This window comes from Miscanthus floridulus, chromosome 18 (assembly GCF_019320115.1).
Source record: "Miscanthus floridulus cultivar M001 chromosome 18, ASM1932011v1, whole genome shotgun sequence".
Taxonomy (NCBI): domain Eukaryota; kingdom Viridiplantae; phylum Streptophyta; class Magnoliopsida; order Poales; family Poaceae; genus Miscanthus; species Miscanthus floridulus.
In genome coordinates this window covers 95522210-95666388 of record NC_089597.1, presented here as the reverse complement: position 1 = coordinate 95666388, position 144179 = coordinate 95522210, and the positions used below count along the sequence as shown (strand labels likewise).

Below are 144179 nucleotides of genomic sequence, written 5' to 3'. Positions count from 1 at the left end.
AGGGATTTTGTTTTGTCGGTCAAGACGCAATAGAGTATGTGATTGGGTTTAGGATAGATGGCCGTACTATTATGAGGGGAGATCTAATTAGCAATCTTGGTCATCTAGTGCCAATAGGTGTTTGTTCTATGCATTTGCATTTAGGCCTAAGTGACATGTCGGAGACCAAGCCAAAAATGTTTGTGAAAATACTTTGAAAAAAATGCTAACTCGGGTCTAACATGTTTGGCAAAACATTTGAGAGTTGGCACACTTATGAAAGAGTTGAGAGTGCTACCGGTGCTGTTGTTTAGCAGGCACCAAACGTGTCCGGTGGACCACCGGACGTGGCACTGGATGCGTCGGCTGGCGCCCAGACTTAACCAGTTTTTCAGCGAAGCACAAAGGAGTCTGGTGTGCATCGGATGTGTACGCACTAGACATGAACAGTGGTTTCTAACCGAGCGCACGTAGTTTAAAAGTCCTCACCGAACATATCCGATGAAGGCACCGAAGGTCGCACTAGACTGGGTTCCAGTAGCGATGTTTTGGGACACCTCGAGCACTTACATACATAGGACGTATCAGGTATGCAATAGAGGTGCGCACCGGACGTCTGACAAGCCAAACAACTAGTTTTATAGCCGTTGGAAACTAGCCGTTGGGGGCATCCGGTGCGGACCCTAGTTTGGTTTTGGTAATTGAGTGACAATTTAGGTGGACTAACATGTGTTCATGTTGTGAGATACACAAGGATTAGTACACAAGTACACTAGTGTGAGCAACACTTAAAGCCATAGTAGAGAAGTGGCTTGTTCATGTTGGTAGTGCTCAACTAGTTATGATAAACGTGCTCATTGCATATGAGACATGGCATGGTGCAATGTGGAGAAGATCAAGAGACATGGCTTGGCTACGATGAACTAGGTTGCAAGTGTGAAGGGCAAGTCGAAGGCTTTGGAGCAACTGACAACACGTGGCGGAGAAGCTTGAGCAAGAACTTGGTGCCGATGGACCAAGGCAATGGTGAAGAGCAAGCGAAGTTGCGATCGATGAACTAATAAGGCCACATAGTGACATAAAATGGATCATATCATTCAAGGAAGATCAAGCCAAGTGTGATTTGTGTCGATAGTCAAGTGGCTTAATGAAGGATGATGGAGGAACTTCATGCTATATGGGCATTCTCTCATTTCATTCGCGAGGAGCTAGATGAGAAGAACACTTAATCTGCCCAAGCCAATCCTATACAGTAACATAACATTTTGCGTTAGATCATTGGAAGTGTGGCTGTGGTGTTGGGAATTTATCATGTGGTGAGCTGTTACCGAGAGATTGAATAAACTGATATATCTGATTTTTGTTGATGCATGCTTGTGATCAATCAAATCGAATTGTGCTGTTACTGCAATCAGTATCAACAATATTGCGGCACTTGTGGATTACAGTATCACTTTGCCGCAAATGGGTTGATGTTTCTGTTTTAGTCTAATATGTTGTAGCAAAATACTTATTGCTGCAAGTGACTTTAGTATAATCTGTGTTAGCAAATGCTGAAATGCTAAAAATAAACACCAATGGTACCGGGGATTGGAATAGTTCGTTGTTCGAAGCAGCAACTAGGACAATTAATAATGGGCTAGAGGTTTTAAAGTTGACAGACGGGATCCCCAGCCGAGAGAGCCCAACGACTGGAAAAAAAACCCAGTCTCGATTCGTTTATCGACTTGGCCCTTACGGCAACTGGCCCATCCATGTATCCAACTTCGGGTCGGACTCGAAACTGTGGCTGGGCCAGATCTGGAATCCAGTCCATCTGCGTAAATCCCACGCCCTCCCCCTTCCCTTCTTTTCCCCTGGCGCGCAACGCAATTCCTCTGCTCTCGCCGTCGCCTTCCGAAATCCACCCAGCTTCTCTGCTTCTCGTTGATCCAATCGACCACATCTCTCCTCCGCCATGGTGATGTACCTTCCTCCGCGCTCCTCTTCCGCCGGAATGCGGAGCATCCGCCGCGAGCTCCAGCGCAGGAGGTCCAAGCCGTTGGCGCCAACGAGATCGGTCGCCAAGAAGCCGTCCGTGTCACCGCCGCCGCGTCACGGTGCGAGCGACGTCGTCAGGGGTCCATGCCCTCGTCCACCGCATCGGGACATCCCATCGTCGACCAACGCCCATTCCCGAGGCTCAACCGTCGCCGACGCGTCCCCGCAGCGCAGGCCTCGCGCTTCGTCGCGCTACACCCCCGCCTCTCCACCGCCGCTGCCTCGGTCCACCCCATCTTCGGCCAATTCCGAGCGCGGAGCTAGTACTGGCGTCCCCGCGCATCTGAAGCCCGGGACGGTGGTTCGTGTCCGCACGAGGACTGCGACGCTGAAGACGGGGCAGGTTCTCGTGCTCTGCCTCAAAGCCACGATCGTGTCCTCGTCCACCGATGGAGGCTACGAGGTTGTCTACGACGCCAACTGGCCACGCGGCGACCCCAAGAGCACCGTCCACGTCGCGCCGCACCAAGTCAGGATGATCAATCCGTCTCCGTCCCTGCCTCCGCCCACCGCCACTGTCGCTGCGACTACGAAGGAGATGCCGAGGCCAACCACGGCCGGGAAGAGCCTGCGCCTCATCCGCAGCCTCTTTCCGGAGATGGAGCTCCCCGCCCAGGCTTGACGATTTACCATGAATCGGGTATTAGAGCAGCTGCGTGATTCTGTACTGGACGTGATGCATTGCTTTGCTTGTTCGTTTCATGAGTAATCGCTGTTTTTGTTTGATTAGTTCATGGATCGTGCAAGTCTCAAGTGTAAATCCTTCCCCTTTCGGTGATTCATATGTATGCTTGTATGATTAATTGATTATGTTTGTAAACGTACGTTCTTGATGACATCATCAACGAGAAATTAATTTTTTTCTGAGTGATTGTTATGTTCTTCTTGCTTCCCAATTACTACATGTCTGAGGTGGTTCATCAATCCTTATGTGGTATTTTGCATTAATAAGCAATTGATGGTGCTGGTAGGCATCTGGGGGTTTATCATGAGGTGAGTTTCCCTGCTTTGTCTTGATCGAGCATTCATCACTGCATTCAGATCAGATCACTAGCTGCTGCTAGATGTGATGCATTGCATTGCTTGTTCGTTCATGAGTCGTGTGTTTTTAGTTTGTTTGATTAGTTCATGAATCGTGCAAGTCCCCAGTGATCGTTTGTTATTGGCAAAACTAAATTGCCAGTTGGTGTAAATCTTACCCCTTTTGGTGATTTACTATATATACGTATATGCGTGTATGATTATATATTCGTAAAAGTACGTTCTTGAGTCTTAATGGCATCATCAACCGGTTAATTTGCTTCCAGCTCATGTTATTGTTCTTCTTACTTCCCAATAATCTCAAGACATGTTTATTGTTCAAGATGGTTGCTATGTGATGTTTTGCATTAAGGAGTCTCAAGACATGTTATTGTTCAAGATGGTTGCTATGTGATGTTTTGCATTAAGGAGTTGGAGGTTGGTAGGGTGATTTTTACATGAACATGAGGCGTGGTGCTGGCGTGCTGCTGCTCTCGAAACTCGTGCTGTTGCTGCAGTCAGGATTCAAGAACCTGCCATTTTCTCATTTTGTTGGAAGTATATATAAAAAAGCGGTCATTTTTTAGGACTGACTGATAGAAAGAAATCTCATTTAGAGAAACAGATTACTGAAGGTTGAAAGAAAAGAAATAAAAGATTCATACAGGTTGGAAAGAATGCCCATATGTAAAAAAAAATGATCTCAAACGAAGGTAGGTTAATTAACGGTCTATTAGTTGCCTAGTCTAGCAGCCGATTTCAAATGGATCCTTCAACACAGGCACACAGCGGCTGGAAAGTGGAAAGCAGCCTCTGACCCACCCTTTTGATCGGACTCTCCCAAAACCGTGTCGCTCGGTACTTCCTGATCCTACTAAAGCGCAATCCCCACACCACGTCACCACCCCTGCTCTCTTGCCTTCCACCGCTGCTCCTCACTCTTCAATCCTCCCCAGCTCGTGCTACTGTGTATCGAATAACGTATTGGCAGAAAACAATGCCAACATTTGTTTAAACCTACAGTATGCATCGACCAATGTAATCTTCGTTTGGTGTTTCATCTTTTCCAGTAATTCTTTTGTAAAAGCTATGTAGCTGAGATCATAGTTCATAATAATCGCTTTGCTCTAGACACTCACATGCTCTGTCTTGCTTTGTAATCATTCATCTATATGAAAAAGGGATAAGATGTTGCATCACATGTGAGATAACAAACGATTTGCCATATGTGTTTGATGACCTAAGATAGTTTTGCATTAACAGAGGAACATATACATTGGCTGATGGATCCTCCAGCATACACCTGCAGAACAACAAAACAAGTCACGCGAACGAACACCTTGGAATCGAAGAACTCTTATTTAACATTTAAGGGCCAGAGCTCATACCAATGAGAACCACCTCTTATGTTAGCCGGCCCGCAGCATAGCTCTCCTTGAGATTCTGCAGCGCTTCACGGATGTAGTCATAGCCTTGGTTTGAGTACTTCAGGCAGATAAGCCGCTGCACAACCTGGTACATCATCTGAAGCGACCGGTACTCCTTGCAGTTGGCATCCATCCTTGTCATTTCCTGCAAGAGGAAACACGAAAATTTTACATGCAAAATTGAGACAGAGAACAACACCCCCCCCCCCCCCCCCCCCCAAATCATGTGAAAAGTAAACAGGCAGCATTGGTAAATTCCTTAGTGGTTAGTTAATTAAGGATAGTAATGCTATTGTCCATCCGTCTAGCCACTATTGTCCAATTATAGCACTGTCAGTTAGGACTGGCCTGCCCTGTCTGCTTCCTCGACAGTAGAGAAGGAAGTAGAGAGGAGCCAGATTTCTATCAGCTAGTGCAAGCTCAGTTGTTTGTTTTGGGCACAAAGCCCTGCTCTCCCCAGTCAAGGTATAATAGGGCGGCTAGTGCTACAAGCAGGCAATCATCATTTTGTTCACTTAGTGAATACAGAACTGTGATTGGGAGCCATAGAAAGATGACGATATCTGGTTGCAAATGATCAGCAGTTGGGTACATCCCTACATATCATATAGGTGCCAGGTTACCTGCTCCGTGATCTGTGAAGTGATACTTGTTGAGGTGTCGATCACCGAAGTAGGGATACCAGCTACTCTGGCCAGCAGAAGCCCATAGTGCGGTACACGTCGGACGCCATCCTTTAGGCGGAACTGAAGCAGGAGTTGGTATAATGTTAAGGTAACAGACATGAAGGAGCAAATTACTGAAATTGCTAGTATGACAGGTAACTGACCTTGAAATCCAAGCGGTCATTTCTTAAGTCAACTTCAAAATGGAGGATCTTCACATTTGGATACATTGTTGCAAGTTCTGACAAGCGTTCCATGTGCGTGGCAAAAACAGTGTATCTACATGGGTCAAAGACACAATGTTACTGAGGAGCAATAATATATCACTTTCGACCCAAAAAACAGTACAATCACCTTTCTATATTTTTAATGAAATCTCTGTTTACAATGAATTGAGTATTGCTGAAAATGAATTGTGATAAGAGGCAGGCATCAGACATGGCTAGTGCCTATGGCTTGATGTATAGCTACTTCTGATATCTAACCATGACAATACTAGTATAACTAGTTTAATTGACAACTATAATTTGAACCTCAACAGTGCAGAGCTGGTCAGGAAGACAAATACACACTCTTGAATCTTGATATGCTAGACTTATCAATAATCAATAACTGTAAGCAGCCTAGAGGTTAGAAAGTACATTACATTATACATACTTGATCAAGAAACCAGTTTACTATAGAAGGGTGCAGGAAATGCACCAAAAGTCAAGGATGAAGAACAAGGAAAACCATGCATTTACAGCAACAATGAAGAACACATTTCCTGTGAATCCTGAGACCTAATAAGAGGTTACTAGTTCTTACGCTTTCACAGAAAGAAGGTATTCACAGCAGCTCCATGCGATTGCCAACCCATCTTGGCAGGGGGTCCGGCTTCGCGACCCGGCGTTCGTGCTAGAGGGTTCTTGGGCGAAAGCCTTGGCGACGGCGACGCCATTGGGCGCCGCTTCCCTGTTGGGGGCGTCGTGTTTCCCCTCTGGCATGTCATCCAAGGGTGAAAACCCAGTCCACTTTGGACGTGCGACGGTGGCGCCATCGGCGTCGCTCCCTTCCTGAAGGCGTCGCATCTGGATTATCGCCGCGGCCTCGATGCGAGGCATGGGTTCGCGACTGGAAGTCGGAGCTGCTCTTCGATGGTTGAGCTTGGCAACGATGACCGGTGGCGGTCGTTCCTTTGGACCCGTCGGGAGGTGACCAGTGGGTGGCCTGCCATGGGAAGTCCAAGCTGTTGGCAGCTTTGCTTCCATGCTCGGCAACGATGATCCATGGCAGTGTGTTGTGTTTGTGCTCAATCGCATCGCGTGGGGTGGTTAGCCCCTCGGGTGCCATTTTGGCTACTCGGTTGGCTAACCTTATTGTACATTATTACTTTCTTTCGTCTTAATTGAGCGGCAGAGCTCCTGCCTTTTGTTTCAAAAAATTGCCAACCCATCTGAGGAAGATGTTGCTCTTCCAAGCTCATCCACAACAACCAAGCTCCTACAAGTTCATGAATATCAGAAGAAAACAAGAGTAATACAAGACATCGAATTTCAGTCTTCAGCAACGAGGTAGAAATACCTTGAAGAAACATTTTGCATGATGAAAGCAGTTTCTTTCATTTCTGTCATAAACTGTAAAGACACATTAAGGTACTTAGATACATCAAGAATAATATCATGCGTGACAAACAATAGCTGAACTCAATAGAAAATGGAAGCTGCTATGTACTTCCTCCATTCAAATTATAGTTCACTTTGGTTTTGTCCTAAGTCAACTTTTCTAACTTTGATCAAATTTTTAGAAAAATATATTAGGATCTACAAGTTTAAATAAATGTATTATCAATTCAAAACATAGTTCATGAAGAATTTAATGAAGCTAATTTGATGTTTTTTTAGGGGAAAAGCTAATTTGATATTGTAGTTGTCAGTGCATTTTTTTTCCTACAAACATGGTCTAAGTTAGAGAAGTTTGAATGAGGACAAAGCTAAAGTGAACTAGAGTACGTAGGAAATCTGTGTACTCACTAGTTATGAAAAGATATAAATAAATGACATGCTTTGCTAAATCATATCAGTTTGACAAGAATCAACTGTTGCAGACTACTGTACTGATAAGTGTGGCAAACAAACTACTGCCTAGTGCCTATTGATGAATAGTCTGGCCTCTGGAAGAAACAGTACATGTAAATTGCTTCTTCAAATAGTCCTATATAATAATCAGGTGCCATAAGGAAGCAGACTGTTTCTTTCAAAATAAGGAAGCAGACTGCAATTGGTAAATAAGAACAAACTTAAACCATATCTCAGTCTAAATTTCGTAAAAAATACAAATACAAAACCTAGTCTCACCAACATACTATCCAACCAATTATTTTCCTCCATATTCCAGATGTGTAATGAATGTATGACCAATGAGCTTTTATACCGTTTCAAGAGTTTCATGCTCCAACCCAGTCTCACCAATGTACTATCCAGCTTTTTTTTTTCTACTTCATATTCCAGATGTGTATTGAGAGTTGAGAGGTGGTAGCCAAGGAAAGAAATGTGAAGAATTTTAAGTAATTGTCAATGTCAATTATCATGTTCATTTAAAAAAAATGTCAATTATCATGGAAATATCATAGAAGTCAAACTTTTTTGTGCATAGTTGTGGTATGTTAGATATAAGGACAGTACTATTCATGTATTTCCAGAATACTTTGTAACTCCATGAACAGTTTGCATAACAAGGCACAATAAACAAGGTTGATAACTTGATATCACGTAGAAGAGATCCGGCTTATCCTCATCTGACAATTACATGTTTTGCAATTAACACAACCTTTTCAAACACATACCGTACTCGAGTTGTTTTCAACATTGTCCCCGTTACCAATCCGTGTGAATATACGATCAACAACTCTTAAGGATGCAAACTGAGCTGGAACATAACAGCCAATTTGTGCAAGAATGACAATTAAACATATCTGTTGGAGATATGTGCTTTTCCCGCTCCTGCTACAGCAAACAATCCAGAGATTAGATGAACTTCCACAGATAAATGAATAGCCTGCAGCTTCAACTAAGGTCCAATATTATACCACTCACATATTTGGCCCCATGACAAGAACCATATTAGATGCTTCAGAGAGAAAGATATCGTTAGGCTGTATAGCAGAAACAATACTTAGGCCAAGGATATAATCCACATAATTAACAACGAAAGTGATTATGAAGTATCGGAGAAAATCAACAACAAAAAAGCAACTTACAACAAAATCAGTATGCAAGGTCTCAAGAATAGGATGTCGTCCGGCATTGATTGCCATTGGACCGTCATCTGCTTAATTACAAAGAATCAAAATTCATGAACTAGAGATGGATACATATAGCACTAAAATGAAATAATTCACACTTGCAGTAGATCTTACCACTAAGTTTGTCCATAATCTTGGGAGTATTCATTTCAAATATTGTCCAGAGTTTAACTGAGGATGTTTTGTTGAGATTCTCCCTTTTATGCCTATCATAAAGTCCGGGGAACAGAAACTTTTTTTCAGCAAACGTTTAATTCAAAATTACAGCACGCATGCATGTATAGAGCATTTAATTCGCCCATGCACAACGGTTGGCTTCAACAAATATATATTAGCGAAATGGATGGTCTAAGAAAAATACATGACAGGAGCTAAATTGCACACCTGTGAACTCTGGTCTTGTGTAGCGATCAACAGGCTTTGTAGATATTGTATGCGCAAAAGAATTTACAATCATGTCCAAAAGACATAATACTTCGGCGAGCAATGTCAGGATACCAATGTCTCTCCTCTGATTTCGTCAATAAGCCCTGAAATGATAAACAAGCAACTCAGGCAGCTTAAAGATACTTGCATCGCAGTCCAAATGTAGCATTGCATGAAACTCAAGGGCTCCAGTGCCCACAAGCTTCTTTTTTTTAAAAAAAAATGTTACAACACTGTAAATTGATTTGCATGGAATTTTTCATAAGATAATTACAAACAGCAACAGTGCATTCAATTTTGTACATTTTTTTTCTCGAAAACGCAGGAGAACTGTGCTTCATTGTATTAAGAAGATAATAAGAAGGGGGGTAAGAACCCATACAACACAACACACACAAAACACATTGCAGCAGCTGCTGCTGCTACTAGGAAGCTAACACGCCTTAGACATAGAGGACGCTAACCACCTGGAGCGAGGGCATCAGAGACCTTGTTGCCCGTTAGGTATACCTTTGTTTTCCCCCTTTAGATTATTACTATTTTTGCATTACCTATAGTCCACAAAAAGCCAAAAAAAATATACATCATCACATATTCCCTGTCCTATAGCCTCATTGTGCCGTGCAAGTTCGTCTCTGATTTGCGTTGTTGAGTTTGTGCCCTAGGTCAAGTTCTTGTTGGTTTTAGATCGTTTTTAAGTCCAGTTTGTGTTTTCCCCTTTGTTTTTCATCATAATCCATGAACACCTTCAAGTATTGTGTGATTCCTTTGTATTCATCAAACCTAGTCCGCCATCTTATTTGTTACACTTGTCTTCACTGTTTTATCAAATCCTTGCTGTCATAACCAATTTTGCGCACATTGTTCCCGTTTTATCCTCTAATTCGGAGTCCGTTCTTAAAACTGGTCTAGTTTTCGCATATGAACTCCGTTTTCGACGTTCCATATATGCAAATCATCAGAAAAAATTTTTGGATCCATCTATCCCCAGCGCTGTCGGGGTTCGAAAATTTTAGATTGGTCAAAAAGTGTCACAAGATCCTCTTTTGTGGTCACAAGGTCTTTGTCGATTTCGAGCACGTCTTCTAGAAATTCCACAGGCCACGTCTTTCACTTGTTTAAGCTCAAATTTTTGTGGTTACTTCTTTTGTGCTCCTAAGTAAAGAAAAATATAAAAAAAATAAAAAAAAAGTCAAAGAATCTCAAAAAACAACGACATCCCAAAAATAGAGAAAAAGAGAGGCAAAAGTGGAACAATATCTAGAGGAGCACATAGAGAGCGCATTTGAGCTGTATTTGCGTGTGCTGATTTCTACCTTGTTCCTAATCATATTCTTGTGTCCACATCACTTGATACATCTAGTACTTGGAACGTGAGTAGGCCAGCAACTAAGACAAGTACTTGGGATACTTATTCAGCTTTGCTAATTAGTTGCGAATTTTTTTATTCCTTGCTACTATATTGTGCCTGTCCAAGCTCTCACTTTCTTCTAACCAAGTACAGGTTCACCTTGCAACTATTACACTCAAGCTACAATGATATCATAGTCACCGACCGATTGCACCGCCTGTTGCTTTGGTAAGAACACTTGTAAGACCGTGGTAAGACGCTTGAGAGTTGAGTGTCTTATTTTTCCTTGTCCACAACCTAAGTAGTTGGTAGGGATAATACTATTTGTGTTGTCTTTTCTTTCTACTAACCATGTTAGGAAAAGCCGGAGGCAGCGGCCAAGGAAACGAGGATGCACCTATGGATTTCAATGACTGTGTTTCTAAGAATGAGCTCCGTGCCGTTCTTGATGACAAGTTCAATGAGATCCTTCAACAAATCACCAATTTTGGCCAAGAGGATTGAAGATGTTGAACAATGACAGCCGGAACCATGTCCTGAAGATGATGATGATGATCTCTCTGAGGAGGACGATGGCGACGCGGAGGCTGAAGCCAAAGCTCAACGACGTGCTGAGGATGCACGTAACCGTAATCGGTTGAACTTTAACCGATGCGGTATGGGAGGTAACAACCAAGGTAATAATGATCTTTTCTCTAAAACCAAGTTTAAAATACCTCCTTTTTCTGGTTCTGCTGATCCTGAAGCATATTTAGATTGGGAGATGGTTGTAGATAAAAATTTAGCTCCCATCAAGTACCTGAAGAATATAGAGTTAGACTTGCTACTAGTGAGTTTACTAGTTTTGCTCTTTTCTGGTGGAATAATATTTGCAATAATGCTAATGCTAATGCTCAAATACCTCAAACATAGACTGTACTTAAACAATGAATGAAATCAAGATTTGTTCCTCCATACTATCAGCGTGATCTACGATTAAAACTGCAACGTTTAAATCAAGGTAGTAAAACTGTTGACGAATATTATCAGGAGCTTTTAATTGGTCTAGCACGTAGTAACATACAAGAGGATGATATGGATAAGTGTTCTAGATTTTTTGAGGTTTATGTCGTGAAATACAGGATGTTCTTGACTATAAAGAATGAACTAGATTTTCCCAATTATATCATTATGCTATTAAAGCTGAAAGAGAAGTACAGGGATGACAACCTAGGCGATCCATGACTCCATCCGCGACTCCATCCATTCCTTCATGTCCAACCGAGGTGAGTAAATTTTCTAATGTGCAGACACCACCAGTGCCTGTAAAGAAGAATTCTCCTATCACACCTTCTTCCAGTGGATCTACTACACCTTCCTCTAGCAGTTCTTCTAAAGTTGTGTGCCACCACTGCAAGGGCATGGGACATATTGCTAAAGAATGCCCCAGCAAACGCGCATATATTGCTACTGATGATGGTGGGTATGCTAGTGCTAGTGCTGAAGATCCTGATGAGGTAATTGATAGTGTGGCATGCACTACAGACTACAAATCAATCCTTGTTTAGCGTGTTTTGAGTACACAAGTTGAGCCAGTAGACAAGCTACAACGCCATAATTTGTTTCAAATGTTCCTCATTGTCAATAATTTCCATGTTCATGCTATAATTGATGGAGGGAGCAGCAATAATTTAGTAAGTTTTGAGCTTGTCAAGACTCTTGGTTTATCTACACGTGCTCTTCCACATTCATACCATGTTTAGTGGTTCAATAATAGTGGTAAGGCAAAGGTAACACAATCTGCTCGTGTGCAATTTTCTATCGGGTCATACCATGATTATGCTAATTTTGATGTCGTGCCTATGCAAGCTTGTTCACTTTTGTTAGGCCGCCCTTGGCAATATGATAATAATGTTGTACATCATGGTAGGCAAAATAGATATACTTTTATGTTTAAAGGAAAGACCATTGCTTTACTTCCTTTATCACCTACTGAAATTGTGCAATATGAAAAGGAACTTGCTGAAAGAAAAAGAAAGGCCATGATAAAGACTTTAGCAAACCAACAAATGAACCATCAAGTAACATGAAAGAAGTTTTATTTGCTCTTAAATCTGTTCTTGTTGATCATGATGAACCATGTTATGCTCTAACTTGTACATCACCGATATGTCCACTTGGTCCTACTCCTAGTGCTATGCCTCTTGTTGGTACTAACCTTTTATAGGAGAAGGAGGATGAATTCTCAACAGGGAAGCCACCATAGCAGCCGCCTTGCGAAGGTTCTTCCGGAACCATCGCTGCTGTCATCCAATGGAGGAGACGATCTACTTCAGTCGAGAACAACTTCGATTCAAGAAAGGGAGGATGATGAGGACATCACTACTTCATTGCATACAAGCCAAGTAGAGGAGGAGGTCCAGCATGGGCATCCAATTCATCTTTTTGTGGTGGAAGCCGAGTCCAACTCAAGTTCGAGTCCGGTTTGGGCTCCAGGATCAGTCTACCTTAAACTGGTCACCTAAGACGCATCCGGACTCCGTTTTCGACGATCCACATATGGATGGAAAGCTCATTGGATAAGGAAACCAACCCTATTAGTTTCACATCAAAAGGCCTTCAGAATCAACGGAAATCGTCGAAACAAGTCAGCGTCCAGAATCTGTCAGGGTGCTACGACACCGTCTTTTGGTCCATTAGACCGTGTATCGTGTTTGGGCCCATTAGAGGCCGCGTCTAGGGGGGTGATGCCCAAGACTCTATAAATACCAGCCGTTGCTCTCCTTAGGGTTTGGGTTTTATTTAGTTCTTGATTTCCTTATGAAACAGACATCGTTTTGCTGCAACTATCGTCGCTAAGGCCGCTTGCTAGGAACCAGGGCCCCAGTTCTTGATCTTGTTCGTCTGTGGTGATTAGTCCTTTCGAATAAAGACTTGAACTCCATCTTATTTTCATAAGCCTCATATTTATTTGCAATTTTAGATTATGTTCATCCCATTCTTGCTTGTGTTCTCGATTCGCTTGCAGGAAAGCCTTCTCAGCGAGGTCAATCGTGTTCGTGTGGTTGATAACCAACGGAGCAGTGGTGTAACGGTTGCGGGGGTCCGAATTAGTCTTGGTTTGAAGCCTAGATCGTGAACGTCGAGTCTCCACCGATCGATGCTATCATACCTTTTGGAAGATCGGGCCTAGTCTATATCATATACACTCATGGTCATTTGCATATGTACAAGGAAACATGCAATAACAAGCAAATGTTGCATACGTCTCAATCCAATGTTTCAATTGTAAATGCTTATTTATGAATGCTTGATGCTCATGCTCATGTTATGCAAGTCAAGTTATGCAAGGCTAACACCCAGGGTGTTACATTTGGAAGGTGCTAGAGAATATAGATAGAGGGGTATAGTCTTGGCTAGACCGATAGTTATAATTCCGCACTTGTTTCGGTTAGCCAACAGGATTAAGTTTTAAAAAGGACTATTCATCCCCCTCTAGTCGCCATCTCGACCCTTTCAATTGGTATCAGAGCTAGGTCTCTCATTTGTGGTCTTCACCGACCCGAGAGGATGGCGTCTAATGGGCTAGATGTTTGTGAGGCACACATTTTTTATGGCACAACCTTTGCACTTTGGAAAAATCACATGCTTGATCATTTTCGTGTAAAGGGACCTAAATTTTGGTGGGTTGTCACAAGTGGTCTTACCCATATCTTGGACCATAGAAATCTCACCAAAGCTTAAAGAGTTCTCTATGAATTTGATGCACATGCTTGTTGTTTTCTAATGGATGCTTTAAGCTTTGATTTGATGAAATAAGTAAACATCAAGGGAACCGCTCGTGAGATATAGGAGTCTATCAAGAAAACCTTTGGTGATTCCTCCACATGGGATGATGGCAAATTCAAGAAGGAGGATGAGCCCAAGAAGGAGGTGCATGAGTGTGTTGAGCATAATCACAATTTGGTGATTGTGAAAGATTGCTCCACCTCATGGTCAAGTGATGATGATAATGATCGATCTACCACAAGTTCACTTGACAAGGTTGATGATGATGCCACAAGTGTTGCAAGTGATGATGCTACCCCATGCACACTTGATAGTGATGATGGTTCATGCTCAAGCCATAATGAAAATGCCACTACAAGCTCTCCAACTACATCACCACATTGCTTCATGTCATAAGGTGACACCAAGGTATCAAATGATAATATGGTTGATCATGTTGATTCATATGATGAGCTTGTTAGTAGACTTGCTAGCATGACCATGTCTTTAGAAAATGAGAAAGCTAAAACATTGAAATTAGAAAATAAAAACTCATTTCTAAAGAACTCTTGTGAAGAACATTAGAAATTACTTGATGCTTATAAATCTTCACATGATGAGCTTAAATTGAATCATGAGACACTACTTGCATCTCATGATGAATTATTAGAACAACATGCTTCTCTCATTAAAATGTTTACCAAGAAACTTAAAAATAATGAGAGTTCATCACATGGGTCAATTGATCAATCACATATTATTGCTAACCCTTGTGATGTAGGCAAGAAGCATGTATCCACCTCTTGTGATGATTTATTAGATATGCCATGCTCTTCACAAATAGATGCTTGTTCTACTTCTATGTCTTGTGAGACTAACATTTTGAAGGAGAATATTGAGCTTAAAAGTGAAGTGAAGAAATTGAGCAACAAGCTAGAGAGACGCTACAACTCAAAAGTCACCTTTGAGCACATGTTGAAGACTCAAAGAAACTATGGTGACAAGTGTGGCCTTGGCTTCAAGAAGAAGATGACAAAGGGTGAAAGAAAGATGAACAAGCTACAACAAAGAAAACTCTCTCATACCATGTGCTACCGGTGTCATGAAGTGGGACACCTTGCAAATGGTTGCCCTAACATTAAGAAGCTCAAGAAGATAAAAGAAGATGAGAGGCTCAAGCATGTCAAGTGCTTCAAGTGCCGCACTTGGGGTCATCTTACCTCAATGTGCCCAACCAAGCAATTGGTGAAGCAACAAGTGAAGCACCAACCAAAGCCACAAGTTGAGCAAGAAAAGACACCCCAAGAGAAAATCAAGATCAATCATGAAGATGGTGATTGAAAGCATCTAGGCCCCTAGTTGGGTTTCGGTGATTAATGACAATACAAGATTACTATGACTAACGTGTGTTTTGCATAGGCAATTAAGTTAGGTCATGGTAATGGAGATCGATTGGGCAATCAAGGTGGTCATGCTCCTACGATGGAAATTGTTTTGGTTTTCAAAGGATGGATGACAAGGTTAAGGATGACTAGTTCTAAGTGTCGATTGGAGTTGGAGAGACACTTAGAGTAGTTTAGGACTTTGTTTTTCCTTTAGCCGTACTATTAAGGGGGGTATGGATGGGTAGCTTGACCTAGATGAGTCTAGTGAGTTAGGTGTGGTGCACACTTGTCAAAACTAGCACTAGGTAGCTCCTACATATGCCTAAGATCCTTTGGAGCGAACTTCATTCACATATGATTGAGAGTTCGAAGTGAATGGAGGGTCAAATGCTGACTGGACGCTGGCTCCGGTCGGATCGGACGCTGGCCGCAGGGTCCTATCAGTTCATTTGACTAAGGAGATTGCGTTTGGTGTGACTAGACACTGAGTGGTCAAGTGACCGGACGCTGAGGACCAGTGTTCGGTCGACTCCAGTAAGGTTCTAGAGAAGGAATTCTACGACCGGACACGATCAGTCAGTACTGACCTGACCCTAGGGGTTCAGTGTCTGGTCGAGTATAGTAAGGTTCCAGTGAGGGTTTAATGCGACCAGACGTGTCCGGTCAGTGATGATCGGACCCTGCTAGCGTCCGGTCAACACTTAAACACTGGTGTGCGGGTTGAACTGACCGAAGCATCCGGTCACCCCGTAGAGGCACATAACGGTTTCATTTTTTAGGCTGCCTTATAAATAGAAGCTCCACTCATGTGTGGAGTTACTTTTGCTCATTCCAACAGCTAAGAAACACATTTGTGAGTGCCAAGAAGAGCAAGGTCCTAGTGAGGTGATTGAAATTTGAGAATCCAAGAGAGTAGCCTCATTAGTGAATCAAGAGTAGCAAAGTGTGCATCCACCATTCTCATTAGGCTTTGCGTGGTCAAGTGAGAGTTCGTGCTTGTTACTCTTGGTGATCGCCATCACCTAGATGGCTTGGTGGTGATTGGGAGTTTGGTGATCACCCGGTGGAGCTTGTGGGTGACCCAACTCAAGTTGTGAGCGGTTTTGGGTGATTCACCGCGACGGAGTATCAAAGAATCAACCCGTAGAGAGCACTTGATCCTTGCGCGGATCAAGGGGGAGCTACACCCTTGCATGGGTGCTCCAATGAGGACTAGTGGGGAGTGGCGACTCTCCGATACCTCGGCAAAACATCACCGCGTTCCTCTCTCTCTCTATTTACTTTGAGTATTTACTTTGAGCATTTACTTTGAGCAATTCAATACTTGTTTTTACATTCATAGAATTGCCATGCTAGAGTAAGTTTGGAACATAGGTTGCAAGTCCTTTGTGCGTTAGATTGATAGAAACACTTTTCTAGGCACAAGGGGTTAATTGGGCTAACCGTAGGATTAACTTATTGCAAGAAAATTTAGAATTAGCCTAATTCACCCCCCCTCTTGGGCATCTTGATCCTTTCAATTGGTATCGGAGCCTTGTGCTCACATTTTTAAGCTTAATCACTTTGAGCAAGATGTCTCATGGGGATGCACCTCCTCCTATCTTTGACGGAGATGACTTTTCATATTGGAAAATCCGCATGGAGGCGTACTTAGAAGCTCTAGACGTTGGTATACTTAGAGCCGCCTCACAAGGCTTCCCAAAACCTTGAGATGCTACTAACTTACAAGGCGATGAGGTTAATTATGAAAAGTAGAATGCAAAGGCTCAAAACACCATCTTTAGAGGCCTTTGCAAAGATGTTTTAAACCGCGTAAGGAACCACAAAGACGCCCATGCACTATGGTCGGATGTTTGTGTGCTCCATGAGGGAACCAAGAGTGAGCATGAGGAACGCTATCGTCTTGTGATTAAAAAGCTAAATTCATTTGAGATGCTTCCCAAAGAATGTGCTAATGAGATGTATTCACGTTTGAATGTTCTTGTAGAGGAAGTCAATGGGCTTGGACTTACTCAAATGTCACCATCCGACGTTGTGAGAAAGATCTTGAGTGTCCTCCCCATTAACAAATATGGGCATATTATGACCGTGCTACACCAAGGTGATCTTTCCACCGCTACACCGACACAAATCTTGAGAAAGATCAATGCTCATGAGATGTACATGCACATCATGCCACAAGATGGCTCATCCTCTACCAAGAAGAAAGAGAAGGACTTAGCATTCAAAGCTAGCCAAGATAAGGGCAAAGCAAGAATTGAGTATGAGAGCTCAAGTGATGAAGAAGATGAAGATGAAGATCTTGCTCTCATGGTGAAGAAAGCCGCCAAAATGCTAAAGAAGCTAAACAAGAGTGGCATCAAGTTTGACGGCAAGAAGAAGAAGTTCTTCACAAGCTCTAGAAGAAAGCCAATTTCTGAAATGGATTGCTTCAATTGTGGTGAACTTGGTCATCTAGCACATCAATGCACCAAGCCCAAGAAAAACAAGTTCAAGAACAAGAACAAGGGCAAGAAAGATGACGCAAGTAACAAAGATGAAGATGAGAAGAAGAAGAACAAGCCATACAAGAAGAGAGATGGCAAAAAGAGGGACTTCCACAAGAAGAAGAAGAGTGGAAAGGCCTACATTGTCAGTGATTCGCTCATGGACATTGATTCATCTAGTGGATCATCCGATGATGATAGTGAAGATGAGAAGGTGGCCGCCATTGCTATTGATCTTTCATCTTTGCCGCCACCATCACCATCATCCTCTACACACCTATGCCTTATGGCCAAGGGTGAATGCAAGGTAACTAATAATGATGATAGTAGTGATGATGAGCAAGCTAGTGATGATGATAGCGATAGCGATGATGATGATTCACCTTCATATGATGATCTTGTCAAAATACTAAGACAATACACTAAGATCATTAGAAAGAGTAGAGCTAAAAATGAAAAGCTTGATGCTAAAAAGGATTCACTCTTAGCAAAATGCGATACATTAGAAAAGGCTAATGTTGAGATTAAAGAGACAAATGATGCTATATCATCCAAACTCAAGGAGCTCAAATCTTCTAAGAAAGAGCTTAAAGATAAACATGATAAACTTGAGTGGGTGCACAATGAGCTCATCACTAGCCACAACAAGCTAAAAGATGAACATACAACTCTAAAGATCAATTATGATACTCTTGTTATTGCTCAAGAATTTTTACCAAATGAGCCACATGATGCTACTAACCATGTTGTCAAGATTGATATAGATACATCATGTGATGATTTGATTGATGAGAGCATTGAGCAAGGATCTAGTGGCAAAGGCAAGAAAATGGTTGAGTGCAATGACTATGATGAATATGTCAAGCTCAAGAACACAAATGAAAAGCTCATGAAAGATCTTGAAGAGATGAAAAGCCACAACACCATTGTGCTAGAAACTCTTGAGCATGATGAAGAGTTGATTCTTGAGAATGAGAAGCTCAAAGAAGAGAACAAGAAGCTCAAGGAAGAGAAGAACAATGATATTCTCAAGGAAGAGAACAAGAAGCTCAAGATGGAGAAAGAGCATCTCAAGATGGGATTGAGCAAGTTTGCAAGAGGCAAGCATCTCCAAAGTGAGCTACTCATAAACACCATCATGAAGATGGATAGAAGTGGGATTGGATATGTGACAAGTGTAGAGAAGAAGAAGGCTCAAGTTCAACAACAACAATCAAAGCCAAAGCCAAAGAGATGTTTTGAGTGTGGACAAGAAGGCCACTTTGCTCATGAGTGCCAAACTCCACCACCACAACCCTTGCCCAAGCTTATTAGACCCTTTGCCTTCAATGCTCATTACATGCTTAGAAAGGATTCTAGTGGAAAGATGAAAGTCATGTTCTTAGGACCCCCTAACAAGAATAGGCCTAAGAAGATTTGGGTGGCTAAGTCACTTGTTGAGAAGGTGAAGGGCCCTCAATAAGTTTGGGTTCCTAAAGCTTGAATCTCTTATGTGTAGGTGAACTACAAGACCGGTGGAAGTCATTGGGTTATTGATAGTGGTTGCACTCAACATATGACCGGTGATCCTCATATGTTCACCTCACTAGATGAAGAGGTAGATGGACAAGAGAGAATAACATTTGGAGATAACTCAAAGGGCAAGGTTAAAGGATTGGGCAAAGTGGCAATATCAAATGATCATTCCATCTCCAATGTGCTTTATGTTGCTTCATTGAGCTTCAACTTGCTATCCGTTGAACAATTGTGTGATCTTGGCTTCCAATGCTTGTTTACCGAGAAGGAGGTAGTTGTATCCAAGGTAGATGATAATCAAGTGATATTCAATGGATTTAGATACAACAACTTATATCTAGTGGACTTCACCTCTGAAGATGCAAATTTGAAGACTTACCTATTCACCAAAACAACACTTGGGTGGCTATGGCATAGAAGACTTGCTCATGTTGGGATGAGCTCACTCAAGAAGCTTATGAAGAATGATTTGGTGAGAGGGTTGAAGGATGTGAAGTTTGAGAAGGACAAGCTTTGTAGTGCATGTCAAGCCGGCAAGCAAGTTGCAAATACTCATCCAACCAAAGCCTTCATGTCAACTACAAGATTGCTAGAACTCCTTCACATGGATTTATTTGGACCAATAACATACAGGAGTTTGGGAGGAAATCTTTATTGTTTTGTGATTGTTGATGACTATTCAAGGTATGCATGGGTATTCTTTCTTCATGACAAATCCGAAGTTGCATCTTGCTTCAAGAAGTTTGCCAAGAGAGCACAAAATGAATTTGAAGTGAAGCTCAAGAAGATTAGAAGTGATAATGGCAAAGAGTTTGACAACACAAACATTGAAGCATATTGTGATGAAGTTGGAATCAAACATAAAGTCTCCGCAACTTATACTCCTCAACAAAATGGTGTAGTTGAGAGGAAGAACCAGACATTGATCACTCTTGCAAGAACAATGCTTGATGAGTACAACACCCCCAAAGCTCTATGGGCGGAAGCAATCAACACCGCATGTTATGCATCCAACCGCCTATTCCTTCAAAAGTTTCTTGGCAAGACACCTTATGAGTTGCTCAATGGGAAGAAGCCGGACGTCTCCTTCTTTAGGGTGTTTGGTTGCAAATGCTACATCTACAAGAAGCGGCAACACCTAGGGAAGTTCCAAAGACGTTGTGATATTGGTTTTCTTGTTGGTTACTCATCAAAGTCCAAAGCATATAGAGTATTTAATTATGCCACCAGCTTGGTTGAAGAAACATATAATGTGGAATTTGATGAATCTAACGACTCCCAAGGAGCACATGAGAATCTTGATAATGTAGGTGATGAACCATTGAGGGAGGCTATGAAGAATATTTCAGTGGGAGACATCAAGCCAAAAGATGATGAAGATGATGTACAAGTCATTGATCAACCTTCTTCATCAAGTGTGCCACAAGATGGTGAAAAAGATGGGAGAGTAGAAAATGAAGATACTCATATCTCCCATGAGCAAATGGTGATACAAGCACAAGATGTTGATGCTCCACAACCTCCCCCTCAAGTGGTCAATAGAAGAAATACACCTCTCCTACAAGATCATCCACAAGATCTCATCATAAGGAGTCCATCAAAGGGTGTAATGACTCGATCTAAAAAACTTGCTTCATTTATTGCTCATCACTCTTTTGTCTCTTGCTATGAGCCTACCAAGATAGAAAAAGCTCTTAAAGATCTAGATTGGATCAATGCCATGCATAAAGAGTTGAACAACTTCACTCATAATGAAGTTTGGACTCTTAAAGAGCGACCAAAAGGTGCAAGAGTCATTAGAACAAAGTGGGTGTTCCGCAACAAGCAAGATGATCAAGGTATTGTTGTGAGGAACAAGGCAAGACTAGTTGCAAAGGGGTTCTCCCAAGTTGAAGGTTTGGATTTTGAAGAGACCTTTGCACCGGTTGCAAGATTAGAAGCCATCCGTATTCTACTTGCATATGCATCACATCATGAAATGAAACTATATCAAATGGATGTGAAAAGTGCATTTTTAAATGGCTTTATTAATGAACTAGTCTATGTTGATCAACCTCCCAGGTTTAAAGACCCTAGATATCCTAATCAAGTTTATAGGTTGTCCAAGGCACTATATGGGCTTAAGCAAGCCCCAAAAGCTTGGTATGAGCGCCTTCGGGACTTCCTCATTGAGAAGGGCTTCACCATTGGGAAGGTCGACACCACACTATTCACCAAGAAGCTTGATGGGCATATCTTCATTTGTCAAGTATATGTTGATGATATCATCTTTGGATCATCAAATGAAGACTCTTGCAAAGAATTTGGTGAATTGATGTCGAAGGAGTTCGAGATGTCCATGATTGGTGAGCTTACATCTTTCTTGGTTTTCAAGTCAAGTAAATGAAAGAAGGCATCTTCATCTCTCAAGAGAAATACACAAAAGATCTTCTCAAAAGATTCAAGATGGATGAATGTAAGCCAATCAAGACACCAATGCCTACCAATGGTCATCTCGACCTAGATGAGGGAGGTAACCTGGTTGATCAAACTCTCTACCGTTCCATGATTGGTAGCTTGTTATATTTAACCGCATCTAGGCCCAACATCATATTTAGTGTGTGTATGTGTGCTAGATTTCAAGCTAATCCTAAGGAAACACATTTAATTGCCATAAAAAGAATCCTTAGGTATCTTAAGCACACACCAAGTATTGGCCTTTGGTATCCCAAAGGAGCTATATTTAAATTAGTTGTCTATTTCGATTCGGATTATGCCGGTTGCAAAGTTGATAGAAAAAGCACATCCAGAGGGTGCCATTTGCTTGGTAGATCACTTGTGTCTTGGTCCTCCAAGAAGCAAAATAGTGTGGCTTTGTCCACCGCCAAAGCAGAATACATTGCCGCGGGTGCTTGTTGTGCACAAATATTATACATGAAACAAACTTTGCTAGACTATGGTGTAGTTCTAGAAAAGGTACCTCTTTTGTGCGACAATAAAAGTGCGGTAAAACTTGCAAATAATCCGGTTCAACACTCTCGCACCAAGCACATAGATATCCGCCATCACTTTCTAAGAGATCATGTTGCTAAAAATAATATATCACTAGAAGGTGTAAGAACTGAAGATCAATTAGCGGATATCTTCACTAAACCGCTAGACGAGGCTATATTTTGTAGATTGCGGAATGAGCTCAATGTGCTTGATTTTAGCAATTTCACTAAAAATTGAGCTTGTGTTGTCCTTTGCATTCATTGTAATATACAACATGTTTAATTTTTGGTAATGCATATAGGGCTTGTCTAACATGGTTAAGATAACCGCCGAAAAACATGTGAAGAAGCTTAACATTGGATCAAACTTGACAAGCAACTAGATTTACTTACAAGTATTGCATATGCATGAATGTTGTTTTGTCGTTTTGTTCCATTTGCCCTATTATTGCCTATTTTCTTAAAAAGAGCTATAGCCTAAGGCAAAATATTTTGAAAAAATATGAGGGTTTGAGAGAGGTCACTCACATCAGTACCAATTGGTGTTTATTTAGATCTTATTTGAGTTGGGACTTGATTGGGAATAGGCAGCACGGAGGAATATTGAAGATTTGCTGGAAAAGAGTGACCAGACGCTGCAACCGGACTCTGCAGTCCAGCGTCCGGTCAGTTCATAGGTGGTGAACTCATTGCAAAGGAGTGACCGGACTCTGTCTTTCAGCGTCCGGTCAGAAGACATCTCAGCGTCCGGTCATGTGAAGAAGATGAAGGCTAAGTTGACCGGACTCTGGCTGCGTTCGGTCGATGTCCATCGGACGTGTCCGATCACTATTCCAGAGGAATTGGACCTCTCTGGAATCGACCGGATGCTAGGTGGTAGCGTCCGGTCGCTACCACCGGAGCGTCCAGTCAGTAGATTTCGTGTGGCATCAGGTCTCTTATCTTCGTTTCCTTTTCTAACTTGGGGGGCACCTTATTTAACCATGCGCTGTCTATCTAGTCTTGCATCTATCGTGCCCTAGCCGTCGTGACTCGTCGCAGCCGTTGTCTCCAGTCGCCAATGCGTAAGCCGCCGCTAGCCAGCGCGCACGCCACCGCCAGCCCACGCGCACGCCGCTGCCTGCTCCCACGCCGCCAGCGCCTCCCAGTGCCGTGTCGTGCCCTAGCCTCCACAAGCCTCACCAGCGCCGCCCTCCACCGAGCCAAGCTCCACCACAGCAGCATTGCCATTGCACTTGCCCCAAATCACTGAGCTCATGTCCTTCATCCTCTCGGCCGTTGATTCACCGCTTGCGTCGCCAATCTTTGTCGAGTCGGAACTCTAACCCTAGCCGAGTCGGTGGTTCCCCGCGGGTCGCTTCTCTTCTTCTCGGATCGCTGGTTCATCAGGTAGCAAGCCACTCGCTTCTATTTCGCATCTAAATTGCTTGCTCTCATAGGGTTTCACATCTATTAGATATATCATATTTATTTGTATATCCTTCTATTCCATCGTGCAACAAGTCAGTGTCGTTGAGGTGTCAGTTGCAGTTGACAGTTAACTCGGAGCCAAGCTCACGAGTACGGATCGAGGCCAAGCCTTGAAAGTGTCAGTGGACAGTTGATCTTATCAGTGATAGTGGTTCTAGTCAGATTAGATGGCTCACACCAAGAATGTTGGTGGTGGTCCAGGAGATGATGATCGGAGGCCTCCGCCTCGCTTGCCCGCAGGTACTAAAGGCAAGGCGACGAAGAAGGTTGCATCAAAGAAGCAAAAGTACCCTGATGCACAGGCCGGCAGTTCCAGCTCTGCTCCACCTACACCATAGATGGACCCTGCTTTGATTGCTATCCTTGAGCGGATGCAGCAGGATCAGGCTAGACAGGCTCAGGAGACCGTTGCCAACTTTGCATAGTTCTAGGCTCGTTAGGATGAGTTCTAGCAACAGTAGCAGGTCCTCCAGCAGCATCAGCAGCAGATGCATTAGTAGCAGTTACTCATGCAGCAGCAGCTTTTGGGATTCATGTAGCATGTAGTGACAGCCATTAGGGCCCCACAGCCACAGCTTTCGCCCTAGATTAGTCAGCCTACTACCACTATGATGACTCCAGCAGTACAGCCCAGTGAGCTTCAGAGTTAGGGATAGCCTCTAGCTCTGTTTGCTTCTCCCACAGTACAGGTGTCCTAGTGGTTATCCTCGCTAGTGGTAGCCCTGCAGTTCACACCACTTCAGACAGGCTTCACACCGGATCAGTCACCCTCGCTATTTATGCCTAACACATCAGTCTCCAAGAGTCTTGGAGCATCCTTTAGCGAGTTGATAGGATGCCTACACCGCCACATATGTATGCCCTAGGTCCCTCTACAGCAGCTCCCGTCACTATGACTACTCAGAGGCTCCCTTCTTCTATTGTATCTTTAGATCCTATGATAGATATACCTATAGCATCATAGGCAGCACCTACTCTAGCTCAGACCCAGACCTCTTCAGCGACGCTTCTAGCCATAGAGGGTCAGTCAGTACAGAGCTCAGGGTCAGATGATGATGGCACCCAGTTCTAGCTTGCCCCTCATACCTCAACGCCCGGCTTGTCCGTTGCAGCCCCACCGACTGACCCTTAGGTTTTGGTGTTTGACGCCAAAGGGGGAGAGGGTTTGAGTATGTAGACTCAGGGGGAGCGACTTTTAGGGGGAGCCTATTTAGCTATTAGTCTATTATATACATTTAGAGTTTTATTTGTGTGATACACTATTACTATTATGCATTCATGTGTTTACTTTCATGCATACTATTATATCTATGTGATAGTGATATCTACATGATTGTGATATATGACATGTGTGCTCTCTACTTTGAATTCCTTTATATGTCATATCACTTGTGTAATGCTCATTTGCTTTTGCTTCCGCGCTTTACTCCGATGCAAATGAGCTTCACCACTTGTACTCATGCTTATTTCTTATCTTTTGAGTACATTGTGTTGGCTTGGGTCATATAAGCTTTCCTAACTACTTTGTTCTTATTGACAAAAGCTTATATGAACCAAGCATGTCAAAAACCTCACTCTTTCACATACTCGAGGTAGTATTGTCATCAATCACCAAAAAGGAGGAGATTGAAAACATCTAGGCCCCTAGTTGGGTTTCGGTGATTAATGACAATACAAGATTACTATGACTAATGTGTGTTTTGTAGAGGCAATTAAGTTAGGTCATGGTAATGGAGATCGATTGGGCAATCAAGGTGGTCATGCCCCTACGATGGAAATCGTTTCGGTTTTCAAAGGATGGATGACAAGGTTAAGGATGACTTTGAAATCTCACCAAAGCTCACCAAAGAAATCTCATATCTTGGACCATAGAAATCTCACCAAAGCTCAAAGAGTTCTCTATGAATTTGATGCACATGCTTGTTGTTTTCTAATGGATGCTTTAAGCTTTGATTTGATGAAACAAGTAAACATCAAGGGAACCGCTCGTGAGATATGGGAGTCTATCAAGAAAACCTTCGGTGATTCCTCTACATGGGATGATGGCAAATTCAAGAAGGAGGATGAGCCCAAGAAGGAGGTGCATGAGTGTGTTGAGCATAATCACAATTTGGTGATTGTGGAAGATTGCTCCACCTCATGGTCAAGTGATGATGATAATGATCGATCTACCACAAGTTCACTTGACAAGGTTGATGATGATGCCACAAGTGTTGCAAGTGATGATGCTACCCCCATGCACACTTGATGGTGATGATGGTTCATGCTCAAGCCATGATGAAAATGCCACTACAAGCTCCCAACTACATCACCACATTGCTTCATGTCACAAGGTGACACCAAGGTATCAAATGATAATGTGGTTGATCATGTTGATTCATATGATGAGCTTGTTAGTAGACTTGCTAGCATGACCATGTCTTTAGAAAATGAGAAAGCTAAAACATTAAAATTAAAAAATAAAAACTCATTTCTAAAGAACTCTTGTGAAGAACATAAGAAATTACTTGATGCTTATAAATCTTCACATGATGAGCTTAAATTGAATCATGAGACACTACTTGCATCTCATGATGAATTATTAGAACAACATGCTTCTCTCATTAAAATGTTTACCAAGAAACTTAAAAATAATGAGAGTTCATCACATGGGTCAATTGATCAATCACATATTATTGCTAACCCTTGTGATGTAAGCAAGAAGCATGTATCCACCTCTTGTGATGATTTATTAGATATGCCATGCTCTTCACAAATAGATGCTTGTTCTACTTCTATGTCTTGCGAGACTAACATTTTGAAGGAGAATATTGAGCTTAAAAGTGAAGTGAAGAAATTGAGCAACAAGCTAGAGAGACGCTACAACTCAAAAGTCACCTTTGAGCACATGTTGAAGACTTGAAGAAACTATGGTGACAAGTGTGGCCTTGGCTTCAATAAGAAGATGACAAAGGGCGAAAGAAAGATGAACAAGCTACAACAAAGAAAACTCTCTCATACCATGTGCTACCGGTGTTATGAAGTGGGACACCTTGCAAATGGTTGCCCTAACATTGAGAAGCTCAAGAAGATAAAAGAATATGAGAGGCTCAAGCATGTCAAGTGCTTCAAGTGCCGCACTTGGGGTCATCTTACCTCAATGTGCCCAACCAAGCAATTGGTGAAGCAACAAGTGAAGCCTCAACCAAAGCCACAAGTTGAGCAAGAAAAGACACCCCAAGAGAAAATCAAGATCAATCATGAAGATGGTGATTGAAAGCATCTAGGCCCCTAGTTGGGTTTTGGTGATTAATGACAATACAAGATTACTATGACTAATGTGTGTTTTGTAGAGGCAATTAAGTTAGGTCATGGTAATGGAGATCGATTGGGCAATCAAGGTGGTCATGCCCCTACGATGGAAATCATTTTGGTTTTCAAAGGATGGATGACAATGTTAAGGATGACTAGTTCTAAGTGTCGATTGGAGTTGGAGAGACACTTAGAGTAGTTTAGTACTTTGTTTTTCCTTTAGCTATACTATTAAGGGGGGTATGGACGGGTAGCTTGACCTAGATGAGTCTAGTGAGTTAGGTGTGGTGCACACTTGTCAAAACTAGCGCTAGGTAGCTCCTACATATGCCTAAGATCCTTTGGAGCGAACTTCATTCACATATGATTGAGAGTTGGAAGTGAATGGAGGGTCAAATGCTGACCGAACGCTGGCTCCGGTCGGACCGGACGCTGGCCGCAGGGTCCTGTTAGTTCATTTGACCAAGGAGATTGCGTTCGGTGCGACCAGACACTGAGTGGTCGAGTGACCGGACGCTGAGGACCAACGTTTGGTCGACTCTAGTAAGGTTCTAGAGAAGGAATTCTACGACCGGACGCGATCGGTTAGTACTGACCTGACCCTAGGGGTTCAGCGTCTGGTCGAGTATAGTAAGGTTCCAGTGAGGGTTTAATACGACCGGACACGTCCGGTAAGTGATGATCGGACCCTGCCAGCGTTCGGTCAACACTTAAACACTAGTGTGTGGGTTGAACTGACCGGAGCGTCCGGTCAACATGACCAGAGCATCCGGTCACCCCGTAGAGGCACATAACGGTTTGTTTTTTAGGCTGCCTTATAAATAGAAGCTCCACTCATGTGTGGAGTTACTTTTGCTCATTCCAACAGCTGAGAAACACGTTTGTGAGTGCCAAGAAGAGCAAGGTCCTAGTGAGGTGATTGATATTTGAGAATCCAAGAGAGTAGCCTCATTAGTGAATCAAGAGTAGCAAAGTGTGCATCCATCGTTCTCATTAGGCTTCGCGTGGTCAAATAAGAGTTCGTGCTTGTTACTCTTGGTGATCGCCATCACCTAGATGGCTTGGTGGTGATTGGGAGTTTGGTGATCACCCGGTGGAGCTTGTGGGTGACCCAACTCAAGTTGTGAGCGGTTTTGGGTGATTCACCGCGATGGAGTGTCGAAGAATCAACCCGTAGAGAGCACTTGATCCTTGCGCGGATTAAGGGGGAGCTACACCCTTGCGCGGGTGCTCCAACAAGGACTAGTGGGGAGTGGCGACTCTCCGATACCTCGGCAAAATATCGCCGTGTTCCTCTCTCTCTATTTACTTTGAGTATTTACTTTGAGCATTTACTTTGAGCAATTCAATACTTGTTTTTACATTCATAGAATTGCCATGCTAGAGTAAGTTTGGAACATAGGTTGCAAGTCCTTTGTGCGTTAGATTGATAGAAACACTTTTCTAGGCACAAGGGGTTAATTGGGCTAACCATAGGATTAACTTATTGCAAGAAAATTTAGAATTAGCCCAATTCACCCCCCCTCTTGGGCATCTTAATCCTTTCAGTGATGACTTGATAATAAAGAAGAAGAAAATAAGAAGGGGTGAAAAGGCAAGGCATCCAATGCAAACTCAAGATGCCAAGATGATGAGCAAGAATGAAGATGAGAAGAAAGATCATGCTCACATCAAGTGCTTCAAGTATGGAAATGTGGGACACTTTGCCTCTAAGTGTCCTACCAAGCTTGAGAAGAAGGCTCAAGCAATCCATGAGAGGCAAGGCAATGAGAAGCACCACATGAGCAAAGAAGAGAAGGCTCAAGCAAAAAGAAAGTGCTACTCATGCCGGGAAAGGGGACACATGGCACATTCATGTCCCCTAGGTGATATTTCTAAGCCTATTTCAATTATTGATAATAATATGCTTAGGAAGGATGGCAATGATACCTCATTGGTTGCAATTGCAAAACATCCCGCTATTCATACTAAGGCTACGCCTAAGCATGTTGCTCCTAACTTGAGAGGACCCAAACTTGTTTGGGTACCATCAAAAAGTGGATGATTGATTGTAGGTACCAACGGCATTGGAGGCTTGGTTCAAATGATATTCATCTTGTTGATCATGTAGTTGAGCCAAGTATTGCTAAGTGATGATCATTATCCCAATGCCATGACAAATTGAGTGAAGTCCAAATGTGCTATAACATACAAGTGTCAATTTCAAGTTGTTGGTGATTCATTGGATATATTTGATGACTTGCAAATATTTAAGTTGAAGCTTGCTAATTGGATGATCATGAGCTAACCAAGGTATATCTCTTGTTGATCATTTCATTTGGGTGCATATGAGTTGATTGAATTGGATAAATATGCAAAGTTGCTTGCTATAAGATGATTGAATGGATAATTAATTAGTGATCAAGTTTGGATTGATGTGTGTTGGATAAGTTCATAAGATGACATTTAGTAAGTGGTTTGAATGGATATATGTCTTATGGAAGTATTCAAACAAGTTAGTTTCAAGTTTGATTCATATTTGATGAAGTATAGCTCAATTATTAAAATCTATCCTATAATTGAGAATCTGAGCTAGCTGTAATCTTAGCCATGTTTGAGTAATCAAAACCTATTGGATTGGCATAAAAATTGGTGTACATGCTCTAGACTTATGGTATAAGATGCTGTACAATTTTCATGAGAATTGGATAAGAAATGCTTCGGTTTTGGAGTGGATCTTGTCAGCTATAGTGCAGCAGTTTTCAGCATATAGCAGTGGTGGAAGAATTGACATATGGCAGCAATCTAGAAGTCAAATGAAGCTCAAATTTTTACAGCTGCTAGATAACTTAGTAAAGAACATCTCCACCAAATTTCGTGGTATTTGGATTTGTACTTTGGGAGATATGCTTATTTCTTTGAAGGGTACAAAATCTGTCAGAAAAGTAACAAATGTTGGATTGATCTAGAGTCACTTTGATTGAAAGGTCCTCAAGTTGGAAACATGTTTATAAGTAATTGAGGCACCTAAGTTTGATTTTGAGATGATCTAGAAGCATGACAAGATATGAGTACAAGGCTATTTGATCGTGGAGTGTACTTTGCACACCTTTGGTACTCAAGATGAAGATCAAGATCAAACTCAAGTTGAAGTTAAAGTTTAAGTTCTAGTGACTATTGGAAATCATTTGGTAGAAAGAAAAGGACTTAAACAAGAAGAAAGAAAAGGACTTAAAGAAGGAATCAAGGTTACTCATCAAGTTAAGTCCATCACTTGGATCAATCTATCAAGTCATTTCAAGTGAGTATCAAGAATGATTCTTGGAGAGAGGTCACTTCTCCCTAGTGTAGGGGCTTGCCGCCTATGTGTAGGTGAACCAAGTGTGGTACTTGGAAGGCTAATATGGAAGTGATAATCCGAGGAACATTTGAGATGCTTAGTTGAAGCAATCAAAAAGGTTGATCAAGAAAAGCAAGCAACACCCAAAAAAGAGCTAGTCATGATATTTCAAATGGTATTCTCAAATTGATGCTCTCATGCAAGCGAAGATCAAAAGATAAAGCAAGCCAACCACACAAGAAAGTGCACTTAATCATAAGTGGTATTCATTTCATATGAGTGAAGAATAAAATTCAACATAGTATCTATTGGTCTTCACCAAGCTTATAATTGGACTTCACATTGCTATTGGAGTAATGAATTGGAATCTATGTAACTATCCTCTACTCCAACATAGCAAAGGTATCATTGTAATGTGCATGATCATTTCATCCCTTACTAGTATGCGGTTAGTGCATATAGTACATGCTTCATAGGATCATGCATAACAAATGAAATGTTTAAATTCATAGCCTACCACTATTGTTTGAATAATTACTTGATCTAGTGGTTAGTACATGAATTTGTTCATGAGCTAGTGAACCCAAGTACTTGACTCAATTTGGATTGCTAACAAGTGATAAGTACAACATTGGCAAGATAACCCTTGCAAGAGGTGTAAAGAAGCTTGTCATTGGTTCAAATTGGACTTGGAAGCTTAGGCAAATCAATTTAGTTCAAGTCAATCTTAGAAGCTCATAATAGTGATAAGGGTACAAGCACAAGACAACAATGCAAATGGATATCTAGTTTGTATGTTTCAAATGGTATCTAGACTCAAGTATTTTATCAAGAATCTACAAATAATGTCTAGACAAACTCACAAGTGATATCCTATAAGTGGTACTCATGAAGATAGCAAATGTTCAAGAAATGGTTCTTTATTGATAAATCCAACAAGTGGTTCCATACTAGAGAATTCTTTCAAGTGATATCATATCTACACATGGTATCAATCATGCAAGATGGCCTCAACCATCTACCCCAAATGTATACCTTTGCATCAATAAGAAGCACACCTTTTATGGAAATTGATGACAACGGAGAGAGATTGTACAAAGATATGAAAGCCTTTATAGGGGGGAGAGATTAAGATTGTACAAGGGGAGAGATAAGATATAAATGCTCAAAGCAAGTAGAGGTTGGACATGAATATGGACAAAGAGGGAGCAACATTGAAGAAAAGAGATGGATCAAAATTCTTGGACAAGAGAAGCACACAAGTAGGGGGAGCAAGCTCATGAACTTTGATTGATTGCATTTGATATGTGCATATTCATGTGCTTGCTTACATTGCATAAGCCTTCAAATTCAATATGCATGCTTGTGTGGTGTATGCTAGTTGTAGAACTTGAATGATGATTTGATAACTAGCATGCATAGGATGATAGCTAGACACTTGATATGCTTTTCAAGTAATGCTAGTACCTTACTTTTAAAGTTGATCTCATAAGGTATCTAGTGCTTTTATTTCCAAGTGATATCTAGCTAACCATGGTGCTAAGGATGAACTTAAAGGTGCAACTCCGACTGGTACATGCTTCAAAGCTTTATTCTATACACCTTAGCATCATTTGGTAGTAATTACTCTCCCACAATTTTAATCTATGCATATGTGCGACCTTCAAATCAAACATTCTAGCACATATGGAGGGGGAGCTAATACTACCATCTCGGGTTTCTAGTACTTGTCCAAAATCATTTTCACAAGGCAAAATTGCTTGGGCAAGCAACATGAATCCAAAAGAGCTTAATTTCCATATCTTTGTAGAGTTGTCATCAATTACCAAAAAGGGGGAGATTGAAAGGTCCTTGTGTGGTTTTAGTAATTGAGTGACAACCTAGGTGGACTAATTATGTTTATGTGAGATACATAGGTGATTAGTCCATAGGTACATGTGTGTGAGCAACATATGCCATGAAGGTGAAAATAGCTTGGAGAAGTTACAAAGCTCACATATGTGATGATGAAGGAGCTCATTGCACATGAGACATGACATTGAGTCATGTGATCAAGGTGGAGAAGATCAAGACAAGACTTGGCTTGATGGACCGGTTGCAAGCGTGAAGGGCAAGTCGGAGGCTTTGGAGTGATGGACCACGTGGCGGTGAAGCTTGAGCAAGACTTGACATCGATGGATGAAGGCAATGGTGAAAAGCAAGTGATGTCAAGATCGATGAACCAATATGATCAGATGATGATATGAAGTGGATTATATCATTGTTGATCATGTTGGTGCATGTGTTGCATCAACATTGGAGGAGATAGAATGGAATGTGCAAGGCAAAGGTATAACCTAGGGCATTTCATTTCACTGGTCATAGGTGTATAGAGAAGTTTATGACCAGGTTTAGGATAGATGGCCGTACTATCAAGACGGGCAAACTTATTTGCATATCGGTCATCTAGTGTCACTCGAGTGATCTAACTTTGCATCGTCGCTAGGATCGAGTGGCGTGGCAAGTTGAGTGGCTAACACCCTTGAAAATGTTTACGAAAATATGCTAACACATGTGCACAAGGTGATACACTTGGTGGTTGGCACATTTGAGCAAGGGTGAAGAAGTTAGAGTCGAAGAGGAGTTAGTCGCGCTGGTCACAGAGTGACCGAACACGTCCGGTATGGAGATCGGACACGTCCGGTATGTGGCTCAGGACTAAACTGCACGGTGTGACCCGGTGCTGCGTCCGATCGACCCGAAAAACGCCCAGTGAAGGGGTAATGACTAGTTTAGCCCTTGGGGCTATAAATAGAAGTGGCCTTCAGCCATGGCTGGTGCTGAGCACCTTAGGGGACTTTGTGTCCATGCTTAAGAGTGCTTAGGAGCCCTCCATCTCACACATACTTGATAGTGATCATCCGATTGTGTGAGTGAGCGATTCTAGTGCGATTGCATCATGAGGTTGCATCAAGTGGCACTAGGTGATCGAGTTCCAAGCCGGTGGTGCTTGTTACTCTTAGAGGTTGCCACCTCCTAGACGGCTTGATGGTGGTCTCCGTCGAAGCCCGTAAGAAGCTTGTGCGGCGCTCCGGAGAAGAGCTTGTGAGGGGCATTGTGCTCGCCCTGCAGGAGCCGCGAAGAGCAACTTTAGTAAAGTGTGTCATTGAGCTACCCTCACTTTTGGGGTAGGTTCTTGCGGCGCTCGACGTGCGGGCTTGGCGGGTGATGCCAATTAGCCGCCGAACCACCAAGTGAGTGGTCGACACAACGGGGACTAGCGTGTTGGCAAGCACGTGAACCTCGGGAGAAAAATCATCATGTCAACCTTGTTCTTCCTATTGGTTTGCATCCCCATTACACAAGCTTGTGATTACTTTTATATACATTGTGCTTGTGTAGTTGCTCTTATAACTAGTTAGCTTGTGTAGCTTGCTATTTACCTTCTTGCTTGTGTAGCATAGAAGTAGCTCTCTTGCATGACTAATTTGGTTTGAGTAACCTTGTTAGTCACATTGCTTAGTTTGTGTAGCTAAGTAATTGCGCTCTCTAATTTGGCATTGGTTGCCTTGTTATTGAGCATTGCTAGTGAGCTTAGTTGGCTTTGTGCTTTTGCTTACTAGCATGTGTAGGAGCTCCCTTGTTGCTTATAGTACTAGTGGCATAGGTTTGTGTGACCTTGCTTCTAGATTTGGTTAGGAGAGCTCTAGCTAGCCCGGCACCTTTGTTGATTAATTAGTATCTTTGGAAGGTGCTAGAGAATATAGATAGAGGGGTGTAGTCTTGGCTAGACCGATAGTTATAATTCCGCACTTGTTTCGGTTAGCCAACGTGATTAAGTTTTAAAAAGGACTATTCACCCCCCTCTAGTCGCCATCTTGACCCTTTCAAGAGGGAAATTATAAAATTCTAGACAAACAACCCATGTTTCAAAATTGTATATTCCTTTAGGTATGTGTTGTCCACTAATCCTTTGTAGGCATAAAACAATGAGTGAGGAAAAAGGTCTAACAAGGTGTTAAAAAAATCGAAGAGCAGAAAGATGGCATGACAAAAGGATGAGAAAGAAATAGTGCAATCTAGGAGACAAGAAGCTCATGAACAACTCAAGATGTGAGGCTAGCCGAAAAAGGAAAACTTCAAGCAAAAGGGAAGGACCATCACGAGTCATCTACCCTTCGTCATATAGTGACATCACACTTTAATGACAAAGGTAACCTCCTAAAGTAAATGATCATCATTTAAGAAGTTTTTCCTTGATTCTGGTAGGCACACAAATAAGAAACAAATATGTTTGAGTTACAGTTCTACTTGACCCAACCTAATTAACTCAAGATATTTAGTTCTTCAAGCTTGTTCCTAGCACCACTCTCTTATGACCATAGTCTTAACCAAATAAACTAAAAAAATACACATCCTATCTCTGGAAGCCGATAGTCATAATCATGTAAAGATTGATACATTATACACAAATAGACAATCCTTCCATGAGTTAAGCAACTCAATCTTTTCTGCCAAATGAACTTAAATGCTACATTCATGCTCAACATTCTGATCTTACCACTTTTGTTATAATTGAACACAGCACTTAATATCAACTTCATCTTGTTCAATGTGCCTAAGGTTAGAGAAGAATAAATAAAGTTTTGGTTTTGTTGGTGTTTTACCACCAATAGAGCCCATACACTTGATCTCTACCTTGTTTTATAGTAGGACACACTTCAAGCAAAATGTAGAGGAGTTAGTCAATTCTCCAATTTCTATAAGTGAAGGTCCTGAACCTATCAAACCAAAATCAAAACTCAAAATCAAGACATGCTTGGCCAAAGAAGGTGACATCACCATTAAAGCATCATAATAAGAATCTTCGTCTTCAGAACAAACTGAGGTATTAATGAACTTCACAAGGAGAAGTCCAGTTCGAAGGACTTACAATACCAAACGCTTAGCGAAAGAGCTAGCTTGGGGGAGAAGCACTCCCGTGTATCCAAGTAAGTATTCTTTCTCCTTTTATTTTAGATTTTAGTTTCTTTTTCAATAGTTAAGAAAATGATGAATGAAACAAAATAAAAAGTTAACTTTATAATAAATATATATAGCTATAGTAATAATGTGTGATCTAGTAAAATTAAAAATAAAATAAAAGGTGTGTCTAGTTTGCTTTAATTTATTTTTAAGAGTTGAATAAATAAAGAGGACTCAGAATAATCTCTTGAATGGAAATGATAAATAGTTACTCTATTGTAATTCCTTTCAAGTACCTAGTTTTCAGCCTTGAATTCTCCTGAATTTTGGATAAGATTGTTTTGATATAAGGATTTGCTCTAAACTTGAAACTCGTGGGTAGCATATGCTTGATCTAAGTCTATGTAATTGACGGATATGATATAAGAAGGTCTGAGTTGCTGTTTATCTTGTTCCAAGTGACACTGTTTTGAAGATTTATCTTTTGAAAAAACACAAAAATGCTACATGATGAGTTCCTGTATGACAAAGCTTGAATTCCCACTAGCGCCATACATGTTATTTAGGCTAGGAAACTTCCACATATATACAGCTTGCTTTTGCATTAAGTTTTGTCAAGCTTTGTTGACCCTTATGAGAGGTTTGTCATGCTCTTAAAATCAAGATCACATACACACCATCCACATATGCATTACTCCTACACTAGGGGTAGGCACAAAAATATGCCTTCCATCTAGATCCACCAAAAAATGTTCTGCTCCTACACTGGGGATAAACACAAAAACATGTTTATTAGGTTTTCCATACACTTAAAATAAATGATCCAAAGTTCTTGTTGATATCTCTCTCAAAGTTTTGTTGCAGAAAAGAGACATGGGCTATGTAAAAGTTATTCATAAAAAAAGAGGGAGAAAAAAAGAAGAGAGTTGAGAAAAAATAGACAAGTGTCCGAGATATCTAAAACAATGGGTACTTAGATACCCGCCTGAAAAAAGAGAGATGAATAAGATAGGTCCTGCTCTCTAGCAAGTGTTTCCAAGTTTCAAAAGAAAGATAAGTTTTCAAGGAGCAAAGTAGAATTAGGATTAGCCACATATATTCCACACACATGCATATCTTGATTTGATTATATGACTCAACTCTCTTTGGATCCATTGTTTGATTTTACAATATATGCATTACAAGTTTGCTCTAGCTTTCTCCTTACCTATGAACTCCACATAAGCCTTAGTGGTAGGAAGAGAAAAAGGCATAACATCTTTATTACCTTAGTGAGGATCCACAAATACCACATATATTGAGAGATTTGAGAGTATCATACAATGGAAGCTCTGAGTTTTATTTTGAAAAAAAAAACACTCCGAAATAATAGTTGAGCAAAGAACTTGAGATATAGTGCTTGACTTAATCGTTCTGTCTTTCAATTATTCAAGACCGAAGTGAAGGCTAAAAAGCCCCATGGTTGAAGGTAATATGGGTAAGTTTGAAGTCAGATCAGTTTATTCTAATCCGGAGGAGAATTCTTATTTAAACGCATGTGTACTTTTGAGGAGTAAAAGCATCGTATCAACTCCTGATCCATTTTTGCTGAGTTTAGCTTTATTAAGGGACTAGCAAAGGTTAAGCTTGGGGGAGCTTATTGACGGTAGTGAACAACTATTTTAAACCATCAATAAAACATGTATAAGGGCACAATTGTGATCATCAGCATAGGTCTAGGGGTTTAAACTAACAAATTCCACAAGTTTGGGTGAATCTGTATTTTCTACAGGGTTTATCCGAAAACCGTCAAGGCGGACCTACATGTTAGAATTAATCATGCTTATCCACCGTGAAACGAGCACCAAAAGTTTCCAAAGGACTCTAGAGGACACCACACCAAAGCAGGAGCCGAGGGGCTGCCATGTGGGGCCGGCTAGCCCCACCTATAGGCCGCCCAACCCCTACCCCCACCTGTCAGCCTCTGCTTTGTTATGTCGGTTCTCCACCGCCTCCTAGGTTGCATCTACGCCGTTCTTTAAGTCGGTTTGATCCAAGGGCTCACAATGGACGCTTCGGCCTATATATCAGCCTATGCCCCCTCCCTCAGCAGATCCCTGAAACCCTAATTCATATCTTTAGGATCAGAGCCAGCAATCAAGAGAAGATTAGTCCTCCATAGGATCTAGTATTATAAATAGAATAGTGAGATAGAGAGTGAGGGAAGAGTTTGGAGGAGGTGCCGCCTGTGGATACGATACTTGGATACCTCCGGGTGAAAGCTACAACGGTATCCGTGCGCTTGTGGATTTATCTATATGCGTTAAAATATACCAACACTCTCCAATCTCACCAAATGATAAACCAATCAAGCAATATGAGTGAGAGAGGAATGGCTAGGCTCACATGGTTGTATCAGCTATAAAAATGGCCAAGAGAGTGAGCCATGGCCAGCCAAAGGGCTTAAATAGAGAGGCCAAGCCTCAACTAGCCATTTGAGCCCAACACCGACTGTCGAACCTAGGCAATGGGACTATCGGACCTACACAGTCCTAGTCTGACGCCCTGCTTGAGCGCTGTCGCTACGCCACATGTCCCGGTTAAATGATTCAACCATTGGAGCTTCCAACGGCTCCCTACCACGCGTCGCGTGTCACCATCAGATGCACCGTCGGACCCACCATTGATCGTGTACAGTGACAGTCCAAGGTGGTCTAGTAAGGTCCCAGACCGCCAAAATCTATTGGACGCCAGTTCGACGCTGGCCGTTAGATCGACCCTTCGAGTCCAACACCCCTACGCTGGCCGTTCTGCTTAGTTTGAGGGTCCCCCATCGGACTCACGACCAATGGGCTGACGCCCATGCCATCTAGGGCCCGACACTCATGCTAGTTTACTACCCAACTAGGGTTAGCCATCGGACTGGCGACCCATGGGCCAATGCCTAGGCCAGCCAGGGTCCGATGCCCTCTCTTCTTTTTTCAAGCGCATTTCAACTCTGTTGCTCTGATGTGCCAACACCAAAGAGTATACACCAATTGTGCATGTGTGTTAGCATTTTCGAAAGCTTTTTGCAAGGGCATGTTAGCTCGCTAGGATCTAAATGCATATGCAATGAGTTAGAACTCCTAGTGGCACTTGATAATCGCATTTCACCATGAATTTGTCCCCTCTTCATAGTACGTATCTATCCTAAATCCAATCATGCACTCTATTACGTCTTGATTGACAAATCAAAATGGCCCTATGGTTTATACCTTTGCCTTGCGCCTATTTTGTTTTTCTCTTTCTTTTCTAAGTTGGAGCACTTGATCTCCATCTTTTGGCCACCTTCATCACTTGAGTGCCATGTAGCTCCATCACTTGGACTTGGACCAACCTATCTCATCTACACACTTAGAGATAGGGTTAGTCCAATAGGTTTCATCAATTAGCCAAAACAAAACTAGGGCTTTCAACACCCGATAGTGAATAGTGAGTGCCACTTCATGCCCAATACCACACCAGACAATTCTCATTTCTCACACACACACCGACAATTTCTCACAAGGTACAATACATCATATATATATAACTGGAAAGGACAAATTAACTTAATAGGTAGCTACACAATGAAGTCCTTACAAACCAATGTCTCATTGCAGTAGAGTATCTGATCATCTTTCCACAACCTAGTTCCTCGGTGTGTCCACATACATTCCCATGCGTGTGGTGGGGAAACCATAGCCCTTCTTGCTATCCCTAGGTTTTGTGTGGGGGTGAAAGCCCTATGTTTGGTTTTAGTAATTAGACAACTAGTGGACTAACCTTTTGCTAAGTATTTGTTAAGCTAGGTTAGGTCAACACCAAAGATGGAGAGCAAGACTTGGAGATGGATGAAGGGTGATCAATCCAATTGGAGCAAGCTCTCACTTGGAAAAGAAGAAAGAAAAAAACAAAATCAAAGTTGTGAAGGCAAAGGCATAAATAGGGATTTTGTTTTGTCGGTCAAGACGCAATAGAGTATGTGATTGGGTTTAGGATAGATGGCCGTACTATTATGAGGGGAGATCTAATTAGCAATCTTGGTCATCTAGTGCCAATAGGTGTTTGTTCTATGCATTTGCATTTAGGCCTAAGTGACATGTCGGAGACCAAGCCAAAAATGTTTGTGAAAATACTTTGAAAAAAATGCTAACTCGGGTCTAACATGTTTGGCAAAACATTTGAGAGTTGGCACACTTATGAAAGAGTTGAGAGTGCTACCGGTGCTGTTGTTTAGCAGGCACCAAACGTGTCCGGTGGACCACCGGACGTGGCACTGGATGCGTCGGCTGGCGCCCAGACTTAACCAGTTTTTCAGCGAAGCACAAAGGAGTCTGGTGTGCATCGGATGTGTACGCACTAGACATGAACAGTGGTTTCTAACCGAGCGCACGTAGTTTAAAAGTCCTCACCGAACATATCCGATGAAGGCACCGAAGGTCGCACTAGACTGGGTTCCAGTAGCGATGTTTTGGGACACCTCGAGCACTTACATACATAGGACGTATCAGGTATGCAATAGAGGTGCGCACCGGACGTCTGACAAGCCAAACAACTAGTTTTATAGCCGTTGGAAACTAGCCGTTGGGGGCATCCGGTGCGGACCCTAGTTTGGTTTTGGTAATTGAGTGACAATTTAGGTGGACTAACATGTGTTCATGTTGTGAGATACACAAGGATTAGTACACAAGTACACTAGTGTGAGCAACACTTAAAGCCATAGTAGAGAAGTGGCTTGTTCATGTTGGTAGTGCTCAACTAGTTATGATAAACGTGCTCATTGCATATGAGACATGGCATGGTGCAATGTGGAGAAGATCAAGAGACATGGCTTGGCTACGATGAACTAGGTTGCAAGTGTGAAGGGCAAGTCGAAGGCTTTGGAGCAACTGACAACACGTGGCGGAGAAGCTTGAGCAAGAACTTGGTGCCGATGGACCAAGGCAATGGTGAAGAGCAAGCGAAGTTGCGATCGATGAACTAATAAGGCCACATAGTGACATAAAATGGATCATATCATTCAAGGAAGATCAAGCCAAGTGTGATTTGTGTCGATAGTCAAGTGGCTTAATGAAGGATGATGGAGGAACTTCATGCTATATGGGCATTCTCTCATTTCATTCGCGAGGAGCTAGATGAGAAGAACACTTAATCTGCCCAAGCCAATCCTATACAGTAACATAACATTTTGCGTTAGATCATTGGAAGTGTGGCTGTGGTGTTGGGAATTTATCATGTGGTGAGCTGTTACCGAGAGATTGAATAAACTGATATATCTGATTTTTGTTGATGCATGCTTGTGATCAATCAAATCGAATTGTGCTGTTACTGCAATCAGTATCAACAATATTGCGGCACTTGTGGATTACAGTATCACTTTGCCGCAAATGGGTTGATGTTTCTGTTTTAGTCTAATATGTTGTAGCAAAATACTTATTGCTGCAAGTGACTTTAGTATAATCTGTGTTAGCAAATGCTGAAATGCTAAAAATAAACACCAATGGTACCGGGGATTGGAATAGTTCGTTGTTCGAAGCAGCAACTAGGACAATTAATAATGGGCTAGAGGTTTTAAAGTTGACAGACGGGATCCCCAGCCGAGAGAGCCCAACGACTGGAAAAAAAACCCAGTCTCGATTCGTTTATCGACTTGGCCCTTACGGCAACTGGCCCATCCATGTATCCAACTTCGGGTCGGACTCGAAACTGTGGCTGGGCCAGATCTGGAATCCAGTCCATCTGCGTAAATCCCACGCCCTCCCCCTTCCCTTCTTTTCCCCTGGCGCGCAACGCAATTCCTCTGCTCTCGCCGTCGCCTTCCGAAATCCACCCAGCTTCTCTGCTTCTCGTTGATCCAATCGACCACATCTCTCCTCCGCCATGGTGATGTACCTTCCTCCGCGCTCCTCTTCCGCCGGAATGCGGAGCATCCGCCGCGAGCTCCAGCGCAGGAGGTCCAAGCCGTTGGCGCCAACGAGATCGGTCGCCAAGAAGCCGTCCGTGTCACCGCCGCCGCGTCACGGTGCGAGCGACGTCGTCAGGGGTCCATGCCCTCGTCCACCGCATCGGGACATCCCATCGTCGACCAACGCCCATTCCCGAGGCTCAACCGTCGCCGACGCGTCCCCGCAGCGCAGGCCTCGCGCTTCGTCGCGCTACACCCCCGCCTCTCCACCGCCGCTGCCTCGGTCCACCCCATCTTCGGCCAATTCCGAGCGCGGAGCTAGTACTGGCGTCCCCGCGCATCTGAAGCCCGGGACGGTGGTTCGTGTCCGCACGAGGACTGCGACGCTGAAGACGGGGCAGGTTCTCGTGCTCTGCCTCAAAGCCACGATCGTGTCCTCGTCCACCGATGGAGGCTACGAGGTTGTCTACGACGCCAACTGGCCACGCGGCGACCCCAAGAGCACCGTCCACGTCGCGCCGCACCAAGTCAGGATGATCAATCCGTCTCCGTCCCTGCCTCCGCCCACCGCCACTGTCGCTGCGACTACGAAGGAGATGCCGAGGCCAACCACGGCCGGGAAGAGCCTGCGCCTCATCCGCAGCCTCTTTCCGGAGATGGAGCTCCCCGCCCAGGCTTGACGATTTACCATGAATCGGGTATTAGAGCAGCTGCGTGATTCTGTACTGGACGTGATGCATTGCTTTGCTTGTTCGTTTCATGAGTAATCGCTGTTTTTGTTTGATTAGTTCATGGATCGTGCAAGTCTCAAGTGTAAATCCTTCCCCTTTCGGTGATTCATATGTATGCTTGTATGATTAATTGATTATGTTTGTAAACGTACGTTCTTGATGACATCATCAACGAGAAATTAATTTTTTTCTGAGTGATTGTTATGTTCTTCTTGCTTCCCAATTACTACATGTCTGAGGTGGTTCATCAATCCTTATGTGGTATTTTGCATTAATAAGCAATTGATGGTGCTGGTAGGCATCTGGGGGTTTATCATGAGGTGAGTTTCCCTGCTTTGTCTTGATCGAGCATTCATCACTGCATTCAGATCAGATCACTAGCTGCTGCTAGATGTGATGCATTGCATTGCTTGTTCGTTCATGAGTCGTGTGTTTTTAGTTTGTTTGATTAGTTCATGAATCGTGCAAGTCCCCAGTGATCGTTTGTTATTGGCAAAACTAAATTGCCAGTTGGTGTAAATCTTACCCCTTTTGGTGATTTACTATATATACGTATATGCGTGTATGATTATATATTCGTAAAAGTACGTTCTTGAGTCTTAATGGCATCATCAACCGGTTAATTTGCTTCCAGCTCATGTTATTGTTCTTCTTACTTCCCAATAATCTCAAGACATGTTTATTGTTCAAGATGGTTGCTATGTGATGTTTTGCATTAAGGAGTCTCAAGACATGTTATTGTTCAAGATGGTTGCTATGTGATGTTTTGCATTAAGGAGTTGGAGGTTGGTAGGGTGATTTTTACATGAACATGAGGCGTGGTGCTGGCGTGCTGCTGCTCTCGAAACTCGTGCTGTTGCTGCAGTCAGGATTCAAGAACCTGCCATTTTCTCATTTTGTTGGAAGTATATATAAAAAAGCGGTCATTTTTTAGGACTGACTGATAGAAAGAAATCTCATTTAGAGAAACAGATTACTGAAGGTTGAAAGAAAAGAAATAAAAGATTCATACAGGTTGGAAAGAATGCCCATATGTAAAAAAAAATGATCTCAAACGAAGGTAGGTTAATTAACGGTCTATTAGTTGCCTAGTCTAGCAGCCGATTTCAAATGGATCCTTCAACACAGGCACACAGCGGCTGGAAAGTGGAAAGCAGCCTCTGACCCACCCTTTTGATCGGACTCTCCCAAAACCGTGTCGCTCGGTACTTCCTGATCCTACTAAAGCGCAATCCCCACACCACGTCACCACCCCTGCTCTCTTGCCTTCCACCGCTGCTCCTCACTCTTCAATCCTCCCCAGCTCGTGCTACTGTGTATCGAATAACGTATTGGCAGAAAACAATGCCAACATTTGTTTAAACCTACAGTATGCATCGACCAATGTAATCTTCGTTTGGTGTTTCATCTTTTCCAGTAATTCTTTTGTAAAAGCTATGTAGCTGAGATCATAGTTCATAATAATCGCTTTGCTCTAGACACTCACATGCTCTGTCTTGCTTTGTAATCATTCATCTATATGAAAAAGGGATAAGATGTTGCATCACATGTGAGATAACAAACGATTTGCCATATGTGTTTGATGACCTAAGATAGTTTTGCATTAACAGAGGAACATATACATTGGCTGATGGATCCTCCAGCATACACCTGCAGAACAACAAAACAAGTCACGCGAACGAACACCTTGGAATCGAAGAACTCTTATTTAACATTTAAGGGCCAGAGCTCATACCAATGAGAACCACCTCTTATGTTAGCCGGCCCGCAGCATAGCTCTCCTTGAGATTCTGCAGCGCTTCACGGATGTAGTCATAGCCTTGGTTTGAGTACTTCAGGCAGATAAGCCGCTGCACAACCTGGTACATCATCTGAAGCGACCGGTACTCCTTGCAGTTGGCATCCATCCTTGTCATTTCCTGCAAGAGGAAACACGAAAATTTTACATGCAAAATTGAGACAGAGAACAACACCCCCCCCCCCCCCCCCCCCCCCCAAATCATGTGAAAAGTAAACAGGCAGCATTGGTAAATTCCTTAGTGGTTAGTTAATTAAGGATAGTAATGCTATTGTCCATCCGTCTAGCCACTATTGTCCAATTATAGCACTGTCAGTTAGGACTGGCCTGCCCTGTCTGCTTCCTCGACAGTAGAGAAGGAAGTAGAGAGGAGCCAGATTTCTATCAGCTAGTGCAAGCTCAGTTGTTTGTTTTGGGCACAAAGCCCTGCTCTCCCCAGTCAAGGTATAATAGGGCGGCTAGTGCTACAAGCAGGCAATCATCATTTTGTTCACTTAGTGAATACAGAACTGTGATTGGGAGCCATAGAAAGATGACGATATCTGGTTGCAAATGATCAGCAGTTGGGTACATCCCTACATATCATATAGGTGCCAGGTTACCTGCTCCGTGATCTGTGAAGTGATACTTGTTGAGGTGTCGATCACCGAAGTAGGGATACCAGCTACTCTGGCCAGCAGAAGCCCATAGTGCGGTACACGTCGGACGCCATCCTTTAGGCGGAACTGAAGCAGGAGTTGGTATAATGTTAAGGTAACAGACATGAAGGAGCAAATTACTGAAATTGCTAGTATGACAGGTAACTGACCTTGAAATCCAAGCGGTCATTTCTTAAGTCAACTTCAAAATGGAGGATCTTCACATTTGGATACATTGTTGCAAGTTCTGACAAGCGTTCCATGTGCGTGGCAAAAACAGTGTATCTACATGGGTCAAAGACACAATGTTACTGAGGAGCAATAATATATCACTTTCGACCCAAAAAACAGTACAATCACCTTTCTATATTTTTAATGAAATCTCTGTTTACAATGAATTGAGTATTGCTGAAAATGAATTGTGATAAGAGGCAGGCATCAGACATGGCTAGTGCCTATGGCTTGATGTATAGCTACTTCTGATATCTAACCATGACAATACTAGTATAACTAGTTTAATTGACAACTATAATTTGAACCTCAACAGTGCAGAGCTGGTCAGGAAGACAAATACACACTCTTGAATCTTGATATGCTAGACTTATCAATAATCAATAACTGTAAGCAGCCTAGAGGTTAGAAAGTACATTACATTATACATACTTGATCAAGAAACCAGTTTACTATAGAAGGGTGCAGGAAATGCACCAAAAGTCAAGGATGAAGAACAAGGAAAACCATGCATTTACAGCAACAATGAAGAACACATTTCCTGTGAATCCTGAGACCTAATAAGAGGTTACTAGTTCTTACGCTTTCACAGAAAGAAGGTATTCACAGCAGCTCCATGCGATTGCCAACCCATCTTGGCAGGGGGTCCGGCTTCGCGACCCGGCGTTCGTGCTAGAGGGTTCTTGGGCGAAAGCCTTGGCGACGGCGACGCCATTGGGCGCCGCTTCCCTGTTGGGGGCGTCGTGTTTCCCCTCTGGCATGTCATCCAAGGGTGAAAACCCAGTCCACTTTGGACGTGCGACGGTGGCGCCATCGGCGTCGCTCCCTTCCTGAAGGCGTCGCATCTGGATTATCGCCGCGGCCTCGATGCGAGGCATGGGTTCGCGACTGGAAGTCGGAGCTGCTCTTCGATGGTTGAGCTTGGCAACGATGACCGGTGGCGGTCGTTCCTTTGGACCCGTCGGGAGGTGACCAGTGGGTGGCCTGCCATGGGAAGTCCAAGCTGTTGGCAGCTTTGCTTCCATGCTCGGCAACGATGATCCATGGCAGTGTGTTGTGTTTGTGCTCAATCGCATCGCGTGGGGTGGTTAGCCCCTCGGGTGCCATTTTGGCTACTCGGTTGGCTAACCTTATTGTACATTATTACTTTCTTTCGTCTTAATTGAGCGGCAGAGCTCCTGCCTTTTGTTTCAAAAAATTGCCAACCCATCTGAGGAAGATGTTGCTCTTCCAAGCTCATCCACAACAACCAAGCTCCTACAAGTTCATGAATATCAGAAGAAAACAAGAGTAATACAAGACATCGAATTTCAGTCTTCAGCAACGAGGTAGAAATACCTTGAAGAAACATTTTGCATGATGAAAGCAGTTTCTTTCATTTCTGTCATAAACTGTAAAGACACATTAAGGTACTTAGATACATCAAGAATAATATCATGCGTGACAAACAATAGCTGAACTCAATAGAAAATGGAAGCTGCTATGTACTTCCTCCATTCAAATTATAGTTCACTTTGGTTTTGTCCTAAGTCAACTTTTCTAACTTTGATCAAATTTTTAGAAAAATATATTAGGATCTACAAGTTTAAATAAATGTATTATCAATTCAAAACATAGTTCATGAAGAATTTAATGAAGCTAATTTGATGTTTTTTTAGGGGAAAAGCTAATTTGATATTGTAGTTGTCAGTGCATTTTTTTTCCTACAAACATGGTCTAAGTTAGAGAAGTTTGAATGAGGACAAAGCTAAAGTGAACTAGAGTACGTAGGAAATCTGTGTACTCACTAGTTATGAAAAGATATAAATAAATGACATGCTTTGCTAAATCATATCAGTTTGACAAGAATCAACTGTTGCAGACTACTGTACTGATAAGTGTGGCAAACAAACTACTGCCTAGTGCCTATTGATGAATAGTCTGGCCTCTGGAAGAAACAGTACATGTAAATTGCTTCTTCAAATAGTCCTATATAATAATCAGGTGCCATAAGGAAGCAGACTGTTTCTTTCAAAATAAGGAAGCAGACTGCAATTGGTAAATAAGAACAAACTTAAACCATATCTCAGTCTAAATTTCGTAAAAAATACAAATACAAAACCTAGTCTCACCAACATACTATCCAACCAATTATTTTCCTCCATATTCCAGATGTGTAATGAATGTATGACCAATGAGCTTTTATACCGTTTCAAGAGTTTCATGCTCCAACCCAGTCTCACCAATGTACTATCCAGCTTTTTTTTTTCTACTTCATATTCCAGATGTGTATTGAGAGTTGAGAGGTGGTAGCCAAGGAAAGAAATGTGAAGAATTTTAAGTAATTGTCAATGTCAATTATCATGTTCATTTAAAAAAAATGTCAATTATCATGGAAATATCATAGAAGTCAAACTTTTTTGTGCATAGTTGTGGTATGTTAGATATAAGGACAGTACTATTCATGTATTTCCAGAATACTTTGTAACTCCATGAACAGTTTGCATAACAAGGCACAATAAACAAGGTTGATAACTTGATATCACGTAGAAGAGATCCGGCTTATCCTCATCTGACAATTACATGTTTTGCAATTAACACAACCTTTTCAAACACATACCGTACTCGAGTTGTTTTCAACATTGTCCCCGTTACCAATCCGTGTGAATATACGATCAACAACTCTTAAGGATGCAAACTGAGCTGGAACATAACAGCCAATTTGTGCAAGAATGACAATTAAACATATCTGTTGGAGATATGTGCTTTTCCCGCTCCTGCTACAGCAAACAATCCAGAGATTAGATGAACTTCCACAGATAAATGAATAGCCTGCAGCTTCAACTAAGGTCCAATATTATACCACTCACATATTTGGCCCCATGACAAGAACCATATTAGATGCTTCAGAGAGAAAGATATCGTTAGGCTGTATAGCAGAAACAATACTTAGGCCAAGGATATAATCCACATAATTAACAACGAAAGTGATTATGAAGTATCGGAGAAAATCAACAACAAAAAAGCAACTTACAACAAAATCAGTATGCAAGGTCTCAAGAATAGGATGTCGTCCGGCATTGATTGCCATTGGACCGTCATCTGCTTAATTACAAAGAATCAAAATTCATGAACTAGAGATGGATACATATAGCACTAAAATGAAATAATTCACACTTGCAGTAGATCTTACCACTAAGTTTGTCCATAATCTTGGGAGTATTCATTTCAAATATTGTCCAGAGTTTAACTGAGGATGTTTTGTTGAGATTCTCCCTTTTATGCCTATCATAAAGTCCGGGGAACAGAAACTTTTTTTCAGCAAACGTTTAATTCAAAATTACAGCACGCATGCATGTATAGAGCATTTAATTCGCCCATGCACAACGGTTGGCTTCAACAAATATATATTAGCGAAATGGATGGTCTAAGAAAAATACATGACAGGAGCTAAATTGCACACCTGTGAACTCTGGTCTTGTGTAGCGATCAACAGGCTTTGTAGATATTGTATGCGCAAAAGAATTTACAATCATGTCCAAAAGACATAATACTTCGGCGAGCAATGTCAGGATACCAATGTCTCTCCTCTGATTTCGTCAATAAGCCCTGAAATGATAAACAAGCAACTCAGGCAGCTTAAAGATACTTGCATCGCAGTCCAAATGTAGCATTGCATGAAACTCAAGGGCTCCAGTGCCCACAAGCTTCTTTTTTTTAAAAAAAAATGTTACAACACTGTAAATTGATTTGCATGGAATTTTTCATAAGATAATTACAAACAGCAACAGTGCATTCAATTTTGTACATTTTTTTTCTCGAAAACGCAGGAGAACTGTGCTTCATTGTATTAAGAAGATAATAAGAAGGGGGGTAAGAACCCATACAACACAACACACACAAAACACATTGCAGCAGCTGCTGCTGCTACTAGGAAGCTAACACGCCTTAGACATAGAGGACGCTAACCACCTGGAGCGAGGGCATCCAAGAGGGATAATCCTCGAGCCCCCGCCAAAGACCACGACCTTCTGTCATCTTCCGCTACAGCAAGAGCGCCTGCAACACTTGGGGCTGCACCATCAAAAACACAACTGTTGCGGTGTCTCCATAAGGTCCAAGCTCCCAGAATCACGAGAGAGTTGATTCCTTTCCTTGCCATGTCACTAGCAGCACTGTTTACTCTCTCCCACCACGAGTGAAAGGATATTTCTGTGGACTGCGGGGAAAGGGCTTGGAGTCCCATCCGAGAAAAGAAGCGGAACCAAAATTCTCTTGCAAAGACACACTGAACTAAGAGGTGATCAATGGTTTCTGCAGCCTGATCACACAAAGGGCAGTGCTCAGGATGAGGCAGTCCACGGCGTGCAAGGCGATCCGCTGTCCAACAACGGTTGTGAGCCACCAACCAAACAAAGAAGCGGCATTTGGGCGGCGCCCAGGTCTTCCAAATTCTTTCACAGGGCTCAAAAGATATAGACCCCACAAAAAATCCCTTGTATGCAGTCTTGGCCGAATACTTTCCATCTGAGGAAAACCGCCAAATATGCCTATCTTCAACACCCAGTTGCAAAGAGAAATCAGACAGGACGTCCCAAAGGAGAAGGAAGTCAACCATTACACCGACCGTGCGAGCCCCTTTTATATATCAGAAATCCAAGTCTGGTTGGTAAGGGCATCCTGGACAGTTCGTTGTTTGGTCCTCCTTTTAGGGATAGCGGCGAAAAGACGAGGTGCAAGATCTGCGATACATTGGCCATGGAGCCAACGGTCAGTCCAGAAAAGGGTGTTAGCTCCATTCCCAACTTCGGAGTACACAGCCACTACAAAGAAGGCTCTAACTTGATCTGGCACATGAATTGGAAGATTAGCCCATGGGTGATATGGTTCTGTTTTTTGTAACCAGGCCCATCTCATTCGCAATGCCCAGCCAAGGGATTTAAGGTCTGAAATTCCTAGACCCCCCAAGTTCTTTAGGGATACAAACCTTACCCCAAGCAATAAGACAATGCCCTCCTTTTGCATCTCTGCGGCCTCTCCAAAGGAACCCACGCCGAATTTTATCCACTGCTTTAATAGCCCAAGGTGGAAAGTCGATGGCCATAATTAGATAGACGAGCATACCGGTGAGCACAAACTGAACCTGAACCATTCTTCCAACCTTGGTCATCAAATCTGCCTTCCAGCCAGGAAGCTGATCAGCAATACGGTCAATAATAGGCTGTATTTGAGCCTTGGTAAGCTTCTTCAAAGCGAGAGGCAATCCCAAATATCTGCATGGGAAGCCAGTGAGTGCACAGGGCAGCAGGTTTTGCACTGCTGCAAGCTCCACATCACCACATCTGATGGGCAATACATTGCTCTTTTGTAAGTTTGTCTTGAGCCACATTGCTTCTCCAAATAAATTGAGGATATCCAAGGTTACAGCAATGTCACCAGCTTCTGGATGGAGGAACATAACCACATCATCCGCATAAATGGATATTCTGTGGTGTAAGCTGCGCCTAGATAGTGGCTGCAGCAAGCCTTCATTTTCAGGCTTCAAAATCATGTGCCCCAATACATCCATAACCAGGATGAACAACATCGAGGAGAGGGGGTCGCCTTGCCGAAGCCCTCATCGATGTGCAATCCTGTCACCTAGGATCCCATTTAACAAGACTTGAGTTGAAGAAGAGGATAGCAGCCCGCTGATTATATCCCGCCAAATTTGTCCAAAACCGAGCTGCTGCAATATCTCAAGTAGGAAGGGCCAGGATACGGAATCAAATGCCTTCGAAATATCCAACTTGAGTAAAATTCGGGGCTGCTTCTGCTGATGAAGGAACCTTGCTGTTTGTTGCACTAACATGAAGTTATCCTGTATAAAACGCCCTTTTATGAAGGTGCTTTGGTAAGGAGAGACAATCTGTTGCAGCCTAGGGGCAAGACGATTAGCAAGCAGCTTTGTTACTAGCTTGGCGAAGCTGTGGACCAAGCTTATGGGCCTGAAATCCTTGGGTTGTTCAACACCTTCTTTTTTGGGGAGAAGGGTGATGTAAGCTGAATTCAGAGCTTCAAAATTTACCATCTTTCTACTCCATACCGCTGAAATTGCTACCATGATCTCTTCTTTTATAATAGTCCAGCATGCTTTGTAGAAACGACCCGTGTACCCGTCCGGCCCGGGGGCCTTATCTGAAGGTAACTGCTGGATCGTCCTCCACACCTCATCTTCGGTGAAGGGAAGATCAAGCTCTGACATGTCTTGCGCATTAATTCCCAAATCAGCCAAGTTGATTGTGTGCTCTCTAGCTGTACAGATTCCCAGCAGGTTTTCATAAAAATCATCAATGACTGAAACCTTGTCCTCATGGCTGGTGCAAATTCGATCACCTGAAATAAGTTTCCCAATAAAATTCTTCCTTTTCCGGTGCCGGGCGTGCATATGGAAGATTCTTGTATTAGCATCACCATCTTTGAGCTAGCTGATCTTGAGCGTAATCGAGCCATTGTGCGCTTGAGGGATGCGAGGGCCAAGCTGTGCTTCTTCAGATTGTTCTTGAGCCAAACTTCTCCAGGGGAAAGCTGACGGTTATCTTGGGCGATCTCGAACTGATGCAAAATCTCTCTTGCCAAAGCAACCTGAAAGCTAACCTGTTGAAAGCTCTAGTTTGGTTTTGGTGAATTGATGAAACCCTAAGTGCTAACTTAGTTTATCAAGTGATCATGAGATAGGTAGCACACTCCAAGTGATGAAGCAAATGAAGATCATAACATGATGATGATGCCATGATGATGATCAAGTGCTTGGACTTGGAAAGAAAAAAGAAAAAAAAAACAAAAAGCTCAAGGCAAAGATATAAACCATAGGAGCTATTTTATTTTGGTGATCAAGACACTTAGAGAGTGTGATCACATTTAGGATTGATAGCCGTACTATTAGGAGGGGTGAAACTCGTATCGAAATGCGGTTATCAAAGTGCCACTAGATGCTCTAACTCATTGCATATGCATTTAGGATCTAGTGGAATGCTAACACACTTGAAAATGTTTGTGAAAATATGCTAACACATGTGCACAAGGTGATACACTTGGTGGTTGGCATATTTGAGCAAGGGTGAAAAAGTTAGAGGTGAAAAGAAGTTAGTCTTGCTGGTCACTAAGTGATCGGACGCTGGTCTCAGAAGGACCGGCGCGTCCGGTCAAGTGTGGCAGCGTAGACGCCAGTGTCGGTCAATCGACCGGACGCTGGGTCATGGACTGACCGGACGCTGACGAGGTGTGTCCGGTCCTATTGTCGGACAACGCTCAGATGCTAGGGTTTTTGACCGGACGCAGGCGGGGTCTGGTCATGTTTGACCAGACGCGTCCGTTGGGAAAAAGGCGTTTCTGGAACCTTACTGAAAATGACCGGACACTGATGGCTCAGCGTCCGATCAGTATTGTGCGCAGTGTCCGGTCAACTAAAGTGACCGTTGGAGTCGGGACACGTGGCTGTCATTGGGTGACCGGACGCTGAGGTCGTGCGTCCGGTCAACATGACCGGAGCGTTCGGTCAGCCCGTGTTGTGCCCAGTAAAGGGGTACAACGGCTCTATTTCGTGGGGGCTTCTATTTAAGCCCCATGGCCGGTTGAAGCTCACACTCTTGGCCATTTGCATTGACATAGCAACCTTGTGAGCTTAGCCAAAGCCCTCCCACTCATCTCCATCACTGATTCATCATTTTGTGAGATTGGAAGAGAATCCAAGTGCATTGCTTGAGTGTTTGCATCTAGAGGCACTTGGTGTTCGTGTTTCACTGCAGGATTCACTTGTTACTCTTGGTGGTTGCCGCCACCTAGATGGCTTGGAGCCATGAGGATCGTCGAGTGGAGGTTGGTGATTGTCTCCGGCTCTGATCATGGTGATTGTGATGGGTTCTTGACATTTCCCCAGCGGAGAGCCAAAAGGTACTCTAGTGGATTGCTCGTGGCTTGTGTGATCCTCATCTTGTGTTGGTTGTGCGGCACCCTATTGAGGGTTTGGCGTGTGATGCTAATTATTGCATAAACCTCCAAGTGAGTGAATCGCCACAACGGGGACTAGCTTGCCGGCAAGGAAGTGAACCTCGATAAAAAATCGTTGTGTCATTATTTGATTCTGAGGTGATTGGTCTTCATTGGTATTTATTCTTGTGATTGATTGGTTCAGTGCTCGACTTGGCGGTATAACCATCTTCCTCTCTTTGTCTCTACATCACCACAAACCAATTGTCAAACTCTTTAGTGTAGCTAGTCGTGAGAGCTTGTTAGTTTGGTTAGTGTGTCTCTTTAGTTAGTTTTTGAGAGCACATTTAGTGTAGTAACATAGTCATTGTGTGGATAGAGACTATAAAAATTAGAATTGTGGTCGGTGGCTTGATTTTTAGTAGGCTAGCGCAACACTCGCTTCGCCTCATATTTGTCTAACCGGTTTGCTAAGTGTTGTTGTAGAAATTTTTAATAGGCTGTTCACCCCCATCTAGCCATTAGGACCTTTCAAGTAGTATCAAAATCATGTTTGACCGGACGCGTCCGTTGGGCAAAAGGCGTTTCTGGAACCTTATTGGAAACGACCAGACGCTAGTGGCTCAGCGTCCGGTCAGTATTGTGCGCAGTGTCCGGTCAACTAAAGTGACCGTTGGAGTCGGGACACGTGGCTGTCATTGGGCGACCAGATGCTGAGGTCGAGCGTCCAGTCAACATGACCGGAGCGTCCGGTCAGCCCGTGTTGTGCCCAGTGAAGGGGTATAACGGCTCTATTTCATGGGGGCTTCTATTTAAGCCTCATGGCCGGTTGAAGCTCACACTCTTGGCCATTTGCATTGACATAGCAACCTTGTGAGCTTAGCCAAAGCCCTCCTACTCATCTCCATCATTGATTTATCATTTTTATGAGATTGGGAGAGAATCCAAGTGTATTGCTTGAGTGTTTGCATCTAAAGTCACTTGGTGTTCGTGTTTCGCTGCGGGTTTCAATGGCAAAGATGGTTATGATAGTATCACATTTGGTGACAATGGCAAAGACAAAGTCAAAGGGCTTGGTAAGATTGCAATATCCAATGACATGAGCATATCCAATGTGTTGATAGTAGAGAGCTTGAACTTCAATTTGCTATCTGTGGCACAATTGTGTGATCTTGGATTCAAATGCATATTTGAGAAAGATGATATAGAGATCATAAGTGTAGATGGCTCTAACTTGATCTTCAAAGGCTTTAGATATGAGAATCTATACTTGGTTGATTTCAATGCTAGTGAAGCTAGATTATCTACATGCTTGTTCACTAAGTCTAGCATGGGTTGGTTATGGCATAGAAGGCTTGGTCATGTTGGAATAAAACAATTGAATAGATTGGTTAAGCATGACTTAGTTAAAGGCTTGAAAGATGTTGTGTTTAAAAAGGATAAGCTTTGTAGCTCTTGTAAAGCCAGAAAACAAGTTGGAAACACCCATCCTAAGAAAAGCATGATGAGCACTAGTAAAGCATTTGAGTTATTGCACATGGATTTGTTTGGGCCAACACAATACACTAGTATCGGTGGTAATAAATATGGCTTTGTGATAGTGGATGACTACACTAGATATACATGGGTATTCTTTCTAGTGGACAAAAGTGATGTGTTTGCAACATTCAAATCATTTGTCAAAGGCATTCATAATGAATTTGAAACAACCATCAAGAGAGCTAGAAGTGACAATGGTAGTGAGTTCAAGAATACTAGAATTGATGAGTTGTGTGATGAATTTGGAATTAGACATCAATTCTCGGCCAAGTACACTCCTCAATCAAATGGCCTTGTTGAGAGGAAGAATAGAACACTCATTGATATGGCAAGGTCTATGCTTAGTGAGTACAATATGAGTCAATCTTTTTTGGCCGAAGGTATCAACATGGCTTGCTATTGTAGCAACCGCCTCTATTGTCACCGATTAAAAGAAAAGACACCATATGAGCTCTTGAATGGTAGAAAGCCCAACATTGCATATTTTTGGGTCTTTGGTTGCAAATGCTATATCTTGAAGAAAGGCACTAGATTGTGCAAGTTTGACAAGAAATGTGATGAAGGATTCCTACTTGGTTACTCCACTACAAGCAAAGCATATAGAGTTTGGAATTTGGATAGTGGTACTCTTGAGGAAGTTCATGATGTTGAATTTGATGAAACCAAGGGTTCGCAAGTAGAGAATGAGAACTTGGAAGATGTTAAAGGCATTCAACTTTCAAATGCCATGAAGAACATGGATATTGATGAATTGAGGCCTAGGCAAGTGAATGATGATGAAGATGATCAAGTGCAAGTGCTCTTTAACGCAAATGTGCAAGATGATACAAATCAAGTTAGTGCAAGTGGCTCTCATGATAATGAACAGGATCAAGTGACTAGTACATCATCTCAACCAAATGATCAAGCAAGTGCAAGCAATCAAGTTCCAATCCTCCAACCAACCAATGTTGCAAGAGATTATCCTTTGGACACTATCATTGGTGATATTTCAAGAGGTGTACAAACAAGATCAAAATTGGCATCATTTTGTGAACACTTCTCATTTGTGTCATCCATTGAACCAAAGAAGATAGATGAAACATTGAAGGATGTTGATTGGGTGAATGCTATGCATGAAGAATTGAATAACTTCACAAGAAATCAAGTATGGGAATTAGTAGAGAGACCAAAGGGACACAATGTGATTGGAACCAAATGGGTCTTTAGAAACAAGCAAGATCAAGATGGGATAGTAGTAAGGAACAAAACAAGATTAGTAGCACAAGGATATACACAAGTTGAAGGTCTTGACTTTGGAGGAAAATATGCTCCGGTTGCTAGATTGGAAGCAATTAGAATCTTGCTAGCCTATGCTTGTGCCCACAACATTAAGCTATATCAAATGGATGTTAAGAGTGCATTTCTCAATGGCTACATCAATGAAGAAGTATATGTTGAGCAACCTCCCAGTTTTGAAGATGACAAGAAGCCTAACCATGTGTACAAGTTGAAGAAGGCATTGTATGGGTTGAAGCAAGCACCTAGAGCATGGTATGAGAGATTGAGGGATTTCCTACTCTCTAAAGGGTTCACCATGGGCAAGGTTGACACCACTCTTTTCATCAAGAAGATTGAAAAAGATCTATTTGTATTGCAAATCTATGTTGATGACATCATATTTGGATCATCAATTCAAGAATTTTGTGATGAGTTTGGAAAGATGATGGCTAATGAGTTTGAGATGTCCATGATTGGAGAATTGAGTTACTTCCTTGGTCTTCAAATCAAGCAATTAAAGAATGGTACATTTGTGAGTCAAGGCAAGTATATCAAGGACATGATCAAGAAGGTTGAAAGGAAGAGCACCTCGGGCACATGTCAATTGTTGGGAAGATCACTTGTTTCATGATCATCAAAGAAGCAAAATAGTGTTGAATTATCAACTACCGAAACCGAATACATATCCGCCGATAGTTGTTGTGCACAAGTACTTTTGATGAATGCCACTTTGAGTGATTTTAGAATAAAGTTCAAAAAAGTGTCATTGCTATGTGACAATGAGAGTGTAATAAAGTTAACCAACAATCTGGTTCAACATACAAGAACAAAACACATTGATGTCCGCCACCATTTTATAAGAGATCACCAACAGAAATAGGACATTTGCATTGAGAGTGTAGACACCGAAAATCAACTTGCCGACATATTCACCAAGTCATTGGATGAGAAAAGGTTTTGCAAGCTAAGTAATGAGTTGAACATATTGAATTTCTCAAATATATGTTGATGCACCTCCTTCGAGCTATTCAAGGTAAAAGTTGATTGGCATGGCATACATCCTTGCTAAGGACATGTTTAGTGCATCCAGTCATCTCTCCATTTTATTAGGCTCATTCATGAAAATCAAATGATTTTGATGACTATATGGTATCACTATTGCTTCTATGCTTGACTTGATCTAGTGATAGCATATGACATGTTTATGAGCTTTTAAACCTAGTGTTTGATCTAGAAAATAAGCTTTAAGTGTTTAACTCAACATGGTACAAGATAACCCTTATTTTGAGGTGTGAAGAAGCTTGTCCTTGGATCAAACCAAGTTAAATATCTTTGGTAAATGATCTAGATTAGACCAAATTTGGAAAAATGATCCTCACCCCATTGATTGACATTGATAATCTCAACCCTACAAGTGATACTATCTATATTTCAAGCTTTTATGGTCATTAATGACAAAGAGGGAGAGAAACAAAGATATAAGTAAAACAAAGACATAAGTGACAAAGGGGGAGAGATAGTGCACAAAAACAACACAAAGAAGAAGAGAAATAAAGATACAAGCGATGGGGGGAGAACTTGACATAAGAGAAGAGATATGACAAATGAAATGAATCAATTAAAATTTTGAGCACACAAGTAGGGGGAGTAAGCTCATGAACTTGTATGGTGCATTTGAATGTGCATTTCATATGTTTGCTTGCATGGCATGAGTTTTAAATTTCAAAATTTATGCTTGTGTGATGTATGCTAGTTGTAGGGTTGAATGATAAAATTAAAAACTAGCATGCATAAGATATCTAATGATTTCATTTCCAAGTATTTTCAAGTGGTGTCTTTTCAAAGCTTGTGTATAAGTGGTATCAAGCTAACCATGATGCTAAGGACGGTATAATGGTGCACTCTGATTGGTATCACACTTCAAAGGTCCATCTTTTGTACCTTAGCATCATTTGGTAGAAATTGTCCTATTTTTCCTATCTAAACATATGTGCAAGCTTCAATCCAAACTCTTATCACATATATAAGGGGAGCAATTGCTATCATTTGGGGCTCATGAAACTTGTCCATATCCTTTTACACATAGTAAATATGCTTGGGCAAACAACATGGATTCAATTGAATTTTATTTCATATCTTTGTATAAGGGTTGTCATCAATTACCAAAAAGGAAAAGATTGAAAGCTCTAGTTTAGTTTTGATGAATTGATGAAACCCTAAGAGCTAACCTAGTTTATCAAGTGATCATGAGATAGGTAGCACACTCCAAGTGATGAAGCAAATGAAGATCATAACATGATGATGATGCTATGATGATGATCAAGTGCTTGGACTTGGAAAGAAGAAAGAAAAAAACAAAAAGCTCAAGGCAAAGGTATAAACCATAGGAGCTATTTTGTTTTGATGATTAAGACACTTAGAGAGTGTGATCACATTTAGGATTGATAGCCGTACTATTAAGAGGGGTGAAACTCGTATCGAAATGCGGTTATCAAAGTGCCACTAGATGCTCTAACTCATTACATATGCATTTAGGGTCTAGTGGAATGCTAATACACTTGAAAATATTTGTGAAAATATGCTAACACATGTGCACAAGGTGATACACTTGGTGGTTGGCACATTTGAGCAAGGGTGAAGAAGTTAGAGGTGAAAAGGAGTTAGTCTTGCTGGTCACTAAGTGACCGGACGCCGGTCTCAGAAGGACCGGTGCGTCCGGTCAAGTGTGGCAGCGTAGACGCCAGTGTCGGTCAATCGACCGGACGCTGGGTCATGGACTAACCGGACGCTGGCGAAGTGTGTTCGGTCCTATTGTCGGACAGCGCTCAGATGCTAGGGTTTTTGACCGGCCGCAGGCGGGGTCTGGTCATGTTTGACCGGACGCGTCCGTTGGGCAAAAGGCGTTTCTGGAACCTTACTGGAAATGACCAGACACTGGTGGCTCAGCGTCCGGTTAGTATTGTGCGCAGTGTCCGGTCAACTAAAGTGACCGTTGGAGTCGGGACACGTGGCTGTCATTGGGTGACCGGATGCTGAGGTCGAGCGTCCGGTCAACATGACCGGAGCGTTCGGTCAGCCCGTGTTGTGCCCAGTGAAGGAGTACAACGGCTCTATTTCATGGGGGCTTGTATTTAATCCCCATGGCTGGTTGAAGCTCACACTCTTAGCCATTTGCATTGACATAGCAACCTTGTGAGCTTAGCCAAAGCCCTCCCACTCATCTCCATCATTAATTCATCATTTTGTGAGATTGGAAGAGAATCCAAGTGCATTGCTTGAGTGTTTGCATCTAGAGGCACTTGGTGTTCGTGTTTCGCTGCGGGTTTCGCTTGTTACTCTTGGTGGTTGCCGCCACCTAGACGGCTTGGAGCAGCGAGGATCGTCGAGCAGAGGGTGGTGATTGTCTCTGACTCCGATCGTGGTGATTGTGAGGGGTTCTTGACCTTTCCTCGGCGGAAAGTCAAAAGGTAATCTAGTGGATTGCTCGTGGCTTGTGTGATCCTCATCTTGTGTTGGTTGTGCGGCACCCTATTGAGAGTTTGGCGTGTGAAGCCAATTAGCGCGTGAACCTCTAAGTGAGTGAATCGCCACAACGAGGACTAGCTTGCCAGCAAGCAAGTGAACCTCGGTAAAAATCATTGTGTTCATCATTGATTCCGAGGTGATTGGTCTTCATTGTTATTCATCCTTGTGATCGATTGGTTCCTTCATCTACACGGCGGTATAACCTTCTTGATCACTCTCTTTATAGTACCGCATACTAGTTGTCAAGCTCTTTAGTGTAGCTAATTATGAGAGCTTGCTTGCTTGGTTGGTGTGGCTCTTTAGTTAGCCTTTGAGAACACACTAACATAGAGTAGTGTCATAGCTATTGTGTGAATAGACACTATCTAAACTAGAATTGTGGTAGGTGGCTTGCATTTTGAGTAGGCTAGTGCAACACTTGCTTCGCCTCATAATTGTCTATCTACTTTGTTAAGTGTTGTTGTAGAATTTTATTAGGCTATTCACCCCCCTCTAGCCATTAGGACCTTTCACCTGTCCCATCGCCTTGTCACTCCAACTCTGCAGGCCCTTGGTAACAGCTTTGAACTTCTTGTTCAGAGTTAAAAAAGGGTATGGACCAGCAGGGACTGAAGTCCAAGCTGAAGCAACAGCCTCCTGAAAACCATCGAGTTTAGTCCAAAAGGATTCAAAGTGAAATCTAGGTCGTCCTGGTTTATTATCTTGGAGACCTAGCAAGAGAGGGTAATGATTAGAATCATCTGAAGCCAAACTTAGAAGCAAGAAGTTGGGAAATTTCTCCTCCCAATCAACTGAACATAACACTCGATCCAGTTTCACCAGGGTAGGAGAGTTTTGCTGGTTTGACCTTGTGTACTTGCGACCATGCAACGGTATCTCTTTAAGAGCCAAATCATTGATAAACCTCCTAAAACGACCCATCATTGCCCTGTTATAATTGGTATTATTCTTGTCTTCATCCCTGTAAATTAGATTGAAATCCCCAGCCACCATCCATGGTCCCGGGCATGCTGCACGAATATCCCGTAATTCCTGAAGAAACTGAATTTTGTCCTCATTACCTTAAGGTCCATAAACACAAGTCAACCACCAAGACTGCCCATTTTCTGGGGAGAACTGAACTGTTACACTATGATTGTCAACCCGTTGAGCTACGGAAAAACCAATATGTCGTCTCCAAGCAACCAAGAATCCTCCGCTGTGATTTTGGTTTCCTGAATACACAAAATGTCCGACCGAGTTGAGTCCACAATAGAGCATACAGAGTCTTGCCTGGGGATAGAATTTAATCCCCTAACATTCCAAATTAGAATTTTTTCAGGATCTATAAATGCATGATCAAAGGCGACCACCCATGCATCAGACAATTAACTCAACATTTCCAATTCCTCCCCCTGCCCAAGTTCATCAGGCAGGGACCAACAAAACAAGGCAGCTAGTGCTTGAAGCTGTGAATCAGATAGGGGTTGCCCAAATAATTTTGCATAATCATCTAGAACCTGTTGGTCAATACCTTTATTTTCATCAAGGATGCCCAGAGATCGCATTGCCTTCTTCTTTGTCCTCCCGCCCAGGTCATTCAGAGGAAATTCCACAGCAGCCCCAGCAAGCCGACGACTACGACGCGGTGTGGCCCCAGACAACTGGGACTTGTATCTTCGCTTGTTGATTACCGGCATCGGGAGCAGGGCATCTGTACACCGAGCAAGGCCGTTGAGGAAGGCAGCTCGGGCTTCCGAAGACGGGAGACTCCCAGCCCGGGGCGGAGTCGCCAATGGGACTACAAGCTGTTCGTTGGCATGATCTGCAATGCTGAAAGGTATAGACATATGGTTTATGTAATCTTATTACCAAATTGCTGACTAAAGGTATCACTCCTAAATTGGAAGCATGGGAACAGAAACACAAATTCAGAATGATGGCATGCACTCTTCAGTAATGGTTAACTGCTGCCGTTTGCTTGGAGGATGACAACAAATATAAGATCTCTATGGCTCTCTGCAATAGCAATATATGGAATAGGGCCTAAACTCGCTCATCATATTGGGTGCATGGATTTTGTCGAAACACAGAAATAAATGTGTTTAATGGTGCTACTCCGAACTTATTTACAGTCTTATCTATCACTGGGGAAGAATCACAGCTCTGGGGTATGGCAGGAGCTAAGGGGCTCTTCTTCCTTAACTGCTTTACCCTGGGGCCTGGGTAGCTAAGTTTCTAGGTCAGGTCGTTCTCTTACTCATTTGGATAGGCGCTAATGTAATTGTTTTTTCATTGGGGTGTGTATGTTGTAACTCTCTTCTATTAATGCACTGATACACACCTGTGCGTTCCAGAAAAAAAAATGGAACATGTTATATAGCAGTAAGTAGAAGCTTATAATTTTATTTCCTCAGAAAAAAACTAAGTTTTAAGTAAGTTGAAGAACTGCTTGATCCTTGTGTTTTTAAAGTCAACCAAAAAAAAGTAACAGAACACTACAGATGACTAAGATCAAGAACTAAATGAAATAAAATATCAGTGCTTAATTGCTACAGAAACCTTCCAAACAAAATTCCGTGCGCGAGAAGCACTCAGCAGCAGCCAACTTGTTCCTAACATTCAGCTGCAAAATTGGATAGAAAGTACTTGATCATAAAGCTATCTTGCAATAGAATTGTGCTTGCCAGGGTTATGTGCCAATTAATAAAAGGGAAGTGTAGCTTTTGAAAGAAAAAAAAAAGTAGTAGTGATCCCAAAGCTATATAGCCAACAAGCACATTCTCAGTTACAGAACAATGTAAGGGAAATGGATAAAGTATACGGGGGTAGCGGGGGTAGTCATGGACTCTTGACTAACATTTATCACACTGGAAATTTGAGAGTCAGCAGAAAAACTTTTGTGGTCAATATTAAGATGTCTAAGAATAATGCAGGGAAGTTAAACTTACTGAAGCAAGCTCCAAACTTGAGCAATGGATATTCTTCCCATGTCTAACAACCTAATCATCAAGAATTCAGAAATACTGGTTAGCATATTACAGCTAACAAGCTGATTTTGGAAGATCATGTTCATATTACCTGGATAAATTTATTAGGAAGCCTATTGGTGATGTCCTTTTGGTATAATAAAGTAAAATCCTTGCCTAATATTATAGGGCATCTTCAAATTTGGCATATTATATTCTTCCCTGTACTTTTTGGTGAGGTTATGTATGGCTGCAACACAATTTGTTAAGAATGTGAATAATATGAATTAGAATGATGTACATAAGAAGCATTACCTTCACTGGTATCACAGAAAGATCGACGAGCAACATCAAGCAGCCCATCAATTCCTGCCTTAACAGCAAAACATTCCTGAGTGCAGGCTACAAATGGAGCCCTTGAATGAACCACATCCTCGTCAATGACATCTCCAATTCTAGGACCACAAAAGGAAACATAAGAACATTAATATGTACATGACTGTGTAGCAATAATTATAAGCAATACCAAGGAATATAACTGTGGTCAGCGAACACTGAAATACTCACATTCTGGCCAAGAACTAGAAATCTTAGACGAACCTGATCTAAGGATGCAATATGTAATCATTATGGTTGACTAAAAACATAACTGCTTCTGCAATGTGAAACAGTAGAACTACAAGCAGAATTTGGAACAAACTGGTAAATATCTTGTTTCGAAATTTAGTTTAATCCAGAAGAGCTCTTGCTTTAATCATTAATACTTGGAGGAAATATAGCAAGATATATTAGTGAAAATTATTTATTCGTTATTCACTATTAAAACTCCAAATCTGTTTTCAAGTGTAAAGTTACAGAAAAGGATTTGTGAAATTCTGAAGGGAACCGAATTCTTATCGTGTAATTTACTTATCATGGTGCTACTGGATGATAGTCGCTACATATTCCGTGGATTGAAAAGATCATATAACTTTCTCTTTGAAGCAGGTCATAAAACTACCTCTTTCTCATATTCGCATACTTGGGGTTTTCACATACAGTCTGATAAATGTTGTGAAGAAGAAAACTTTTTGCCCCCTTCAAAACCTGGATGATGGAAAGAGTACACATTAAACACATTGATAAGTAGTTACAATTCCAGTGATGATGTGCATTTCTTTTTACAGAAGGAAAATGAAATGGTTTATCAGACCTTGGATAAGAATGGTATGGCGTCCAGAGCAGTTTTAAGAACAATAATATCAGAAATCAACATCTGGCTCTTTCTACCATTGGCAGGCTTCAATACCTCATATGTAACCTTTTTGGGCTTGAAGCAGAAATGACAGAGAACCTTATCTAATGTACAGCAACAATAGTACAGAATTTTTTCTGTCAGTGAGAACTAAGAGTCGTATTTATTTACAGAGCAGGATAACCAGAGAGCACTTTATTACCTGATTCTTTTGGAAATTTCCGTAGACCTTGAGTCAAACCAAAAAACAGCTCCTCATTGCTCATTAGCTCATCCTGGAAACAATTGATATTTTAGATCAGGAAACATGGTGCTAGTGTAACATATCATTGTCTGCTTCTGGGTCTTAACATAAATGATAAGAGAATACTTATGAGATCCCAGATTTCAATTTATTTGCACAATCATTGTTATGGGCTTGGGCCTGTGCAGCGGCGGCGGCATGGCCAGGGAGCAGCAATGGCAAGACCTAACAGCAGCAGACCGTGGTGTGTGTAGCAGTTAACACATTGCAGTCTATAACTTCTAGATGCATAAATTAGTTAACTAGTAGCCGCATGCAGATTAGCTTTGTTCAATGGCTAGCCTGTTAGATGCTTAGAGGTAGAGTTTCTTAGTTGGACTTTCAGCATGCTGCTTATTTAGGGGCAGCTGTGCATCTATCTTGCTAAATGCTAAGCAATAACTAGCCGTGGTTTATGGCCTTTTCTTGACCCTGCAGAAGAGAATCTTCTACCTTTCAGTCAATGCCTCGGGGGAGGTCTTACCCCTAGGGGTCTGAGTTTTTTTAGTATTCGCTTATCAAAGCCATAGGTAAATGTATATTTGGCCATGCAGCCCGCGGCCCGCCGGCCCGGCCCGTGGCCCGTTGTTTTGGCCCGGCCCGAGCCCGGCCCGGCCCGGTGGCCGCCGTGCCCGTGCCGGCCCGGCCCGAGACACCGGGCCGTGCCTGGGCCGCCGGCCTGGCCCGTGGCACGGCACGGGCACTGCCCGGTGCATGATGCGGCCCGGTGGCGGCCCAGTCGGGGAGAAACGGCCCACGAAGGCAGGCCGCCGGCCCACCCCACGCACCCCTCTTAGCCTCTCCCCTCGTCGTATATAAGCCGTCCGCGTCCGGCCGGCCGCGGCGCATCCCCCTCCCAAACCCTAACCTAATCCTCTTCGGCTCTTCCTCTCCCCCACCGCGGCTCTCTCAGTCTCTCGCTCTCGGCCTCTCGCTCAGTCGCTCCGCTCTCCCATTCTCGATCCAGATCCAGATCCACCGCCGCCGACGCCGACGTTCGTCCGTCCTCCCCGTCACCGGTGAGCGGTGACCGCGCCGGCGCTCCTCCCTGGTCCCTGCTTCCCCGCCGTCTCCTCCTCCCTCCTTTTCCTCTACTCTCAGTCCCTCACTCCCCTCTCGGTGAACCATGTGAGTGTTCATGGCAGTCCCTCATCCTCCACCACCTCGCCGTCGATTCTAATCCGTGTCTGTCTGTCTCATCCGCTGCTTGGCTGGCCTCTTCATCACCGGCACCGGGCTCCGGGTACACAGGTTGGACCGTTGGACTTCTTCCCTAACCCTAACCCTAGATCTGTCATCTGTTCTTCTTCTTCTCACTTCTTCGTCTTCTTCTCACTTCTTCTTCTTCAGTTCTTCACTTCTTCTTCTTCTCGCCGTCGATTCTAATCCGTGTCTGTCTGTCTCATCCGCTGCTTGGCTGGCCTCTTCATCACCGGCACCGGGCTCCGGGTACACAGGTTGGACTTCTTCCCTAACCCTAACCCTAGATCTGTCATCTGTTCTTCTTCTTCTCACTTCTTCTTCGTCTTCTTCTCACTTCTTCTTCTTCTTCAGTTCTTCACTTCTTCTTCTTCTAACTTCTTCTTGCGTGCAGGTTGGCGCCTGACGCCGCGTCTTCCTCCTCTGGAGTAGACATGGCCAGGCCGCCCAAGCGCCCGTTGAGGGGCGGTGCTGGTGCTGCTGGAGGTCGAGGTCGGGCACGGCTGTCCGGCTCGTCCGCGGGCGGTTCTGGCCTCGCAACGCGGGGGGAGAATCAGCATCCCCTCGGCGACGGCGAGGACCAGGCGCCGTACGCGGATGACCTGCTGGAAGTCGAGGACGACGACGACATACGTGATGATGCAGCCGGTCTGTTCGGCATCGACCTCGGTGACGGCAACCAGCCCATCGATGTCGATGGCGACGACGACGATGGTGGAGTTGAGGTATCCACTGACACTCATGGTACCTCCTCTGGTAAGAAAGTTTCTGCTGTTTGGGATTACTTCCATGAGATTAAGGAGAAGGGAATTCGAGTACGTGCCATCTGTAAACATTGTCATGCGCGATACACTGCTAGATCGGCCGCTGGCACTGGCCATTTGAGACGGCACATGAATTCTTGTATGAAAAAACGTGATCAGGCTAGTCTTGTCCAGTCTAAGCTTGCTCTGAATCCTGATGGTTTGAACAATTGGGTGTATGATCCTTTGATTGCTCACACTGAGTTGTGCCGTTTGATTGCTAGGCTAGACCTTCCTTTAGGGATAGGTGAGACTGATGCTTGGGAGGATTACATTAAGCGTGCTCATAATCCTCTGTTCCAAAAGGTTTCTAGGCAGACCACCACTAGAGATATGTCTAAACTGTTTGATGAACAACGTGATATGCTTATGAAATCTGTGTTGCCTACTGCATCTTCTGTTTCTTTGACATCTGATATTTGGTCTGGTAATGCTAAAGAGGATTATATATCTGTGGTTGCTCATTATGTTAGTGCTGATTGGGAGTTACAGAAAAAAGTAATTGGTTTAAGGCTGATTGATGTTTCACATTCTGGTGATAACATTGCTGATAGGATTGCTAGTGTGGTTGAGGAGTTTGGTTTGATAGACAAGGTATTTTCTGTGTCTCTAGACAATGCTTCTGCTAATTCTAGGGCATATGAGATTTTGCAGCCTATGTTCTTTGGTTATTTGGGTTCTTATCCTGCACCTACCCCCACTGATCCTAACAAGGTGCAGTACTTGCTTGTGCATCAGCGTTGTGCATGCCATATCATCAATCTTATTGTTAAATCTGGCATGAAGAGGTTGAAACCTTATACTGAAGATTTCAGAACTGCAATAAGTTTTTTAAATTCCTCTAATCAAAGAATTGCATTGTTTAAAAACTACTGCAAGGCTCAGGGTCTTAGACCTAGGAAGTTTGGCTTGGACATGGATGTTAGATGGAATTCTACTTTTTTGATGCTTAAACATTTGCTGCCATACAAAGAAGTCTTTGATGTGTTTATTACCTCTAATTATGGTTCTACTTTATTGACTGCACAGCATTGGCATGTTGCTGAACAAATAATGATATTCCTAGAACTCTTCTATAACTCTACTGTTGTGCTGTCTGGGGTTTATTATCCCACAACTCCACTTGTTTTGCACCATATGCTTGACATGGTTGAACATTTGCAAAATGCTGAAAGAGATGCTAATTTTAGAATGATTGCTACTCCTATGAAGCTTAAATTCCTTAAATATTGGGAGAAAATTCCACTCATTTATTCATATGCATTCATTCTTGATCCTAGAGCTAAGATGAAAGGGTTCTTTAATGTGCTTGAATTGCTTGCTAAGGCAACTGGATGTATTTATAGTTCATACTATGCTGATGTAAAAGATGAATTGTATAAATTGTTTGGCAATTATGAACAGAAATTTGGTGCAGTGAGGTCTCAGAGGGTTTCAATCCCTTCAGCTCATACTGGTAAGACAAAACAAGCATGGGGAAGGATCTTTGGAGGTCCTGGTGATTCCCCTGTCTCTTCTTCCCCCTCAGCTCATACTCCATCTGTTGTTAGTGAGCTCAAAGCATACTTGGACAGTGACCCTGTCACATGTTATGAGGAATCCTTTGACATACTCCTCTGGTGGCGTGACCACAAGCTAACTTATCCAATCCTGTCTATTATGGCTAGAGATATTATGTCTGTCCCTGTGTCTACTGTCTCTTCCGAGTCCTGTTTCAGCTGTACATCTAGGATACTCGAAGATCGGCGGCGGCGCTTGTTGCCTGAGCATGTTGAGATGCTCACCTGCATCAAGGACTGGGAGCAAGGTGCAAGAAGAGAACAGCATACACCTGAGGACCTGGACCTTGAGGAGGCATTCAAGAACCTCTTCCTCGATGAACAAGGCGAAGGCAGCGGCTCCGGCAGTGTCAGCGGCAGCGGCGGTACTGCTGGTGCTGGTGCTGGTGCTGCTGGTGGATAGAAGAAGAAGAAGAAGAGAAGATGAGAGGTAGTCACTCAACATTCAACTATTCAAGTTCCATTTTGCATCTTTTCTTTACATTCAAGTACTGCTGGTACTAACATTGCTTTGCTTGCAGGAACTTTTGGTGTACTGTAGTGAGTCACTATGATCAATGAAGGAAGAACTTTGCTAGTTGCCACTGATGACCTGATGTTGTAATAGGATAGAACTTTTGCTGTTCCTGGCTTCCTGTTGCTGTGATCTGTGAACTCACTAAGTCACAATGACTTTGCCACTGATGTTGGCTATCCTAATAGGATAGAACTATAAGACCTTGACATTTAGAGCTGGCTGCACTCTTTTTTCCTTTCTAGGGTTTCTCACAAAGGTGAGTTTTACCTAAAGGTTTTTAATGAGGCAGCATTGCACAAAACAGCTCATTCTGAATATAAGTTCATCATCATATGATCTGTCATCTGTGTGCTGTGTCACTGTGTGCCTGTGTGATTGTGTGAACTGTGAAGTGTGCATGGGCCATGGGCCGGCACGGCCCGGTGAAAATGGCCGTGCCCACCGGGCGGCACGGCACGGCAAAACAGCCCACGGGCCGTGCCATGGGCCGTTGGCCAGGCACGAGCACGGCCTAGGCACGGCACGGCCGGCACGACGGCCCGTCGAGGCACGATTCCGTGCCGTGCCGGCACGGCACGCCGGGCCAACGGGCCGGGCCGGCACGGCCCGATGGCCATCTATAGGTAAATGAACTCTGACATACCCAAAATTCATTGCTATTCACATCAAGACTCAAAAACTTTAGCTACAAGCCAATGCAGATGTATGGGAATGGGACAGTATTGAATTATGCTTACACGACAAGAGAGTATTTCTGACAATTGTTTAGAAACAAAGCTTAAGAAAAAGGGGAAACCAATATGCTTCAGACTTAAGCAATCTGAAACGTCTAAACTGCATTCAGACATCCGTTTGACAATTCAATTTAGCCCTCAGAAACAATGCTGCATTCAGATGATTTTCAAAGAAGCCGACCTATGGATTCAGTCAAGAGCTAAGCGTCTCGCCGGGCTGGGATGACCGATCGATTGGCTGCAGGGGTTACATATTCTAGACAGTAATCACAGTACTAGGCTCAAGCATGCGTGCACCATTTTGGCCCATGTTATAAACAGTAAACTATTTTCTTCCTAATGAAAAGATACACAGGTCTCCTGCGTATTCTCAGGGGAAAAAAGAACACAGCGCCACAAGTAAAGCCAATGGAAGTATGGGACCAAGCACGTGATACATATTCCAACATTAACTTAACAACATACAAATCAGAAGCTTTTACTATACTTCGTTAAATGTTAAGCAATGATGAACCATAAATAAGCCACAGGTATTCTTCCATAAATACATCTTAAATCTACTTACCAAGCAGTCTAGACGAGCATTGATGGTCTGAATATCTTTTAATGGTTGTAATAAGTTTGCTCTCAGCAATCTAGCCCTGGAATAAGCACGTCAAAGAGCTTCATGCTCTCAAATGTACAAGTAAAATAAAAAAATGATTGGTGAATAGCTTACACTAGAATGATTTCTAGAGTACACAAGATAAAAGTAGTTCTAAATTGAAAATTAGCATGATTGACCCTACTAGAAAACTATCAAGTGTCAACAAGTGTAAGAGGGAGTAATTGGTAGTCTGAAGGCATACCCTCCTGTAGTCTTTGTAGTCTTCAGCATCTGAAAGAGGCTTTTCTTTTTGTTGCTAGTGCCCCATAGTTCAGTATGGAGAGGATCAATAATTTCCAATGTTTGAACGCTGTTGAGTGCATATAAAACAATTAAGGCAATTCAGGTCCATGCACAAGTTTTTGAGTATATCTTATTCTTTCTCATTCAGTCATTTGGTGCGGGAGATTGAGCAAAACAGCATTGATACAACTTTATTTGACTCAAAGGTGCATTATCCCAAAAGAATTACCTAGTTGAGTCGATACTCATATGGTCAAATGACCCATTGAATGTAACCTGACAATAAAGAGAGATTTTCAATAATGACGAATATGGTTCTAATAGATAGAAAAGGGAGAACAACAACTTCCAAACTCCCAGTTTCCTAGTTTAGTAGTAGGACACATGATTTAATGGGCACACCAAAAGTTGTAGGAAACAAATAAATTTTTGAGAGCATGTCAGTTTTGAATGGTTTAGATTCAGTGAATCATGTCGTATTCTGCTTCTAAGTCTTGGAAACAAAATAATGAAGGGCATTGAAGTAACAAAATAATATGCCTGCTTATTTTTTCTAAAAAAATTGCTTTTTTTCGAAAACACAGGAGAGCTGCGCATCATTATATTAAGAAGAAAGAAAGGGGTTAGAGCCCTACAACACACACCACACACAACCCCACACAAATAACATTCGCGCCTGACAAGGACAAAAGGCGACCAAACACTATCACTAAGCTAACTACCAAAGAGAGGGGCTGTCTGAAGCAAACATCAAAATCCCAATGCATACAGAATGTAATGCATCAGCAATCACTAGAATAATTGTTAGGAATTGATACATCATAAAAGATACACATAATTAACAATCTGTTGCCAATAGCAACCGTGATAGAGCTAGTAATCTGGTTGAACTTTATTGATGAACTGGAGATAATTGCAATGGCTAAATCTAGAGATAATCAGCAGCGGTAGAGCAGGTTCGCCCTCCCTGGGAGGCTCCGAACGAGATGGCTCTATTTCTTCTTAACTCCCCTAATCAGCCAGCCCTTTGTTATATCTCCCAATGGCCGGCTGGACACTAACAAACTCACTAACAAACTGGCTCCCAGATCCTAACTTATAGGAAAATATAACTATGGACTAAAACTAGCCACTAGAGGCTGGCGCCTTCTTCTTCTTCCTGCTGTATTGCTTCCCAATGAAAGCGTCTACAACACTTCCACCCTCCTTTCGAAACAGCTCGTCCTCGAGCTGGAATTTGGGATAGGTGGCCTTGAAATCTTCCAGCAGCTCCCAGGTTGAATCAGCTGGACTTCGACCGAGCCATTGCACCAAAACTTCCCACACACCATGGTTGAGACGAGCACGGGCAATGTGACTGGGCTCAGGAACAGCATGGCCATGGACAACTGTAGGTAGTGGAACAATGTCTGCAGGAGTGTTGCCATGGAACTTCTTCAGGAACACCACATGGAACACATTGTGGATGCGTGCCTTAGCAAGGAGCTAGAGGCGGTAGGCCATCGAGCCAATGCGCTCGAGCACCTGGAAGGGGCCGAAGTAGCGGGGCGCGAGCTTGGCATTCTGGCTGGATCTGATAGCTGTCGCAGCGCGCTGGTGAAGGCGGAGCCACACCCAGTCGCCCACACTGAAAGACACATCCCGGTGTGCCGAGTCATGGCTCTGCTTCATGATACTCTGGGCTTGGAGGAGCCGTTCCCGGACAGCAGCCAGGAACTCATCCCTGGCCGCCAGTTGCTTGTCCAGTGCAGCCACCTTTGAGAGACCTGGCTGATACGAAGCCAGGGTGGGCGGTGGTCAACCATACACCACTTCAAACGGAGTTGCCCTCAATGCTGTCTGGAAGGATGAATTATAGCAGAACTCTGCCCAGGGCAGCCACCGCAGCCAGCTCCGCGGACGATCGCCGGCGAGGCAGCGAAGGTAGACGCCGAAAATACGGTTGGTGACCTCTAACTAACCATCAGTTTGGGGGTTGAAGGCAGAGCTGAGGCGCAGCGTGACGCCAGACAGGCAAAAGAGCTCGGTCCAGAAGGCGCTGGTAAAGACCGGGTCCCTGTCGCTGACGATGGAGCATGGCAGCCCGTGGAGCCGCACAATCTGGTCGAAGAACGCCTGGGCAACAGAGGTGGCGCTGTAGGGGTGGCCAAGGGCGATGAAATGTGCATACTTGGAGAAGCGATCAACCTGATGGATAAGTCTCATGTGTGGCTGGTCTTTGTGGGGCTATGATGCTCACATGGTCATGGTCCTTGTGGCTGTTTTTCTGTTTTTAGGACAGCATCTTAGACTAGAGGACAGCATCTTAGAGGACAGCATCTTAGACTAGAGGACAGCATCTTAGCTAGGACAGCATATTAGCATCTTAGACTAGCATCTTAGCATATGCTTGGCTGGCTAGCAGCCTATAAATATGTAACCCCAACCCCTTGGGTTGGCATGGCATTTGTGTGAGCTTGTGTGAGAAATAGACAAGAAAATTGCCCCAACTCCTAGTGTCATCCTCTCTCGATGAGAGTAAGAATTCTCCTACTACCAAGAGTGAGAATTCAGCGACTAACAAGTGGTATCAGAGCCGTATTATCCTGTAGCCTGAGCATCTCTTGCTCATCTTCTCTCCCAGCCCCACAACAGCCCCAGCTGTTAGCAGCAGCAGCTCCTCCGGCCGCTCCTGTTCACTCCTCTCCCAGCTCGTCTGAAGCAGCCCTCTCCCCACGCAGCAGCCCCCCGGTAGCGCGTCATGTCCGCAGGGCAGTCTCAGCGCTCGGTCGCCTCGAGCACGCGGCGTCGGCAGGAGGCCGAACTTGCCGCGGCAGAGGAACGCGAGCGAGCGGCGGCAGAGACCCGCTGCGGCGGCGGCAAGGGCGTCGAGGCTAGCAGCGGCGGAGCTGGCAGCAGCCAGAGCGGAGGCGGAAGCAGCGGCGGCGGCGAATGCAGCGCGTGCGGCGGCGGCGGAGGTGCGAGGCTCTGCGCGGCAGCATCGGCAGCTCCATTTCCGCTGACGGACACCGCCGACGCGGACCTCGAGCTGCTAGAGAGGGAGGCAGCGCGAGCGCGGGCGGCGCAGTGGACAGCCGCGCACGTCCACGAGCGTGGCGGCAGCCGCAGACAGGCGCGGACGCGCTGGCGGCGCTCCTGGAGGAGGCGCGCACGGCGGTGGCGCTCCTGGGGCAGCCGCGCACGGCCCACGAGCGCGGCGGCAGCCCAGACAGGCGCGGACGCGCCGGTGGCGCTCCTGGAGGAGGCGCGCACGGCGGCGGCGCTCCTGGAGGAGGTGCGCACGGCAACGGTGGCGGACGGGTCGATGGAGAGCGCGGCCTTCACAGGCAGCGTGGCTCTCTCTCCCCGGATCGGTACCGACGGGTCGATGGAGAGCGCGGCCTTCATAGGCAGCGTGGCTCTCTCTCCCCGGATCGGTACCGTGGTTACCACGGGCTCCAGGCTGTTGTCAGGGACGTCGGTCCCGGCGGTGGGTGGCCTACCCTCACCAAGACCAACTACGTCGAGTGGGCTGCGGTGATGAGGGTAAAGCTCCAGGTGCGGCACATGTGGGAGGCAGTCCGGTACGGCGACGTCGACTACGACCTAGATCGACGGGCGCTGGATGCTCTCATCGCTGCAGTCCCGCCCGAGATGCAGTTCTCGCTTACCAGCAAGCGGACTGCCAAGGAGGCTTGGGACGCCATCGCTGCGGCACGCATCGGCAGCGACCGCGCCCGCAAGTCCACACTGCAGGCACTTCGCAAGGAGTGGGAGAACCTGGCTTTCAAGCCAGGTGAGGACGTTGATGACTTTGCTCTCCGTCTCAACACTCTGTTGCAGAAGATGGTGCAGTTCGGCGACGACACCTACGGCGAGGAGAGAGCTGTCGAAAAGCTCTTCCGCTGCGTCCCCGAGAAGTACAAGCAGATGGCTCGCTCGATCGAGTCGTTGCTGGATCTCTCCACGATGTCGATCGAGGGAGGCGATAGGTCGCCTCAAGGTCGTCGATAGTGATGAGCCACAGTCCCTCTCAGGGCCCATCACCACTGGCGGGAAGCTCCTTCTCACTCGGGAGCAGTGGCTTGCCAGCCAGGGTGACCGGAGGAAGGGGGAGCCTTCTTCCGCGACAGGCGGCCGCAAGCGTGGCAAGCCACGCAAGGCGCGCAGAGACGCCCAGGCCGGGGCGCGAGGACGTGCCGAGGGTGATGCCCGCGGAGGCGCCCAGGGCGGCGCCGCCGGCAGGCACAAGCCGGCACGAGACGACGCCTGCCGCAACTGCGGCCAGCTTGGCCATTGGGCCAAGGACTGTCGACAGCCACGACGCGGCCAGGCCCACGTCGCACAGGCGGAGGAGGAGGAGCCGGCTCTGTTCATGGCACATGCCAGCATCGAGCTACCTCCAGCGGCACCGGCCGCAGCGGCTCTCCTCCACCTTGACAAGCCAAAAGCACACGCCCTCCTCGGCGACAGCTCCGGCAACGACAAGACTGACGGGTGGTGCCTCGATACCGGCGCCACCCATCACATGACCGGTCGACGGGAGTTCTTCACCGAGCTTGACTCTAGCGTCCGAGGCTCCGTCAAGTTTGGGGATGCCTCTGGCGTGGAGATCAAGGGCGTCGGCTCCATCATCTTCACCGCCGTGTCTGGTGAGCACAGGCTGCTCACCGGAGTCTACTACATCCCCGCGTTGAGGAACTCCATCATCAGCTTGGGACAGCTGGATGAGAACGGTTCGCGCGTGGTGGTTGAGGACGGAGTCATGAGGATTTGGGATCGTCGTCGTCGCCTTCTTGCCAAGGTATCCAGAAGCGCAAATCGACTCTACGTCCTTAACGTGCAGGTGGCACAACCCCTCTGTCTCGCTGCTCGTCGGGACGACGAGGCGTGGCAGTGGCACGAGCGTTTCGGGCACCTTCACTTTGAGGCCCTGAAGCGGCTCAGTGCCACGGAGATGGTGCGAGGCCTGCCGTGCCTCGACCATGTGGAGCAGCTCTGCGACGTCTGCGTGTTGACGAAGCAAAGGCGACTCCCCTTTCCCCAGCAGGCGAGCTTTCGAGCCAAGGAGAGGCTCGAGCTCGTGCACGGGGACTTGTGTGGCCCGGTGACACCGGCCACACCGGGAGGACGACGCTACTTCCTGCTGCTCGTCGACGACCTCTCCCGCTACATGTGGGTGATGGTCCTCGGCAGCAAGGGAGAGGCTGCGGACGCCATCAGACGCGCACAGGCTTCTGCGGAGGCGGAGTGCGGCCGCAAGCTGCGCGTGCTGCGCACCGACAACGGCGGCGAATTCACGGCGGCTGAATTCGCGTCGTACTGCGCTGACGAGGGCATTCAGCGCCACTACTCCGCGCCGTACAGCCCGCAACAGAACGGCGTCGTCGAGCGGCGCAACCAGACGGTTGTGGGGATGGCTCGGGCCCTCCTCAAGCAGAGGGGGATGCCGGCTGTCTTCTGGGGAGAGGCGGTGGTGACGGCCGTCTACATCCTCAACCGCTCGCCTACCAAGGCGCTCGACGGCAGGACGCCGTACGAGGCTTGGCATGGGCGCAAGCCGGCGGTCTCCCACTTGCGGGTCTTCGGCTGCCTCGCGTTCGCCAAGGAGCTTGGCCACATCAGCAAGCTCGACGACAGGAGCACTCCGGGAGTGTTCATCGGCTACGCGGAGGGCTCGAAGGCCTACCGCATCCTCGACCCGAAGACACAGCGTGTGCGCACGGCGCGCGACGTTGTGTTCGACGAAGGGCGAGGATGGGCGTGGGACAAGGCGGTGGACGATGGCTCGGCTCCGACTTACGACGACTTCACTGTCGAGTACGTCCACTTCGAGGGAGCTGGGGGAGTAGGCAGCTCTTCTTCGGCGAGCGCGTCTACCCCAGTCCCCGAGCCTCCACCGACCCCGGCGCCTGCTACTCCGACAGCTCCACGCTCTCCAGCCAGGACCTCGGCTGCGATGAGTTCTTCGCCGGCTTCACCACAGCCGGCAACGCCACGCACTCCAACACCGACAGGCACCTCTCCGGGCACGTCTACTCCAACACCAGCTCGTGTCGAGCATAGCCCGGTTGAGCTCGCTACTCCGCTCTCTCACGACGAGGAGCGCATCGACGCGTACCACGACGGCGAGCCGTTGCGGTACCGTACGATGGAGAACCTTCTCGGCGACCAGTTGGTGCCGGGACTGGTGCCTCATGACCTGGAGGACCTGGAGGCGCAGTTGCACCTTGCGTGTGACGACGGCGAGCCTCGGTCGTTCGCAGAGGCCGAGAGACACGCGGCATGGCGCGCCGCGATGCAGTTGGAGATGGATGCGGTTGAGAAGAACCGCACCTGGGAGCTTGCTGACCTTCCTCGTGGTCATCGCGCGATCACCCTTAAGTGGGTGTACAAGCTGAAGAGGGATGAAGCCGGTGCCATCGTCAAGCACAAGGCTCGCTTGGTGGCACGAGGTTTCGTGCAGCAGGAGGGGGTCGACTTCGACGACGCCTTTGCCCCTGTGGCACGGATGGAGTCCGTGCGACTCCTCCTTGCGCTAGCTGCCCAGGAGGGCTGGCGTGTTCATCACATGGACGTCAAGTCGGCGTTCCTTAACGGCGACTTGAAGGAGGAGGTCTACGTGCACCAGCCGCCGGGATTTGCGATCCCCGGCAAGGAGGGCAAGGTGCTCCGCCTGCGCAAGGCCCTCTATGGCTTGCGGCAGGCACCGAGGGCGTGGAATGCCAAGCTGGATTCCACGCTAAAGGGGATGGGCTTCGAGCAAAGCCCGCACGAGGCGGCCATCTACCGACGGGGCAATGGAGGTAATGCCCTGTTGGTGGGTGTCTACGTCGACGACTTGGTGATCACCGGCACCAAGGATGCGGAGGTGGCGGCATTCAAGGAAGAGATGAAGGCCACCTTTCAGATGAGTGACCTGGGGCCTCTCTCCTTCTACCTGGGAATCGAGGTACACCAGGATGACTCTGGGATCACGCTTCGACAGACCGCCTACGCCAAGCGCGTCGTTGAGCTAGCTGGGCTCACCGACTGCAACCCAGCTCTCACTCCGATGGAGGAGAGGCTGAAGCTGAGCCGCGACAGCACGACGGAGGAGGTGGACGCTACGCAGTACCGGCGTCTTGTGGGGAGCCTTCGCTACCTCGCCCACACACGGCCGGACTTGGCATTCTCCGTCGGCTACGTTAGTCGGTTCATGCAGCGACCGACGACGGAGCACCAGCAGGCTGTGAAGAGGATCATCCGCTATGTTGCGGGGACTCTCGACCACGGCCTCTACTACCCGAGGTGCCCTGGGGCGGCACACTTCGTCGGGTACAGCGACAGCGACCACGCCGGCGACATCGACACCAGCAAGAGCACGAGCGGGATCCTCTTCTTCCTCGGCAAGTGCCTCGTTAGCTGGCAGTCAGTCAAGCAGCAGGTGGTGGCCCTGTCCAGCTGCGAGGCCGAGTACATAGCGGCCTCCACCGCTTCGACTCAGGCGCTCTGGCTCGCTCGACTGCTTGGTGATCTCCTCGGCAGAGACACTAGAGCGGTAGAGCTCAGGGTGGACAGCAAGTCCGCTCTGGCCCTGGCAAAGAACCCCGTGTTCCACGAACGCAGCAAGCACATCCGGGTGAGGTACCACTTCATCCGAAGCTGTTTGGAGGAAGGGAGCATCAAGGCGAGCTACATCAACACCAAGGACCAGCTTGCGGACTTGCTCACCAAGCCCCTTGGGAGGATCAAGTTCCTTGAGCTCTGCTCCAGGACCGGGATGGTTCAACTCTCCCACAAGACGACGCACAAGACTTAGGGGGAGAATGATGGATAAGTCTCATGTGTGGCTGGTCTTTGTGGGGCTATGATGCTCACATGGTCATGGTCCTTGTGGCTGTTTTTCTGTTTTTAGGACAGCATCTTAGACTAGAGGACAGCATCTTAGAGGACAGCATCTTAGACTAGAGGACAGCATCTTAGCTAGGACAGCATATTAGCATCTTAGACTAGCATCTTAGCATATGCTTGGCTGGCTAGCAGCCTATAAATATGTAACCCCAACCCCTTGGGTTGGCATGGCATTTGTGTGAGCTTGTGTGAGAAATAGACAAGAAAATTGCCCCAACTCCTAGTGTCATCCTCTCTCGATGAGAGTAAGAATTCTCCTACTACCAAGAGTGAGAATTCAGCGACTAACACAACCACCGTGAGAACCACCGATTTGCCTCCGACCTTGGGAAAGCCTTCAACAAAATCCATGGCGATGTCGGTCCAGACAGTGTGGGAAACGTCCAGCGGCTGCAGCAGGCCGGCTGGATGGAGATGCTCCGTCTTGTTACACTGACAGACGGTGCAGCCCTGCACGAAGTCGCGGACAAGACGGCCGGCGTGCGGGCTGTAGAAGGAGGCGCGCAGGCGGTGCAGCGTCTTCTGTACGCCTTCATGGCCGGCGCCGTGAGCTGTGGCCAAGATCTGGGGCCATAGCGCCGACGTGTCGGGGACGAAGATGCGGCCACGATGCAGGACGAAGCCATCGACGGACGTCCAGTTCGCCCCAGCAAGGCCCTGGTCAATTTCCTGGCGCTTGGCGATGATATCCGACAGTGTCTCGGCCTCCGCTCGGAACTCGTGGAACAGATCGAAGTCCGGCCGGGAGAGTGCACAGGTTGTCAGTGCTGCGGTGTCCTCATCACGGCGTGACAGGGTATCAGCAGCCGCGTTTTGGCGGCCGGGCTTGTACTCCACCTTGAAATCATAGCCAAATAGCTTGCTGACCCATGTGTGCTGCGGGATGGTGGAGAGGCGCTGGTCCAAGAGCAACTTGAGGGCGAAGTGGTCGGTGCGGATCGTGAATGGTCGTGCCCAAACATACGGCCGCCAGTGCCGCACGTCCTTCACCAATCCGATGAGCTCGCGCTCGTAGGCAGCCAACTTGGCATGCTGTGGCGCCACGGCGCGGCTGAAGAACGCGATCGGTCCTGCGCTCTGGTGGAGGACAGCGCCGAAACCAGAGCCCGAGGCGTCGCAGTCGATGACGAAGGGCGCTGTGAAGTCAGGAAGCTGCAGCACCGGACCGGAGGTCAGTGCTGACTTGAGCATGTCGAAGGCGACGGCGGCGGCGTCACTCCAGCGGAAAGCATCCCGCTTCAAGAGGGCCGTGAGCGGGGCTGCGATGACGCCGTAGTTGTGGATGAAACGGCGGTAGTAGCCCGTGAGGCCGAGGAAGCCACGCAGCGCGCGGAGGGTTCGCGGCATGGGCCAGCTCTGCACCGCTTCAATCTTGGCCGAGTCCATGGCCACCCCTGCCTCGGAGATGAAGTGGCCCAGGTACTCCACCCGACGCTCCGCGAATGAGCACTTGGAGCGCTTCAGGAACAGGCTGTGGGCGCGCAATGTGGAGAGGACAGCACGGATGTGTTGCAGGTGTGCAGCGAACGACGTGCTGTAGATGAGAATATCATCAAAGAACACGAGCACAAAGTGGCGAAGGAAGGGGCGGAGAACCTCGTTCATAAGGGACTGGAACGTCGCCAGGGCATTGGTCAAGCCGAAGGCCATTACCACGAACTCAAAATGCCCATGATGAGTTCGGAACGCCGTCTTGTGGATGTCATCGGCGTGCATGCGGACTTGGTGATATCCGCTGCGAAGATCGAGCTTGGTGAAATAGGTGGCACCGCGGAGTTCGTCAAGAAGCTCGTCGACGATGGGAATGGGGAAGACGTCGCGCACTGTTTTTGCATTGAGCGCGCGATAGTCGATGCAGAACCTCCATGAGTTGTCCTTCTTGCACACGAGGAGGACGGGCAATGAGAACGCCGAGGTGCTTGGGCGGATGATGCCCTGCTGGAGCATGTCGGCGCACTGCCTCTCCAGCTCATCTTTGAGCAGCTGGGGGTAGCGGTAGGGCCGTACTGCAATCGGGGCCTTGCCTGGTAGGAGATGAATCCGATGATCGCAGGCACGAACTGGAGGCAGTGACGACGGCGTGTCGAAGATATCGCCGAACTCAGCCAGGAGCAGTTGGAGGAGGTCCAGGTGCTCGGCGGCGTGGAGAGCAGGGGCCCTGGGGGCTGTGACGCCAGTCCAACGAATGCGGCGATCCCGGCGCCAGAACGCCATGGTCTGGCGGGCGAGGTCCCAGAGGATGGGACCCAGGGACCGGAGCCAGTGGTAGCCCAACACGAGCTCGTAGTCGGGGAGGGGCAAGACGAAGAGGTCGATGTGGAACTCCTCGGTGCCAATGGTGACGGGGACGGCGGAGCAGACCCCGGCAAATGGGACGCGTTCCCCGTTGGCAACACCCAGGGTGAGGCCGGGGCGCGGCGCGGGCTGGAGGCCGAGGCGACGTGCAGTATCCGCGGCGATGAAGGAGTGAGTGGATCCCGAGTCCACCAGAGCCTGGATGGATGTGCCTGCGACGGATGTGGCCAGGTGCATGGTGTCCGCCGTCTTGATGCCGGTAAGGGCGTGGATGGAGATCTCGACGTCGTCGGTAGGGGAAGACTCCTCCACCGCAGCGTCCTCAACTGGTGTATCATCATCGAGCTCCATCAGGTACAGGCCCTTCTTCATGCAGGCATGGTCCTTCGTGAATTTTTCTGGACAGTTGAAGCAGAGGCCCTCGGCTCTGCTTTGGGCCATCTCTTGTTTTGTCAGCCGCTTGAAGCGCGGACCTGCTGGAGGTGGTCCTTTGGTTGGAGCCGGCGGCGTCTGCGGCACAGTTTTGGCCACGGGAGGAGGCGTGTGCGGTGCGGAAGTCGCGGGCAGGGCGCGCGGCCGAATCGGTGGGTTGGTGCGGGTGGGGACGCGGCTCGTAGAGGAGTCCTCGTCCTCGTCCAACTCCAGGCGCCGTTCGAAAGCCCACGCGAGGGCCATGGCGTCATCGAGCGTGGTCGGATGTTGGAGCTCGACGTCCGTCTGTAGCGGATTGCGGAGGCCGCCGGTGAAGATGTCGATTTGGTCCTGCTCCTGAAGCGGCCTGCAGCGCGCGAGCATGGGCAAGAACTGTGCCTTGTACTCCTCGACCGTCCCTGTGCGGCGGAGCTTCATGAGGGCGCCGAGCGGGTTGCTGCGCGCCGGCGTCCCGAACGCCCGCTGCATCTTGTCGACGAAATCCGGCCACGTTGGAGCGCCATGGTTCTGCTCCAGGCGGTAGTACCAGTCCTGGGCAACGCCTTCCATGTAGAAGGAGGCGAGCCACACGCGCTCGTCCTCCGCCGTGCGATCGGTGCGGAAAAACTGCTCCGCCTTGTGAAGCCATGTGACCGGATCGGTGCTGCCGTCGTAGCGCGGAAAACGGAGCTTGTGCTTCCCGTGCTCGCGTGGGGGTGGTGGGGGAGGGGCGCCATGCTCCGTGTCCTTGCCACTGTGGGAGCCGCCGGAGGAGTGGTGGTCCGATTGCAGTCGGTTGACGGCCACGTTGAGACGGCTCTGGTCGCCCTTGATCGTCGTCACCTCGTTCTTGATGGAGGAGAGATCGGCGAGGATGGCATCCAGAGTGGTCTTGAGTTCGTCACCCATGACAGGCGAGAGGATCGAGAGGTCTCTGATACCAGATGATAGAGCTAGTAATCTGGTTGAACTTTATTGATGAACTGGAGATAATTGCAATGGCTAAATCTAGAGATAATCAGTAGCGGTAGAGCAGGTTCGCCCTCCCTGGGAGGCTCCAAACGAGATGGCTCTATTTCTGTTTAACTCCCCTAATCAGCCGGCCCTTTGTTATATCTCCCAATGGCCAGCTGGACACTAACAAACTCACTAACAAACTGGCTCCCAGATCCTAACTTATAGGAAAAGATAACTATGGCCTAAAACTAGCCACTAGAGGCTGGCGCCTTCTTCTTCTTCCTGCTGTATTGCTTCCCAATGAAAGCGTCTACAACAAACCGGGATTCCACTTAGAGCGAGAACTTTCTGGAGACAGTGCATATACAAAGAAGGGATCATCCAATGGGAACAAATAGTGTGCATCAAATTTCTGCCTGTTCATAATAATGAATAAAAAAATAATGAACATCAAGGTGAAACAACAGTTCTCTTCTTACTGAAATGACACACAGATCTCCTGCATCATTCGAGAAAAAAAAGGTGAAACAACAGCTTCAAAATAAGACCTTCCTGCCTAAGAACTTACTGATAATGAGTGATTGGTAATGAATACGCCCTTTTCTGATTCTATCCTGTAACAAAGTTTAAAAAGTTCGACATAAGATTCATGTAATAGTAGATAGACTTGTAATTGCAAATGAACTGAATTCCAGAAAAAGGTGATATGACCATATCAACATCAGAGCATAAGTGAAATTTTTATTCAAAGGGAGATTCAACTTGAAACAGTTATTAAAAAGGGAATGATGGAACAGAAAAAGAAACAATGGCTGAGAAATACAATTAAATTAGTAAGCAAATGGACAATAAGACCAACTTACAATATAAAGGTAATCAACTGTAAATGTATGAAAAATCAAACCAAGTATTGGAACAACACCATCTTTTTCAAGCTTATAATAGATTACTAGGACTACTGTTCCTGAGATATTCTCTCCAAAAAAGACTCATAGTTATCTATAACTTAAACTAAAGAGAAGATAAGGTGATAATAACTTAAAAGTACAGCTTTAAGTTGAAAATTTCTAGATGAAGCCATGTGGGAAGCCCCTTCCTGGAGTTCAGAACTTAAAATTAAATCTGGCCCTTTATAACAGACCAAGTAAGAATGAATGTGCAGGAATTATCTTCAATATCAAATGGAAGTGCTTAGATATGAGTATGATCCTTGTGTTATGGACGGAACAGTAAAGAGCATGATTTATGGGTTTATTACGATATTTCAACAACAAGAAAGCCTTTTTTGTGTTATCATATTCAAATCCGATCCAAATAAATGTGGCAACACAGAAAACATCTCTATTGTATGGCCTAAAAATGAGTTGATTTTTCATGGAGTTGCAGTAACTTTTATGCTCCAGTAACCATTGGAACAATTGGAAAGTGGAAACCAGGCCTAACTTGGTAATTGGCAGCATGAACAGATACTGAAGCAGTATAGCATTATACGCACAGGAGATATATTACAGTAAATAAACATGCAGTTACATCAAAAGTTATTACTATTCCTTAACAGGGCAACCGCAAAAGTTCCTGATGCTGTCATAGTGTGTTGAGCACACATACCATTTAATTGTTGCAGTGGCAGCCGCAAGACAAAGATAATACTGCTTGCAGTAAGTATCTAAACCAAGTGCAGATGGGTCTCTAGCTGAAAGACTTTTCACAATGACAGCACCCTTAAAAAAGGAGGAACATGTACGGTGTTAAGGGGAAGTTATTCAGCCTCAACAATAGAAAGAAAGAGAGTGGGGTGGGGTAAAAGAGGAGAAAATGTACCTTTGTGTCATCAAAGCAACCACGTGCCATAGTGACCTATAAAATTCTCTGTTATACTAGAACACAATAGTATTACTGAAAACATAGATAATAAATCCAAGTTAATATCAAATACCTTTTTGTTTGCTGGGTAATGTTTATCGATCAGTTCTGAAACTCCAACCATACCATCTGCTGCTGTTTTGTTCGGGGGCACGATGAGAACCATGGGATCATAGAAATGAAGTAGTGTCTTTGTATTGTGGTATGAGCAACTTGTCTCGATATACTGAGATAGGTGCAATGAGGCTGATCTTAAATCAAAGGCTGCAACACCAACCTATAACAGTATACCGTCTTCTATAATTAATAGATCATACTTGGTTTCTTCAAAAAAGGATGACCAAATCATTAAAAGGATAAATCATTTCACAAGATAATTCTCTATCTATGTATACTTTGAATTGAATTATTTTGTTTATCATCATAATACATATTGTCAAGGGCCTCAAACCCTAGGATAGCACGACCCCGACTACGTAACTCGTAGTCGCGATCCGTCTTCTCCGGCGAGGTTTACCCCTCCGCCGCAGGCTTTAGTTGAACGAGAGCGAGAGAAGAGTTTAGGGATAATTCAATGCTTAATTCTTAAACTTCTTGTCGCTGGATACATATAGCCATGCGGCCAACCGAAAGGGAAACTAATCACTCCTTGATTCTAGGGACTTAACAAACTAACAACCCTACTTTCCCATCTAGCCCAGGCTCGCTGGGACAGCCTGGCCCGCGCGGGCTGCGCGTTCCTCAGCGCGGCGTGCGTCGCGGTTGCGCCGGCGCCTGACGTAGCCTTGGCCCCACATGACATCTCTCCCCCCCTCGAGATCCAGCTCGTCCTCGAGCTAAAATTCTGGATATGTGGTGCGAAACTCGTCGAGGTCCTCCCAGGTAGCTGATGATGCCGGCTCGCCGCGCCAGTAGACCAAGACCTGGCGGACTCCACGGGCCAAACGAGTCTGAGTCACGCGGTCTGGCGCAGGGACGACCGAGCCATGCTTGATGTCAGGCAGAGGCGGGGGAGTCGTCGGCAGTGTTCCGATGAACTTCTTGAGGGTGCCCACGTGGAACACGTCGTGAATGCGAGCCTGCGGGGGTAGCTCCAGGTGCACCACGACATCGTTGATGAGCTCGACGACGCGGTACGGGCCGAGGAAGCGGGGCTTCAGCTTGCCCGTAGGCGCTTGAGGCAGGGACGACGCTGCACGCTAGCGGAGGCGAAGGAGGGCCCAGTCCCCGACGGAGTAAGATACCTTGCCGATGATGCTTGTCGTAGTGCAGCTTCTGGACCGCCTGGGCTTGCTCCAAGCGATGGCGTACGTCGGCGAGGAAGGCGTCGCGCTCCTCCATGTCCCGGGCAACAGCGGCGACCCGAGTTTCGCCGGGCTCGTACGAGCGGATGGTGGGCGGGTCGCAGCCGTACACCACGCGGAACGGTGTCTCCCAGAGGGATGACTGGAAGGCCGTGTTGTAGACGTACTCGGCCCACGGCAGCCAGCGGAGCCATTGGCGGGGACGATCTCCGGTGAAGCAGCGCAAGTACATGACAATAACCCTGTTCGCCGCCTCGGTCTGGCCATCTGACTGTGGGTGGAAGGCGGAGGACATGTGTAGCTTGGTCCCCATCAGGCGCATGAGCTCGCGCCAAAACGTGGAGGTAAACACCGGGTCACGGTCGGAGACCATGGACTACGGCACGCCGTGGAGGCGGACGATGTCGGCGAAGAATGCTTGGGCCACGGACTCGGCGGTGTACGGGTGGGCGAGGGCGATGAAGTGGCAGTACTTGCTGAAGCGGTCGACGACGGAGAGGATGACCGACTTGCCGTTGATCCGGGGAAGAGCTTCGATGAAAGTCGAGACCGATGTCCGCCCATACGACGGTAGGGAACGGGCAAGGGCATGAGAAGTCCCGCCGGGTTGAGGTGCTCAGACTTGTAGCGTTGGCACGTGACGCACTCCCGCACAAAGTCCTGCACAACACGACGCATGTTGGGAAAGTGAAAGTCACGGCGAAGTCGGTGCAGGGTGCGCTGAACGCCCTCAGTGGCCATCGTTATGGACCGCCACGACTGATCTCCAGGAGCAGGGACGACGCGGGCGGTATGTACAGGCGCCCATCGTACAAGCACCATGTCATCGACCACCGTCCAAGGCGCGGCGCGCGTGTCGGCCCGTACGTCGTCGTGGATGGCGACCAAGGCAGGGTCGACGGCCTGCGCGTGGCGAAGACGGCTGATGAAGTTGAAGCGTGGTGCCGAGACTGCGTGGAGGCCGCCCATGCTGTCCTCCTCAGCATCGCGATGGGAGAGGGCGTCCGCCACAGTGTTGGTTGCCCCGGACTTGTACTCGATGGTGAAGTCAAAGCCAAGCAGCTTGCCGACCCAGTGGTGCTGCGGTATGGTGGCGAGGCGCTGGTCCAGCAGGAACTTGAGACTGTGGTGGTCCGTCTTAACGAGGAAGCGGCGGCCCCACAGATATGGTCTCCAGTGCCGCACCGCGAGCACGAGACCAATGAGCTCCCGCTCATACGCCGCGAGGGAGCGGTGCCGAGGCGCGACGGGCCGGCTGAAGAAAGCGACCGGGTGGCCGTCCTGGAGCAGGACGGCGCCAAAGCCGTGGGTGGACGCGTCACACTCGACGACGAAGGACTTGGTGAAGTCCGGCAAGGTCAGGACCGGCGCCGAGGTCACGGCCCCTTTGAGGGCGCCGAATGCTGCCTCCACGTCAGGGTTCCACGCGAACCCTTCCTTCTTGAGGAGCGCCGTGAGGGGCGCCGCAATAGCACCGTAGTTGTGGACGAACTTCCTGTAGTAGCCTGCCAAGCCGAGGAAGCCGTGCACCGCTCGAGCCGATCTGGGACGGGGCCAGTCGTGGATGGCCTAGACCTTGGCGGGGTCCATGGCGACGCCGGCCGCGGAGATGGTGTGGCCGAGGTAGGCGACGGAGTCCACGCCAAAGGAGCACTTGGACCGCTTTGCGAACAGGCGGTGCTGGCGCAGTAGTGAGAGGACGATGCGGAGGTGCCGAAGATGATCTGCCCATGTGGTGCTGTAGATCAAAATGTCATCAAAGAACACGAGTACAAACCGCCGGAGGTAGGCCCGGAGGATGTCGTTCATCAGTGCCTGGAATGTTGCCGGGGCGTTGCAAAGCCCGAAAGGCACCACCAGGAACTCGTAGAGGCCATCGTGAGTGTGGAACGCCGTCTTGTGGATGTCCTCCGGCCGCATCCGCACTTGGTGGTACCCCGAACGCAAGTCCAGCTTGGTGAAGAAGCGCGCGCCGTGGAGCTCGTCGAGGAGTTCGTCGACGACGGGGATCGGGAAGGCGTCCTTGATAGTGAGAGCGTTGAGGGCGCAGTAGTCGACGCAGAACCGCCACGAGCCGTCGGCCTTCTTGACGAGGAGGACCGGTGAGGAGAAGGGCGAGTCGCTGCGTCGGACGACGCCCTGCTGGATCATCGCAGTGCACTGGCGTTCCAGTTCGTCCTTGTGGGCCGCCGGGTACCGGTACGGGCGAACTGTGATGGGAGCGGAGCCTGGCTTGAGGACGATCGCGTGGTCACGGGTGCGCTGGGGTGGAAGGCCGTTCGGCTCGGTGAAGATGTCCCTGTAGGCGGTCAGGAGCTCATCCAGGAGCGTTCCACTGGCCGCGGCGATGGTGCGCAGGCGCGCGGCGGAGGACGAGGGCACGCCCGACCAGCAGACGGAGCGCCCGTGATGCTGGAACGACATGGATCTTGTGGCGAAGTCCCAGACGATAGGTCCCAACGTCCCCAGCCACCGTGTACCGAGCACCACGTCATACCCTGCGAGAGGCATCACAAACAGATCGGTGTGGAACATCGTGTCGGCGATGGAGAATGGGGCGTTCTGGATGACGCCAGGGCAAGCCACTCGTTTGCCGTTGGCGACCGTCGCGGTCATGCGCGGTCGGGCCTGGACCAGCAGCCTAGTGCGGCGCGCCGCGTCCTCGCCGATGAAGCTGTGAGTCGACCCGCTGTCGAGCAGGGCGAGGAAGGACGCGCCCCCAACTGACACCATGACCTGGATCGTGTCGGCGATGGGGACGCCTGCGACGGCATGGAGGGAGAACACCGGGGACTCCATGTCCGCCGAGTCCTCAGCCGCGGAAGCGTTGTCTTCGTCGTCGTCCGCGGCGCAGTCCAGGAGGAAGAGGCGTTTGCACACCTTGTTGTGGCCGCGGCTGTACTTGTCATCGCAGTTGAAGCACAGCCCAAGACGGCGTCGTTCCTCCTGCTCGGCCTGGGAGAGCCGTCGCACGGGCCGCCCTTCGATCGTAGCCGTGGGTGCAGCCAGCTTGGGCGCCTGAGGCTGGGGCAGGACCGGGCGCGTTCCCGGCGTGGGGAGAACGCCCCGTGCAGGAGCCCTGGCCGGAGCGGCAGCGTACTACTCCATGAGCTCGAATTGGCGAGCGAGGCTCATGGCGGTGGCTAGGGTTTGTGGGTTCTGCGTCTGGACTTGGAGACTGAGCGGCGGCAAGAGACCCCCCGTGAAGAGATGCACCCGTTGGGCCTCATCGAGATGACCGGCGCGGGGAAGCCGTTCCCGTGCGGCGGCAGGATGATAGCTCAAAGAGGGGCGCCGATCTGAGCAGGGGCCCGTAGCGCAGGTTGAGGAGGTCCTTGAAGCGCGGCCACGTGGGCGTGCCTTCGTCCTCCTGGACCTGCATGTACCACAGTTGCGCCCCATCTTGGAGGTTGTACGACGCCATCCAAACGTGTTCCTCTGGCATGATCCGCTGCTGCAAGAAGGACTCGCATTTGTTGATGAAGATCAGCGGGTCACTCTTGCCGTCGTAGTGTGGAAATTCGGGACGTCAGTGTTTCGGCGGCCGATCTTGGTGGTGCTCGCCGGTGCCCGGGCGGCCACCGGATGCCGAAGATCCCGCGATGGAGAGGTCATGGATCGCCTTGGCGTTGGCCTCGATTGATTGTTGCATCAAGGCCATTGTCTTGGTGAGCGCTGCGATGGCTGCCTTGAGGTCGTCACCCATGTCGACGTCGGAGCAGGAGGCGACGGATGATGGGGTTAGGGATGCGGCAGCGGCGGAAGGTGGTGAGGCGGGAGAGGCGGCGGCTGGCGGTTGGTCTGGTGGTGCGGCAGCGGATGGTGAAGAGGATCGATGTGACCGTGATACCAGGTTGTCAAGGGCCTCAAACCCTAGGATAGCACGACCCCGACTACGTAACTCGTAGTCGCGATCCATCTTCTCCGGCGAGGTTTACCCCTCCGCCGCAGGCTTTAGTTGAACGAGAGCGAGAGAAGAGTTTAGGGATAATTCAATGCTTAATTCTTAAACTTCTTGTCGCTGGATACATATAGCCATGCGGCCAACCGAAAGGAAAACTAATCACTCCTTGATTCTAGGGACTTAACAAACTAACAACCCTACTTTCCCATCTAGCCCAGGCTCGCTGGGACAGCCTGGCCCGCGCGGGCTGCGCGTTCCTCAGCGCGGCGTGCGTCGCGGTTGCGCCGGCGCCTGACGTAGCCTTGGCCCCACATGACACATATCATCTTATGCGTAAAGGCATGTAAACAGAAACAACAGTACATGTCTATATTCATAACCAGAATATTAACAGGCTACAAAAATAATTATTTCCAAAACTGTCAGTCTGTCACAACAAAGAATTGATACAATACAACATGGGATGGGACACACAAATTCAGATGCAACTTAAGAAAAGACAAATTAAATATAGAATTCTAAATACTAGGTTTGATGTTTCCCATGAAAACTTATTGCATATTCCTCTTTCCTGCTTCCTGCAACCCCCGCTGAGATGCGGCCCTTTCGCTCACTAGCATGCCATCTCAATAGGGATAAAAAAAAGTGTTCATGACATTTGTGCTTTTTCCCTGCTAATGAAGAGCCTGTAATCCATTATCAAAGTATAGTTACTGTAGGCAACCTTCTCCTATAGGACTTTCTGCTTAACCGTAGTTACGGTCAGGGGCGGATCTGCCAGGGGGGCTGCCGGGGCTCAAGCCCCCCCTACCTTAGCCACTCCATTGGAGCCCCCCCTAGCCCCCTATGAATTTTTCAGCCATTAACAACAGGGAAGAAGGTGCTGGAGTGCTACCGACGAGGTTGAAGATGAGTTTCGAGTTGAAGATGAGTTCCCAGCCCCCCCTAAATGTATTTTCTAGATCCGCCACCGGTTACGGTGCTGCCCCCTTGTAATAAAATGGCAATGAAACTTGTGCTAGGTACTACTAGGAAGCAGAATAAACTCTGAGACAACGAAAATTGGAATATCTGACCGATTAGTGAACCATTCAACTGCAGGGTACTGAAATAGTTTTTCCCTCCTCGACAGTTGTGTTCATCTCAGACACAATTCGACTGTAAACCAGCTGGATCAGCCCGAGGAAAATCGTACACCGATAAACCAAAGGCCAATCCTCAAAACCCCTAAACCCTAGAAGAATAACTTGAGCAAAATGGAATGCGACGCTTGAACCGAATAACTAACTGCAAAAGTCCTACTCGAACCAATTGAAGCAAGCAATCGGACGAAGCAACAGCAGCGAACCAATGGAAGCAAGCAATTCGACGAAGCAGGTGCATCAGCGAACCAATCAAAGCAAGCAATCCGACGAAGCAGCAGCTCACACAGTTGGAGCGCCCCGACACGCAAGCGAATGACGAACTGGGAGGGCGCCGGGCGGAGGATAACGGGGCCACGAGAGGAATCAACCCAATTCGCGCGGATTGATGGAGCAACCGGGGAAATGCGGAGGGGGCTTTAGAGCGTGACTAACCTCCTTGGCGCGGTTCTCGATGAGGCCGATCACGAAGCTAGACCGCCCTCCTCCTCTCCATCTCCGCCGCGCTGAGCCGGGCACCGCAGCTGCGCCCGCGAGTGTGCGCGAATGCCGGCTTTTCTCGGGGCATATGTGCCGGAATGCAATGCAAGCTTGGCGCTTGACCGTTATATAGGGTGGGCCAGTCCAGGCTCATGAGGCAGAGGCCTCATATAGGATGGCCCGATCTAAATCGAGCCAGTGGCCCAGCCCAACAGAATCCCGGAAAGAAAAGGTGGCCCTACGCCGCTAGGCTGGGGAGCTGTTATGCGCCCGATGCTCGGACAGAAGTAAGGTAGTGCTTGGTTGAGGTAGACTGGTGAATGGGATGAATCATCCTGCATGGATGGATTTATAAATACTTTTTAAATTTATAACTAAGTTATACATAATCTAATGAGTATAAATTTTGTACTGTAGCTCAAGCCTATAATAATTAGTCCACCATAAAAATTTCACCACAATTGGAATATAGAAACTACAGTTATGAATTAATTATAGAGAAGCATAAATCTAAATCTAGAGCAAAAAAATTTGTACTAAAACATACCATATTATTTATTCACTGTGTATATCTACTCATATGGAGTCCAAAAAATTGGATTTTCTATTTTATAATTTTTTTGTAATTTATTATGATTTTTCAAAGATTCAGCCAAAATAAATAAAAAAAGGAAAAGACAAAACCGTCTTTGAAAACTGCTTATAACTGGTCAGGGAGCTAAAACAAACGGTTTCAAAAGTTCAGCGAGGTGGTTTACCCGGTTTTAGAGTTCAGGAGGAAAAACAGACTTTCATAAAAATGAGGGAGGTAATGTGGACTTTTTTCGTAAATTAGTATATCACGTGATCACGCTCGAGAGTATATATCACGTGAGCGCATAGAGAGGACGAAGAGAAACGTTGGAGAAGAAATATTAGGAAATAGAGAAAAAATAGTACTCTCTTCGTCTAAGGAAGAATGCAATGATAGCATAGTATCGCTAGTATCTTATAAATTTGACCAATTATAGGTAATAATATTAATATTTATGATATCAAATAAATATTATTAAATTTATTATGAAATGTATTTTCATTACACTAGTTTCGTTGGAGCACATATGAGTCATGTGTGCACCGGACTTATGCTCATTGGACGTGTCGGCGTGGCCTGGACAAAATCCCAGAGCGTTCGGTGTTAGAAAATATTCGGCGCTAAGGCTCTGTTCGGCTGGCAGAATTTTAGCTAAAACTGGCTAAAAACACTGTTCTAACTGAATTGTTGTGAGAGAAAAATACTGTTCCGACTGAAAAAAGAAGTCGAACAAACTAAATATAGGGTAAGCCGAATAAAGCCTAAAATTACTGGACATGTCCGGTGTGGCCCCTGATGCCGACCGGACCGTGGTTGAGGTTGCAAAACAGAGCAGTTGAGGCGTTGAGCGCTAACACGCATCGGACGTATCCAGTGGGCTGCAAATCTTTAAATATTGAACATCTTTTATGTATACTTCCGCTGGTTTGTGTAATCTCTTGATAAAATTTAATCTCGAGTTATGACGACCTATGTGTATTTAGGCAACTTGATCTTGTGACTTGCACTAGTGGAGTGTGAGGGATTACCAGAAGTTGGTTTGTTTGATCCGAGTTGGTCAAGATGATGACATTTGGTTTACCTGGATTAACCTAAGAGGATCCTTTTAGTTTCGTCATTTTTACGGTTTGAATCTAGTAAATACTTGATAAGATTTTTAACTCATAAAAATGACTCTAAGCTTCTAAAAACATTAAGAAAATTCCTAGAGATAGATTAGGACATGATAAACCTAAATAAAATATTTAGGTCTCACGAAAACTTCTCCAAAAGCTTAGAAAATAGAGTTAGCTCTATGAAAATGAGAAAAATATCTAGAAAATTCTGGAAAAATGCTAAAGCATTATATCCATGTCTAAACGTGCTTTTGAAACTTTCCATAACAAAAAAAGAGATGTTACTAGCAAGAATGCATTCAGAATTAAATGTATATATTTTATTTTAGCATATTGCATCACATATTTTAATTTTTGGAATTTTTTTAAAATGCATTTGGACATCAATTAAAATGATTTGATAATTTTCTAGATATTCCCCCCTTTTCTAGGGCTAAATCTATTTTGAAGCTTTTGAGATATTTTCACATGTTCTTTATATTTTATTTAGATTTATCATGTCCTAGTCTATTATAAGATTTTCTCAAAATTAAAAGCTTAAAGACACTTTTTGTAGTTTATTAAGAACCTTATGAAACATGTACGGGATAACATAAAAATGATGAAACCACCATGGACACTGTTTGTAACCCAGCATGAGGTATATATTTAAACGAGAGTTGATAAGGTGTAACATGTTCAGTTTTGGAGTTTTTCGAGGAGAAAATTGAGGCTACAGTAATAATTCATGTAGGTAATACAGATTTTTTCTTCGGAAATAAACCACGTGGCCACGTCCTCACAAGCCCAGGCCCGAGAGTCGATCGAAGTCCACGAGCCCAGTCCTCGAAACCAAACTCTCAAATCCAACAAATAAAAACAGCCACGGCGAAGCGGCGAACTGAATCGCACGATAGCGACGGTGTCTATGGACGTCTCGAAGCCCTCGGCGCCGACGGCGGCTAGACATGAGGCTGCCACGGCGAAGACGAGGGATGGCGACGATGGTCTGGGGAAGTACTACAACCAGCACAACCACGACCTACTCCTCGCGGTCCAGCAGAGGATCAATGACCTAAGCCGCCTAGAGGCCCAGCGGAACAATCTCAACTCCCAAGGTAAGCGTGCTGGTTCCCCTGAAACCCTAGACTCTCATCTCTGTTCAAGTGCTTACTTAGGTCGGTCTCCTCATTTGCTCTGATTAGGGCGTGTGTGAAGTAGGGCGCCCAATCCACTGAATTTTGTTTTCAGTTTTATTTTGGAAAAACTGGAATTGTACATGTTCGCAAGTCATGTTTAATCCAAATACCCATGGATCAGGTTTAGAATTGAAGGCCCCCTTGCCAAAGGGAATTTGATCTTCGTGCTTCATGTTGGAGATCAGAGATTGCTGAATTTAGCCTTAAACCCGTATCTCTTTGCCTTGGTAATGAATGAGGTTACCAGAAACATACAAAGGGATATCCCTTGGTGTATGTTGTTCGCTGATGATATAGTGTTAGTGGACGAAAGCTAGGCGTGAGTAAATAGGAAACTAGAGTTATGGCGGTAAACCCTTGAGTCTAAAGGTTTTAGATTGAGCAGAACTAAAACCGAATACATGAGATGCGACTTTGACGGAGTTGTATAGGAGGAGGGAGATGTGAGTTTGGAAGGTCAAGTAGTGCCTAAGAAGGATACCTTTCGGTATCTGGGATCGATGCTACAGAGGGATGGAGATATTGATGCGAACGTTAGCCATGGAATCAAAACAGGGTGGATCAAGCGGTGACAAGCTTCTGGCATTATCTGTGACAAGAGGGTACCACAAAAGCTAAAAGGCAAGTTCTATAGAATGATGATTAGACCGGCTATGTTGTATGGAGCAAAATGTTGGCCTACAAAGATTCGACATGTTCAACAACTGAGTGTTGCAGAAATATGTATGTTGTGATGGATTTGCGGTCACACAAGAATGGACCGAGTTCAGAACGATGATATATGTGATCGCCTAGAGGTAGCACCAATTGAAGAAAAGCTTGTCCAACATCAGTTGAAGTGGTTTGGCCATGTCCAAAGAAGACCTCTAGAGGCACCAGTGCATTGTGGAGTCCTAAGCCAAGCTAATAATATGAGGAGAAGTAGAGGAAGACTGAAATTGATATGGAGGAGACAATGAAAAGAGATTTAAAAGCTTGGGATATACCTAGAGATCTATGTTTGAATATGAGTACTTGGAAAACAGCTATTGAAGTGCCTGAACCGTGACTTGGGGCTCTTGGTGGATTTTAACTCTAGCCTACCCCAACTTGCTTGGGACTGAAAGGCTATGTTGTTGTTGTTGTGTTGTCCTAATGATGGTTACACCTCTTTTAGAATTGAAACTTGCCTATCACTTGGACTGTAGGTCACTAAACTCAGTTCAACCAACTGCTGAAAAGTGAAAATCTCATCGCTTTTACAGTTGCACGCTGCTTACGTGGAGAAATTTCCCTGTTGCACTTTTGCATTTGTTTGCTCTCTGCGCTAGCATTCATGAAATCCTCTCTGTTAGATGAGGTGCTAATGCTAGATGTTAACTCCCTACATTTCAAATTATAAGACGTTTTAGCTTTTCTAGATACATTACCTTTACTATATACCTAGACATAGTGTATACGTAAGTGCATAACAAAAGCTACAAATCTAGAAAAGCCAAAACGTCGTATAATTTGTAATGAAGGGTGTATTGTGTCGATAGAATTCTAATGAAGATTTTGGAAGGAACTATGTATTGCTTACAATCATTGATAACTCCACTTTTGTGTTGCAATTAAACTATGCCGGGAAGAGTTGTTGGCCCCTAGATCTCCGGCACGGGTGAGCTGATTGCTCACCGTCGTTTCCAACCACATGCTATGGCTAGAAGTAGAAGAAGGGAGGGAGAACAGAGCACGCATAGACACAGCACAAGCACCAACGTTGGTCGAAGCTCTGCAGAGGAGATAGCAAAACTAAACTCGCTCTTTTTACTGAGTTGCAGTGGAAAACTATATATACAACTCTACCCATCTAATCCTAGTGCACAGACATGCCAGGCTGCTATAGTAACTAGATGTGACAGCAGGGCTAACTTTGGCGTCTGTCCCTGTTGTGGCTATAGTACTGCAGAAGAGCCTTTCAGCGCCCCTGCCGTGGCTACAGTGCCACAGCAGGGAGCCCTTTCGGTGCCTACCCCTACCACGCATATAGAGGAGAGCAACAGATTACTTAACAATTCTTCCCCTAATCTTGCAGCTAACCCTAGAACCTCCACCATGCCAATCATCTTCTTTAGCTCCGTAAACCAAAGATGGCCGAGGGACTTGGTGAGGACGTCCGTGAGTTGCCAACCAGTTTTGATGAACTCGATGATGATCTACCCTCCATCGACATAGTCCCTGAGGAAGCAGAACTTGATGTCGATGTGCTTGCTCTGATCGTGGAGAATCGGATTCTTCGCGAGGGCGATAATGGGCTGGTTGTCCACCATCAGTGCTGGTGGGTGAGTTTCCACACCGATCAGCTCACCCAGCAGCCAGCGTAACCACACAGCTTGGCACGCCGCTATGGCCGCCGCCACGTACTCTGCCTCGCACGTGGATAGTTCCACCACCTTCTATTTCAGCGACAACTATGAGATTAGAGCCAACCCGAGGAAGATGAGCATGCTAGAGGTGCTCCATCATCTATCGATGTCCCCTACCATGTCTGCATCGCTGAACATAGTGAGTTACAGCCCACTTCCATAGGTCTTGGGGAAGATGATCCCCTGATCCACCATCCCCTTGACGTAGCACAGCAGCCGCTTCACCGTAGCCTAGTGATTCTCTCGGGGATCCTCCATGAAGTGGCTAACGTAGCCTATGGCGAATGCAATGTCTGGCCTCGTGTGGACTAGGTAGCATAGACCACTGATGAAGCTCCGGTAGAGTGTTGCATCTACCTTTGCCACGGTACTATCCTTCGTCAACTTCAGCCGCTCCTTCATCGAAGTCACGCATGGCTTGCACTCAGCCATGCCGCTCTGCTCTAATAGCTTCGAGGCATACACGCTCTGACCAAGCATGAGCACCTCCTTCCCCTATCTCACCTCGATGCTGAGGTAGTAGGAGAGCACGCCGAGGTCGCTCATTCGAAAATGAGCCACCATCTCACGCTTGAAGCTATTGATGTCCTCCACATGAACGCTAGTGATGATCAAGTCATCCACATACACGCTGACAACAAGCTCCTCCTTCCCCCATTGCCGCATGTAGAGTGCGTGCTTGGTTGCACACCGTGTGAACCCAAGCTCGCCCAGCGTGGCGTCAAGCTTGGAGTTCCATGCTCACGGGGCCTACCATAGCCCATAGAGCGCCTTGCGCAGTTGGAGCACCATATGCTCCGCTCTCTTAACGACGAAACATGGAGGTTGCCTGATGAAGACCATCTCCGCCAGCTCTCCGTTGAGGAAGGTGAAAGCATCTAGGCCCCTAGTTAGGTTTCAGTGATTAATGATGACATGAGATTACTATGACTAACATGTGTTTTGCAGAGGCAATTTGAGTTATGTCATGGTAATGGAAATTGATTGGCAATCATGGCTATCATACCCCTATCGATGGAAATCGTTTTGGTTTTCAAAGGATGGATGACAAGGTTAAGGGCGGACTAGTTCTAAGTGTCGTTTGGTGTTGGAGAGACACTTAGAGTAGTTTATGACTTTGTTTTTCCTTTGGCCATACTATTAAGGGGGGTATGGACTAATAGCTTGACCTTGGTGAGTCTAATGGATTAGGTGTTGTGCACACTTGTCAAACTTATCACTAGGTAGCTCAAGAATAGACCTAAGATCGATAGAAGTCAACTTCATTCAAAAAGAATTTCGAATTGGAAGTAAATGGAGAGTCAAATGACTGACCGAACGCTGGTTTGGTTATGACCAAACATAGCTTGGAGAGTCTGGTCAGTTCATTTGATCGGCAGCAGCAGTCAAAGTGTGACCGAACATTGGACACTAGTGCTCATCGGACGCGATGCTAGCCGTATCTGTAGCAGCGTGGATAGGCTATTGACCACGGACCAGACGCTGAACAGAGAAATGACCAGACTCTAGGTACCAGCGTCTGGTCAACAACAACAAGGTTCCAGAGAGGGTTTTTGATGATCGGACACGTTCGATGGGTGCTGATCAGATGCAGGCTAGAGTCCGGTTAGAGCAAACGGCTCTTTCTAACATGCTAACGTATTACACTAGCCGGTGCATTCAGTCACCTGGACTAGAGCATCCGGTCATCCTGATACTTGCTGAGTTGGACCTCAACCATTATGTTTTGAATGGGGGGTATAAATACATATCTCACTTGTCCATTTGAGGTCTCTTGCCCGTTTGTTTAGCTGAGAAACACCTTTGGAGTGCAAGGGAGAGCAAGCGCCTAGTGGGGTGATTGAGATTTGATAATTCAAGATTAAGGACCTCATTAGTGCATAGGTGAAAGCTCTAGTTTGATTTTGGTAAATTGATAAAACCCTAAGTGCTAACCTAGTTTATCAAAGTGATTATGAGAAGGTAGCACTACTCCAAGTGATGAAGCAATAGTGAAGATCATGATGATGGTGATGCCATGGTGATGATCAAGTGCTAGGACTTAGAAAAAGAAGAAAGAGAAAAACAAAAAGCTTAAGGCAAAGGTGAAATTGATAGGAGCTTTTTGGTTTAGTGATCGAAACACTTAGCGAGTGTGATCACATTTAGAATCGATAGCCATACTATTAAGAGGGGTGAAACTCGTATCAAAAAGCGGTTATCAAAGTACCACTAGATGCTCTAACTCATTGCATATGCATTTAGGATCTAGTGGAAATCTAACACCCTTGAAAATGTTTGTGAAAATATGTTAACACATGTGCACAAGGTGATACACTTGGTGGTTGGCACATTTGATCAAGGGTGGCGAAGTTTGGGGTCAAAAGGAGCTATTTTGTATTGACCGAACTCTACCTTGGGCAGTGACCGGACTCTGACCTTGCATCCAATTAGTGGTGTGCAGTGAAGGCCACCCTCGGTCCTTTGATCGTACACTAAGAAGAAATAGGACCGGACACGCTGTGGGTGCGTCCGGTCAGGTGATGACGTACGCTGACAAAAGCATCTAAAAAGGCCAATAAGGACTAGACTCTGGTCCACGTCTAGTCACCTATGATCGAACGCGTCTGGTCAAGAAAAACTAGTTATAGAATCTTACTGGAAATAACCAAACTCTAGTGATGGAGCGTCAGATCACTTTGAGCAGCGCGTCTGGTCGGAACTTAACACGTGGCACAAAGCAGACTAGACGTTGAGATCGCTTGGATGAGGTTAAACTAAGGGGCCACGTGGCGCGCATCACGCGACTAGACGCTAGGTGGCGTGCATCCGATCACCTCGACCTACCTGTCTAGTCAGTGCATAGTAGGATGCTCTATGAACCCAACGGCTCTATTTCATTAGGGGCTCGATTTAAAGGCGTGTGGCCAGCTCTAGCTCACTCTCTTGGCCATTTGCATTGACATAGCAACCTTGTGAGCTTAGCCAAAGCCCTCCCACTCATCTGCATCATTGATTTAGCATCTTTGTGAGATTGGGAGAGAATCCAAGTGCATTGCTTGAGTGTTTGCATCTAGAGGCGCTTGGTGTTCGTGTTTCGCTGTGGGATTTGCTTGTTACTCTTGGTGGTTGCCGCCACCTAGATGGCTTGGAGCAGCGAGGATTGTCGAGCAGAGGTTGGTGATTGTCTTCGGCTCTGATCATGGTGATTGTGAGGAGTTCTTAACCTTTCCCCAGTGATGAGCCAAAAGGTACTCTAGTAAATTGCTCATGGCTTGTGTGATCCTCATCTTGTGTTGGTTGTGCGGCACCCTATTGAGGGTTTGGCATGTGATGCCAATTAGCGCGTAAACCTCCGAGTGAATCGCCACAATAAGGACTAGCTTGTCGGCAAGCAAGTGACCCTCGGTAAAAATCATTGTGTCATCATTTGATTCCGAGGTGATTGATCTTTATTGGTATTCATTTTTGTGATTGATTGGTTCATTACTCGGCTCAGCGGTATAACCATCTTGCTCTCTCTCTCTCTTTATATTACCACAAACTAGTGGTCAAGCTCTTTAGTGTAGCTAGTCGTGAGAGCTTGTTAGTTTGGTTAGTGTGGCTCTTTAGTTAGCCTTTGAGAGCACACTAACTTAGTATAGTGACATAGCCATTGTGTGGATAAAGACTATAGAAACTAAAATTGTGGTAGGTGACTTGCATTTTTAGTAGGCTAGCGCAACACTCGCTTTGCTTCATATTTATCTAACCGGTTTGCTAAGTGTTGTTGTAGAAATTTTAATAGGCTGTTCACCCCCCTCTATCCATTAGGACCTTTTAAGTGGTATCAGAGCCGTGGTCATTGTGATTTGAGGCTTAACAACCTTTGGTATAAAAATAACTCAAATCAACAACACCAAGAAGCCACCCCAATTTGATGGGTCAAACTATCCCTATTGGAAGGCTAAGATAATAACATATATCAAGTCAATCAATAGGAATGTTTAGAAAGTAGTGGAGACCAAAATTGAGATAGAAGATCTGGAGAATCCCACCGCGGCCGAAGAATTGTTTCTCCAAAACAATGATATTGCTCTTAGTGCCATTCATGATGCCATTGATGAGAGAACATTTGAGCAAATCAAGAACATTGAGATGGCTCATGAAGCATGGAAGAAGTTAGAGGAATAATTTGAGAGCACTCAAGCCAAGAAGGGTGCCAAGGCATATATCCTCAAGGAGAAGTTTGCTAGTTTCAAAATGAAGGAGGATGAAAGTGTGTTGGTGATGTTCCATAGGTTACAAGTGCTTATCAATGATCTTAAAGCACTTGGAGAGAAGGTAGAGAACAAGGACTTCTCCCATAAGTTCTTGAGATGCATACCCTCAAGATTTGGCACATTAGTCACTATTCTAGTGAGGAGTGGTTTAGACACTATGACACCAAACCAGGTGTTGGGAGATATAATGACCGATGATACATATAGAGATGATGATGAGAAGGAAGAAAAGAGGGAGAAGAAGGATGACAAGAAGAAGAGTGTGGCGTTCAATGCCACATCATCCAAGGGTAAGGCAAAGCAAGAATCATCAAGTGAAGATGAAGACTTGATCTTTGATGAGATTGATGATGAGAAGATGGCTCTCTTTGTCAAGAGATTTAGCAAGTTCATGATGAAAAAGGGCTACCGTGCTAGAAGAAAGAAGTCTTCATCCAAGAACAAGGAAGAGTCAAGAAGGTGCTTCAATTGCGGAAGCAAAGATCATCTTGTTGCTCAATGCCCATACAATAGTGACAATGATGATGACAAGAAGAACAAGAAGAAGGACAAGAATGAGAAGAAAGAGAAGAAGGACAAGATGACCTTCAAGAAGAAGAAGAAGAAGGGTGGTTCATATGTGGTCACTTGGGATAGTGATGCTTTCTCAAGTGATGACGATGATAGTGATGATGACAAGACCACCAAGAAGAAGGCACTTGCAAGCATTGTTATGAATGAGAAGCCTTCTCTCTTCAACACTCCATCATGCTTTATGGCTATGGCCACTAAGGTATAAATTTGTGATGATGGAAGTGATGAGGAACATGATAATGAAAATAAAAATGAAAGTGATAGTGATGATGATGAACCAACTAAGGATGAACTACTTGACATGGTAGATGATGCTAAAGAACACTTTGACATTAAGAGAAGGGAATGCAAAAGCTTACCTAAGGAACTAAAAGCCCTTAAGCAAGCCTTTGATGAGCTCAATGAAACTCATGAGAGGCTAGAGGAAGCCTATGAGAAGCTTGGCAAGGCTCACAAGAAGCTTGAAAAAGCTCATTCCTCTTTGCTTAATGAACAAAATAAAAAGAAGCATGTTGAGACTTGTGATGTAGGCTTAACTTGTGATATAATTGATAAATCATTATCTATGCCTATCATTGTTGCTCTCACTAACCCTTCTTGTAGTACTTCTACTTCCACCTCATCTAGTAGTGATGGTTTCACTTGTGATGCCTCACTAATGGTTGAGAATGAGAACCTCAAGAAGGAGGTCAATAAGCTCACTCACACCTTGGCTAGGGCCTATGGTGGTGAGGACCGCTTGCTTATGTGCTTGGGTAACCAAAGAGGTTCTCTCTACAAAGAAGGATTGGGCTATATCCCCAAGAAAGGCAAGGCGGCCTTTGCTCCTCACAAGACTAGTTTTGTGAAGAACAATGGTCAGTTTTGCACTAGTTGCAAGCAAGTTGGTCATAAAGAGCATGAGTGCAATAACAAGAGCAAAAATACTAATGTATCCTCCATTAAGCTTAATTCTTTCTATATGCTTACCAAGGGTGCAAATGGTGTAAAGGCTAAGTTCATTGGTAAACCATGGATGGGCTCAAAGAAGAAAGCTATTTGGGTGCCAAAGAGCTTGGTCACTAACCTTTAAGGACCCAAGAAAGTTTAGGTACCTAAAAAGAATTGATCTTCTTTTGTAGGTCAATTACAAAGTCAGAGGAAGGCATTAGGTTCTTGATAGTGGGTGCACTCAACACATGACCGGTGATGCAAGAATGTCCAACTCAATCAATACCAATGGCAATGATGGTTATGATAGTATCATATTTGATGACAATAGCAAAGGCAAGGTCAAAGGGCTTGGTAAGATTGCAATATCCAATGACATGAGCATTTCTAATGTGTTGCTTATTGAGAGATTGAACTTCAATTTGCTATCCGTGGCTCAACTGTGTGATCTTGGATTTAAATGCATATTTGGGGTAGATGATATAGAAATCATAAGTGTAGATGGCTCTAACTTGATCTTCAAAGGCTTTAGATATGAGAATCTATACTTGGTCGATTTCAATGCTAGTGAAGCTCAACTATCTACATGTTTGTTCACTAAGTCAAACATGGGTTGGTTATGGCATAGAAGGCTTGGTCATGTTGGAATGAAACAATTGAATAGAGTGGTTAAGCAAGACTTGGTTAGAGGCTTAAAAGATGTTGTGTTTGAAAAGGATAAGCTTTGTAACTCTTGTCAAGCCAGCAAACAAGTTGGAAACACCCATCCTAGGAAAAGTATGATAAGCACTAGTAAAGCATTTGAGTTATTGCATATGGATTTGTTTGGGCCAACACAATACACTAGCATCGGTGGAAACAAATATGGCTTTGTGATAGTGGATGATTATACTAGATACACTTGGGTATTCTTCCTAATGGACAAAAGTGATGTGTTTGCAACATTCAAATCACTTGTCAAGGGCATTCACAATGAGTTTGAAACAACAATCAAGAAAGTTAGAAGTGACAATGATAGTGAGTTCAAGAACACTAGAATTGGTGAGTTGTGTGATGAATTTGGAATTAGACATCAATTCTCGACCAAGTACACTCCATAATCAAATTATCTTGTTGAGAGGAAGAATAGAACACTCATTGATATGGCAAGGGCTATGCTTAGTGAGTACAATATGAGTCAATCTTTTTGGGCCGAAGCTATCAACACAGCTTGCTATTGTATCTACCGCCTCTATTATCACCCATTAAAAGAGAAGACACCATATGAGCTCTTGAATGGTAGAAAGCCCAACATTGCATATTTGAGTCTTTGGATGCAAATGTTATATCTTGAAGAAAGGCACTAGATTGGGCAAATTTGACAAGAAATGTGATGAAGGATTTCTACTTGGATACTCAACTACTAGCAAAGCATATAGAGTTTGGAATTTGGATAGTGGTACTATTGAGGAAGTTCATGATGTTGAATTTGATGAAACCAAGGGTTCCCAAGATGAGAATGAGAACTTGGAAGATGTTAGAGGCATTCAACTCTCAAATGCCATAAAGAATATGGATGTTGGTGAATTGAGGCCTAGGCAAGTGAATGATGATGAAAATGATCAAGTGCAAGTGCTCTCTAACTCAAATGTGCAAGATGATACAAATCAAGCAAGTACATGTGGCTCTCATGATAGTGAACAAGATCAAGTGGCTAGTGCATCATCTCAACCCAATGATCAAGCAAGTGCAAGCAATCAAGTTTCAACACTCCAGCCAACCAATATTGCAAGGGATCATCCATTAGACACTATCATTGGTGATATTTCTAGAGGTGTACAAACTAGATCAAGATTGGTTTCATTTTGTGAGTATTTCTCATTTGTGTCATCCATTAAACCAAAGAAGATAGATGAAGCATTAAAGGATGTTGATTGGGTGAATGCTATGCATGAAGAATTAAATAACTTCACAAGAAATCAAGTATGGAAATTGGTAGAGAGACCAAAGGGACACAATGTGATTAGAACCAAATGGGTCTTTAGAAACAAGCAAGATCAAGATGGTAGAGTAGTAAGGAACAAAGCAAGATTGGTAGCACAAGGCTATACACAAATTGAAGATCTTGATTTTGGAGAAACATATGCCCCGGTTGCTAGATTGGAAGCAATTAGAATCTTCCTAGCCTATGCTTGTGCCCACAACATCAAACTCTATCAAATGGATGTCAAGAGTGCATTTCTCAATGGTTATATCAATGAAGAAGTATATGTTGAGCAACCTCCTGATTTTAAAGATGACATAAAGCCTGACCATGTGTTCAAGTTGAAGAAGGCATTGTATGGCTTGAAGCAAGCACCTAGAGCATGGTATAAGAAATTGAGGGACTTCCTACTCTCTAAAGGATTCATGATGGGCAAGGTTTACACCAATCTTTTCACCAAGAAGATTGGCAAAGACTTATTTGTGTTGCAAATCTATGTTGATGACATCATATTTGGATCAACCAATAAAGACTTTTATGAAGAGTTTGGAAAGATGATGGCTAATGAGTTTGAAATATCCATGATTGGAGAGTTAAGTTACTTCCTTGGTCTTCAAATCAAGCAATTGAAAAATAGTACATTTGTGAGTCAAGGCAAGTATATCAAAGACATGCTTAAGAAGTTTGGCATGAGTGATAGCAAAGCCATTAGCACACCAATGGGAACAAATATCAACTTGGATAGTGATGCAAGTGGCAATATGGTGGATCAAAAATTACATCGGTCTATGATTGGAAGCCTACTATATATGATCGCATCAAGGCTGGATGTCATGTTTAGTGTATGCATGTGTGCAAGATTTTAAGCCTCACCAAGAGAAAGTCATTTGAAGGCTACAAAGAGAATATTGAGGTACTTGAAGCATACACAAAATATTGGTTTGTGGTATCCCAAAGGAGCAAAGTTTGAGCTAGTTGGTTACTCCGACTCTGATTATGCGGGATGCAAGGTTGAAAAGAAGAGCACCTCAGGCACATGTCAATTGTTGGGAAGATCACTTGTTTGATGGTCATCAAAGAAGCAAAATAGTGTTGCATTTTCAACCATCGAAGCCGAATACACATTCGTCAGTAGTTGTTGTGCACAAATACTTTGGATGAAGGCCACCTTAAATGACTTTAGAATTAAGTTTAAGAAAGTGTCATTGCTATGTGACAATGAGAGTGCAATTAAGTTAACCAACAACCCGGTTCAACATGCAAGAACAAAGCACATTGATATCCGCCACCATTTCATAAGAGGTCACCAACAAAAAGGGACATTTGCATTGAGAGTGTGGGCACCGAAGATCAACTTGATGATATATTCACCAAGCTATTAGATGAGAAAAGGTTTTGCAAGCTAAGGAATGAATTGAACATATTGGATTTCTCAAATATGTGTTAATGCATCCCCCCCCCACTTTTATATGATATGCCTCTCCTTCGAGAACTCCAAGGTAAAAGTTGATTGGCATGGCATACATCCTTGCTAAGGACATGTTTAGTGCATCTAGTCATCTTTCACATTTAATAGACTCATTCATGAAAATCAAATTATTTTGATGTTTGTATGGTACCACTATTGCTTCTATGCTTAATTTGGTCTAGTGGTAGCATATGATATGTTTGTGGGCTTGTAAACCTAGTGTTTGATCTAGAAAATAAGCTATAAGTGTTTAACTCAATATGGTACAAGATTACCCTTATTTGGAAATGTGAAGAAGCTTGTCCTTGGATCAAACTGAGTTAAATATCTTTGGCAAGTATTCTAGATTGAACCAAATTTGGGAAAATGATCCTCACCCCATTGATTGACATTGATAATCTCAACCTATCTACATTTTGAACCTTTATGGTCATTGATGACAAAGGGGGAGGGGGAGAGATATGGATCAATTAAATTTTAAGCACACAAGTAGGGGGAGCAAGCTCATGAACTTGTATGGTGAATTTGAATGTGCATTTCATATATTTGCTTGCATGACACAAGTTTTAAATTTCAATATCCATGCTTGTGTGATGTATGCTAGTTGTAGGTTTGAATGATGAAATGAAAAACTAGCATACATTAGTTAAGAAACTAGACTTATGTTTATTTTATAGAAACTAGACCCTTGCATCTAATGTTGATCTCATGGGGTATTCTAGTTTTTGTGTATGTCTAGTTACTAATGGTGCTAAGGATGGTATATTGGTGCACTTCAATTGGTATCACGCTTCAAAGGTCTATCTTTTATACCTTAGCATCATTTGGTAGACATTGTCTCCTATATTTCCTATCTAAGCATATGTGCAAGCTATAATCCAAACTCTTAGAACATATGTAGGGGGAGAAATTGCTACCATATGGGGTTCATGAAACTTGTCCATATCCTTTTTCACATGGTAAAAATGCTTGGGCAAGCAACATGGATTCAAATGAATTTCAATTCATATCTTTGTGAAAGGGTTGTCATTAATTACCAAAAAGGAGGAAATTGAAAGATCTAGTTTGGTTTTGGTAAATTGATGAAACCCTAAGTGCTAACCTAGTTTATCAAAGTGATTATGAGATAGGTAGCACTACTCCAAGTGATGAAGCAACAGTGAAGATCATGATGATGGTGATGCCATGGTGATGATCAAGTGCTAGGACTTGGAAAAAGAAGAAAGAGAAAAACAAAAGGCTCAAGGCAAAGGTAAAATTGATAGGAGCTTTTTGGTTTAGGGATCAAGACACTTAGCGAGTGTGATCACATTTATGATCGATAGCTGTACTATTAAGAGGGGTGAAACTCGTATCGAAAAGCGGTTGTCAAAGTGCCACTAGATGCTCTAACTCATTGCATATGCATTTAGGATCTAGTGGAAAGCTAACACCCTTGAAAATGTTTGTGAAAATATGTTAACATATGTGCACAAGGTGATACACTTGGTGGTTGGCACATTTGATCAAGGGTGGTGAAATTTGGGGTCAAAAGGAGCTATTTCGTATTGATCAGACTCTACCTTGGGCAGTGACTAGACTCTAACCCTGCGTCCAGTCAGTGGTGCGCAGTGAAGGCCACCCTCGGTCCTTTGACCGGACGCTGAGAAGAAATAGGACCAGACACGCTGAGGGTGCATCCGGTCAGGTGATGACGTACGCTGACGAAAGCATCTGAAAAGGCCAATAAGGACTGGACTCTAGTCCATGTCCAGTCACCTATGATCGGACGTGTTCGGTCAAAAAACGGTTCTAGGATCCTACTAGAAATGACTGGACTCTAGTGATGGAACGTCTGGTCACTTTGAGTAGTGCGTCCGGTCACAACTTAACACATGGCGCGAAGCAGACTAGCTATTGAGATTGCATGAGGTTAAACCAAGGGGCCACGTGGTGCACATCGCGTGATCAGACGCTAGGTGGCATGTGTCTAGTCGCCCCGACCTACGCGTTCGGTCGGTGCACAGTAGGATGCTCTATGAGCCCAATGGCTCTATTTCGTTGGGGGCTCTATTTAAAGGCGTGTGGCCGGCTCTAGCTCACTCTCTTGGCCATTTGCATTGACATAGCAACCTTGTAAGCTTAGCCAAAGCCCTTCCACTCATCTCCATCATTGATTCATCATCTTTGTGAGATTGGGAGAGAATCCAAGTGCATTGTTTGAGTGTTTGCATCTAGAGGCACTTGGTGTTCGTATTTTGTTGTGGGATTCGCTTGTTACTCTTGGTGGTTGCCACCACCTAGACGGCTTAGAGCAGCGAGGATCGTCGAGTAGAGGTTGGTGATTATCTTCGGCTTCGATAGTGGTGATTGTGAGGGATTCTTGACCTTTCTCTGATGGAGAGCCAAAAGGTACTCTAATAAATTGCTCGTGGCTTGTGTGATACTCATCTTGTGTTGGTTGTGTAGCACCCTATTGAGGGTTTGGCGTGTGATGCCAATTAGCGCATGAACCTCCAAGTGAGTGAATCGCCACAACGAGGACTAGCTTGCCAGCAAGCAAGTGAACCTCGGTAAAAATCATTGTGTCATCATTTGATTCCGAGGTGATTGATCTTTATTGGTATTCATTCTTGTGATTGATCGGTTCATTCCTCGACTCAGCGGTATAACCATCTTGCTCTCTCTCTTTACATTACCACAAACTAGTGGTCAAGCTCTTTAGTGTAGCTAGTCATGAGAGCTTGTTAGTTTGGTTAGTGTGGCTCTTTAGTTAGCCTTTAAGAGCACACTAACTTAGTATAGTGGCATAGCCCTTGTGTGGAGAGAGACTATAGAAACTAAAATTATGGTAGGTGGCTTGCATTTTTAGTAGGCTAGCGCAACACTTGCTTCGCTTCATATTTATCTAACCGGTTTGCTAAGTGTTATTGTAGAAATTTTAATAGGCTATTCACCCCCTCTAGCCATTAGGACCTTTCAATAGGGAGTAGCAATTGTGCATCTACATTTCTCATTAGGCTTGTCTTGGTCAAGTGAGAGTTTGTGCTTGTTACTCTTGGTGATCGCAATCACCTAGACGGCTTGGTGGTTAGGAGTTTGGTGATCATCCAATAGAGCTTGTAGATGACCCAAGTCATGTCGTGAGTGGTTATGGACGATTCACCATGACGGAGTGTCAAAGAATCAGTTCATAGAGAGCACTTGATCTTTGCATGGATCAAGGGGGAGCTACACCCTTACGTGATTGCTCCAACGAGGACTAGTGGGGAGTGGCGACTCTTCGATACCCCAGAAAAACATCATCGTGTTCCTTTTCCTCTCTTTATTTGGAGCATTTACATTTGAGCAACTCATTTCATGTCTTTACATTCCTAGAATTGCCATGCTAGAGTAGGATTGGAACCTAGGGTGCAAAACTTTTGTATGGGAGAACAATATAAACATATTCTAGACACAAGGGGTGAAATAGGCTAAGTGTAGGGCTTAATTATTGCAAAAATTTAGAATTAGTCCAATTCACCCCCCCCCCTCTTAGGTATCTTGATCCTTTCAATTGGTATTGGAGCCTCGTGCTTCCTAAATTAGGCTTAACCGTCTAGAGCAAGATGTCTCATGGGGATGGATCCCCTCCTATCTTTGAGGGAGATGATTTTTCTTATTGGAAAATTCGCATGGAGGCATACCTAGAGGCTTTAGATGTTGGAGTTCTTAGAGTTGCCTCACAAGGATTCCTAAAACCTAAGGATCCTGCCAACCTTCAAGGTGATGAGGTTAACTACGAGAAGTGGAATACAAAGGCTAGAAACACCCTCTTTAGAGGCCTTTGCAAGGATGTTTTTAACCATGTGCGGAACCACAAAGACGCCCATGCACTGTGGTAGGACATTTGTGCACTCTATGAGGGAACCAAGAGTGAGCGTGAGGAATGCTACCACCTTGTGATGAAAAAACTTAATTCATTTGAGATGCTTCCTAGAGAAAGTGCTAATGCGATGTATTCACGCTTGAATGTTCTTGTAGAGGATGTCAATGGGCTTGGACTCACACAAATACAACCCTCCGATGTTGTGAGAAAGATCAATGCACATGAGATGTACATGCACATCACTCCACAAGATGGCTCTTCTTCCACCAAGAAGAAAGATTTGGCATTCAAGGCTAGCCAAGAGAAGAGGGGCAAAGCAAGAGTTGATCATGATAGCTCAAGTGATGATGAGATTGATGATGCAAGTCTTGCTCTCATGGTGAGAAGAACTGCCAAGATGCTCAAGAAGATAAACAAGAATGGTGTCAAGTTTGATGGCAAGAAGAAGAAATTCTTCACCAGTAATAGAAGGAAGCCCATCTCCAAAATGGATTGCTATAATTGTGGAGAACTTGTTCATCTAGCTCATCAATGCCCTAAACCTAAGAAAGACAAGTACAAGAAGAAGTACAAGGGCAAGAAAGATGACTCAAGTGATGAAAATGATGATGAGAAGAAGAAGAACAAGCCATACAAGAAGAAGGATGGCAAGAAGAAGAAATTTCACAAGAAGAAGAAGAATGGCAAGGCATATATTGTTGGTGATTGGCTCACGGACATTGAATCATCAAGTGGCTTATCTGATGATGAAAGTGAGAATGAGAAGAAGGTGGCTGCTCTTATGATTGATTCTTCACTATCTTCATCGACACCACCACCGTCATCTTCTACACACCTATGCCTTATGGCTAAGGGTGAATAAAAGGTACAAAATGATGATGATAGTAGTGGTGATGATAATGCTAGGAATGATGAAAGTGGTAGTGATAGTGATGAAGAATTTGAATCACCTTCTTATGATGATCTTGTCAAGTTGCTAAACCAATACACTAAAATCATTAGAAAGACAAGAGCTAAAAATAAAAAGCTAGAACTTAAGGACCCACTCTTAGCAAAGTATGTCATAGCCAAAAAAGCTACTATTGAGCTTAGAGAAGAAAATAAAATTGTGTCATCCAAACTCAAGGAGCTCAAATCCTCTAAAAAGGAGCTTAGAGAAAAAACATGATAAACTTGAGGGGGTACATAATGAGCTCACCACTAGTTACAATTTGCTAAAAGAATAGTACACCAATCTCAAGATTAATCATGACAATCTTGTTCTTTCTCATGAGTTATTATTCAATGAGCCACATGATGCTACTAACAATGTTGTTAAGATTGATATAGCTACATCATGTGATGACTTAATTGTTGAGAGCATTGAACAAGGTTCTAGTAACAAAGGCAAGAAAGTGGTTGAATCCGACAACTATGATGATTATGTCAAGCTCAAGAATGAGAATAAAAAGTTCAAGAAAGATCTTGAAAAGCTATCAACCACCAACACAATTGTGATAGAGAATCTTGACAATGATTATGATATAGCTCTTAAGAATGAGATGCTTAAAGAAGAGAACAAGAGACTCAAGATGAAGAAAAATCATGATGAACTTAGAGAAGAAAACAAGAAGCTCAAGTTGGAGAAAGAACATCTTAAAACTGGTTTGAGCAAGTTCACAAGAGGCCAATATCTCCAAAGTGAGCTACTCATGAACACCATGATGAAGATGGATAGAAGTGGTATTGGGTACTTGGCAAATCAAGAGAAGAAAGCTCAAGCTCAACAACAACAACAATACAAGTCAAAGCCTAAGCCAAAGAGATGTTTTGAGTGTGGACAAGAAGGTCACTTTGCTCATAAGTGTCAAACTCCACCACCACAACCCTTGCCCAAGCATGCAAGACCCTTTGCCTTCAATGCTCACTACATGCTTAGAAAGGATTCTAGTGGAAAAATAAAAGTCATGTTCTTAGGTCCATCCAACAAGAATAGGCCTAAGCAAATTTGGGTTGCAAAGTCACTAGTTGAGAAAGTCAAGGGCCCTCGTCAAGTTTGGGTTCCTAAACAACAAGCTTGATCTCTTGTGTGTACGTGAACTACAAGACCGGTGGAAGTCATTAGGTTATTGATAGTGGTTGCACTCAACATATGACCGGTGATCCTCGTATGTTCACCTCACTAGATGAAGAAGTAGATAGTCAAGAAAGGATTACATTTGGTGATAATTTAAAGGGAAAAGTTCAAGGATTGGGCAAAGTTACAATATCAAATGATCATTCAATATCAAATGTGCTATATGTTGCTTCATTGAGTTTCAACTTGCTATCCATTGGTCAATTGTGTGATCTTGGCTTTCAATGTTTATTTACCGAGAAGGAATTGGTTGTGTCAAAGAAAGATGATGATCAAGTTATATTCAAGGGTTTTAGATACAACAACCTATATCTAGTGGATTTCACCTCCGAAGATACAAACTTGAAGACATGCTTATTCACCAAAATATCACTTGGGTGGCTATGGCATAGAAGACTTGCACATGTTGGGATGAGCTCACTCAAGAAGCTAATGAAGAATGAATTAGTGAGAGGTTTGAATGATGTGAAATTTGAGAAAGACAAGCTTTGTAGTGCATGTCAAGCTGGCAAGCAAGTTGCAAATACTCATCCAACAAAAGCTTACATGTCAACAACAAGAGTGCTAGAGCTTCTTCATATGGATCTATTTGGAGCAACAACTTACAAGAGTTTGGGAGGAAATCTATATTGTCTTGTGATAGTTGATGACCACTCTAGATATACTTGGGTGTTCTTCCTTCATGACAGGACCAAAGTGGCTACATGTTTCAAGAAGTTTGCCAAGAGAGCATAAAATAAATTTGAAGTGAAGCTCAAGAAGATAAGAAGTGACAATGGAAAAGAATTTGACAACACAAACATTGAAGCATATTGTGATGAAGTAGGGATCAAGCATGAGGTCTCCGCAACATACACTCCTCAACAAAATGGTGTAGTAGAGAGAAAGAACTGGACACTTATCACCCTTGCAAGAACAATGTTTGATGAGTACAATACACCCAAAGCTCTATGGGCGGAAGCTATCAACACCGCATGTTATGCATCCAATTGCCTATTTCTTTAAAAGTTTTTTGGCAAGACCTCTTATGAGTTGCTCAATGGGAAGAAATCGGACGTATCATTCTTCCAGGTGTTTGGTTGAAAATGCTACATCTACAAGAAGCGACAACATCTAGGGAAGTTCCAAAGATGTTGTGATATTGGTTTTCTTGTTGGTTACTCATCAAAGTCCAAAGCATATCAAAAATTTAATCATACCACCAGCTTGGTTGAAGAAACATGTGATGTGGAATTTGATGAATCTAACAGCTCCCATAGAGCACATGAGAATCTTGATGATGTAGGTGATGAACCATTGAGGGAGGCCATGAATAACATTCTAGTTGGAGACATCAAGCCCAAAGATGATGAAGATGATGTATAAGTGATTAATCCACCCTCTTCATCAAATGTGCCACAAGATGATGATAAAAGATAGGAGAATAGAAAATGAAGATACTCATGTCTCCCATGATCAAATGGTGGCATAAGCTCAAGATGTTGATGCTCCACAACCTCCCTCTCAAGTAGTTGATAGACGAAATTCACCCCTACTATAAGCACATCCACAAGATCTCATCATAGGGAGTCCTTCAAAGGGTGTAATGACTCGCTCTCAAAAACTTGCTTCATTTATTGAACATCACTCATTTGTTTTTCTTGTATTGAGCCTAAAAATATAGAAGAAGCTCTTCAAGATCGAGATTGGATAAATGCCATACATGAAGAGTTGAACAACTTCACCCGAATGAAGTTTGGACACTTGAAGAGCGACCACATGATGCAAGAGTCATTGGAACAAAGTGGGTGTTCTGCAACAAACAAGATGATCAAGGCATCATTGTGAGGAACAAGACAAGGCTAGTTACAAAGGGGTTCTCCCAAGTTAAAGGGTTGGATTTTGGAGAGACCTTTGCACCGGTTGCAAGACTTGAAGCCATTCATATCCTTCTTGCATATGCATCCCATCATGAAATGAAATTATATCAAATGGATGTTAAAAGTGCATTTTTAAATGGTTTCATAAATGAACTAGTCTATATTGATCAACCTCCTAGGTTTGAAGACCCTAGATATCCTAATCATGTCTATAGGTTGTCCAAGGCGCTATATGGGCTTAAGCAAGCCCCAAGAGCTTGGTATGAACGCCTTTGGGATTTCCTCATTGAGAATGGCTTCACCATTGGGAAGGTCGATACCACACTATTCACCAAGAAGCTTGATGGAGAGATTTTCATTTGTCAAGTATATATTGATGATATCATATTTGGCTCATCAAATGAAGATTATTGCAAAGAGTTTGGTGAATTGATGTCAAAGGAGTTCAAGATGTCTATGATTGGAGAGCTTACATTCTTTCTTGGTTTTCAAGTTAAGCAAATGAGAGAGAAGATTTTCATCTCTCAAGAAAAATATATCAAGGACCTTCTCAAGAGGTTCAGAATGGATGAATGTAAGCCAATCAAGACACCAATCCCATCTAATGGACATCTCGATCTAGACGAGGGAGGTAAATTAGTTGACCAAACTCTCTACCGTTCTATGATTGGTAGTTTATTATATTTGACCACATCTAGGCCCAACATCATGTTTAGTGTGTGTATGTGTGCTAGATTTCAAGCTAATCCTAAAGAGGCTCACATGGTTGCTGTTAAAAGAATCCTTAGGTACCTTAAACACACACCAAGCATTGGTCTTTTGTATCCCAAAGGAGCTAGATTCTAACTAGTTGGCTATTCCGATTCAGATTATGCCGGTTGCAAAATTGATAGAAAAAGCACATCTGGAGGGTGCCATTTGCTTGGTAGATCACTGGTGTCTTAGACCTTCAAGAAGCAAAATAGTGTGGCATTGTCCACCGCCGAGGCAGAGTATATTACCGCGGGTGCTTGTTGTGCATAAATTCTTTACATGAAGCAAACTCTTCTAGACTATGGTGTAGTTCTAGAAAAGATACCTCTCTTGTGTGACAATGAGAGCACAGTAAAGCTTGCTAATAATCCAGTTTAACACTCTCGCACCAAGCACATGGATATCCACCATCATTTTCTTAGAGATCATGTTGCTAAAAATGATATATCACTAGAAGGTGTAAGTACCGAGGATCAATTGGTAGATATCTTCACTAAACCACTAGATGAGGCTACATTTTATCGGTTGAGGAATGAGCTAAATATGCTTGACTTTAGTAACTTCACTAAAAATAAGCTTGTGTTGTCCCTTGCATTGCATTGTGATATAAAACATGTTTAATTTTTAGTAATGCACTTAGGGCTTGTCTAACATGGTTAAGATAACCGTCAAAATGCATGTGAAGAAGCTTAACCTTGGATCAAACTTGACAAACAACTAGACTTACTTTCAAGTATTATTGATAGAATATCGTTGGCTCATCTAAGCACATCTACCTAGCAACCCATGTTGCTGTGGTTTGTTTATGTGCAACACGCACACTCTAAAGCAACAATCCAAATTGATCATAAAAAATCCATTAGTCTTCAGCTCGATGGTCGCCATCTGGTTTGAATCAACATTCGAGATCACCTCCTAGAGAGATGGTACTGGCGCATGACATATACGCCTAGCAATTACGACCCATATCGCCCATTTTTTGACACAACTCGGTACTACACACCGAATATTCACCGACCTCTCCACAATATCATCAAGGCTTAGTAATTTCTACTATATAGTCATTACGGTTTTTTTCTCCATGATTTGAGTAATCGACACTTCTTGATTTATCCAAGATTTTCACTTGTGGCTTGGGGACTATGTCATCATTATGATTTGGTTTCTCACCATATTAGAGACTTTTTTTCTGGTTACTGTTGTTTCTGACCCGAGCACCACGTGACCACGTCACCTATTGTCAGACTCGGGGACTAAGTAGGCACACTTCACCTTGCAATGAATGTGCACTTTTTATTTTAGGGCTTAGCCCGTGGACTGGTTGCCTGTTCGGCTGGTCTTCTATCTTTCTTCTACTTTCAAGACCCTGGCACCATGTGACCACATCACCTACTATCAGGCTCAGGGACTAAGTGGGCACACTTCACCTTGCGGTGAGTGTGTTTTCTTTAATCTATTCATGGGAAGACTTCATGCCTCTCAAAGTTGAAGAAGATTATCTCCCTTTCTCGTGGTCAGACTCTAAGTGGGCACACTTGGTTCACAGCGAGGAAATTTTTTATTTTGAACTTGAGCTCCTTACATCCTTCTGGCAAGCCTTACTTGGGTAAGCCTAGGCTCGGTCGGATAGTTAAGTTGGCCCATAGAGAGCACTTGGTCTTTGCGTAGATCAAGGGGGAGCTACACCCTTGCGCGGGTGCTCCAACGAGGACTAGTGGAGAGTGGCGACTCTCCGATACCTTAGGAAAACATCATCGTGTTCCTTTTCCTCTCTTTATTTTGAGCATTTACATTTAAGCAACTCATTTTATGTCTTTACATTCCTAGAATTGTCATGCTAGAGTAGGATTGGAACCTAGGGTGCAAAACTTTTGTATGGGAGAACAATAGAAACACATTCTAGACACAAGGGGTGAAATGGGCTAAGTGTAGGGCTTAATTATTGCAAAAATTTAGAATTAGCCTAATTCACCCCCCTCTAGGGCATCTTGATCCTTTCAGAAGGCCAATTTTATGTCCAGGTGATGAACACGCCAGTCCTTCGCTGCTGCCAAAGCCAGCAGCAGTCGGACAGACTCCATGCGCGCTACCGGCACAAAGACTTCCTCAAAGTCGATGCCCTCATGCTGGACAAAGCCTTGGGTGATGAGGCGTGCCTTGTGCTTGACAATGGTGCCATGCTCATCCTGCTTGAGCTTGTACACCCACTTCAGGCTGATCAAACGACATCCTGGAGGTGGATCATTGAGCTCCCAAGTCTCATTTTCCTCGATCACATTCATCTCCTCCAGCATCGCTCATCGCCAATTCGCATCGCGCTTGGCCAGCGTGAACGTGGGTGGTTCCTCTAAACTGACGAGAAGCAGCTCTGGGTCATTGACCAGCCTCTCCACCAAGCCTAAGGGCCTTGTGCTGCTGATGATGTCGTCCAGCCTACGAAACCACACCTCCTCACCATCATAGAAGGCATCCACGAACTCAGTGAGGCAAACTCGATCGGCGTCGATGGAGTCCCCTGTTCCATCGGAGTGGTTGGCATAGCACCTAGAGTGCTTGGCACCCTAGCTGCAGTGCTCGACACTACTCCTAGACCACTCATCACCACTCCTAGAGTGATAGGCACCACTATAGGAGTGCTCGGCACCAGTCTTGCAATGGTCGGCACCACTTCAAGACTTCTCAGCTCCGCTATGGGAGCATTTGGCACCCATCTTGGAATGGTTAGCACCACTACAGGACCACTTGGCACCCCTCCTAGAGTGCTCGGCACCCCTCTTGGAGTGCTTGGCACCACCCCAGGGGTGCTCGACTCTATTGCTGGAGTGGTCAGTACCTCCTCTCTAGCGTCTCCACCACCGTGGATGACAAGTGTTCAACGATGAAGGTGCTGGTGAAGCCGCTAGCTTCCCCCATGCCTGAACTATCCTAGTCCCAGGCCACCTTCTCATTGAACATGATGTCGTGCGAGACAACCACCTTGCCTCTGTGTGGGTCATAGAGCCGATACACCTTGGTACCTTCCTCATGCTCCTATCCTCTAGCTTGGTGAGGACCGGCTTCATCTTCCTAACATGGCCGATGCAGCCAAATGTCTGGTGGAAGAACATGCTCGACTTGTGCCCATACCAAGCTTCGAACGATGTCTTGCTCTTCAGGGCCTTGGTGGATGCGCGATTGAGGATGAACATCGCCGTGGTCACCGCCTCACCCCAAAACCTTATCGGCATGCTCTTCGCCTTCATCATGGATCAAGCCATGCCAACCACTGTCTAGTTCCACAACTCCACCATGCCATTCTACTATGGCTAGTATGGCGCGGTGTGGTGTCGCACCACACCCTGATCCGCATAGTATGTAGCGAACTCCACCGAAGTGAATTCGCCGCCGCGATTAGTCCGTAGCATGCGCAACTTCTTGCCGCTCTCCACCTCTGCGTGTGCCTTGAACTTCTTGATCGCCTCTACCACCTCATCCTTGCTTGTCAAGAGTTACAACCACATATAGCGACTGCAATCATCCACGAGCAGGAGGAAGTACCACCGACCACCGTTTATGGCTGGCGTGATTGGCCAACAGAGATCACCGTGGATGAGCTTGAGAGCGTCCACCGCATGATACTTGGCCACCTTTGGGAATGGTAGCCTCCTTTGCTTCCTGACTAGGCAGCTGTCACATAGCTTGCCTACGTGCTTGATGTGGGGTAGCCCTCAGACCATCTTCTCTAGCCAACTGAGCGCGTCGAAGCTGAGATGGCCAAACTGAGCATGCTACAGCCATGGCTCCTCGGTGTGCTGTGCTGCCAGGCACACCGACTGGTCCACCTTCAAGTCGAGCAGGTATAACTAGTTATGGGACCTCTTCACCTTGGCAAGAAGGAACTACTCCCAATCCCTGATCCTAAGGACACCGTCCTTGATCAGTACCTCACCACCATGCTCATCCAGCTGGCCAATGCTGATAATGCTTGAACACAGCTGCATGATATAATATACATCTGTTAGCACATGGTGCTCATAGTTCTAGCACCTGAAGATGATGGTGACGTGCCCTCGGATCGCCATCCTTGAGCCATCACTAAACTTCACCATGCCAGTCACGTTGCCATTGAGTTCAGAGAAGGCTTCCTTGGTGAAAGGATCAAGATGCCCAAGAGGGGGGGTGAATTGGGCTAATTCTAAATTTTCTTGCAATAATCAAATCCTACGGATAACCCAATTAACCCCTTGTGCCTAGAAAAGTGTTTCTATCAAATTTACGCACAAAGACTTGCAACCTAAGTTCCAAACTTACTTTAGCATAGCAATTCTACGAATGTAAAGACAAGTATTAAATTTGCTCAAAGTAAATACTCAAAGTAAATGATCAAAGTAAATACTCAAAGTAAATGCTCAAAGTAAATGCTCAAAGTAAATGGAGAGAGGAACGCGGCGATGTTTTGCCGAGGTATCGAAGAGTCGCCACTCTCCACTAGTCCTCGTTGGAGCACCCGCGCAAGGGTGTAGCTCCCCCTTGATCCACGCAAGGATCAAGTGCTCTCTACGAGTTGATTCTTTGACACTCTGTCGTGGCGAATCACCCAAAGTCACTCACAACTTGAGTTGGGTCACCCACAAGCTCCGCCGGGTGATCACCAAGCTCCCAATCACCACCAAGCCATCCAGGTGATGGCGATCACCAAGAGTAACAAGCACAAACTCTCACTTGACCATGCGAAGCCTAATGAGAAGATGGATGCACACTTGTCTACTCTTGATTCACTAATGAGGTTTCACTCTTGGATTCTCAAATCACAAACACCTCACTAGGACCTTGCTCTTCTTGGCACTCACAAATGTGTTTCTCAGCTGTTGGTATAAGCAAAAGAGCCTCCACACACGAGTGGAGCTTCTATTTATAAGGCAGCCTGAAAAACGAACCATTATGAGCTTCTGCGGGGTGACCGGACGCTCTGATCGTTTTGACCGGACGCTTCGGTCAGTTCAACCCACGCAACAGTTTTTATGTGATGATCGGACGTAGTCAGGGTCCGGTCAGTACTGACCGAACATGTTCGGTCGCTCTTGGATGCTTACTATAATCGACCGGACGCTGGATACTCAGGGTCCGATCACCACTAACCGGACGCGTCTGGTCACACTTTCTCAAGTCTGGACCCTTACTAGAGTCGACCGAACGCTGGCCCTCAGCGTCTGGTCACACCAGACTTGTTCTCCTCAGTCAAATGAACTGACCGGACCCTACGGCCAGCGTCTGGTCGCACCGGAGCCAGCGTCTGGTTAGTATTTGACCCTTCATTCACTTCCAACTCTCGATCATATGTAAATGAAGTTTGCTCCAAAGGATCTTAGGCATTCATAGGAGCTACCTAGAGCTAGTTTTAACAAGTGTGCACCACACCTAACTCACTAGACTCAACTAGGTCAAGCTACCCATTCATACCCCCCTTCATAGTATGGCCAAAGGAAAAAACAAAGTCCTAAACTACTCTAAGTGTCTCTCCAACTTCAATTGACACTTAGAACTAGTTATCCTTAACCTTGTCATCCATCCTTTGAAAATTGAAACGATTTCCATCATAGGGGCATGACAAACTAGATTGCCCAATCGATCTCCATTACCATGATCTAACTTAATTGCCTCTGCAAAACACACGTTAGTCATAGTAATCTTGTATTGACATTAATCACCAAAATCCAACTAGGGGCCTAGATGCTTTCAATCTCCCCCTTTTTGGTGATTGATGACAATACCACCTCGAGTATGTTAAAGAGTGAGGTTTTTGACGGGCTTGGTTCATATAAGCTTTTGTCGATAAGAACAAAAGAGTTAGGCAAGCTTATATGACCCAAGCCAACACAATGTACTCAAAGGATATGAATTAAGCATGAGTACAAGTAACAAAGCTCATTTGCTTCGAAGTATAAATGCGGAAGCAAAAGCAAATGAGCATACCACAAGTGATATGACATATAGATAATGTAAAGTAGAAATCACACATGTCATATATCACAATCACGTAGATAGCACTATCACATATATATAATAGTATGCATGATAGTAAACACACGAATGCATAAGTAATAGTGTATCACACAAATAAAACTCCAAATGTATATAATAAGCTAATACTATATAACTAGCTCCCCCTAAATGTAGCTCCCCCTGAGACTACATACTGAACTCCCTCTCCCCCTTTGGCGTCAAACACCAAAACCTAGGGGTCGGTCGGCGGGGCTGCAGCGGATGAGCCGGGTGCTGAAGAACATGGGGCAAGCTAGAACTGGGCACCATCATCATCTGACCCTGAGCTCTGAACTGACTGACCCTCTATGGCAGGAAGTGTCGCTGAAGCGGTCTAGGTCTGAGCTGGGGCTGGTGCTGCCTGTGAAGCTGCTAGTATGTCTGTCGTAGGATCTGACGAGGCGACAAACGAGGGGAGCCTCTGAGTAGTCACTATGACTAGAGCTGCTACAGACAGACCGGCGGTATGCATATGAGGCAGAGTAGGCATGCTGGTCAACTCATTGAAGGATGCTCCAAGACTCCTAGAGACTAACGTCTTAGGCATGAATAGTGAGGAAGACTGCTCTGGTGTGAAGCCCATCTGAAGTGGAGTGAACTGCAGGGCTACCACGGGTGAGGCTAACCACTGGGACACCTATACAAGAGGTGAAGCAAACTGAGCTAGAGGTTGTCCCTAACTCTAGAGCCCACTAGGCTGTACTACTGGAGTCATCAAAGTGGTAGGAGGCTGTGTAAGCTGGGGCGAAGGCTGTGGCAGTGGGACCCTAATGGCTGTCACTACATGCTGCATGAATCCCATGAGCTGCTGCTGCATAAGTAACTGCTGGTGCTAAAGGAGCTGCTGCTGCCGCTGGAACTCGTCCTGATGAGCCTGAAACTGTGTGAAGTTGGCAGCTATCTCCTATGCCTGTCGTGTCAGATCCTGCTGCATCTGCTCAAGAATAGCAATGAGAGCAGGGTCTGTCTGCGGAGCAGGTGGAGCAGAACTGGAGCTACCGGCCTCTACATCGTGTCTGCATGGAGGCATCTGAGGTATAGGTAGGTAGTCATCGTCAGAGCTGTCACTGTACTCACTCACCTCCTACTATGCCTCTAGCTCCTCCTCCTCAGTGGCTGCAATCCCTCTAAAGATCTCATCCTGCTGAGCTGCGGACTCTGGCATGTTAGGACGATGGCTAGGCTATCTGGGTGCCTGAGGAGTGGTGTGTCTGATCCTCTGTGATAGGTTGTAAGCTGGGAACTCTATGGTGGCACCTGTATACTCATCCATCATACCAGGGGCTTATCAAGCACAACTCTGCGGATGAGGAACATGATCCAGTGAGCATAGGGAAGCTGCCTGCGACCCTTGAATCCCTCAGCTATTGTGTCCTCCATCTCTGAAAGCAGGAGATCCCAGATATCAAATAATGTCTGCTGCATGATGGCATTGAGAAGCCAGAGCTATAAGCGTGTCAGGCCCTCCCTGTATCCCAACCTGGGAAGCAGTGTCCTCCTGATGATAGCCTCTAGCACTCTCGCTGTAGGAGTCAAGTCACTGGGGTTCCTGCTCGACCCCTCACCAAAGGGCTCCTTGAAGCAATGGCGCACTAAATCTGTAGGGGGCACCAGCCCTCCATGAGGACGCCTGGGAGGCCCCTGCTGTCCATAACAAACCTCATGCATCTTGATAGGCTGCTCCTATAGCCTTAGTATCTCTCTAGCCCTACCACTCATCACTCTGTAGTCTTTGCCTCTGAAAGCAAAGTGAATAAACCTATGATGTGGATCGATGAAGAGTGAAGCATAAAACTGATGAACCCAAGATGGTACATATATCCCCGTCCGTCCAATCAAATCTATTAGTCCTGGCAAATATGATAAGTATGGCTGAATGCTCTCTCCGGCTGCTGCCACAATAGACTCTATCTGATAGACTCTCTGAGATCTGAACACTGCCCCACTGTTGAGATAAGCATTGTAGAAATCCTCCTGTAGTGGCATGTAGAAACCCTCAGCTGCTCTCTCATCCCTCCTCGGAGGAAACCAAACCTTAAACTCAACAAAACACAGCTACTGAACCTGCCTGGCGGTAGTGGCCCTCAAGTCGAGGTGTACCACTAGAGGTGGACCCTGTGGTCTAGGTGGAGGACGTGATCCCCTCCGCTGTGTCGGCAGCCTCGATGAGACTGGTACACAGGTCCGTCCAGAGCGGCGAAGCTGGGGTGCTGGCTCTGTCTCCTCGGCCTACTGAGTCTACTATGCCTGCTCGCCCTCCTGAGTCTCCTAGGCTAGCTAAGGCTCTACTGGTGGGGGCTACTGTTGTGCTGACGGACCCTCCTCAATGGCAACCCATCATCCTGCAAACGTGGCAGTCCTAGCTAGACTACTATGATGACGCTCAACCTCCTTAATCACAGCTTTGACTGCTGGTGAAACTGGCTGATCTACAATGACAACTCTACTGCGGGCACCACCTCTCTTGGCACTCTCTGCGGCCTCTACAACAGCTACTGCTCTCGCTGTCTCTGTGTTGGGGTACTTCCACTTCTTGGATGTCACCTGCTTGGTTGACTTGCCCTTCGATCCGGCTGGCTGGCGAGGCGGGGGCCTCCGATCACCATCACCTGGGCCACCACCAACGTTCTTGGTGCGAGCCATCTGAACTGACAAGATGGTGAACTACCGCTGATGAAGATCAACTATCAAACTGCCGCTTTCAAGGCTTGGCCTCGATCCTTACTCGCGAGCTTGGCTTCGAGTTGACTGCCAACTGCCAGAAGAACCACAACGGAACCGACTCGCTGCATGATAGAATAGATGGATATACAAATAAATACCATATGTCTAATAGATGCGAAACCCTAATAGAGAAAGCAATATAGATGCGAATTTGAATCGAATGGCTTTCTACCTGACGATCAGCGATCCGAGAAAAGATAAGATGTCACGTGGGGAATCTCGGAACCGGCTAGGGTTAGGTCAAAAGCCCTAAATGCAATGGGGAATCAGTGCATTGAAAATTTGATCTAGGTCACAATTGTAGAGATCAAGATTGAAAAATAAATCTTGCCTTACCAATCAAGGAGGTGGTAGGGCTAGGGCACACGGCGTGATGACCAGCAGCCTTGGCAATGGCGCTAAAGAACTCAGCGGGCTCGGCTTGGGCGGAGAGGTGGTGAGAGGGCCGAGCGAGCGTGGTGGTGCGTGAGCTGCGGCGGCGCGGGCTGTGCTGGCATGGTGGCACGCAGGAAGACACGGGCAGAACTAGCTGGATGGCGGCACGGCGAGCTTGGATGTGAGGTGGCTGGCACAGTGTTGCAGTGGCGTGGCGAGGCAGTAGCACGGCGGCGCGCAGCTGGCGAGCAGTGGAGGCGCAGGAGGCGACAGCGCTGGCTAGGGCAAAGGCGAGGTGAAGGGCGAAACAGGGTACGGCTGTGGTTAAATAGTTTCCCACACGCGATAGATTAGGAAACAGAGAAAAGAGTCTTGAAACCGCGCGAGATCCACTAACCGGACGCTCCGGTGGTAGCGACCGGACGCTACCACCCAGCGTCCGGTCGATTCTAGAGAGGTCCAAATCCTCTGGAATCGGGACCGGACGCGTCCGGTGGTCCATGACCAGACGCAGGCAGGGTCCGGTCAGTACTGCCTTTCCTTCCTTTGATCGACCGAACGCTGAAGGTCCACTTGACCGGATGCACAGACGCAGCGTCCGGTCACTCCTTCGGCAGCAGTTCATCTCCTGTGAACTGACCGGACGCTGGACAGCAGCGTCCGGTGCAGCGTCCAGTGCACTTTTTCTAGCAAACCTTCAACCTTCCTTCGCGCTGCCTGTTCCCAATCAAGTCCCAACATGAATAAAATCCAAATAAACACCAATTGGGACTGATGTGAGTGACCTCTCTCAAACCCTTATATTTTTCAAATATTTTGCCTTAGGCTATAATTCTTTTTAAGAAAATAGGCAACAAGAGGGCAAATGGAACAAAACGACAAAACAACATTCATGCATATGCAATACTTGTAAGTAAATCTAGTTGCTTGTCAAGTTTGATCCAAGGCTAAGCTTCTTCACACGCTTTTCGGTGGTTATCTTAACCATGTTAGACAAGCCCTATATGCATTGCCACAAATTAAACATGTTGTATATTACAATGAATACAAGGGACAACACAAGCTCAATTTTTAGTGAAGTTACTAAAATCAAGTACATTGAGCTCATTCCGCAATCTACAAAATGTAGCCTCATCTAGCGGTTTAGTGAAGATATCCGCTAATTGATCTTCGGATCTTACACCTTCTAGTGATATATCATTTTTAGCCACAGATCTCTTAGAAAGTGATGGCAGATATCTATATGCTTGGTGCCAGAGTGTTGAACCAGATTATTTGCAAGTTTTACCACACTTTCATTGTCGCACAAAAGAGGTACTTTCTCTAGAACTACTCCATAGTCTAGCAAAGTTTGTTTCATGTATAATATTTGTGCACAACAAGCACCCACGGCAATGTATTCCGCTTCGGCGGTGGACAAAGCCACACTATTTTGTTTCTTGGAGGACCAAGACACAAGTGATCTACCAAGCAAATGGCACCCTCCGGATGTGCTCTTTCTATCAACTTTGCATCCAGCGTAATCCAAATCAGAATAGCCAATTAATTCAAATAAAGCTCCTTTGGGATACCAAAGACCAATGCTTGGTGTGTGCTTAAGATACCTAAGGATTCTTTTTACGGCAATTAAATGTGTTTCCTTAGGACTAGCTTGAAATCTAGCATACATACACACACTAAACATGATGTCGGGCCTAGATGCGGTTAAATATAACAAGCTACCAATCATAGAACGGTAGAGAGTTTGATCAACCGGGTTACCTCCCTCATCTAGGTCGAGATGTCCATTTGTAGGCATTGGTGTCTTGATTGGCTTACATTCATCCATCTTGAATCTCTTGAGAAGATCTTTTGTGTATTTCTCTTGAGAGATGAAGATGCCTTCTTTCATTTGCTTGACTTGAAAACCAAGAAAGAATGTAAGCTCACCAATCATTGACATCTCAAACTCCTTCGACATCAATTCACCAAATTCTTTGCATGAGTCTTTATTTGATGATCCAAAGATGATATCATCAACATATACTTGACAAATGAAGATATGCCCATCAAGCTTCTTGGTGAATAGTGTGGTGTCGACCTTCTCAATGGTGAAGCCCTTCTCAATGAGGAAGTCCCAAAGGCGCTCATACCAAGCTCTTGGGGCTTGCTTAAGCCCATATAGTGCCTTGGACAACCTATAAACATGATTAGGATATCTAGGGTCTTCAAACCCGGGAAGTTGATCAACATAGACTAGTTCATTTATAAAGCCATTTAAAAATGCACTTTTCACATCCATTTGATATAGTTTCATTTCATGATGTGATGCATATGCAAGAAGGATATGGATGACTTCTAATCTTGCAACCGGTGCAAAGGTCTCTCCAAAATCCAAACCTTCAACTTGAGAGAACCCCTTTGCAACTAGTCTTGCCTTGTTACTCACAACAACACCTTGATCATCTTGCTTATTGTGGAACACCCACTTCGTTCCAATGACTCTTGCACCTTTTGGTCGCTCTTCAAGAGTCCAAACTTCATTGCAAGTGAAGTTGTTCAACTCTTCATGCATGGCATTGATCCAATCCGGATCTTTAAGAGCTTCTTCTACCTTGGTAGGCTCATAGCAAGAGACAAAAGAGTGATGAGCAATAAATGAAGTTTTTGAGATCGAGTCATCACACCCTTTGATGGACTCCCTATGATGAGATCTTGTGGATGATCTTGTAGGAGAGGTGTGTTTCTTCTATTGACCACTTGAGGAGGAGGTTGTGGAGCATCAACATCTTGTGCTTGTACCACCATTTGCTCATGAGAGATATGAGTATCTTCATTTTCCACTCTCCCATCTTTTTCACCATCTTGTGGTACATTTGATGAAGAAGGTTGGTTAATGACTTGTACATCATCTTCATCATCTTTTGGCTTGATGTCTCCCACCGGAATGTTCTTCATAGCCTCCCTCAATGGTTCATCACCTACATCATCAAGATTCTCATGTGCTCCTTGGGAGCCGTTAGATTCATCAAATTCCACATCATATGTTTCTTCAACCAAGCCGGTGGCATGATACTCTATATGCTTTGGACTTCAATGAGTAACCAACAAGAAAACATATATCACAATGTCTTTGAAACTTCCCTAGGTATTGCCGCTTCTTGTAGATGTAGCACTTGCAACCAAACACCCTAAAGAAGGAGACGTCCGGCTTCTTCCCATTGAGCAACTCATACGGTGTCTTGACAAGGAACTTTTGAAGAAATAGGCGGTTGGATGCATAACATGCGGTGTTGATTGCTTCCGCCCATAGAGCTTTGGGGGTGTTGTACTCATCTAGCATTGTCCTTACAAGAGTGATCAAAGTCTGGTTCTTCCTCTCAAATACACCATTTTGTTGAGGAGTATAGGTTGCGGAGACCTCATGTTTGATTCCAACTTCATCACAACAAGCTTCTATGTTTGTGTTGTCAAACTCTTTGCCATTGTCACTTCTTATCTTCTTGAGCTTCACTTCAAATTCATTTTGAGCTCTCTTAGCAAACTTCTTGAAACAAGATGCAACTTCGGATTTGTCATGAAGGAAGAACACCCATGTATACCTTGAATAGTCATCCACAATCACAAGACAATAGAGATTTCCTCCCAAACTCTTATATGTTGTTGGTCCAAATAAATCCATGTGTAGGAGTTCTAGCACTCTTGTGGTTGACATGAAAGCTTTGGTTGGATGAGTGTTTGCAACTTGCTTGCTGGCTTGACATGCACTACAAAGCTTGTCCTTCTCAAACTTCACATCCTTCAACCCTCTCACCAAATCATTCTTCATAAGCTTCTTGAGTGAGCTCATCCCAACATGAGCAAGTCTTCTATGCCATAGCCACCCAAGTGTTGTTTTGGTGAATAGGCAAGTCTTCAAGTTTGCATCTTTGGAGGTGAAGTCAACTAGATATAAGTTGTTGTATCTAAATCCATTGAATATTACTTGTTTGTCATCTACTTTGGATATAACAACCTCCTTCTTGGTGAATAAGCATTGGAAGCCAAGATCACATAATTGCCCAATGGATAGCAAGTTGAAACTCAATGATGCAACATAGAGCACATTGGAGATGGAATGATCATTTGATATTGCCACTTTGCCCAATCCTTTAACCTTGCCCTTTGAATTATCTCCAAATGTTATTTTCTCTTGTCCATCTACCTCTTCATCTAGTGAGGTGAACATACGAGGATCACCGGTCATATGTTGAGTGCAACCACTATCAATAACTCAATGACTTCCACCGGTCTTGTAGTTCACCTACACACAAGAGATTCAAGCTTTAGGGATCCAAACTTGTTGAGGGCCCTTCACTTTATCAACAAGTGACTTAGCCACCCAAATCTTCTTAGGCCTACTCTTGTTGGGGGGTCCTAAGAATATGACTTTCATCTTTCCACTAGAATCTTTTCTAAGCATGTAGTGAGCATTGAAAGCAAAAGGTCTAGCATGCTTGGGCAAGGGTTGTGGTGGTGGAGTTTGACACTCATGAGCAAAATGGCCTTCTTGTCCACACTCAAAACATCTCTTTGGCTTTAGCTTTGGCTTTGATTGTTGGTGTTGAGCTTGAGCCTTCTTCTTCTCTACACTTGCCATATATCCAATGCTACTTCTATCCATCTTCATGACGGTATTCATGAGTAGCTCACTTTGGAGATGCTTGCCTCTAGCAAACTTGCTCAATCCCACCTTGAGATGCTCTTTCTCCATCTTGAGCTTCTTGTTCTCTTCCTTGAGAATATCATTGTTCTTCTCTTCCTTGAGTTTCTTGTTTTCTTCTTTGAGCTTCTCATTCTCAAGGATCAACTCTTTGTCATGATCAAGAGTTTCTAGCACAATGGTGTTGTGACTTTTCATCTCTTCAAGATCTTTCATGAGCTTCTCATGGTCACTCTTGAGCTTGACATACTTATCATAGTCATTGCACTCAACCACTTGCTTGCCTTTGCTACTAGATCCATGCTTAATGCTCTCATCAATTAAATCATCACATGAGGTAGCTATATCAATCTTAACAACATGGTTAGTAGCAACATGTGGCTCATTTGGTAAGAATTCTTGTGCAATAATAAGGGTATCATAATTGATCTTTAGAGTTGTATATTCATCTTTTAGCTTGTTGTGACTAATGATAAGCTCATTGTGCACCCACTCAAGTTTATCATGTTTATCTTTAAGCTCTTTCTTAGAAGATTTGAGCTCCTTGAGTTTGGATGATATAGAGTCATTTGTTTCTTTGAGCTCATCATTAGCCTTTTCCAATGTATCACACTTAGCTAAGAGTGAATCATTTTTAGCATCAAGTTTTTCATTTGTAACTCTACTCTTTCTAATGATCTTAGTGTATTTTCTTAATATTTTGACGAGATCATCATATGTGGGTGAATCATCATCGCTATCACTATCATCATCACTAGCTTGCTCATCATCACTACTATCATCACTCTTAGTTACCTTGCATTCACCCTTGGCCATAAGGCATAGGTGTGTAGAGGATGATGGCGATGGTGGCGCTGAGGATGCAAGATCAATAGCAATGGCAGCCACCTTCTCATTGTCACTCTTATCATCGGATGATCCACTTGATGAATCAATGTCTGTGAGCCAATCACCAACAATATAGGCCTTGCCACTCTTCTTCTTCTTGTAGAAGTCTCTCTTTTTGCCATCTCTCTTCTTGTATGGCTTGTTCTTTTTCTTTTCATCTTCATCACTTGAATCATCTTTCTTGCCCTTGTTCTTGAACTTGTCTTTCTTGGGCTTTGTGCATTGATGAGCTAGGTGGCCAAGTTTGCCACAATTGTAGCAATCCATCTCGAAGATTGGCTTTCTTCTTGAGCTAGTGAAGAACTTCTTCTTCTTGTCGTCAAACTTGATACCACTCTTGTTTAGCTTCTTTAGCATCTTGGCGGTCTTCTTCACCATGAGAGCAAGAATTTCTTCATCATCTTCATCACTTGAGCTCTCATACTCAAGTCTTACCTTGCCCTTATCTTGGCTAGCTTTGAATGCTAAGTCCTTCTCTTTCTTCTTTGTAGAGGATGAGCCATCTTGTGGTGTGATGTGCATGTACATCTCATGAGCATTGATCTTTCCCAAGATTTGTGTCGGTGTAGCGGTGGAAAGATCACCTTGATGTAGCACGGTCACAATGTGCCCATATTTGTCAATGGGGAGGACACTCAAGATCTTTCTCACAACATCGGATGGTGACATTTGAGTAAGTCTAAGCCCATTGACTTCCTCTACAAGAACATTTAAACGAGAATACATTTCATTAGCACTCTCTTTGGGAAGCATCTCAAAAGAGTTTAGCTTTTTAATCACAAGATGATAGCGTTCCTCATGCTCACTCTTGGTTCCCTCATGGAGCGCACAAACGTCTGACAATAGTGCATGGACGTCTTTGTGGTTCCTTACACGATTGAACACATCTTTGCAAAGGCCTCTAAAGATGGTGTTGCGAGCCTTTACATTCCATTTTTCATAGTTTACTTCATCGCCTTGAAGTTGTGCGGCATTCTTAGGTGTTGGGAACCCTTGAGAGGCGGCTCTAAGAATTCCAACATCTAGAGCTTCTAGGTAAGCCTCCATGTGAATTTTCCAATATGGAAAATCATCCCCCTCAAAGATAGGAGGAGGTCCATCCCCGTGAGACATCTTGCTCTAAGCGGTTAGGCTTAAAAACATGAGCACAAGGCTCTGATACCAATTGAAAGGATCAAGATGCCCAAGAGGGGGGTGAATTGGGCTAATTCTAAATTTTCTTGCAATAATCAAATCCTATGGATAGCCCAATTAACCCCTTATGCCTAGAAAAGTGTTTCTATCAAATTTATGCACAAAGACTTGCAACCTATGTTCCAAACTTACTTTAGCATAGCAATTCTACGAATGTAAAGACAAGTATTGAATTTGCTCAAAGTAAATACTCAAAGTAAATGCTCAAAGTAAATGCTCAAAGTAAATGGAGAGAGGAACGCGGTGATGTTTTGCCAAGGTATCGGAGAGTCGCCACTCTCCACTAGTCCTCGTTGGAGCACCCGTGCAAGGGTGTAGCTCCCCTTGATCTGTGCAAGGATCAAGTGCTCTCTACGAGTTGATTCTTCGACACTCCATCACGGCGAATCACCCAAAGCCGCTCACAACTTAAGTTGGGTCACCCACAAGCTCCGCCAGGTGATCACCAAGCTCCCAATCACCACCAAGCCATCTAGGTGATGGCGATCACCAAGAGTAACAAACACGAACTCTCACTTGACCACGTGAAGCCTAATGAGAAGATGGATGCACACTTGTCTACTCTTGATTCACTAATGAGGTTTCACTCTTGGATTCTCAAATCACAAACACCTCACTAGGACCTTGCTCTTCTTGGCACTCACAAACATGTTTTTCAGCTGTTGGAATGAGCAAAAGTGCCTCCACACACGAGTGGAGCTTCTATTTATAAGGCAGCCTGAAAAACAAACCGTTATGAGCTTCTACAGGGTGACCGAACGCTCCGATCATTTTGACTAGACACTCCGATTAGTTCAACCTATGCAACAGTTTTCATGTGATGACCAGACGCAGTCAGGGTCTAGTCAGTACTGACCGGACGTGTCTGGTCGCTCTTGGATGCTTAGTGTAATCGATCGGATGCTGGATACTCAGGGTCCAGTCACCACTGACCGGACGTGTTCGGTCACACGTTCTCAAGTCTGGACCCTTACTAGAGTCGACCGGACGCTGGCCCTCAGCGTCTGGTCACATTGACCTTCCAGCGTCTAGTCACACCAGACTTGTTCTCCTCAGTCAAATGAACTGACCGGACCCTGCGGCCAGCGTCCGGTCGCACCGGAGCCAGCGTCCGGTCAGTATTTGACCCTCCATTCACTTCCAACTCTCGATCATATGTGAATGAAGTTTGCTCCAAAGGATCTTAGGCATTCATAAGAGCTACCTAGAGCTAGTTTTAACAAGTGTGCACCACACCTAACTCACTAGACTCAACTAGGTCAAGCTACCCATTCATACCCCCCTTCATAGTACGGCCAAAGGAAAAAACAAAGTCCTAAACTACTCTAAGTGTCTCTCCAACTTCAATTGACACTTAGAACTAGTTATCCTTAATCTTATCGTCCATCCTTTGAAAACTGAAACAATTTCCATCGTAGGGGCATGACAAACTAGATTGCCCAATCGATCTCCATTACCATGACCTAACTTAATTGCCTCTGCAAAATACACGTTAGTCATAGTAATCTTGTATTGACATTAATCACCGAAATCCAACTAGGGGCCTAGATGCTTTCACTTGGAGTCAGTCATGTGGTTGCTGATGCCAGAGTCTAGGTACCACCGCTGCTCCTATCCACCACCCACATGTCCGAGGTGGACTTAGGTGTGCGGTTTGTCGAGGTTGATAGCCTTCAGAGCCTTGCCGTGTCCTTCCACTACCATCACCTCTCCCTTCTCCTTCGCCTCAACATCGTGCAGTGCATAGAATGTCACCATCAGGAGAGTGGCCTCATCATCCTCATCAGCCTACGCTAAATGAGCCTCAGCCTTCTTCTTCTGCTTGCGATTTAGGCACTCCTTTGTCCAATGGCCTGTTTTCTCACAGCGTCGGCAGGCGTTAGGGTCGACCTTCTTCTTCTTTGAAGAAGAAGCCATGCCGTGGCGCTTGCCATCGCCACCGCGGCTGGAGGAGGCTTCCCCAGAGTTCCTCCGGGCAGCCCACTCCTCCTCTATCAACAGCAGCTTGCCGCTGTCTGTCATTGTTGTGGCCTATTCCATGTGCTCATCCACCATCCACAGATGGCCTGTCACATCCTCAATGGTGAGGGTGGACAAGTCCAGCATCATCTCTATGTAGAGAGCGATCTGAATGTACTTCACCGGCACGGAGTAGAGGTACTTGGAGACCGTCTCTTCTTCGTCGATGGTGACGTCGTGGCTCTTCAGCTTGCTGATGAGCGACTACAGGTGAAGGGAGAAGTCCTCCACTGATTCACCATCCTTGAACCTGAGGTTGGCATACTCCTACTTTAGCAGCTAGGCCGTCGCCTTTTTTGTGCGGTCAAAACCGATGCGCATCGCTGCAATGGCCTCCTACGCCTTCTTAGTAGAGTTCTTTGCCCCCCAATGGCTCCCTATACTTCGCTGGCACAATAGTGAGGATAGCCTCTAATGTTGATATGTCATCTTCTTTATTATCGGTGCCCTTATCAATAGTATTCTAGAGCCGTCGGGCTCTGAGCTTGGCCTTCATGGTCACCGCCCACTCATCATAGTGGGTGCGAGTCAGTGGCGGCCAACTGGTACCGCTAACCTCCTATCATGGCTAGGCAACCAGAGCAGTGCCGCTGCTGTTGTCCATCTCCAAATCATCCATCATCGCCAGCTGTTAGTCCAGCGATGGTGCTTGTACAGCTCTGATACCATTTGTTGGCCCCTGAATCTCCAGCACGGGTGAGCCGACCGCTCACCGTCGTTGCCGACCACACGCTATGGCTAGAAGTAGAAGAAGGGAGGGAGAACAGAGTGTGCACACACATCACAAGCACCAGCGTTGGCCGGAGCTCTGTAGAGGAGATAGCAAAACTGAACTCGCTCTCTTTACTGAGTTGCAGTGGGAAGCAATATATACAATTCTACCCATCTAATCCTAGTGCACAGACATGCCAGGCTGCTACAGAGACTAGATGTGATAGTAGGGCTGACTTTAGCATCTGCCTCTGCTATGGCTACAGTGTGGCAGGAGAGCCTTTCGGCGCCTACCCCTGCCGTGGCTACAGTGTCACAGCATGGGAGCCCTTTCAGCGCTTGCCCCTACCACGCGTATAGAGAAGAGCAGCAGATTACTTAACAAGAGTTGCATTTGCTTCAGGAACCAGGTTCACATGTTGGTGAGGTTGTGAAGGTGATGAGCAAGTCGAAGGTTCTAGTAAAGGTACATCTCTTCTCTTTCTTTGGTTTTTAAATGTGGCTTATGAACATCCCAGTCTTGCTTTGGCATAATGGAAGAAGCACAATATTTCATTCTTGGCTATATGTGAAAAGGAACAAATACATCCTTTCTAATCCAAAGTATGCTGTAAAAAAATAATGCACGCGAACAAGGATAGATGTTATGCAAATATCTAGTACTTGGTCTATGCAAATATTAGGGAATATTATAGAAACTGGAATGGTGCTTATCATAGATTTCAGGATCGAACACTCATTATTTGTCATGATATTCTACTTATAATTTCCGTGAAAAATAGCAATAATTCAAGCTGATACCAATTTACTGTGCCTCTTCTCTCTGGTTTCTTTGTTTTTACATAGTCCACAGTATGATCATTATGATAGCAGATGTATTTGTATTAGCATGTATGTTTTGAATGGGACTGAGTTTCCACATATCCTACTGTATCTAACTGGTTATGGCAATCTCTTAGGTGCATCTAGAAGGCAAATATATTGTTGATGTTGATAAAAGTATAGATATTGCAAAGCTCACACCTTCCACACGAGTTGCTCTTCGAAGCGGGAGCTGTATGCTTCATGTTATTCTGCCCAGCAAAGTCGATCCATTAGTTAACCTTATGAAGGTTGAGAAAGTTCCTAATTCTACATATGATATGATTGGCGGTCTTGATCAGCAAATTAAAGAGATCAAAGAGGTGTGTAAAGAATTTCATCGTACAGTACATTTTGTTGTTTTGCCCTTCTGTGAGCACTCTGGCTTAATAACTAAATCTTCAGGTAATTGAGCCTCCAATAAAGCATCCTAAGTTGTTTGAGAGTCTTGGGATTGCACAACCAAAGGTTAGGGTTTGTTTACCAGAACCTTTATATGTGTTTTTTTGTATCAATCAAGTAATTTATTCTGTGGATAATATTATATACTATATTGATATTTATCCTATTCATCTTTCAGGGTGTCATTCTCTATGGCCCTCCAGGTACTGGAAAAACATTACTTGCTCGTGAAGTTGCTCATCACACAGACTGTACCTTCATTAGGGTGTCTGGTTCTGAGCTGGTTCAGAAGTACATTGGAGAGGGTTCCCGGATGGTTTGTGAACTTTTTGTGATGGCTAGGTACACATTCTTAGTTTATGTTGCAGTCAAATCATCACTCATCACCATTAGTGTTACTTCAATGGGATTCTAAGATAAATTGTTGCGATAAATGTTGCATAGTTATATTCCAAGATGCTTAATTATCTCATTTTGTCTTGATAGGGAACATGCACCATCCATTATATTTATGGATGAAATAGACTCCATTGGATCAGCTAGGATGGAGTCAAGTGGCAGTGGTGATAGTGAGGTTCAGCGCACCATGCTTGAGCTTCTGAACCAACTTGATGGTTTTGAAGCAACGAACAAGATTAAGGTTCTCATGGCAACAAACAGGATAGACATTTTGGATCAAGCCCTCCTGAGGCCTGGACGCATTGACAGGAAAATTGAATTTCCAAATCCAAGTGAAACTGTAAGTGATGCAGTACTTGGAATGCTAACGGTTTTTCAACAATCAAGTTTTCAATGCCCACAATGTTCTACGCGTCCAGGCGACGGAAATGTCTGGGCGTCGGGGGTTGCCTAGCCAGGTATTGTATGGCGTCCGCCTCAGCGTCTAAGGCATCCACCTTTTGCATTAGGCGTTTGGGGCGACGCCAACCAGCCTGAGGCGGTCGCCATACTCGTGAGCAGCCGCACGTAGGAAAGGGAAGGGACCTAGGACAGGAAATCGCTCCTGTGCGAGACTTCTCCCGCCTTCCGTCGTTTCCAGCGCATGCGTACAAAGGAAATCACGCGGGAATAGAGAGGGATTGTGAGAGAGGGAGGGGATTGGGAAGAGAGAGGGAGAGGCAGGCCCTATTGGTGTTTCTTCCCCACTCGTGACCAGGGCCCGCTCGGAGCCACGCATCGTGGACGTCCGCTTGGAGCCGCGCGTCCTCCAGCACGCGTCCACTTGCATCTTCTGCTTCCTCTATGCGGACCCGTGCGTCCGTCCGCATAGACTAGGAGGACTGGGACGACCTGCTTCTTCTGCAGACCCAGGATGGCTTCACCGGTGCCCAACTTTGCCTAGCGACAAGCCATGGCTATCCCGATGCCAAGCTCTGCTCAGCCTTCAGGCCAGCCCTCCACTGGACCAGGTATCCCTCCTCCTCTCTTTGTTTCTCTCTTAAAAAGGCCAAAGCTTGCATGTGGCATGTGCGGCTATCTCCTGCTTTGTTTGTTTGCATATAAAACAAAGCAGATAGCAATCACATGGGTACAATTATTGCTTTGTCTACTTGTGCTTTGATTTATAGATGCTATATAAATGGAGTAGTACATTAGCTGTTGTTGCTCTATTTTATATGCTAACTGCTTTGTTTTATATGCTAATTGCACTGACTGTTTTGCTAATTTGATTTGTTTATTAGGCTAGAGGGTGCTCGTGCTCCATGCTCTGTTTTAGCTGCTTCTGCTCTGTTTATGCTCTATGCTAGACTTAAAAAGGGCGTACTCAGTGCAGAGAGTTCCTGCTCTGTGTGGGGTCTGAGGAAGGGTGTCAGTGGCAAGCCTTATCCTCGCCTGTGCAATGCAAGGAGACCGCGACTTGAACTCAGAACCTTCTGGTCGTAGGCGGTAAGACTCTAATGCTTGCACTAGACCCGCCCTTCTGCTCTGTGCTAGACTGCTAGTAGATAATTAAATTGGCAGTTTACTGATTCCTACACTTTGACATTCTCTGAACTCATTAGTTTATAAAAATTTTGCAGCAAGAACCATGGCAAGTCCACCATCAATCATCAGCGGATATGATCCCAAGAACGATCCAGCCCAAAACCCGCAAAGGTCAAAAGATCCAGCTTGAAGGTTTGGCTATTGACCGAACCTTCAAAACAGAGATGAGGTGGCATGCACCTTATGTGGTGGCTCAGTTCGTGGAGGCATTATATATTAATATGTTTATATGGCATCCCCTAGGCAAGCGTCTTATTCGCCTAGGTGTCCAAAAGGGGATCGCTTGCCTCGCCTCGCCTCGCCTTACCGCCTTTAAAACATTGAATGCCCACATGGCTGCTGATTTTGACTAACCTATAATCTTCCGGTCTTTCAGTCCTGCTTTGATATTTTGAAGATTCATTCAAGAAGAATGAACTTGATGCGTGGCATTGATCCGAAGAAGATCGCTGCGAAGATGAATGGAGCCTCTGGAGCAGAGCTGAAGGTTTGTATGACGATCCTAGTTTAAAAAGCATGCCTTACCAAGAGAAATTTTGCATTAAGAATGGAACAATAAACAGTAAAAACATTAAACAACTTCTTTAAGCATATGTAGAAATTTAGAAGGCTCGGGTTGTTATCATGTTAGTCCATGTAGTTAAAATTCTATCCACGCAAGATTTGGCCTGGGTAGCAAGGGTAAATGTAGCAGTTGTCTGGATTCACCCTCATCATTTTAGCCTTTGCAACCCTTTGTGCACTGAAAGTGTCAAAGGTGCAGATACCATAACGATTATGGTACACTACTCACGTTGATTCTACCTTGTGGTTTTGTAGGCTGTTTGCACTGAAACATGAATGTTTGCCCTTTGGGAGAGAAGGGTGCACATCACCCAGGAGGATTTCGAGATGGCAGTGTCGAAGGTGATGAAGAAGGATACAGAGAAGAACATGTCTCTGTGGAAGCTCTAGAAGTGAGTGGCTCATGTCTCAGCGCCAGGCTTACACTGCCATGTCCAAGCAGCTGAAGCGGGTGGCTGCGTGTTGCCGGATTTTCTGTGAGACTCTAGAAAAGCATTTCTGGATCTTGGAAGCTGAAACTTAACAGTGTCGTTGTGTAGCAGCTTTATTATAAGTTAAAATTATTATTGGTTTATTGAATTAGGAGATAGTATATATATAGATAGATAGATAAATAAGATAGATACCAAATAAAACCCACGACACCTAGGCCATCCGCGTGGACTCCGCGAGTACCATTTCGACGTCTGGCATTTTTTTACAGCCTCGCGTCGGTCAGTTCCGTCGATGAACACTGGTTAACTCTGTTTCACATACCGTGCACGGTGCAGATATCCTACCCCAAGATTTGGTAGTGCCTGCCGTGTGGGTCAGCCTGTGGGCCTCACCAGCACGTCGTATGGGAAGATCTCCGGTCTGTCGAATTTTTTACTATTTAGCCCTTTTTTCGAAAGTTTCTCACAAATAGACCCCTGGCGGAAAGAATTCCGAAAATAGACCCTTGGCTCGGTGCCAGAGTGACTGGCGTCGAGCTCAGTGCCACGGTCACTAGTGCCGAGCTCCTGGCCACGGGGAAATGGCCTGCCAGGGGGCTCGGCGCCAGAGTGACTGGCGCCGAGCTCGGCGCCGTAGATCTTGGCGCCGAGCTCGACGCCAGTCACTCTAGCGCTGAGCTCGGAAATATCTGCTGCCGCCACCGCTCCACCTTTCTTCTTCTCCCTCTCGCCCTAGCCAACCCTGCCCGTGCCGTCACCGCTCCACCGCCGCGCCCGCCACCGCGCCTGCGCCACGCCAGCGCCCGCGCCCACCCGCACCCGCGCCCGTGCCGCGCCGCGCCGCACCGCGCCGCCGCTGCTGCTCCGGCGGCCGAGCCCGCACCCTCGCCGCATCGCGTCGTCTCTGCTGCTCCGGTGGCCGAGCCCATGACCTCGCCACGCCGTGCCACCGCTGCTGCTCCCTCGCCCGAGCCCGCACCACGCCGCTGTGCCCTCGCACCGTTGCCCGTGGTTGGCTACAGCGCCGCGCCGCCACGTCCTCCACCACCATCCACGCCTTAGCCTCGCCTTGGTCTCCACCGGTGGCCTCGGCCTCGCCCCCCTCCACCGCTGGCCTCGCCCCACCTTGCCACCGTCCACCGCCGGCGTGCCTCCCGCGCCCGTCGAGCCGGACTCGCCGCGCGGAGCGCCAGGCACCCTTCGGCCGCCGCGGGCCACCTCTATCGTCAGCCGCACCACCGCGGGCCCGAATCTTCGCCTTGACCTACGCCAGTCGTCCGCCAACCCGGAAAGGTAAAAATTATGAATATGCAATGTACCTATTTAGTTGGTGTTTGTTATTTACTAGTTACTATGATGAATCAGTTAGTTGATTTAGTGAGATATATATGTAGATAGATATAAACATAGATACATTGGTAAATAGATATAGTTAGATAGCTACTTAGATATGTAGTTATATTTGTAGTTAACTATATATGATCTAGCTATTTAGTGAGTACACTATAAATATATACGTAGTTATTATCTTGATTACTTAGTTTGTAGTTAGAAAGTACTTGTTAGGTAATATTTATCGTCTAATTTGGACTAAAGGATATGTGTTTCGTTATGTTTTTGAAATAGATGGACAATCTAGTGACCATATATCATGGAGGCACGGTTGAAAGCGATCGCTATGGATATGTTGAGTTTCTTAGCATGCAAAGCGTGCCTGTGCTATTTAATGATAGGCCTTCATTTAGTGAGATGGTTGCAAGGGCTCGGGAGGAGCTACATTGCTTTGGAGATGATGACATTGTAGTTGATGGTGTACTGCACCTAGGTTGTCCTCTGAACATCTTTAGACGAATGATCTCAATTGGTTGTGCGGATCAGTGGGAGAACTATGTGAGATCGGCTATGAAGAGCCAGCTGCAATGTTTAGACGTGGTTGTGCGTCAGGTGTTAGTTGATCTAATCCCTCATGGGTTTACCCCAGCAATGGATCATCTGGCACACATCGACCCTCCCGTTCCGGAACCTTACCTGCATGTGCAGATTGCGCCTACGGTTCCTAATGCTCAATCTGCCCCCCATGCGGTATTTGGAGATGGTTGTCATACTCATGTTTTTGTGGCAGATCCTCCTTATGAGATCCCTTTGACACAGAATCATCTGAGTAAGTGTCTTAACCGCATGGTTTTTGGGAGCTTACCTCGTTCCTTATATCTATTTCTTTCATTCTTTCCTCATTTCTGTAATGATGTTGCAGGAGACATTCCTGAGAATATGGATGTGCCCCATGTTGCTGTGCAAGTGCACTTTGGAGATGGATTCCGTGGCTCCAATAGTGTTGAAATTATGAATGATTCGGAGCCATATGAGATGGCTAGGGCTCTTGATTCTGATGATGATCGTCCTATTGGAGAGCTAACAGAGAGTGATGTTGAGATGATGAGGCGTATCTTTCCCGACCGCCGTGATCCTAGAGTTCATGAGTTCAGTGATCTACCTCATTCCGATCAGGCGTTTGTAGAAGGACGTGATGATGAGCTCCTAGAAGCTCCTGAGGCTGGTCCTAACATGGTAATTGAGGAGGGGAGGGTGTTCAATGACCTCCCTACTTTGAAGAGGTGGTTGTAGGCTTTTGTAGTGATATGAAAGAGGCCTTATAGGGTATTGCATTCATATGTGGAGCACCGTTACATAGTTGTGTGTGATAAGGAATGTTGCCCATGGAGGGTTTGTGCAAGGAAGCAATAGGTGATCGGAAAATGGAAGATCACAAAAGTTGTTGGGCCACACAATTGTGCTGACCATGAGCTGACACTGAGGCATCGGCAGTTGACATCTACCCTCATTGCCAAGCGGTTAATGGGAATTTTGCAGGGAGAACCCAACATGAAGGTGAGAACAATTATCAGGACCGTTGAGGCGTTGTATGGAGGATATGTGATAACTTATGGTAAAGCATGGAGGGCTAAGCAGCGAGCGTGGAAGATGATATATGGGGACTGGGAGGATGGGTATGAGCAGCTGCCAGTTCTTTTCAATGCAATCAAAGTGGTGAATCTAGGCATGCATTATGAGTACATACCAAAACCTAATGCATGGAAGGATGAGAGGCAGATATTTTTCCACGCCTTCTGGTGCTTCCCTCAGTGTGTCGAGGCCTTTAGGCACTGTCGTCCTGTCTTCTCCATTGATGGTACATTCTTGATTAGCAAATACCAGGGCACACTTCTTATAGCCATATCCTGTGACGCGAACAATAAGTTGGTTCATTTGGCATTTGCTTTGGTTGAGAAGGAGAACAATGACAGTTGGGGATGGTTCTTGAGGCTAGTTTGGATACACGTGGTTGGGCCTGGTAGGGAGGTTAGTGTCATATCTGATAGGCAACAGGGCATACTTAATGTTGTGCGAGAGCAGTTAGAGGGGTATGCACCTTTGCACCATCGTTGGTGTACTCGACACCTTGCCGAGAATCTACTCCGGAAGAACGATGTCAAGAAAAACTTTGATCTATTCTAGGAGGCTGCTCGATAGCTTGAGGACAAGTACTTTAGGGAAAAGTTGGAGCAGGTCAGAACCGCATCAAATGCAGAAGGTAGACATTAGCTCACAGGTTTGATGAGGGATTTGGAGAAATGGACGAGAGCTCATGACGCCGGTGGCTGGAGGTACGAGTTTCAGTGCAGCAACATGACAAGAGTCATTCAATAAGTTGCTATTGGCAATACGTGGTATGCCCATGAATGCAATTGTTCAATTCACCTTCTATAAGCTTGTTGTCTGGTTCAACAATAGACACGCCCATGCATTGTAGTTGAGGAGTGATGGAGAGATATGGGCTTCGAAACCAAAGGCACACCTAGAGAAGACAAGAGAAAGGGCTGGCACACATGAGGTTGCATGCTTTGACCACGCCACAGGGACTTGTCAAGTCGAGCATAGGGGCGGTACAACGTCCGACGGCGAGGTCCAAGAGTCGAGGATACATGTGGTTGTCCTCCAAGATTTCAAGTGCACTTGTGATAAACCAAGGTAATACCACTTTGTATGTTCTCATTTGGTGGCAGCAGCTAGGCATCGCAACTATAATATCGAGAGGAGGATACCTCATGAGTTCAGTGTCAACACGCTTGTGAACACATGGAGCCCCCGCTTCGTGCCTTTCCAGGACCCTGGAGAGTGGCCTCCATATGATGGGCCAAAGTACATTGCGGATCCAGCTTACCATTGGAACAAGCATGGATCAAGGCAGAGGATGAGGCATAGGATGGTTATGGATTAGATACCCGGAAGAACTAGGTGTGGAAGAGGAACTCCATTTGTTACTGATCCCGAGCAGTACGAGTGCGGCAAGTGCGGTAGACTTGGCCACAACTCACGAAGTTGCCATTGGCAGATTAGTGAGGTAGGACTATTGGTTTATAGTATTATTTTATATTTGTCTTATTCATATATTTAATTATGCATGTCTCAATTTATGCTTGTATTTGTGTCAATTACTTATACATTTATAAGTTCATGTTTCATTGTACATTGCAATTCTAATTCATTCACTTTTTTTGTAGGATGGAGCAATTCCACCTGCTGAACCCGACATATGAGGAGACCTACTGAGGACGTCTCGTTGCGTTGGGGCAGGTAATAATCTATAAGTTTTATTTGTACATGTGTTCATGAAGTAACATGTGACTATGTTTTATTCGATGCAGGACCTTCCGCACCTTTGTTCTAGGACCCACAGTAGGTTCTTGGACATTTGGTACGACGATAGGTACACTCCTTTCCTGCAAAGAGCTAGCCTAGATGTCATCTCCTTTCAGGTTTGTCGTGGGCTGCCCAAGTTTAACTCAGCGGCAATAACTGGGTTGGTAGACAGGTATTAAAGTGAATCATTGGCTCCATTCATGGCCATTTGTTCATGCGATTGACTTTTTGACAAGTAATCTTGCTTGGTCTTAAATATAGGTGGCAGCCAGAGACTTATAGCTTCCACCTACCTTTCGGGGAGATGACAGTCTCGCTTCAGGACTGTCAGAAGATGCTAGGTCTAAGGATTCATGGGAACCCAGTCACTGAGTAGTGCAGGTCAGAGGGCTGGAGAGCACGAGTGGAGGCCTTCCTTGGGCGTGAGCTTGGCGAGCAAGGGGCTTGCACTTCTGGAGTTCCCATCTCATGGCTACATACAGAGTTCGCACAGTGCCCCAAGGAGGTAGATGAGGAGATGGTTGGGTACTACTGCCGGGCGTGGATCTACACCTTTTTGCTTGCGTTCTCTTTCCTGACGCGACGGGTGACAATGCGTCCTAGATGTGGATCCACTACCTCAGTGACTAGGACCAGGCGGGTCAGTACAGCTGGGGCTCTGTAGTCTTGTGTTTTCTATACCGACAGCTGTGCGAGGGGTGTCATCGGTCTACGGCGAACCTGTCACTTGGTGGATGCGTGTACCTATTACAGCTGTGGATGTGGGCTCGTTTTCTAGTTGGTCGTCCAGAGGTTCTGGCTCATCGTGAGTGGTTCCAAGGTTAGCCTCTAAGTCGCCAGCCGACGTGGGCGTACCTTTGGGACCAGGTCAGGGTTCCACACACAAGGATAGACCAGGTGTACATTGAGTATACGAACGAGCTAGATTCGCTGATGGCATCTAGTGTAAGTAAATTTTATTTTCCATGCTGCTTTGAAAAGGATTAGTATACCATCTAACATCTTATTTGGACATGTTGTAGGTGGAGTGGGAGCCGTATGGTGGAGACGACGCACTTTCTTTTTAGCTGAGCAACGTCTATGGGGCCGATGACTACTTCTATAGGATGAGGTGCCCTCTAATCTGCTTCTATGCTATCGAGTACCACCTGCTAGATAGGGTTGCACGCCAATTTGGAGTGAGACAGCTTTGGCCTATGCCTCTATTCTTGACTGGCGTTGACTTACACAAGTAAGTGTTTTGATATTTCAAATGTCTCATGATGATGGTCCATTTCTTATAATATGGTGCCACGTATGTGGATTAATGTAATGATGACATACATGTAGGTTGGATCATCAGAGGAACAAGAAGATTTTTGACTGGGAGAGGCACCACCAGTCCTACATTGAGGAATGGGAGGAGATGCACGACAACCTAGATGACAACAACGAGCCGCACATGAACCGTGAGTTTAGGCGGTACCAAGCTTGGTACCAGCGTTCGACATGGTGTAGGCTCAGGCTACAGTGGACCGAAACTGACTACACCAACATCGAGTCCTCCGACAATGAAGACATGATGTACGACTAGTCCACTCGTGCAGGAAGGCAGGTGGAGGCAGGACCGATCTTGGACAGAGTGGTAAGTCAATCGCCTTATTTTGTTACGTTGAGTTACATAACAATACATTAGGCATTCTTAGACCGACATTAGGAGTTATCTATTGTAGTTATTACAACCTTCGAGCCGTATAACCCTTATAATAAGTTACATTCTTGTACAAAAGAAAACAAAACTAAATGCTATCTGTTCAGAAGTCTTATTATTAAAAACTTTATTATAGGGCAATACACTGAGAAGCTCAGTTGAAGAGATCAAGCGTGTTCGGCCGAGAGTCAATGATGACTACATACTTGGCTTCCTAGATGTAAGATTTAAAATATTCTTTCAAACAAATCATTAATGCGTTATATTCTTTAAGTTAACATAGTTTTGTACAACAGAGGCTGTCACATCATCTATGCCATGCGGCTGGTCATTGTGGTTGCAGGACAAACATGACGCATGACATGTACGATCCTTCCGCAGGAAGAGGAGCCTTGGGTTCCTCTAGTCAAGCAGCTATAGGGGATGGGGACGAGGATGAGGAGGACGACGACGACGATGACATGGACAAGAGGCACGATGAGCTTGGGCCCTCTCAGCTCCATGATGCTCCATCAACTCATCCTACACCGCCTCTAGGCACTAGGCGATGTCATCCGCGTGACCCTTACACTCCAGGCACCAGCGCTCTGGGTCACTGAAAGGTCCTAATGGCTAGAGGGGGGTGAATAGCCTAATAAAATTTCTACAACAACACTTAACAAAATGGTTAGACAATTATGATGCGAAGCAAGTGTTGCGCTAGCCTACTCAAAATGCAAGCCACCTACCACAATTCTAGTTTAGATAGTGTCTATTCACACAATAGCTATGACACTACCCTATGTTAGTGTGCTCTCAAAGGCTAACTAAAGAGCCACACCAACCAAGCAAGCAACCTCTCACAACTAGCTACACTAAAGAGCTTGTCAACTAGTTTGCAGTAAAGTAAAGAGAGTGATCAAGAAGGTTATACCACCATGTTGATGAAGAAACCAATCAATCACAAGGATGAATAACAATGAAGACCAATCACCTCGGAATCAATGATGAACACAATGATTTTTTTACCGAGGTTCACTTGCTTGCTGGTAAGTTACTCCTTGTTGTGGCGATTCACTCACTTAGAGGTTCATGCGCTAATTGGCTTCACACGCCAAACCCTTAATAGGGTGCCGCACAACCAACACAAGATAAGGATCATACAAGCCACGAGCAATCCACTAGAGTACCTTTTGGCACTCCACCGGGGAAAGGTCAAGAACCCCTCACAATCACCACGATCGGAGCCGGAGATAATCACCACCCTCCACTCAACGATCCTTGCTGCTCCAAGCCATCTAGATGGCAGCAACCACCAAGAGTAACAAGCGAAATCCACAGCGAAACACGAACACCAAGTGCCTCTAGATGCAATCACTTAAGCAATGCACTTGGATCACTCCCAATCTTACTATGATGATGAATCAATGATGGAGATGAGTGGGAGGGCTTTGGCTAAGCTCACAAGGTTGCTATGTCAATGCAAATGGCCAAATCAAGTGAGCTTGAGCCGGCCATGGGGCTTAAATAGAAGCCCCCATGAAATAGAGCCGTTGTACCCCTTCACTGGGCACAACGCGAGGTGACCAGACGCTCTGGTCTGATCGACCGAATGCTAGCCCTCAGCATCTAGTCATGTGATTCACGCCATGTGTCCTCTGCTTCAAATAATGTTCGTTAGATTTCAATGGTCGTCTGTTGACCAGACGCGTCAGTTAGAAAGTGACCGGACGCTGGACCTTAGCATCTGGTCGTTTCCAGTAAGGTTCCAAACGCAATTTTTCCCGACCGGACACGTCCGGTCATGCTTGATCGGACACAGCCAGCGTCCAGTCACACAATGTCTCCTCTGTATGCCCTACATCAGCGTACGTCAGCACTGACTGGACGCACCCTGCCAGTGTCCGGTCACTGAGCGACTCAGCGTTCGGTCATAAGACCGAAATGCACGTCCTCTGCTGCCACTAACCAGACACTCCGGTCCAACCGAGCCTAGCGTCTGGTCACTCACAGTGACCTCCGTCTTTTCTGTCTAGGGCGCAGGTGGCACCGTTGGACTGTCTGCACTCTATGGGCGGACACTCCACCAGTGGAGTTTCTTGCCCTTGCACCCAAACTTCACCACCCTTGATCAAATGTGCCAACCACCAAGTGTATCACCTTGTGCACATGTGTTAGCGTATTTTCACAAACATTTTCAAGGGTGTTAGCACTCTACTCGATCCTAAATGCATATGCAATGAGTTAGAGCATCTAGTGGCACTTTGATAACTGCATTCCGATACGAGTTTCACCCCTCTTAATAGTATGGCTATCAAACCTAAATGTGATCACACTCTCTAAGTGTCTTGATCACCAAAAACAAAATAGCTCCTACAAAATATACCTTTGCCTTGAGCTTTTTGTTTTTCTCTTTCTTCTTTCCAAGTCAAAGCACTTGATCATCACCATACCATCATCATTATCATGCTATGATCTTTATTTGCTTCACCACTTGGAGTGTGCTACCTATCTCATGATCACTTGATAAACTAGGTTAGCACTTAGGGTTTTATCAATTCACCAAAACCAAACTAGAGCTTTTAGTCTCCCCCTTTTTGGTAATTGATGACAACCCTTATACAAAGATATGAATTAAAATTCAATTGAATCC

General features: G+C 45.2%; 3 protein-coding genes and 3 pseudogenes across 5 annotated transcripts; 2 read left to right on the top strand and 4 right to left on the bottom strand.

Annotated features, from left to right (window-relative positions):
• Window positions 1–1938, bottom strand: part of LOC136524221 (uncharacterized) — a 27042-nt pseudogene extending 25104 nt beyond the window's left edge.
• A 2130-nt stretch (window positions 1939–4068) lies between these two features.
• LOC136522380 (DNA mismatch repair protein MSH4-like) lies at window positions 4069–9069 on the bottom strand. 3 transcript variants are annotated; one of them, XM_066516203.1, is made up of 12 exons: window positions 8799–9069; window positions 8529–8620; window positions 8370–8437; window positions 8199–8264; window positions 7956–8112; window positions 6695–6747; window positions 6569–6613; window positions 5939–5992; window positions 5296–5410; window positions 5090–5212; window positions 4428–4611; window positions 4069–4342 (listed from the first exon to the last, which is right to left on the bottom strand). In XM_066516203.1, the coding sequence occupies exons 3-11, from the start codon at window positions 8435–8437 to the stop codon at window positions 4444–4446; spliced, it is 849 nt and encodes a 282-aa protein (XP_066372300.1). In that variant the 5' UTR covers window positions 8529–8620; window positions 8799–9069; the 3' UTR covers window positions 4069–4342; window positions 4428–4443. The 3 variants fall into 3 exon arrangements, with proteins under 3 accessions (XP_066372300.1, XP_066372299.1, XP_066372298.1); XM_066516202.1 differs by having other exon boundaries at window positions 4070–4342; window positions 8206–8264; XM_066516201.1 differs by lacking the exons at window positions 6569–6613; window positions 6695–6747; window positions 7956–8112; ... (2 more) ...; window positions 8529–8620; window positions 8799–9069 and having other exon boundaries at window positions 4070–4342; window positions 5939–6524.
• Window positions 9070–45368: 36299 nt separating this feature from the next.
• Window positions 45369–89359, bottom strand: LOC136521088 (DNA mismatch repair protein MSH4-like). The gene is made up of 24 exons (XM_066514805.1): window positions 89248–89359; window positions 82536–82739; window positions 82421–82456; window positions 82208–82320; window positions 81168–81213; window positions 69294–69340; window positions 69024–69131; window positions 68741–68816; window positions 63282–63354; window positions 63038–63183; window positions 62846–62931; window positions 62161–62300; window positions 61958–62095; window positions 61828–61878; window positions 61439–61502; window positions 60411–60701; window positions 48069–48214; window positions 47799–47890; window positions 47640–47707; window positions 47469–47534; window positions 47226–47382; window positions 46525–46594; window positions 45965–46017; window positions 45369–45883 (listed from the first exon to the last, which is right to left on the bottom strand). Exons 2-13 carry the CDS (start codon window positions 82626–82628, stop codon window positions 61980–61982), a joined length of 1080 nt encoding a protein of 359 aa, XP_066370902.1. The 5' UTR covers window positions 82629–82739; window positions 89248–89359; the 3' UTR covers window positions 45369–45883; window positions 45965–46017; window positions 46525–46594; window positions 47226–47382; window positions 47469–47534; window positions 47640–47707; window positions 47799–47890; window positions 48069–48214; window positions 60411–60701; window positions 61439–61502; window positions 61828–61878; window positions 61958–61979.
• LOC136524220 (uncharacterized) lies at window positions 45817–50670 on the bottom strand (annotated as a pseudogene).
• LOC136521125 (zinc finger BED domain-containing protein RICESLEEPER 2-like) lies at window positions 64761–67327 on the top strand. The gene is made up of 2 exons (XM_066514830.1): window positions 64761–64819; window positions 64957–67327. Exon 2 carries the CDS (start codon window positions 64997–64999, stop codon window positions 67325–67327), a length of 2331 nt encoding a protein of 776 aa, XP_066370927.1. The 5' UTR covers window positions 64761–64819; window positions 64957–64996.
• Window positions 89360–91593: 2234 nt separating the features above from the next.
• Window positions 91594–135112, top strand: LOC136524219 (26S proteasome regulatory subunit 8 homolog A-like; annotated as a pseudogene).
• The last annotated feature ends 9067 nt before the right edge of the window (window positions 135113–144179 follow it).

Excerpts from the sequence above, each read along its gene's own strand:
- LOC136522380 (XM_066516201.1), bottom strand. The coding sequence starts at position 6,432 with ATGCGATTGAGCACAAACACAACACACTGCCATGGATCATCGTTGCCG. Across the intron at positions 5,411-5,938 it reads TACCTTCTTTCTGTGAAAGC|ATACACTGTTTTTGCCACGC; the intron begins GTAAGAACTAGT and ends TGACCCATGTAG. Across the intron at positions 5,213-5,295 it reads ATGACCGCTTGGATTTCAAG|TTCCGCCTAAAGGATGGCGT; the intron begins GTCAGTTACCTG and ends CTCCTGCTTCAG.
- LOC136521125 (XM_066514830.1), top strand. The coding sequence starts at position 64,997 with ATGGCCAGGCCGCCCAAGCGCCCGTTGAGGGGCGGTGCTGGTGCTGCT.
- LOC136521088 (XM_066514805.1), bottom strand. The coding sequence starts at position 82,628 with ATGGTTCTCATCGTGCCCCCGAACAAAACAGCAGCAGATGGTATGGTT. Across the intron at positions 81,214-82,207 it reads GCCACTGCAACAATTAAATG|GATAGAATCAGAAAAGGGCG; the intron begins GTATGTGTGCTC and ends ACTTTGTTACAG. Across the intron at positions 63,184-63,281 it reads GAAATTTCCAAAAGAATCAG|ATAAGGTTCTCTGTCATTTC; the intron begins GTAATAAAGTGC and ends GCTGTACATTAG.